Consider the following 144179-nt stretch of genomic DNA (forward strand, 5'->3'; position numbering starts at 1 on the left):
ATATATATATATATATATATATATATATATATATAAATTCTGTTCTCTCGTGGCACCCAAAGCTACATCCAATATGACAAAAATATACAGTGAAATTCTTATATATTCACTTGAAAAGGGTCATTTAGTTAAACCCTTTGGCCAAAGCGTTATAAGCCTGCAAGCCACATCAAGGCATGACCAGTGAGCAGGTCCTAACAACATAAAATAAAAAATAAAATGATAAAATCCTCATTTACCTCTATTTGGAGGGAAAATAACCACATTGGGTCTGTCCAAACACAGGAACATGAATAAAAACTGCTTACTTAGAAAGTGGGGAGGGGCGAGCTTAAACCCTGGGGGGAGGGGCCACTAACCTCCAAGCAGCTGATAACAACTGAAAACTGTGTTAATAAACACACAAAGTCCCAGCAAACTCAAGAAGTCCAAAAACCCACCACATAATATATATACTACTGAGAGTGGCCAAATGTACACAACAACAAAAAGAGAAGCCCAATGCTACATCAATGTGACAAAAGTACACAGTGACATACTTATATATTCTCTTGTTGTTGTTCTCATCCCATGTTACATAATTTTTATTCGTGAGGATTAATATTCCTGTTTTTGTAACATTATCTTTGACCTCTTAAAAGTTATCACAGTCCCCAATAGCTTTATATATGTCGCCAACGCCTCCTCAGGATTCGACACTAGGAGCGGCTGATCGTCCGCAAACAGCGCCAATTTAGCCTCATACTTCCCTACGTTGATTCCCTTGACACTTGCCATTTGTCTAAAATATTCGGCTAAGGGCTTGATTGCTAAATTAAAGAGCAAAGGTGACAGAGGAGACCCGTCTTGTACCTCTGCATAAATTGAACTCAGGAGATAGTAACACCGCTGCCATTATTTTAGCTTTTGGGTCCACGTACATTGCTTGTATTATACTAAGGAAAGGTCCCTCAACCTTTGCAGCACCTGGAACAGATACTTCCAGTGTACATTATCGAAGGCCTTTTCGGCATCTATTGCTATTATAATATTATTTTTGTTGTATTTTATATTAGATTTGGTCCAGTTTATTTATGGCCACTATAACTTTTCTAATATTGTTCACTGGATGTCTCCCTTTTGCAAAGCCGGATTGATCTGGATGGATCAATTTTGGTAGGATTGATACTAGATCTCCCTGCTAATATTTTTGAGAGGATCTTGGTGTCTTCATTTAATAATCAAATTGGCTTATATGAATCTGGATTTTGTGGGTTTTTCCCTTCCTTGTGTAGAATCCTTATAAAAGCCACCTTGCCCGTTTCTAAGTATTCTTCTGTTTTTAATATATCTTTAAATGCTTCCTTAAGTGGGCGCCTCTCCTGCTCCAGGCACATTCAATGTTTGCTCACAATGTGACAGAGGGCTGACAATGGAATTTCAGTGTTATTTGCAATAACAGCCACAAGCGCTAGTAGGCGATAGCTCGCTATTGTGTCTTTAAAATCTAAATGCAATGTACCCCGTCCCATATTCCCATTCCTTTTTGCACGATATGTTATCACACTGTATCATATAATGAAATGAAATGTAAAAACTTGAGAAAACCAAAGACTAGTTTTAGAGAAAGAAATGTTTTATTTGACAGCAAAGTTTAAATGAACAATGCAATAATACAAATGCCTTCACTATTCTTCCAAATTTACAATGTTGTTTTTTATTCATCTTCATCTTCTCCCACCTGGCTGGCTCTTGGACGTCTTGGTGTGTAAAGAGAGAATATTCAATATTAATACTCGCACATACAGTAGTGTGTTGCGCATGCGTGTTGTTATGGAACCTGGTTGAAACGGACATGCGTGTCATTGAATTTTTTGCGCTTGCTTGTCACTATGGAACCTGGTTGAAACATATATGCATGGCATTGAATTTCGGTGCATGCGTGTCACTATGGAACCTGATTGAAACGTATATGTGTGTCATTGAATTGCAGCACATGCGTGTCACAATATAATACAGTATTATTGAAATGCATTTGCGTGTCATTGAATTACTGGAAAAATCTTATTGTTCTATCTGATATATGTTCAAATTTTACATACTGTACTGCAATTGAAAGATTGTTTCTTTTAGCGAAGAAAATACAGTGCATGCATGAATTACACTACATTACCTGGCAGTATTGATGGATGGGTTTCCTGCATGAACACGGGTTTGGCTTCGTCCCGACACTAAACTTACAAAACATAAATGATCAGAAGAATTAAACAATAACTACATTATGAAATGTTACAGATTTTAGATACTGTATGACAGTCGAATAAGACTACAAGGTGCTACATCTGTAGAGCAATATCTGCCCTTCATTTTTTTAGGTGTCTAAGAATTTTGTTTCTTTTTGTTGGAGAATTTATGCCCTTTACGTTCCAAGAGACTATTTTCATGTACATTTATTATGTTTGTGATTAAATACTTGCGATTCTCCATCCACCTTTGTGGGTATCTTACTATCTCTCCTACAGCGTGCCATGCATGCAGTCCTTTTATTACCTTTGCTGCTGATGACCTGAAGTCGATGAACTGAAACCCATCTTACAAAACTATAACATAACACATACGTACAAAGAAAACACATTAACATCACTTGTATTAACTTCCCTTTTTTTCCAGGAGCAGCCTCCCACCCTATTGTGTCACTCCTCCCGCTCCGCCATATAATAAACCTCCAACTTAGGCCTGGCTAATAGACTTCAGGCTTTTATGAACCTGTTATGCCCATTACTTCTTCCTTATTTAACCATATATAACTGCTGATAATATTAAATATTTTTTTTGTTTACATTTATTATTATTTATTTATTTGTGATTAACCACTTAGTTTCATAACATACCACGCTTGACCTGTAACTACGGCCTTCCCCAAAAACTGTTAACAAGGCAATTCTTCTGGTCCTTGCCACTCCACTAAATGTTTCTCTCCTTCAATATTTTATCTCAGGATACCACAATAAGTACTCTTAGTCCATTACACCATTCCAAGTCCTCAAGATACTTTTAACCCCTTAATGCCTAATTATTTTACATCATCAGCTGAAAAGTCAGTGAACGGTATGAGGCGAATTTGCATCATTCGTCCTTAAGGGGTGAAAGTCCCGCCACTCTCTTCCTCTTTGTTGTTTTGGCCTCTTGCTCTCTTGCTGGTCTCGCTCCTTTTGGAGCTTTCCTCGTTTCTCTGCCAGGATCCTCATGAGGTGGAGGCGCTGCAACCTAAGAGAAAAACCCTGTCCTGTTGCTGCTCCTATACAACACCAGCAGAGCCCTCAGACCTCTGTAAGACCCATGTGAGCTAAAAGCACCAGAGCACCCATGTAGCAGCCACATCTCCCGTAGGGGGGGGGGGACGACGACAAGTGCTACACCTGCATTGTAAAGACTCACAGCGTGGAAGGGTATCTTAGTGCAGTGGTGCGCAAAATGGGGGGGCGAGATTACTGGCGGGGGGGGCACAGGGTTTACAGAGGTCCTGCGCGCTTCCCGAAGGCACTTAAATAAAGTGCTCGGGGAGCTGCAGGGCCTCTGTAAACAATACCTTGATTAAGCCGGCATCTGGAGACGCGTCGCCATGGCAATGCGGCGTCAAATGACGTTGTGACATCATGACGCCCAGACACCGGGAATCAAGGTAAGGAGGAGGAGGGAGGGGGGCGCATGGAGAGGAGGACATCCAGCAGGGGGCGCAGGGAAATAAGTTTGCGCCCCCTGTCTTAGTGTAACATTTTTGTTGCCCTTAAAGAGAGCGCTGCTCACCTTGCTGAATTCCCTCCTTTTAGCTAACACTGCTGCCGAATAGTCTTGGAAAAACAGGATCCTATGTCCTTCAAATATTAGGCTGCCAACACTTTTATACGCCTGTAGCAGGTTCGCTTTTCCTGCGGAATCTAGGACTCTCGTCATTACTGCCATGAGTCTATTTTCTTGCCCTGGTCTGATCTGACCTAGTCTGTGGGCCCTGTGCATCTTGGCCTGGGATCCACCCTGAGAAATTCCTAGTGTCTCTGGTATCCATTTGGAACAAAAGTCCATTGTGTTGGTTTCACAGATATGAGATATCATTATGATATAAGATTATATGATTATTATATTATTATATTATTATATATTATATCATTATATCATCTTATGAGATATCGTTGGATGATTTGTCACTGGGTTTTTGTTTTCCTTCCTCTGGATCAATATACTGTAAGTGCGGATATAGGATAAAGTATCTGTCGTCTAAATTTAGCATAGGTTGAACTTGATGGACATACGTCTTTTTTCAACCTCATCTACTATGTAACTATTGAATAAGAAAAAAAAAGGTGCTAAATAGATTTATCTACAATGATACAGATGGGGCCTGACCACAGTTGGACTAGAATAATTTCTGCTGCTTAGGTGAATGAGAGGGAATATTCAATTCCATAAGACAATGGTAGAAATAGAAAAACATTCACCCCGGTGCATGAAATGATGTTAGTAATGAGAACCACAGATCCCCAGAAGCTGATTTACCAAGTTTCCAAGAGAACCCAGAGGTTAACATGTAATGAAACAGATTATTGTATTAAAAATATATATTCATATATAAAAGAACAATCATCAAATATACAATTAAGAATATCTAGGCTGGGTTCAAGCTTGACCACAATACTAAATAACCAAAACAACAATAAAAAATAACCTGAACTAAATCTCAATTCGCAGACAGAGACACCCCCACTGGTACCACAGGGCGCTGGGAGTTTGGTTATGCTGTTCGAGAGGAGATGTGTTCAGGTATAAAGACACAATGTAAAACATAGAATGATGCATTGTTTGTACAATGTACAATACTAAGCATGACATAAGTGTTAGACTTCCAACCCTAAGCTGCAAGCGGATTTTCTATTGCTATATTTGAAACAGTGTCCACCCTTCTCTTTTAAGAGCTAAGTTGTTAGAGTATCCTTTAAAGCTGCAGTTCAGTCTATATCCTGCATGTGTGTGTTTTTAATAAATCAGTTCTGTAGTAAGAAAAAATACTTTTAGCATTTTCTGTTTTAAAAAAAACAACTTTCAAAGACCAATTTTTTTGTATTCTATTTTAACAAGCATGCTTGTTACTATAGCAACCATTTACATTCCCCATATTTAAAGATGTCGCCAAACTTTGCTGATCAATAGACGGAGAACGAATTGACCGGCAGCTATGCAGTTTTTTAGGTAAGTAGAGATTGCCCACATGAAACTATTGAAGTTATAATAAAACTAAAAAACTAAAAAAAAAAAAAACGGGAGCCTGAACTGCAGCTTTAAATGGATTTGCCCTTTGTGAGCAGATGTAGTTCAGTATAGCAGGACAGCTTTGTAAGTCCAATGCAGGATGTAGTTTGGTTGTTATAATGTATGTGAAAGTTTTTTTCAGTTGATACCTTATGTGAGTGTATATGTCACAAGAGTGTTAGGTACAGTCTTATCCCTCTGTTGTGGTTTTCCTGATGTTACACAACCACGTTCCCCTTATCTACTTGATGCTGTACTGTGACTTAGATATACTCACTGATCCTCCTATTAGGTTAGGTGCTCCAATATGAGTATTTATTTTTGCAGCTACCTGGTCCGGACGTCTGAACAGTGTGGTCTCCGCTGGATCTGCGGTCTCTCTGCACTCAGCCCCAGCGCGTGCAATCCCGCACTAATATCTCGGCCATGGGAAGGTGGGGGGGGGGATGAGACATACCCAAACCTCCAAAATTGGCTTATCCCACACAGCCACCAGTTCTCCTGCAATGCTAGCAGGCTCACCTTCAGCGTATGCGATCCCGCGATCGTGCTGCAGGTATCAGAGCCAATCTTTGACTCTCTTGTCTCCACGCTTCAAACGCTGAGCTGATAAAGCGCAAACGCTGTGCGAAACGTGTCAGAAGGGGTTTTTCCCTTGCTGTTTTTGTGACGAGAATAAATATTTTTGTATCAGAAGCGAACAGTCCAACCACAATTTTTTCCCTTTCGCTTGTGCACCGCCTCACATACTTCGGGTCTATGGATACTCGTCCGGCGGGAGCACGCTTATGAGGAGCCACGTTCTAATCGAGTGAGTACACGCATATCTTCAATACTCATTCGTATTACAGTTCAATCACTAATCTATGATATTGCAGGGTTAACATTATTGTGCCTTTAAGATTAGGCTACTTAAACTGCAGGCTATGTGCATACTTTGAGAACATTCTGAAAATGCTGTAACAAGAGTCAGTGTATTACATTGAACATTGTGGGTTACATCCTCTGAATTTTCATGATACTCTCTGGGACTTTATTATCTTTGTTCTCTGTATATTTGGTCTTGCCTCAGGGAAGCATTACTTGGGGGTCTTCTACTCCTATTTTCTCTTTACTATGTAACTATGTAACTCACTCAGCCTCCCCTATACTGGTGCTCTGAGAGGTGAGTTCCCCTTTAAGATCCTCTATGGACCTGTGCAGCTTTTCAAAGTTTTTTGTCGCCGTTGGCATGATTTCCCTCCCACCAGGGTTGCCACCTTCTATTGAAGACTAACCCGGATTTTGCAAAACAAATGTTTACATTTATTTATCTTATTTATATATTTATTTACCTAACCGGCGGTGGCACGGGCATCTCCCGGCATCATCTCCCCCTGCAAGGTGCAGTCAGCATGGCTCCACGATGTCAAATGGCACGAGTTGCCATGACAACGTGACATCACGGTGTCACATGGTATCAAGTAGCCATGACACTAGACGCCTTATGGTGCCGAGGCATCAGATGATGCAGCCATGTTGATGGGATTTGCAGAGGGAGATGCCGCCTTCGCCCGGAGATTTTTCAAGTAGACCCGTAGCCTGGAGATACCTGGCCGAAACCCATAGGGTCAAACCCGGAGTGGTAGCAACTCTGCTCCCCACAGCTCTGGCCACTTCACCATGTTCTCTCTGCTCCCTGTGCCCCCACTCTCCTGTGGGTCACAGACATCCTCCTGATCCTCTGAATCCCGCTCCACGAGGTCGACCGCCATCTTGGATTTCTCCTTTTATCTTTCTGCCTTTTCAGGACGCTGCTGCTGCACTGGAGGAATATTGGATTCTTTTGAGAATTATTTGGTCTTCAAGCTCACTTTGGACCCTTTCCTCTCTACTTGCCTGTCACTCAGCTGCTTTTTTTTCTCAGTCTATGTAATACGGGGAGTGAACCCCATAATGTTCGGTGCTCTGAAAAAGTGTATATGTGTAGATATGGGTCGGATAATAACCCTTGGTTAGCTTTGAAAATTGGTGGAAAAAAGAAGAGAAAGTGATCCCACTGCAATCAATGTATAAAACGTTGAATGTATAACTGGAGTAATAAAGCAAAAATGCAGACTTAGTAACCTTAGGGGGGTGGCCCGTTGTGCAGGGGTTGGTAAGGAGACCGGATGAGAAGCTTTGTATGGAAACTCCTCTCCTGTACTCACGTATACACCAACCGATGCCTGCTGCCCTTTGCCCGCCTGGTGTCTTCACTGCTTGCTCCGTAGAACTCCCGGCTTACTCCACGTGTGCGGCGCCTCCGAATGACGTCATCGCCGTCGCCAGCCTGGTGAGTCCGGGAGGGTTAACAGAACGCATCACGAACGCCAGCTATCCCCGCAACTGCAAGGGGAGGGGATATCGGAGCGTCTGTTCCGTAGTGCAGGGGATCCTTAGCGTGCCCCAGCTGTGCGGGTAGAAACAGCAGAAGTTTTCTTCAATTTTGCTTATTTTCTCAGGTTAGTGTCGTTCAGGATGATTACTGGCTGGGCTTCTGCAGAGCCCAGCATTAAAATGGAGCCCCCTTTGAATTTTGGGGGGATGTTTTGCCTTTAATTGCTACGGAGCCTCTCCTTTAGAACTGTTTACCTTTCCGGTACCTTTATTATACCGGTTATTGCCGTTTTGGCTGCGCTCTGGCGGGGCCGTATGGAGCTCAAACTTCTGCTGCCGCTCTGACTGGCGCCAAACCGGAAGTCCGGAGCTTCTTCTATAACCAGTTTTGCTCATTTCTAATGTCCCCTGAAAATGAAAACACAATGGACCATATTTGCAAAGCAGTGCTACTCCATTGTGGCTTCCTATTGGATGGCCATTTAAATACTCATTGAAAACCACTAAGTACTGTAATACCAGTAACTTGACCAGTAAGTACCACAGAACCAGAAGGTCCGTGAAGCTGAAAATAGTGCTCAGGAGGAGCACCCCAGTTGAAAACTGTTTATTTAAGGTGGATCGCTTCTTTAAACATGTAAATAAAGATACCACTTGTTAACACATTCATGTTTCAGACAGGTCTGCAGCCCTGCTTATCCCCATTATCCGTTGGCATACAATGCTTCCATTGCACCAGGGATTCTGGGTAATAACATGCAAATGATCACACAGTTAGTCACCTTTTGCTTCTTGTCCATTTTAACAGGAATCCCTTTAAGCTTACGCCTCCCGCATTACACAGCTTTCAGCACAGCCTGGGTTAAATAAGTGCATTGCCAGTAAACCTACTCAGAGGCATGAGTGTGAATCAGGGGAACCTGGCTCAATTCCGGGTGTCAGCTCCTTGTCACGTTATCTCCCTGTGCCTCATGCACCAAAAACTTAGCTGTAAGCTCTATAGGGCAGGGACTGTGTCTGTAGCACACCTATGTGCTGCGCACCACGCGCTGTGATGTAATTGTGAAGCACCTTGAGTCCCATTGGGATAAAAGCGCTACATGAAATAAAATTATTATTATTATTATAATATAATATGTGGTTGAAACCAGACACAAAGAAAGACATGGTGTGTAAAAAAAATGACAGACTCTCCACCGTTCAGTGTACAGCAAATAAAAACACCTCTGCGTGGTGGAGGGTTTTTCTCACTTTCTTTTACTCACTGTAACTTTCTTTGTGTCCTTTAAACATGAACATTTTTATAGCAGTGAGTAAAGTTTCCTGTTTCCCCACCAGCAGCCGTGACAAGGAAAATACAGGAACATAAAAACATGCTCACGCTTGCCTGTGCCATTATATTAACCAGCCAGTAACATCAAAAGGGGAAGGGGACAAGCAGCTTTCTGGAAAAAATGGGGCACATAAAATCAACACATATCAATGCTGGAAAAATACAAAAGTGTATTACAACACGAGCAAGCTGCCCATTGTTAAAATACCTACCCAACAGAGATAGAGTAGAGTAGCTTCTAGCAATTCCCAGTGAAGTTTCAACTCTTACCACTGCTGTAACTTTCTATAAAATAGATTTTTCATGCACACATAGTGTACAGGCATACCCCGCATTAACGTACGCATATATACAGGCATACCCCGCATTAACGTACGCAATGGGACCGGAGCATGTATGTAAAGCGAAGATGTACTTACAGTGAAGCACTACCTTTTTTCCACTTATTGATGCATGTATCAAATACGTGCATAACTGATGTAAATAACGCATTTGTAACAGGTGAAAATCTCCCTGCTTGCGCACAGCTTCGGTACAGGTAGGGAGTCGGTATTGCTGTTCAGGACGTGCTGACAGGCGCATGCGTGAGCTGCTGTTTGCCTATTGGGCGATATGTCCTTACTCACGAGTGCACTTAAAGTGAGTGTCCTTAAACTGGGGTATGCCTGTATACTTTATAATATCAGTAATCTTGGCCAGCAATGTGGGCTTAGTCATTTTTATGAGCTTTGTCCCATGTACTGGGAACACCAACCATTATTGTAAGCAGTTAAATATGTATTTCCTGCAATGTCGATCACTGAAAAGGCCTCATTATAACTTATGTTATTATTGAACTCAAAAGGTTTAAAGAACAATGGGGGCTATACTGTACACTAAGCAGCGATAAGTCGTTTTAAGAACGCAAAGTGCTCTTAGAACGTGATGTTCCGCCGAACACGATTCACTAAGACATGCAAACAGGCACTTTGCGTTCTTAAACTGACTTTTTCCTGGAAATTTTGTCCAACTTTGCTCGTACGATAACTTGTTTGAGTTCAATTCTGCCCTTCTCCGGGATTCACTAACTTTGAACTCAAAGTTATCGTACGCGAAAGTTGCGTTCAAAAAAGCTCGCCAGCTAAAGGCAGCTGATAAAAAAGCTGGACTTTGAAAAATTTCTTTGTTTCCATTTTTGCATGCGTAAAACCCATACAACAGGCCGGCGGGTGTCCCCGGCTCACCAAGCGGGGATTCCCGCGGGAGTGCGGGGGTCCCCGCGGGAATCCCAACTCTGATTAGTTCTGGTAGACCATGTGACTTTGCTTCAGCCAATCAGAGTTGAGATTACGTTCCCACGCTCTGATTGGCTACCGTACCATGTGTCGCCGGCCATCTTTGTTTTGATGACGTCATCTTAAAGGCATTTGAAGCTCAGCCATTCTGATTGGCTGGCATCATTGCCTTTAAATGACGTCATAAAAAAAAAATTCCCCCCCAAATCACATGGTTTTCACGGCCCAATCAGGGCCGTGGGAACCATTTGATGAAAATGTGACGTCATAGGCCTATAAAAGCCTATGTCGTTTCATTTTGAAGCCAGACGCTGAGGAGGGAAGACCTCCCCTCCTAAGGAGACGAAGAGCGTGGCGTAAGAAGATGGAAGAAGACGGAGAAGACCCCAAAGAAGAAAAGAAGACCCCAAGACTGACGAAAAGGATTACAAATAGAAGAAAGAAGACACAGACGTGGATTGTAATGGTTTTTTATTTTATGGTTACCTTTGGATTTGGTTCGAGAGATTCTGGTTCCCCTGGATTTTGGTGAGTGGGCATCTAATGGCAAGTAAACAAAAGAAAAGTCTATTATTTTAATTTTTACAGGTTTTTTGATTTTTTTTTCAAGTGTATTTTTTTTTATTTCCATTTAATGCCCCTGAATTGGTCTATGTCCCTATGGATATACATACATTCAGGGACACTGAATGGGTGTATTGTATGTGATTTTTGGATGTAAATGCATTGTTTTTTATGCTCTTTTATTGCCCCTTTATGGTATGTATATCTAGATGGCTATACATACAGGGATAATAAAGATTGTTTTGCTAATGTTTATGTATCTCATGTATTTCTAATGTATTTAGCAGCTTTATTTATACATTGGTGCGTGTAATGTAATTTTTTTTTAGTTACATGTTATTTTTATTGGCTTATTTCTGGTTGTTAGATTTGAAAGATGGTGGTTACTTTCAATTAGAATTATTTTGGCAATGGTTTGGCTTTAGGAATTGAATAGGGAATTGTATAATTGATTTTGATTGTATTGTAATTGGTTAAGGAAATTGATTGATTGATGGTAAATTTATTTATGTTGCTTACTTTCTATTTGATTTTGTGGATGGCATTGGTGGTTAGGGGACATTGTTCATAGTGTATTTTATTTTGAAATTGATTTTGCATAGTGTAACATGATGCACAGATTAATTGCATCATGTACACACTCAAATGCAATTGTGTGAGATTTGATATACATTTGTCTAGCTGCTGGTTTAATTGTAAGATGCAATGTGGTGATTTTCAGATTAAGATTTCATGTTTTTATTTATGCATGTTTTATGTGTTTCATAATGGGCAAATAATCTATTATCTATATCTGAATAATAGTTATTTTGCCCATTACTGTACTGTATGTGTTAGGGGGCGGGGGGGGGGGGTGTGTGTTGTATATTGCTATGTTTATTGGGGGCAATTGTCCCCAATAAACATGCTATTGTGCCTTAACCCTTCATTGCCTTAGTGGATAGCCGCTAAGGTAATGAAGCTGCTTTAATGTATTTTTATTAATAGTGTGCGGGAGCAGGGGGTCCCCTGAGCTGAACCGCATTGATTTCTGCCTCAGGGACCCCTGCTTCCTGAGTTACAGGCCCCGGTTTGGGGCATCGGAGCAAGTGTCGCTGCCATCTTTATAGAGCCCACGTCGCGTCTTGGACGCTATAAAGATGGCGGTGACATTGGCCTCCGATGCCCCATACCGGGGCCTGTAACTCGGGAAGCAGGGGGTCCCTGAGGCAGAAATCAATGCGGTTCAGCTCAGGGGACCCCCTGCTCCCGCACACTATTATTAAAATGTACATTAATGCAGCTTCATTACCATAGCGGATAGCCGCTAAGGTAAGGAATTATTGTTCATTGATATGTGTGTTTTGACAGTAGTGTAGATGTGTAGGGTGTCTCCGGAGCTGAACCGCATTGGTTTCAGGTCCGGGGACCCCCTACTTCAGGAAATTCAGGCCCCGTTATGGGGTGCCGGTATCCCCTGCACTTTGAAAGCTTCCGCGTCACGTGACCGGGACATTTAAATTCTGCAGGGGATACCGGCACCCCATAATGGGGCCTGTATCTCCTGAAGTAGGGGGTCCCCGGACCTGAAACCAATGCGGTTCAGCTCCGGAGACCCCCTGCTCATGTACACTATTATTAAAATGTATTTGTTTTGTGTACGATCGCCTGTAACAGCCTTGCATGGAGATGGCAAATCTCCATGCAAATGTTCCAAGCGGCTTTTTTTTCTATCAGCTAGCGTACGTAAAGTTTAAGAACACGATGTGGCTGTTTTGAGCCCGTACGATAGAAAATGGGCTCCGGCTTCACTTTTTATCGGACGTGCTTTTTTGTTTCAGCCAGACGCAAAAGCACGGAGCTTAGTGCTTTGCCCCCATAGTCTCCTAGGACCATTTGGTTATTTGTTTATTACCAGAACCAGAGTTCTCACATCTCAGAGGACCCCGTGGTTTCCGAGAAACAATAAGGATCCTGGAGTCAGCATTGCCCCGGTGACCAATAGAAAACTGAAACATCATTGGGGGATGACATTGCGACTTTCTGCTTTCAGCCACACGTCTACGTGTACTTTTTTTTATCAAAGGTACAAAAAAAGAAAAATTATCCGAGGGGGGGAAGGGGGTTTGGAGAAAGTGAATCTGGGTGATTGATGCCTTCTTTGCCAAAATCTGACACCTCTTAGTTTTTTTAAACCATGGTTAAGGTTCTTAGACGATATCCAGATCATGGGCTGTCAGCCTCAAAGAAATTCTTAAAATATCCCCTGTGCATCACGGAAAGAGGTGAGAAAAAGGTCACTGGTTAGTTGGAGGGCTATATTAAATATAAGAAATGTTGGGCCTGACAGCAATTCATAAGAGTAACAAATAGATATCTGTCACCATTGCAATTAGACAAATCAATTCATACCACACACTTCATGAGTAAGAAGTGCAAAAGGCAGATAACTGTTTCTCCTGCGAAAATAAACGTTGGTCTGTCAAATTTATAGATGCAGGCGTGTACTGTATGTGAAGAACACAGACTCCACCTTGAAGATAATATCTAAGTATTAGGGTAAAGAAGTTATGTGTTTCTATATTCAGTCAGCCGTTAAACGTCTCAAGAAGAGTTTTTTCTTTTCAGTCGTAAAACTGTCGACACGGTGGCTGATAGATGACAGGGGTGGGCTTATGGTGTTCTCAATGAAGGGGAGTTAGAATATAAAGCCCTAATTTTAATTACGAGTTAGAATTCAACAGAGGTGTGTTTTGGGATAAAAACACGCAAATTCTCTTCTACTCCAGCGACTTGTTTGGGTAAGGACCAATGACATATGGTAATGTACTGTATAGGGATTTCTGTTTATGTTTTATCCTTTTATTTTAAGAAACTGGTCTGCATTTATTGTACCTGTATGTTCTTGTAGTAATCTTATTCTGTATTATTATATATATTAAAACAAAACTTGAATAAGTGATGCTTTGGGCTCTGAATGATCTGTTTGCACACTTTGTGTAGAGTAAAGTCCATTTTCAGACACTTTTGCTACAACGGATTGTTGTGTTTTAAATGCTTAGTTTTTTCTTTACTGAACAGAGATCTTAGACCCTGGCAGATACTTATTTTATTTTGATATTTCTTGATTGGTGGAAGCGGGTATTATTTCAATCGAGTAATGGTAAATATGAACTAATTTGAAATACTGTGTGCAGGAGAAAGATGAGTTTGCTAGAGTAGCATGTGTAATAACCCTGGTTGCATATCTAAGTTGTGTGCTTACAAGTGTGTTGTTCGTGACAGATGGTATATTGGGTCACAGTGAGGGGAGATATTACTCATTTGAGGGACCTTTGTGGAAGGTGAAAAGTGGGTCAGCTAGATAGCTATGTATTAACCCTTGTCTCATACACAGGTCACAAGTGTGCATTTATTCAAAGATACCTACGAATATTGTACATGGATCCAAAAATGTTAATTTCTTACATAATATGATTAATTTAACCAGAATCTCTAGCTGACTATCATTTCTTTAACTATCTCCCTTTTTCCCTTTCTGTTTCTAAGTGTAAATAGGGAGAAGGAGCGATTCAGTGAGTAAAGACATTGACTGGCACTGAGTTTGAAGCAGGGGAACCTGGTTCAATTCCCGGTGTCGGTTCCTTGTGACCTTTGGCATCCCTGTTCCTCAGGCACCAAAAACATAGATTGTAAGCTCTACGGGGCAGGGACTGTGTCTGCAAAATGTCTCTGTCTAGTGCTACATTAAACTAGCAGCCCTATACAAGAAGATGCTGCTATTATTATTATATATTTCAAGTTCATTGTTTTTTTTTTTTTTCCAAAAGTTTTTTATTAGGCATTGCTTAAAATACATTATATACAGAGTCGACATCATGTTGCCTAATACAGGTTTTCTTATTTTAATGACAGTAAGAGGGAAAGACTCAACGCGCCCCCGACCTTCAAACGTGGGTCGGCAGGGTTGGCGTGAGAACGGAAACAGAAAGTGGGGGGGGAGGTAGAGAGAAAGAGGTGGGGGGGGAGGGGAGGTGGGGGGGGTGTGGAGGTTCCACTACACGTTATGCAGCAACCACCATTGTCATCCGTAGTATGAGATGGCCATTGTTAATCTTTCGTACGGGACAGCCACGTATCCCATATATTATAAAAGGACTCCGTTTTCCTTCTCAGGAAAGCCGAGAGCTTTTCCATTAACATAACTTCCTGTATTCTCTTTTTAACAGTTTGCCTAGGGGGGGGAGACACCTTTTTCCACGAGGCCGCCACCGCACATCTAGCCGCCGTGAGAATGAAGGAGATCAAGTTACTTCTTGTGCGGTGAATGTGCTCGATTTACCTGGCCAGCAAATAGGTCAACGGATCAATGGGTATTGTGAGGTCCGTAACCTCCGTGATTAAAGTCTGTATGGTTTGCCAGTATTTCTGAATTTCTGGACATGACCACCATATGTGGGCCATGTCACCCTTATGTCCGCAGCCTCTCCAACATAGGTCAGAAGCCAGGGGGTAGATTTGATTTAGTCTAACTGGGAAACCAGCGAAACAGTATTTTATATATGTTTTCTTTGATTGTGGTACATATGGAAGTTCCTGAAGCTGCGTCCCAAATACTTTCCCAGTCCTCTCGGTCTATAACTGTGCCCAATTCTGCTGCCCAATGGAGCATATAGTCATGAACCGGAGCCTCTGTTGCTTGTTCTAGTTCTGAGTATATTTAGTTCATTATTTTAGGGTATGTGCATATGTATCTCACTTCACGATCAACATAAAAAGGAGTTATAACCTGTTAATCTATCATGCTGTAACATTGATTGAGATACAAATAGGGATACGTGCTGAGCTGTAGAGATTTGCAATTTGATAGATGCAAGAATGATCACATTCCTTTATTTGACACAGAGGTTAACACCCTTTCAGACATGATGGATTACGTTCAAATGATAAAGAGAATACAGCATTGATTATAGAACTCCAATACATCTTATTGTTCTAATGCACCAATTAACTTCTTTTTATATGTCCTCCCATAATAATCTTCCAAAATCGATGGCTTGATGTGAGTCAGCACGAGCGCCTTCATACATGATATTAAGTGGCATAACATGAACATTTATATTGCAGCATACATTAAGGATTTGTGTATTCCTTGTTCATTCCATTATCTAAATTGGTGTTCAGACGGTCAGAGTAAATAAATAAATCTGATGACTGTACCTGATGTGTGTAACAAACAATAGTGGCAACCACCACTTACGCCGGTGCTGCCCGCAGACCAGACCCATCCCTTATACTGAGGTGGGGACGTATATGTGCACGCACCCGCAGCAGAAGGAGCTTGTCCGGAGTGTGGTGTTTTGGTTTTGCCTGGCCAGGTGGAAATAGCTGTAGTAACACTTGCCGATACCGGTAAAAGAAGAGACATAGTAGTTGCCATTAGCCAAGGTCAGGGATAGGAGAGATCCGGAAGGTTGGGGTCCGAGCTGAGATCGAGGGACGTGAGAAGCCGCGTAGTCAAGAGGGAGCTGGGGTCGAGAGCCAGAGAGTGTAGTCCACCGAGCCGAGTCGTAACCTGAATAAGCGAAGACAAGAGAGAGCCAGAATAGACATCCACAAAGAGATACTATGTCGAGCAATGTGAAAGAGATAAGACAGGTACTATATACTGCGGCTGACCAATAGAAAGCGGAGGCAGGCCTGGAGGAGCACGAGGAGCTGTCCTGGATTGGTTCCTATGAAAGGCAGCCAGGTGGGAAGCTTTGGGGTTAAGTTATAGCCAGCGCGTGGGCGGAGAGCGTGGCTTCACTGCTAAGAGCAGTGAATAAATTATCTTGGTCCGGCGCGCGCTCCATAACGATTGGAGGTGCGCGCGCAGAGGCAATGGCAGCCGCCTGAGCACCAGCTGCCCACGGAGCAGCAGCCGCCCGCCGGGGACGACGGGGAAGCCCCCCAACCACGGGGGCCGGGCGGGAGTGGCGAGGAAGGAGCCACACAGTAGCGGGAGCAAAAAGATGTGAGGGGGGGTCAAGCTGCGACCGCCGTGACCCCTGAATCCTCACAGTACCCCCCCCTTCAGGGTCGGCCTCAGGACGATCCTTCCATGGTTTGGATGGAAACTTTTTCAGGAAACGTTTGAGAAGTCCTGGTGCGTAAATGTCTTTAAGAGGTACCCAAGACCTTTCTTCGGGTCCAAAGCCCTTCCAATGGATCAAGAAATGAACCTTACCTCTCGAAAGACGGAATCTAGTATAGCTTGGACCTCGTACTCTTCGTTGCCCTATTTGATCACTGGATCTGGTTTAAGAGTGTGGTCCGGAAAGAGGGGACTGGAGATGAACGGCTTGAGAAGTGATGTGTGAAAAACATTAGGAATTCTTATGCTTTGAGGTAGTTGAAGATGGAAGGCCACCGGGTTTACCTGCTCCATGATAGGAAATGGACCCAGAAACCTAGGTGCCAATTTAGGAGAAGGGGTTTTGAGGTGGATATTCTTGGTAGACAACCAAACCTTATCCCCTGGCTTGTAATTGGGTGCAGGTTGGCGACGACGGTCAGTCTGGATTTTAGAAGTCAGGGAGGCCTTTTGCAGTGCCGATTGAATTCTAGCCCAAGAGTCCTGTAGGAGGGAGATGTGTTCATCCACGGCTGGTACTCCAGAGGAGATATTGAAAATAGGCAGGTGAGCCGGGTGGAATCCGTAATTAATAAAGAAAGGCGTCTCACGAGTGGATTAATACCTGGAGGAATTAAAGGCATACTCAGCCCAGGGAAGTAATTCCGCCCAGTCATCCTTTTGGATTTGGGCAATGTGTATCCAGGTACCAAGTCTATCAGACAATCGTATGATCTGTGAGGGGGTAATAGCTCGGATTGAGTCTTGCTGAAGACATCCAGAAAATCTGCGTATGGGGCGGGTAAGTCTCCCTTAGGGTTGGATGTATTAGCCAGCAGTTGAGGCAGAAGTACAGCTGGTGGGGGAGACTCCTCTGACCTTGATCTCCAGACAATGGGATCTTGAGATGTCCAATTTATGTGCGGATTGTGCTTCTGCAACCAAGGTAAGCTAAGGGTGACCGGTGTTCCAGGAGCATGGATTACATCAAAGGCCAGGGTCTCCTTGTGGGAATGAGAAGAAAGGGTGAGGGGGCAGCTCTCCAAGGAGATGTATGTCAGGGTGAGCGGACGGCCGTCGATCCCTACCAAGGCAACTGGAGATTTCTTCCTAATGAGTGGAATCTGGTTCTGTTCAGAGAAGGTCTGGTCCACGAAATTTCCTCCTGCGCTGGAATCGATAAATGCCGCTGTGGAGGTGCGGAAGGTAGGACTAGAGAGGGAGACAGGAATGGTCAACTTTTTGGGAAGTTCCTTTTTGGAAAGGGGACAAGGAGAGTTAGCACCCAGGGAGAGCCCCTTAGTACTCTCTGGGCTTGGTCGTTTCCCGGACATAGTGGACAATCACGGACCAGATGCTCGGAAGATCCGCAGTAGTAGCATAACCCACCGGCTTGGCGAAATTGTCATATCGGTGCCCGGGGATGCTGGAAGGGGCACAAAAAGGCATAAATTGGCGCTTAGCGCGGCATACCTGAAGACCTCGATCCACCGAATGGCCTGGGAGATGAGTTCCTCCAGAAGTCCTGGCCTGGATTGTGAGGAGAGTTCGTCCTTCACAGAATCCGTGAAGCCTCGTCAGAAGACTGAGACTAAAGCCTCCTGGTCCCATTGTGTCTCAGCTGCTATGGTCCTGAACTCCAAGGCGTACTGGGCCACAGACCGACGTCCCTCTGAAAGCTGAAGCAAAGAGTCAGAGGCAGTTTCTTGGCGTGCGGGGGTATCGAAGACCTGTCGAAAGTCTTGTCTAAAGGCAGGGTAATCGCGGGTGAGTTCGGGACATAGGTCCCAAATCGGGGAGGCCCATGCCAGCACATTTCCCGTGAGTAGGCTGTAAACGAACGCCACTTTCTTACGACCAGTGGAATACTGCTACGGGGCCATCTCAAACTGGATCTCGCATTGATTGAGAAATCCACGACAGGCGTGCGGGTCCCTCGCGTACGGCTTTGGTGCCGGAATCTTCGGGCCTGGTGCCGCGGCGGACCCGGGTTCTGCCTGCGCTGGTGGTGCCTGAAAAGAAAGATCTTCTACCTGTTGAGTGAGGAGAGCCATCTGATCAGTTAAGGCCTGGATTTGTTGATACAAGGACGTCATCATAGAGCCCAGATCAGTCTGGTCTGCGTTTTGTGGGCTTGACATAATGTTATGCCGGTGCTGTCCGCAGACCAGACCCGTCCCTTATACTGAGGTGGGGACATATATGTGCACGCAATAGGCAGCAGAAGGAGCGTGTCCGGAGTGTGTTGTTTTGGTGTTGCCTTGCCAGGTGTAGCAATACTTGCCGGTACCGGTAAAAGAAGAGACGTAGTAGTTGCCGTTAGCCAGGGTCAGGGATAGGAGAGACCTGGAAGGTCGGGGTCCGAGCTGAGATCGAGGGACGTGAGAAGCCGTGTAGTCAAGAGGGAGCCGTGGTCGAGAGCCAGAGAGTGTAGTCCACCAAGCCGAGTCGTAACCTGAATAAGCGAAGACAAGAGAGAGCCAGAATACACATCCACAAAGAGATACTATGTCGAGCAATGTGAAAGAGATAAGACAGGTACTATATACTGCGGCTGACCAATAGGAAGCGGAGGCAGGCCTGGAGGAGCACGAGGAGCTGTCCTGGATTGGTTCCTATGATAGGCAGCCAGGTGGGAAGCTTTGGGGTTAATTTGTAGCCAGCGCGTGGGCGGAGGACGTGGCTTCACTGCAAGAGCAGTGAATAAATTATCTTGGTCCGGCGCGCGCTCCGTAACGAGGGGAGGCGCGCGCGCAGAGGCAATCGCAGCGGCGAGGAAGGAGCCCCACACTAGCGGGAGCAAAAAGAGGTGAGGGGGGGGTCACGCTGCGACCACCGGGACCCCTGAATCCTCACACCACCCTCCTACTGTCTGTAAGTTCTCCCAACCTACCACTTAGATTGTAAACTCTTTGGGGAAGGGACTCCTTTTTCTTTTGTTACTTTTATATCTGAAGCGCTTATTCCCATTATGTGTTATATTATTATTATGTCACGTGTATTACTGCTGTGAAGCGCAATGTACCTGGATGGTGCTTTATAAATAAAGATATATATATACATACATACATTCAAAGTTTTTGTTGTAAATGAAAAACAAAAATGATTTTTAAAATGGACCTACTTTTCTGATTATTTTGTTATTCCCCAAGATTTAACCAAGATTTAACCAATTAATCTTATCATGAGATAGCGAAAGACATAACACTACATTCTAATAAGACTCTATTTTAATCTATAAAAAGCGATATGTTGGTTCAAACACATTTACCAACAGAGAGGACATGATAGCCACTGTGGGGTGTGCCACATTGATGCTAGAGATGGACGAATCCGCCCAAATCTGTTTCCTGGATTTTATCACATTTTACCCCAAATCCGTTTTTTGCGTGTAAAATCCGCCAACGGCTTTGGTCGCTTTTAACCTGTGCAGATTAAGCAACAACCGCCGCTGGATACAACCTGTGGACAGATTTGTAGAATCCAATTCTGAAGAATCCACCAACAGATTACTTAATCTGTGGATTGAATTCTAAAAATCCGTCCACCGGCTGCGGAATCCGCGGAGCTGGTGATAAAACTCAGAAATCTGCAAAGCGCGGATCCGCTGAAATCCACGGACCAAAGGAACCGGGCGATCCGCTGCGGATCCAAATTCTCCCCAAAAATTCTGCATCGCTAATTAATGCGAAATCGTAGAAGTTGCAAACGATCTTCTTTGAGGGAGGGAAATGAACCTAATATTTCGTTTTTGGTTCTAAAACTAAAGGAACCCTCCCCCTTCCATCCCTTACAGTTGTTTGGTTCTGAATGATGATCAATGTGTGAATTCAGCAACAAAACAACAGGATGCAGTTAGAAAGAAGTAAATATTGAAATAAGATAAATATAAGGAGGAATGAAAACCATAATTTGTGGGGTTTTCTCCAATGTTTTGGGGATGGTAAAACTAGCAAAGCATTTTTTGGCATGACTTTAAATGTATTCAGCAGACTAATTGATTGATTACGGCTGATAATCGTTAAGTGCTGCTTTATGTATTATGTTGATCCTTCTTATCTTGATTAGAATAGCGGTCAGAATAACTACAGAATCACACAGGGTGACCCCCCTTCCGAAAACAGCTGCCGAGAGTTCTGCTTACACTTAAATGCATTCATAAAAAATGCTATAATTACTAGTTTTAAAGTTATGTGCATTAGTTTTCTGCTGTGGTAACAGAATAAAGTTTTGAGGCTTATTCCATAAAGCAGTAGTTTGCACAAATCAATGATTTTTCTGTATTTTTTTATATTTACTTCCAATATCCCCATTTGCACTCTCAGGTGGTGTTTTTGTTTTTACAATCTGATGCTTCAGGAGGTATGAGCTGGTAAAATACCGTATTAAGTGCCCAGGAGTTGAAAACGGATGTCTGCGCAGAGCCCAGTGTAATTAAGAAAACAATGTACATTATAAAGCAGGAAAGGCTCAGGGAGCAGGATACAAGCATTGCAGTATAAGGCTGAGGCACCGGTGTCAGCGCTGCACGCATGCCTGCCAGGCTGGCGGTGCGTAAAGCTGAGATCCCCGGTCTGCGGTGCGCTGCAGAGGGAAAGACGGGGTGGGCGTAAAGGGGGCGTGGTGGGGGGTGCAGCCACGACGTCACCCGGCAGGTTTGCCCTCATTGGCAGAACAGCGGGGGGCGTGGCCAGCGCTCCACCGCGAGTTGTGAGCACAGATTTCCTGTCTTCAAGGAATCTGTTCGCACAACGCGGCGGGCAAAATAGTTAGCGGAACCGGCCACATTAAGGGGCGGTTCTTGTCCCTGCAGCGCCCGCCATAGTGGGCGCTGCAGCAGGCAGCGGGGGCCTGGCCTTAGTTAAACTCATACAGGCTTCTGTGCTGCTTCAAACTACAAGTGTTACCTTACAAAATCAAAAACTAAATAGCAAATACAAATACCACTTAAGCTAACACCTCATGAAGTGCTAACGGGTATCTAACATAATGTTAAGTGCTGTTTACTACTTTAAAAGGGCTCTGCTTAACTATAACGGCCGTCAGTGCTATGATATGCTAAAGAGGTGTTCCACCTAACAACGCCTATCCACAGAAATTCTTTATCGTTAACAGCAACTAAAAATATCACTTGTGAGTTGTGAGCACATTCTCATGTCTCAGACAAATCTGCAACCCTGTCTTTCCCCATTATCTCTTAACAGTCAGTGCTTCCGCTGCAGCAAGGGGTTCTGGGAAATGAAAGGCAAATGAGCACTCACTGTATGTCACCTTTTGCTTCAAATCCATTTTAACATGGACCCCTAGAAGCTTATGCCTGCCGCATTACACAGCTTTCCTGCAGAGCCAGTAACCTGCTCACAGACAGCTTTTCTGACCCTTTGGATCTCATAGTGTGAGGCTGATTATACTAGCGTTAAAAGAAATACAATTTGATGTGATAAAAATCATGAGTTTTTGCCATATTCATTAGGAATTATCTCCAGTAAGGAGAACTAATTTTACAAAAAAATAAATAACATTTGCATACTTTTTGTGTAGTAAATCTGTTCATGGAAGTGGGAGGAAGTGGGAGGGAATGAGCAAGATTCCCATTAATGGGGCAATGCCATACACTGGCGACACACTTTATTCGAGCTCGGCTAGTCCCACGAATTCGGGTATACCCGGGTGTATTGAGGTTTGTGACTGTTTTCTGCCCGAGTGCATTGAGGTATTTTCCAGGCAGGGATTGAAGCATTTTATTCCCGCTGGCTGCAATACTGCACAGTATATATATATATATATATATACTGCATTACAATTCATGAATTTATGCCATCTGGTAGACACGCGAAGCATTGCAGCCTATTAAATCCTAATCATTATCATTTAACAGATCAGCCGCCCGTCAGCCAGGCATGAACCCAGGCTGGGAAGGCAAACGCAACGGGGCTTGTCTGAGGTGAGGAGCGGCGCATTCCAGGTATCTGCCAGGTACATACTGGGTATTTGCTCGAATAAAGTGTGTCGTGCAGTATAACCAAAATACTAACCACAAATCTTTGCTGATGATACTAAATTGTGTAAGGTAGTAGAATCAGAGCAGGATGTAATTTCTCTTCAGAAGGACTTGGAGAGACTGGAAACGTGGGCAGGTAAATGGCAGATGAGGTTTAATACAGATAAATGTAAGGTTATGCATTTTGGGATCCAAGAATAAAAAGGCGACTTACAAATTAAATGGAGATATATTGGGGGAATCCTTGATGGAGATGGATTTAGGAGTGCTTGTAGACAGCAGGCTTAGCAATAGTGCCCAATGCCATGCAGTAGCTGCAAAGGCAAACAAGATCTTATCTTGCATCAAACGGGCAATGGATGGAAGGGAAGTAAACATTATTATGCCCTTTACAAAGCATTAGTAAGACCACATCTTGAATATGAAGTACAAGTTTGGACACCACTCCTTAGAAAAGACATTATGGAACTAGAGTGAGTGCAGAGAAGAGCCTCCAAATTAATAAAGGGGATGGACAATCTAATTTATGAGAGGCTAGCTAAGTTAGATTTATTTACATTAGAAAAGAGACATCTAAGAGGGGATATGATAACTATATACAAATATATTTGGCGACAGTACAAGGAGCTTTCAAATGAACTTTTCATCCCAAGGGCAGTACAAACGACTCGGGAGCATCCTTTAAGGTTGAAGGAAAGGAGATTTCACCAGCAACAAATGAAATGGTTCTTTACAGTAAGGGCAGTTACAATGTGGAATTCATTACCCATGGAGACTGTGATGGCAGATACAATAGACTTGTTCAAAAAAAGGTTGGACATCTTTTTAGAAAGGAAAGGTATACAGGGATATACCAAATAAGTATATATGGGAAGAATGTTGATCCAGGGATTAATCCGATTGCCAATTCTTGGAGTCAGGAAGGAATTTATTTTTCCCCTTATGAGATATCATTGGATGATATGACTCTGGGGTTTTTTGTTTGCCTTCCTCTGGATCAATAAGTAAGTATTGATATAGGACAAAGTATCTGATGTCTAAATTAAGCATAGGTTGAACTTGATGGACGTACGTCTTTTTTCAACATCATCTACTATGTAACTATGTAACTAGTAACCTATTAAACTCATGGTGAAACAGTGTGACATAGTAAAATATTTCTTACATGGATTGCAGAATTATAATCTCCCTCTTTCCTCATATTCCTTTTCATCTTGGATTTACTACAAAATATTTGCATTTTCTGCATAGATAATGCTTAGTTTTGCATATATCATATTTTTACATGTTTAATTCTTCTTTCATTCATTCATTTGCATACACTGCACAAATTTACAATACCTGAACCAAGTCGCGACCTAAAAATACATTTTCACTTGATTTAGGTATGTAAAGCTTTTTAATGAATATGAGCAAAATTGCCTATTTCTGCACTAAATTGCTGTTCTTTATGTTTATAAATAGGCCCTAAAGAGTAGACAAGGAGGCTGGTACCATTGACAACATGAGGGGAAGACAAAGGGGCTGTATCTCCAAGAAAAGCTGAGGTCAAATGCAAGGATAAAAGAACTGACAAATAGGACACAAAAGACGACTTTAATTTACAATTGCACATTACAATTGTAACAGGGTATTTATGCCTTTCTTTCCCCTGTTATCCCTGTTATGTAAGTCCTGTTAGCTGCAGGCAGTAACAGGTTAAGTCATATGGGTTTGTGCCCCACCCTTGTTCCCCTATGATGGACAAGATTAAATTGGTTACTTATGGCCTGTGTAAGACTATCAGAATAGGTATAGACCATGAGCCCACCCCTCCAGTCTTAATTAGGGGAATGGCAAATTTAGTCTTCAATCTGCTTCCTGCTCCAGTGAAGAGAGGAAGAAAAGAGCTATCAGTCTTTCCTATGGCAGGATGAGCGTGCTCACCCTCAGCCTCTGAGCTGGGGGAACATCAGGCTCAGCCACATAGGCCTGAAAGACCAGGGCCTACACCATCCAGAGGAAGGGAACCTCTAAGACCATGCACCGCTGTGATGGAAAACTGCAGTGAGTGCCACACAATAAAGACCTTTGTGCTAATATACCTCGGTCTGAGTATCAGTCCTTGGGCTGAGGGGAAAGAGTACAGTAGTGGGGGCTGATTTCTAGATACCCTGGGAGCCACTACAGCTGGAGGCGCTGAACACCAAAGAGAAAGAACCAGAGAAAGAAGCTAAGCCTGTCCTGATCTCCACACCACCGCAGATCAGCTAAGCTCTTCTGCTCCAAACAGGTATTGCACCACATACTAGGTAGCATAGGCGGTATAATCTCCCAGAGGGGAGGGGACGGGAGGACGGTGCTATAAGGTGAATATGTAGATCTTGCACTCACTCCAGTCCTCTACACCAGTGATAATACATGTCATGTGTACAAGGTGCTGGGATCCAATACCGCCTATACCACGAGTGGTGAAACAAGCGCTATTAAATAATTATGTCATGCACCACTAGAAATGGAGTTTGTCCTCCAATTGATGAAGAATGTACAAGAACGTAATTATTTCTTGTGTAGCCAGGTCCCCCCCCTTGGTCCCCGTACCTCGCGGCGGAGGCACGCATGTGCCACAGGCAAGGCGTGCCAATGCCCGGTGATGCAGGGAGCTGCGGGAGGGGTTAATATGGGCAAGCGGATCAACAGAAGTCCGCGGCGGCTCCCTTCCCAGGGCGCTGCCATCTTTAGCGCAAGGGCGCATGCGTGAGACTGGCGCATGTGCAGAGGATAGCGTGGCATCCATTTGGGGAGAGTTGCGCATGCGCAGACAGCGAGAGCGTGCCCATTATAGGAACATGTTCCGCAGGGGAACTACAACTCCCAGCAGCCCCTAGGGCTGCAACATCACATGGCGCGAAACAGTCAATAGGGATGCAGAAAACCTCTGCTCCTAGGATTGTTACATTTGGCATGCTAGAAGCCATGCCAGTTGGAGCTGGGAGACATAGGGGTAAGGTAGTGTCTCAGGAGCCAGTGGCCCTGAGACTAGATCTAGAGTTCCCCTTCAGTCCCCAGCTAGGCCCTAACTCCCCCATAGCTTGTATGAGTGCTAGGGAAAGGCCCCTTGAGACAGGGACACTTTCCCCATGATATATAAGTGGTAGGGACACAATCAAGGTGCCGTGTGGTTCTTGCGGCCTGTGGTCTGGGACCAGACCACCACCGCAAGACATAGACTATCTTCATGGTGGGACACTCCAGCGGGAGTCCACACCATGCAGAGTAGGTGGGACCTGACTGATCCCCGTCATCTGTTGGTGGTACCCAGGTGCCGGAGCACCCGGCAGGTATCGCATTCCAACAAGTGCACCAATTTCAACACACTTCCTGTGGGTAGCGCTACCGCACACTTGGGGTGGCTAGGTGCCCAGGGCACCTCTGTACGTTGAGGAAACCTCACCAGGGTGTGGACAAGGTGGTGGAAGAGTGGGGCACTGTGTGGGTACGGCCATGCGAGGCCTGTGTTATGTTGTTTTATATTATTAGCTAAGTTCAGTAAACTTGTTACTATATACAAGTGTGTGTTCATTATATTGGGTCCTGTGAAGGGGTTTTCCAGTGATGCTAGCATCCCTCACAGGTGGTGGCACTGTCACCGAACGAATCAGGTACAGCCCAGGCTCCCTGCAGCGGAGGATTAGATCTCCTGTGAGCCTATCAGGTAAAGCGCACCACACGTAGTCACCCTAGACACGGGGGAAAAGGGGGCTACACTTATTTGAGGAACACTAATGTAGACACACTCAGGGTACAGAAATAGGGGAACAACGTTGCCCCGACTTATGCTAATATCCTCATGGTGGGATTTCAAATTGAGTCTGTATATTGTAGTGACCTCTATAAAAGATGTCATCAAGTGGGCGACATATATTGTTGACGTGTTTATCCTTTGGAAAGGTGACACGAATAACATACATATATTCTTGGATTACCTTAATGGTTGCCACTCTACTTTTAAAATCACCAGTGAATGGTCAGGACTGACAATTAGATACTTGGACACAAATTCCCAACATAGACAAATTGGAAATAGATATCTATTTCATAACAACGTATAGAAATGCCCTGCTTAAATATCGCACGGATAGCATGAGGCTTGGCCTACCTTATAGTCAGTAAAATGCATTGTTAGCCAGAATAATCAAATAGAGGAATAGATTTCAAAACATGGAACAAACATTTGTACAGAGGGGTATGACCCAAAATCCCTTGAGGACCCAACCGAAAGGGTGCAGATCTTGAATAGAGCTACATTTTTGAGACAAAAGACAGCGAGGACTAGAGATAAGGGTATACTATCAGTGGTGATCATGTTTAATCCAGTCAGCATGTGTATTATTGAAAAAATACTGGTACATACTGGCAAGTGATGCGAGGATGCCGGAGTTCACTACAGGACTTCCTTTATTTGTTTTGAAAAGATCACAGAATTTTAGTGGCATTCTAGTTAAAGCAGATCTTGGTTCAGGTAGTAAAACCAAAAGCAGATTTATGGGAACTCCCAAGATGGGTACATTTCCCTGTCTCCAATGCACTAAAGTTCAGTAATCAAAGGTGACTTGTTTACCCATCCTCATACTGGTAGGAGATACAAACTAAATTACTATACCACCTGTCAGTTATCATTTGTCATATACTTATTGAAATGTCTCTGTGGCCTTATCTATGTTGGAGATACAACCAGAGAGGTTAGGAAATGTATATCAGAACATAAGTTCTCTATCAGGAAACTGAATATGTTACTCCCTGTGGCAAGACAATTTGCTGAGGCAAGGCACAGTCTGTGTCAGCTTAGATCAAATTATTGAGGGCATTCCACAGTTGCGAAGAGGTGGTGACAGAGTGGCTCTCCTAAAGAGAAAAGAAGGGATTCTGGATCCACACACAGCAAACCTTAGTCCCCAAAGGCTTGAATAAGGAATATGACTTGGGTTATTAACTACAGTATGAGCCAGGTATTTCAGCACTTGTTTAAAGGTGGAGGTCTAACTAAGGACTGATTCTTGACATTTTCCTTCTCCTGATTACTCCACATTACAGGTGAAAGCCACACAGCGACATCGTATTTTCTTGAAATAAGTGTTTGTACAGCGCCTCGCTCTGTATTCCCAAGTGGATTGTACCTTTACCTGGATATGTCATTCCATTACCTACCTTCTTGTGAACCTTTGTGAAGTCAAGTCCTCGAGCTTGTGTTGTCTGTCTGTCCATCTTTATTACACTTTCTTGGGGTTCCAGTTTTTTCTTCTGATTAATTTTTTTTATTGTAAATAATAAATATATGGTGATAGATATCACTTGGTTTTTTTTAAGCAAACAAAATTTTTTTTTAACCCCATTCCAGATCTAGCTTTAAACATAGTTGGATTGATATTTTTACGTGCATCTAGCTCCATAAGCATATGGTTATACATCTTCCATCTGATCGATATCTATTAAGCCAGTATACCCTTAGAACAATACCATATTAATAATATGCTTTTATAATATTGTTTTGATGTGAAAAATTGTCAACAATATGGAATATGGAAATAATAGCGTTTTGTAAACTATTGTAGACAGAGGCAGCAGGTTGTTCTTTATTAAGATAATGGTGGGCACATTTTGGGGGACCTATAACATGAGCTCTGATCTGCAAATATATTGTTTCGATAATGGAGGATATGATTGTATACTGTCTGTTTAAAGGTTTCCTCCTATGATGCCATGGGTTATCTAATATAATTGTGGATTACACATAAAACCCATAAACTTCCATTCATAGGGTAATAGAGGAGAACATTGTGTTAAAATTGATGTCCCTGGCTTGGACCGTTGAATGTGCCTGCATTTCATTGGTGCACAGTGCCCTCGGTCTGCTGAAGGGAGCTCTGTATCTCACAGAGCGTTCCATCTACAGGAATATGTGCACAAGCTTAAACAGAAGTCATGTGACATCACTGTAACGGCAGCGCAATGGGCGGAGAAGGCCGGCAAGGAACATGTGATCACCAATGGATTTTTTAAACCCCAACGGTGTACACCATGATTAAGCCTGGCAAAGGCGCCAGGATGCCCTGAAACATGGGTCTGTTGTATGACAGTATGTGTTTGCTGACTAACTATCTTGAGTATTTTTGTATTGCTGCTGAGATCGCTTGTATATTAAAGAAGGTAATTGCTTGAGACCAATAGGAACATGTGTGTATCATTCGCTTTTTATCTTTAGTCTTCTTGAGTATTGATCCAATTTGATATTTTGGCAATTGCACATTAAAGACAAAAAGGTCCATAATTACTTTTTGATGCTATTGCTTACCACGTCAATGCGCCATAAGGTGCTTTCCGGCACTGTAAGGTTTCTTGTCGAATAGCACCGCTTGGTAAATAGCACCCTCAATCTTGACTTAGACAGTTTAAAATTTTTAGGCCTAGATCCACAGAGGTTCAATATTGATTTAACGAGGCGTTATCTTAACTTAACACCTCATTAAGTGCTAACGGGTATCTAACATAATGTTAAGTGCTGTTTTTAACCGTAAAAAGGCATTGCGTTAACTATAATGTCAGTGCTATGATACAGTATGCAAAAGAAATGTTCCACCTGACAACGCCTATCCACAGAAATTCTTTATAGATCCGCGGACGACCAAACTGGTGGTGAGGTAAGTGTTGTGAGGTCAGCTTCTGCACATGCGCTGCCCGACGGCCTCATCTGCCAGCACTGACGTCAGTTCCATACTTCCATCTCCTAGAAAGGAGATTTGGTGCCTGCAAAGAAGTTTCACTTCAAAAAAAGGGATGTGTGCCGAGCACGCGCCTTCGAAATCTAACTTCTTTGCATTTTATCACTAAGATTGTATTTTTATATTTATGTTTTTGATTGAATGAAAGACTTTTGAGAGTGACAAAGAGCAAAGAAGTTTAACTTATAACGTGCGTGCTCAGCACACACACCTTTTTTTATTATACATATATCTTCATTCTAATATTCAAGCAGATATTTTTCACAAACCCAATTCATGTAAAACACATGTAAAACATTTTTTAAGACCCGAAAACTGTCATCCCAGACCATTGCTTCGAGGTGCTCCAAAGGGACAGTTTATGAGGTTAACAAGACATTGTTCCAATTACGCAGATTTTTTAGTTCAATCGAGAGATCTTTATGATATATTTAGAAGGAGGGGTTATCATTCCCGTGACATGGATCTGGCCCTTGGAGATATTATGTCCATGAACAGATCTTCCCTACTTAAGCCTTCTGGAAGAGAGGTAGACAAAGGGGACACCCCACTATTTATCACTCAATATAATAGACAGGCTAACCAAGTCTATTATACATCGACATTGGGATGTTTTGACTCTTGAGCCTGTGTTTAAACCATTTACTCAATCATGTCCCAAATTTGCATTCATGAAGGTGAAACTAAGGCGCAAACAGCATCAAGTAATTGCTAATAACAAATTATTACAGTAGCTAAATAAGGCACTTGAGGAAAAAAAGCTAATAGTGCAATGAACAGAAAGTGTAAAGTGAAAAATATAAAATATAGAATAAATAAAGTCTGGACTCCCAGCTCAAACCCTCTGGCAGGACCCGTCTTCACTGGTTCCAAAGCGTTAGAATATTTTCATACATTCCGGGGGGAGCATGTGGGGAGAAAAGACAATACAAACAATCGAAGTGCAGGTGTATTGTACACCTTGGAAGGTAATGATTGTAGCTTGGCTCTCTATACACAGCCTACTCACAGGATAGCAGATGGTAAAAGGCACTTGCAAAATGAATCAGCGGCAGGTAATTCTGAAGAGATGTGTAGTAATCAAAGTTCCCATCCAATGACTTACGGGAGATGTTACCATTAAAGAGAGAAAAGGAAAAACTACATAGCACAGATCAGTCTTATAGGTCCATTTGTTAATGTAAAATATTAAAGACGCACTTACAATAGTGCAGTAAAAACAAGGCATATAACACTTATTCGTGTAAACAAAAAGTACCTGGGCGCTCTCTCTCAGTGGAAGTAATAATAATGTAATGGAAAATATTACCATGCCGAGGACCCCACATGAATCACTATTTCCGTGGCCGCCTTAGAGGGCCCCTGTCTGCAGCTCGAACCCTATAGGGGATTATTCCTTATCCCCAAACAGAAAACAGGAAAACAGAGACAAGGGGAGCGCGGATGAATAAATGGTTGATCGTATGTATAAAAAGTGGGCGTATTTATAGTACAGCCAGTCTAATGAAGCTTCACTCCAGTGCACAAGGGTTCAGATTGAAATACTGTTGTATGGTGCTTCTAAAGGCAAAACAGTGGAAAAAGGAATAATGTCTGGAAGAAACAACCCGTATCAAGTATGACTGTCCAAAAGGATGTAGCCTGGTAAATTATGATCCCACGTAATGTAGCATTGAGGATATATTCATAAACACCTGCCGGTGACCAGTAGATAAACATCCTAAAGCAATGGACAATGATGAAATTCAGGGTTTGGGTAAAACTGGAATAAACTCACTTGGGATGATGTCCACAATAAGCAGCAAGTCCAAAATATCCAGTATCCCTCGGTTGATTGTGCCTCCGTCTGTAGATGAACATCAGAAGAGAAAGTGGAGGAAGAAACGGAGCACTGTATCCAGAAAAACCACCAGGATGCGTTCCCATAAAATAAAGCTAATTTAATGGATCATAATAATATACAAAAACACACCAACGCGTTTCGGGCTATAAACAGCCCTTTCTCAAGGTGATAAAGGGCTGTTTATAGCCCGAAACGCGTTGGTGTGTTTTTGTATATTATTATGATCCATTAAATTAGCTTTATTTTATGGGAACGCATCCTGGTGGTTTTTCTGGATACAGTGCTCCGTTTCTTCCTCCACTTTCTCTTCACAAGAGTTCAGAGTCTGACCTCAGTCAATGCACTTGGGAGAAACTATAGCGGGGATAAGATTGATAATAATAGATATATACTCACACGGGCCTGTGTGTGCACATGTGCATCACAGGGTTCTTGGTCCCTTCTTGAAGTATATGGGAAGTCACTCCTCCTCGACCCGTAACGTTCATAAAAGGTCTTCAGTTCGTCTCAGGTCACTGGGTTAACCCTCTCCTTGCCAGGGGTGGTTAGTGTAGTAATAAGGTTCCTCTTATTAGTTCCCCCTCCTCTGGTTTCAAATAATCAAAACTGTGGGGTTAAAGTGCTGCCGTAGCACATCAGCCGGCCTGCCTAGCCACCAGGGTGCAGCACAAGGTTAACCCACCACAGTAAATGCCGCTCACAGGGTGTCCCCTGATAATGAAATGATGCAGGGATTGGGGATATATAAAGTGTATGTAATGATACTCACACGGGCCCGTGTGAGTACAGGCACATCAGTAGATCCTCAGATTTAAATGCTTCTCCTTCTTTCAGTGTGGATCCTTCTTTCTTTACGTTCGTCAGGGATATCACCAAAGTATGCCACGAGCACAATAAGAATGTCAAGATAAAAGCCCCTTGTTTAATGGAAACATACAATACTACAAAAATAAAACATAAAACATAACCTCCAGGCTAAAGTGACAAAGTCTGTAGCGTTTAGTCTGCACGCGCGCCACTTCCGCATCCGGGCAGCGCTTGGAACGCAAGCTCTACTTCCCTCCTATGGTGGCCTCGGAGGTCCAAAATCCAACGACGAATAGAACAACGCGTTTCGCTTGATTCCAATCTTCCTCAGGTTCTGTATCGATAGGAGGGAATAAGAGCTTGATAGAAGGGGGAGCATTTAAATCTGAGGATCTACTGATGTGCCTGTACTCACACGGGACCGTGTGAGTATCATTACATACACTTTATATATCCCCAATCCCTGCATCATTTCATTATCAGGGGACACCCTGTGAGCGGCATTTACTGTGGTGGGTTAACCCTTGTGCTGCACCCTGGTGGCTAGGCAGGCCGGCTGATGTGCTAGCCGGGCAGCACTTTAACCCCACAGTTTTGATTATTTGTGTTGTTTTTCTCACCATCTCTACTCTCCCTGTCCTTGTGAGGTGAAACCAGAGGAGGGGGAACTAATAAGAGGAACCTTATTACTTATTCGTGTAAGCAGGTTAACCACAGCACAGTAGCTCTCACCGTCTCTTCGCAATCGGATGTCTGCAGCACTCAGTGGATTCTCGGCGGAGGCTGCGTCTCTGCTCCGTCGCGCCCGTCGGGGCTGTGACGTCACACCCGCTCCGGTTCTCGCGACTTGAGGACTGTTTGGTGTGGGTCTCCTGCGTGGTCAGACAAAGACAATTGCTAATTATATCTCTCCAAGTTTCAATAGTTCTTTCAGCCCTGTAAAAGTGTTTAATCCTCAGAATGGGTTATATAGAAGTGGTCCTATATTCTTTGATGAATCCCTCAGTGTTTTTTATTCTCAAACATAATAAAGGATAACACCCTTCTGTCATTTTTTTAACTGTAATACCAGGCAGTGTTTGCAAATCTGTGTAATATGTCCAGCATAAGCTTATAGGGGTCAATATTAAAGTGGACAAGAAGCAAAAGGTGACACACTGAGTGCTCATTTTCATGTCATTACCCAGAATCCCTGGCTGCAGTGGAAGGATTGTATGCTAAGAGATAATGGGGAAAGGCAGCATTGTTGACCTGTCTGTATTTTTATTTGCTGTACACTGTATGGTGGAAGGTTTTTGTACCTTGTTTACCCGCCAATAACTTGTCTGGTTATAGTTAACAAAAAATGAGTTACGCCTTGACTAAGGGGGGCGGGAGAGAGAGATTATTTCAATCTAAGGTCTCGGGCATGGTGCCTCGGGCCGCGCTGATCCGCGCTCCTGCTCTGCCTCGCCTGCTCAAACTGGAGCTTTAAGTGTCCTGGCAGGCGAGGCAGTGCTACATTAACATGCTGGTAAACCTATGCTACTGAGATTTACAATAGCTGTTGGTTTTTTTTGCATATAATTAGCTTTGTGTATATGCATTAACCTCAGCAAAATAACGTTAATTAATTATTTTGATAAAATTCTATTAATGAAAAAAAGAATGATTTTTCATCAGTGGAAGTTCATTAAATTGCTAATGCTAAAAATCAGTGAGACTCACAAAACACCAGGGATTATTCACGACTGCAGGTGCGTTGATACATATCGCTATGTATGCTATGTAAATGTGACTACATATTATGCTTACAACCTTAGGCAGTATGGGGGGTGTAGACATTAGGTAAAAGACTGCAAAACTGAGTTTTGTACCTTGTACAACAGGGCACACAAAGCAGGACTATGCAAAGACTATGGGGCCTATTCTAGTAGCTTTGATAACTAACTCATCAAGCTTTTTGAGCACTTCCCGTACGATTCGGCAAGTTTGCTATGCAGTTCCGATGACCTGCCGAACTCGTACAGGAAGTGTATCTCCCCAAGCGGTAGTGCTCCTGCCCAAACACATCGAGCGGGAGTTGAAAAACAGCTCCAACTTGCATTTTTTATAAAATCACCCTATTCTAGTAGCTCTGATGAGATCATCGAGGCTCTCACCCAGCGAGCTACTCACCAATTTCATCTCGCCACCTGCATCAGATTGAAGCCGGGAGACTCCAGAGTTGATACACATTAATACCAGTGCCCAGTTTATTGTGGGTAGCGGGTGGTGGGTGAAGGTGATATTTGGCCTATGGTAGGTGTTTAGGCCTTGCCGTAGGGTTGCAGGAGGAGTTAACCCCTTCATTACCTTAGCGGTTAACCCCTCCCGCTACCCACCTGTGGACATCCTACTACCCACCCTCTCTACCCCCAACAACCCCACCCCCCCCCGTCAACACATACAGTACAGTAATGGGTAAAATCCCTATTATCCAGATCTGGATAATAGCCCATTTGCCGTTAAAAAATAAAACATTATCCAGCCAGGATAAAATAAATTAAAATTGCAAGTACCTCTGCCAGGATGAAGACCACCCTCATCACTGTCCTCCATATCCTTGTCCTCCGTGGGCAGCAACAGAAAAATAAAAAAAACAAACTAATGGCCACTAACTCCTTAAACACCTTAGTGGCTAGTAACCACTATAGTAATTAAGGGGTTAACCCCCCTACCCCGTTACCCACCCGGGATGCCTAACCACCCTCTTTGGGACAACTACCCCCACCTCCCACCTTCACTACCCATTGATTGGCACAGTGGTACACCATGCCCATATAATATGGGCATGGTTTGCCACTATATTAATGAATGGGCAAGCTACAAAAAAACAGGCACAAAATAAAACACTTGACATTTAAAGAAAACAAGCATTTCCCAATAAAGCCATTGATTGTGACTGTAGCAAACCATGCCCACAATATATGGGCATGGATTGCCACACTAGCAATAAATGGGCAACCTAAATAAAAAAAAACACAAAATACAATACAAAACAATTAAATAAAAACAAGAACCAAAAATACAAAACATAACAATTAAATAAAAACAAGCATTTGTCTAAAAATGCATTGCTTGTCACTGTGTTTATCTATACCCCAAAAGGGATATAGCCCCTGACAAAGCCATTACCGGCGAAACAAGTTGGGAAGCTGATTTGGAGTTTTTGACTGTGTGAGGAAAGCGCTGGAGGACAGGCACACTGAGCGACCGAACGCTTCTGATTGCTGTACAGAAGTCTCGCGATACAAGAGTTACAGCTCACGTGACGCGGAAGAGATCCGGACACAAGGAGGGACTAGCAGAGGAGGCCGCGGGACGTTGCTCTGCATGGCTAGAGACCCCAAGTGCCAGTGAGCAGGACTGATCTGTGGGGTGAGTGCGGGACATTGCCCCAAGGTCTACAGTTTTTCATAAGCATTTTGGCGGATGTGTGCATTGTGACTCCAGTGGATATATCCTTTTGCATATGTTTTATGATTCATTAAATATTTGTACTTTTGTGCGAATACCTCGATTTTTCCTATTACTGTTACTCTGGGCTCTGAGTTGGTCTTGGTAGCTTGCTGGATAGTACAATCCCTATCGTGGAGGTTACGTGCTGATTGACCAGACGGAGAGGGGTTAACCATTATATGGAGGAAGAAAAGAACCTTATACAGTACACTGTCGTTTTTCAGTTGTCATCTTTTAAGTGCATTATATTCTAGCAGGTTTTTGCTGATTTTATGCAGTTCACACTATGTGCTGTTTTCTTTTTTTTCTCATTTATTCCTGTTCACATTTGAGTGTCAAATGGTACACCCCCAATACGATTGGCCGGTGTACCACGTGACATGGTTTTGTTTTTTTAAAGGATGTGACGTCATCTTAAAGGAGGAAAGCCAGCCAATCAGTGAGGCAATGCTTCTCTCCCTTTGAATTGACATTACCGTGGATGTCAAACGTGACTGGAGCTTCAATTCAAAACGTGTTCCCTATACTGTGTGTAATTCACAGCATACACAATGATCTTCCCACAGCTTGTAAGGAAGCTTCAATACACATGTATGCAGATGACACAATCCTATATGCACACAGCCATAGCCTCTCCGACCTTCAACACATACTTCAGTCTGACTTTTTGAGACTCGAAAACTGGATTTCCCAAAACAAACTGTTTTTTTAAACACTGACAAGACTGTAACAATGGTATTTGGGACCAAGACTACATTTTTAAAGCTTCCAGTGACTGAGCTCCAGATCAGAACCAATGCTAACACCATCCTAATTCCTGTTACTATTTTTAAATACCTGGGCATATGGGTTGACTCCCACTTAACATTCGGAATGCACATTGATACCCTGACATCCAAAACCTATGCCAAACTAGGTGTACTTTACAGGAACAAATCTTCCCTAAGCCTGCTGGTCAGAAAGCGTATAGCACAGCAGATGCTAATGCCAATTATAGACTATGGAGACATAGTATATGGCTCGGCACCTCAAACCCACCTTAGCAAACTTGACACCCTCTACAATTCAATTTGTCGTTTCATTCTCCAATGCAACTACAACACACATCACTGTGAAATGCTCAAAGAACTAAATTGGTCATCACTAGAGTCTAGGCGCAAAGTTCACCTTTCCTGTCTGCCTTCAAATACTTTCTGGGCAAGCTACCCATCTATCTGAACAAGCCATCACCCCTACCACATGCAGCACTTATCACCTGAGATCAGACTCCAAAAGACTGTTCATGGTCCCAAGGCTCAACAAAGTATCCGGCCGCTCCTCCTTCTCTTACTGTGCACGCCAAATCTGGAACAACCTACCGGAGACTCTCACATCCACCACCAGTTTAAGTTCTTTCAAAACTAAGGCTGTCTCACATTTTAATCTGGTCTGTAACTGTTACATAAGCCTATAATATACATCTTCTCTAACTGTTTATGCAATGTATTGTATATAATGTATACCCTGTTCATTTATGTAACTGTATTTGTAACCATGTATTATTTGTCATATTAACTATGTCCAGGACATACTTGAAAACGAGAGGTAACTCTCAATGTATTACTTCCTGGTAACGAAATGAAGAAAATCAGGGCTCCACGGATTTGCTCAATGAACTATTTTATTGCCAATAGACTTGATGTTTCGGCCACACAGGCCTTTCTCAAAAGTAGAAATGGCATAATGTGCACAACAGTGAACTCAACCCTCTTATAGCCCCAAAACCAGGTGTCATGAATTGTCCAATTAGTCCAATAAAGTCCCTCATCATCCAGCACCGTCACTCTGTTGAAAATCTCCTTCCTTATTGACATCATGTGTTGATGTGTCCTCCAATAGGAATCCTCTTCTGTGTTCTCACGAGTGTTCCTGCACCAAAGCTCCTCTTAGTAAAAATGGAGTGGTGCCAGAAGGGAACCTCCTCTTCATGTGATGTCATCACGTCGGCGTCCTCATCAGCGTCTTGGCGTCATGACATCATTGCGTCCGGATCCCGGTCTCCTTACTCCATATGCAGATTGGCAGAGTAGCCTGTCCTGCATCCTGATTGGCGACGTTCTGGCGGAGTGACGTCATGATGTCTGTCTCCCAATGCCATATCCTTTTTGTTCTGCTGTCTAGGCAATCAATGACTGTAAACAAAGTGAGAGGAATTGAGTACACAATGTAAATAGAGTCCTCACTCTGTTTACAGTCATTGATTGCCTAGACAGTAGAACAAAAAGGATATGGCATTGGGAGACAGACATCATGACGTCACTCCGCCAGAACATCGCCAATCAGGACGCAGGACAGGCTACTCTGCCAACCTGCATATGGAGTAAGGAGATCGGGATCCGGACGCGATGACATCATGACGCCATGACGCTGATGAGGACGCCAAAATGGTATTATAGTGTTTTATCAATTTAATGGGAACACACATTACTATGCAGCGATTATTAATTATTTAGCATATCATTAATTGCTGATTAGATTATAATTGGTTTAAGATGCGAATGCATGTTTCAATGGCTATATATATGCGGCCAGTAGTGTAGTCCCATTATCCACCTGCCCCTGACGAAGCTCCGCCTGGAGAGAAATGCGTAGGGCGTGGGCTCAGTGACGTGGTGATGTCACGACACGCAGTGCAGCTGATTCCGCCACAGCCGGTCGAGTGTACGAGGTCTGAACAGGGCTGTGTACCGCCAAGGGAACAGAGTTATAGAGGCTATCAAGCTAAGTATTATGCAGAGAACTGTGTTATTTTATGGAGGATTAGGTTTGCCATTTGTGAATTAATCTATGTATACAGCATTTCACTAGATACGGGGACTCCCAGTACAAGTTGACAGCGATGTTGGAGCTGTGCTGTTTGATAGCAAACAGCGTTCATATGGCAGTTTAGCAGCTCAGGGACTCCCATTACTCTAATGTGCTTCCTTATTTCTCTGATTAACACTGCACTTTTGCCATTTCTCTGGTGACCTTGAACTACACGGTTTACTTATAGATCAGTCTACTGTGACAACAGAATATTCATTACTATATGCCAGCGGTGCGCAATCTGTGGGGCGCGACCCCCAGGGGGGGCGCGAGATTGCCGACGGGGGGCGCGGGGTTTACAGAGGCCCCGCGCGCTTCCCGAAGGCACTTAAATTAAGTGCCGGGGGAGCTGCAGGGCCTCTGTAAACCATACTTACCCGTGGCTCCGGCGGCTTCCTCCCGGCGTCGCCATGGCAACGCGGCGTCAAAACGACGCTGCGAGGTCATGTGACGTCACGTTGCTATGGCAACGTGACGTCATTACGCCGGAGCGCGGGTAAGTTGGGGTTGGGGGGGGCGCGGGAGCGAGGGGACAGCCGTCAGGGGGGCGCAGGGAAAAAAGTTTGCGCCCCCCTGCTATATGCTATAGAACTGAGCTAGTAACGTAATTGTATGAGTGACTGCAACCTGACCATCTGTGAGATGTACAAACTAACTAATTAATATCTAGCAGGAGGATACAATTGGTATTAACATATTGCAACAGTTATACCTCACAACGTTGCAAAGTCACAACCACTATTGTGTGCATACAAGTTGGTTGGCAACAGCAGCAAGCACTGCGTGTCAGTTTTAATAATATTTTATAATCACTTTGGATTAATTTTTCACCTTGGTTTTTCACTATATGTATTTCACGGAAAATTAAAAATTGTTATTGTGATGTGCACCAAAAATGTACCCTTCTGAATGATCTTGTGACTGTATCATGGGTTCATTCAATTTGTTATATGCAGAATAGTAAATTCAAATTAGGACCAATGAGAAACACATGGGAGACCTGGACGAAATGCAAACTCAAATTGAAGCTCACGGCCCCACTGCCGCTACTTAATGGATCTTTGTTTTCCTTATGCATTATGACTATATTCGCCTTGGACATTTGTTCAGGAATTTTCTTTCCCTCCAAGAAAAATTATATAGAGTCAGCTGGTATGGAAACAGGATATTAATATACTTTTTGTAGTAGATATTGGATAGTCCATATGGGCCTGAGGCATTAGGTGACTTTAGTTATTTAACTGCCTCTGAACTCCAGTTCAGTTATTTTAGTACCTACGTTAATAAGTTCATCTTTCGTTAGTTTGGGGAGGTTACATTTCTCTAAATATTTAGTGATTCTTTCAGAGCTCTGGGTTTTAGGATTTGCATGTGTGGGATTCAGATTGTATACCTTATTGTAACATTTTGAAAACTCTATCACTTAATAAAGAAACATTTAATCTTCACTGTATACACCTCGTTCTGAGAAACGAGGATGAAAAGATTAAATCTATAGCAGCATGATCTGATCACGTTATCAGGCCAATTGTGGCTTGATATACTGTATTCCATCTAAGATAGCCTGAGAAACTAAAATTGGGTTGTCGCAAACAGCACACCTGTGAGCACGTGACTTGTATATGTGACAATGGTTAATAAACACAGCTGCATAGCCCACTTGTCTTTCAAATGAGTAATATCTTCCCTCAATCTGTCACACTATATATCTTAAATTGCTTGCACCACCAATGATACAGAAAAATATAATCACTAGGGTATTGGACCCAGTTTACTAAGAAAGTTATTTAATTAACACAGATATCTATTGTAGTAAAATGTGTCCAGTTTTAGTTTACAAAAGTAGTGGTGCTTTGGTTACAGAAAAAGATTTTACAAAAACATACAGTACAATATATGCAGATAGTTCCATAAAATAAATCAGTAAAACAGATTATTTAATTATGTTACTGCATAACATCATCAGATTCCTTCAAAGAGGCTTGAAGTTGGAAATATGGAAATCTACTTGTGGAATAGACAAACACGCCATCTATGTTGAAATTCAAATGAATATTGTAACTGCAGGGTTTTTATCCTAAAAATCCTTTTGCACTGAGCACAGCGTAAGACCCACCATCTGGGTGTTGTCTCCCCTCCCCTCCTCATCAATCTCCAGTGACATCTTTACAGTTTATGGAGAAAAAAAGGTTTCATTTGGAATTAGCAGGGGCCTGAATATAGGAAATACCTCATATCTTCATCCCCGTAAGTCCTAGAATATGGTAATGCAATTTATCGTGTTCGGGTGAATTTGACGCATATAAAGAGACTATTTGTGAGGGCATTAATTCTACGTATGGAGACAAACGGATATCTGACCTTTGCATCCCTCAATCGTGGACTGTTTAGCATAATTTTATTTGTCTGATCACAAATGTTACAATGATTTATTTGTAATTCTCGTGAATCGTTGTCAGACCCATCATATTTCATATTTACTAAATTCATAGTGAAATATCTTAATTGCCACACCCTTTGGCATTTCCCAAACACAGGAGGAATCCCTTTCAAGTCACTTTAAAAGGGGTTTTGCTAAAGTCCACTATCAGAAAAGAGTTGTGACTCCCAAATTTCCTAAACCAGGTTTTGACCTCAGATAACCTAGATGTAGCCGGGTCCCCGTAGCCCTTATCTCTGGTGCGGAGAAGAGGGGAGGCTACGACAGCATTGCGGTGCGTGCGAGTGCCGTCGGATTGGCAGATGGACCCGCCGGGAGTAGGGTAAGCTGAGGCAGCCATTAGAAGCTCCCTGGCGGTACGCTGGTAAGGGTGCCATCATGTTGCAATATCGCGAATGTGTGATGGCAGTTCATGCATGTGCAGAAGGGATAAGTTGCGTTGGCCATCTTGAGGAGGCTCCGCAAAGGAACTACACTTCCCAGAGTGCTCTGGGAATATGACCATGTGACACACCACAGTCAACAGGGCTCCCCGGAACCCCTGAGGAGAGAATTGATAGTTTGGGATGAAGGGGCGCGAGAGGGAGTTGGAGCCAAGACTCAGAGGGGGAAGCTAGTGTATGGGTGCCAGTGGCTCCCGGACTAGGCCCAGATTGCCCCTTAGGTCCCAGATAGGCCCTAACTAACTCATGTTGAGGTTGTGGCTGCTACAGGGAACGGCCCCAAATAGGGACATTTCCCCATAGTTATAGCAGTGTTAGGGTATTGTGTCAAGACGCTGCGTGGTAAATTGCGGCCTGTGGTCTGGGACCAGACCACCTACGACATAAACTCTTAAAAGTGAGACCCTCCAATGGGAATTCACCCCATGCAGAGGCAGACACCTTCTCGGACGACGACGACGCTGGATCAGCGAATCCGTTTATTGTCCGGCAGTACCCGGGTGCTAGAGCGCCTGGGCAGGTACCACACCAAGGGCACCAACGGTTCATGGGATAGTCCTATTCCAAACACATTTGGGTGGGCTGTGACATTGGGGGAAACGGACATCAGGGATATTGGTGCCGAGCACCCTGTGTACTTTAGAGGGCACTCAGTTAGTGGATTGGGGTGGTATGTGATATATACTGCGGGTTACAGGTTGCATGTTATTGTTCAGTAAAGCGTTATTATATGCCTGTGTGTGTATTTACTATTTGGGTTCCTGTGAGGGGCATATCCCACTATGCTGCGATTCCTCTCAGGTGGAGGCTATGCACCGAGGTGAGCAAGAGATCCCCCCAGGCTCCCAGTGGCAGAGGTTCAGGCCTTCTGGTAGCCAACAGGTAAGGGCAGTACCGGTAGTTCCTTTAGTTATGGGGAACAAGGGCTACATAGATAAACAAAGAAAACCAGACCAGGGCACTGTCTTGACCTGCCATAAAAACAATTACTTGTATTTTTAAGATACAACTTGCAACTCAAATGAACCTCTGGTGTGCCAGATTATTAAAAAAAGAAAAAACACAAAAGCGCACCAAGATTGAGATATGATATGTATTGACAACAAATAAAGATAATAATATGCACTTACATATATAAAAACTTTAATGGTCCAGATCACGATCGTCACTTCTATTGGTAGGGCAACATATGGGATGAAGAGGGGGGGTAAACTCTGTCCTCAGGAACAAGCCCCGCGCGCTGGGGCTGTATTCAGAGGCTGCACTGCGTCTCTGCTTCACACGCTTGTCGGCGTGTTGATCTGCGTAGTGCGCATGCGCGGCAAATGAGGCCCCCTATAGTAGTCCCGGAAGTGCCCGCCCGTTTTCCGTTTCGATCGAAAATGGCAATAAAAATAGCAATAAAAACACTTGTGTGAAGACTGGCTGTATGTGATAAACAGACCAGCGACACCCTTCGCATAGAAGTGACGATCGTGATCTGGACCATTAAAGTTTTTATATATGTAAGTGCATATTATTATCTTTATTTGTTGTCAATACATATCATATCTCAATCTTGGTGCGCTTTTGTGTTTTTTATTTTTTTCTGGGACTTGGTATCGCGGTTGGAGTTTTCCTGCTGGGATCCATATTGGAGGTGGGGGCAGACACCTTCAACACTAAGAGCTGCAAGAGATTAGAGAGGAACCACCATTCCACTATCCTAAAGAGCAAGAGCGCGGACTGGACTCAATTTGCCAGATTATTAAATTCCAAAATATTTTCTGGCCTTATAACAGTGGTCAATCCCACGAAGGAATTGTGAGGGACTGAAAAGATAGAAAAAAAATGTGTTAAAAGAAAACAAGTGCAAAGAGCAAAGAGTTAATCAACCTGTCCTTGATAGAATCGGTGATTCGGGCATAAGGCCCTAGGGAGGAGGTGGGTGTTACAAAGACCCCAAACATTAAGTCCATTCAGTAGAGTTCTTAGGTGTGCAACCTATATTTTTTTATTAGGAGCCAAGTCAAGCATGCCCCGCAGGCCTACCCTTTGAACACAGAGGGAGTTACATTAAGAACTCGGTCCCACTGAAACATTTTCAACTCCTTACCCAAATAACAGATAAGATAACTATAATATAATAATAATACTACTATTAGACTTATTATATATAAACACCATATATTATGAGCATTTGCACTGAACCATATCTAAACACCCAATATAAATCAACTGATTTACAGTAGGCATCTATTAAGTTACTTTTCTCTGGGTTTGGCCCAAAGCTGATCAATAATATAAAAAAAAATGAAATTTAACACAACTGCAGGTCTAATGACTCCTGGAGTTTTCAAAGGCGATCTCGTTTTCCCAGCAACTTTTAATGGTTTTCTCCTTTGTCGAGTAATAATATAATGTAGTTTGTCAAAATGCGGACTCATTGCTCTATGGGCTCGTTCCATGAGTAACTCTTGGTATGATCAATGTATTTGAAGATTCTCTTTAGGTATTCTTGTAAGGTTCTGCTTCCTTTCACTATTTTGCAGGTCTTCCAAATGATCCTTTAAATGTCTTGTTTCCTCATTTAACCTAAACACCTCATGGGACGGTGAGGGGGTAACCAGGTTCTCAAATAAAGGTTACGCCCGTTTGGTTCCTCTGATTCCTGTATTGGGGTTCAAGAGTGTCAGCTCTTGAGCCCAACCATTGCACTTGCATACCCTGTAACTGTGCAACAATAAAGAATGTCTATGTTTTTGCCTTTCAGGGATGCCAGCAAGTAGGGATTGCTAGGGTATGAGTTTCAAGGGGAGTTTTGCAGAGGAATTGTTGTCAGTATGTGCCTAGCTAGTTGGGGTCCAGAGTTGCTGGTTGCCCTAAAAATGTACCCGGGTATCAGGTCTGATTCCTGGATACATGTACACACATTGTCCCGGCAATATCTCCCCTATATAGGGGTTCATGGGTGCTCCAACCATAGATAAGGTTGTGAGGGGATTCTTAGAGTCCACTCCAAGACAAATTTCCCTAGCCAATTCCAATCTGGCTTTCGTCCCAAACACTCCACCGTAACTACCCTGCTAAAAGTTTGCAATGAAATCCAGCGTGGAATGGAACGGGGACAACTCACTGGTGCAGTATTCCTAGATTTTGCAAAGGCTTTTGACACAGTTGATCATGCTATCCTGCTTAACAAACTCCAAAGCTCTGGAATAGGGAAGCATGCTTTAAACTGGTTTCAGTCCTACCTATCAGGAAGATCCCAACATGTGTCCATCTAAGGCTCTAACTCCAACCCCCTGGATATCACCTCTTCTCAATGTTCATTAATGATCTTCCCACAGCTTGTAAGGAAGCCTCAATACACATGTATGCAGATGACACAATCCTATATGCACACAGCCATAGCCTCTCTGACCTTCAACACATACTTCAGTCTGACTTTTTGAGACTCGAAAACTGGATTTCCCAAAACAAACTGTTTTTAAACACTGACAAGACTGTAACAATAGTATTTGGGACCAAGACTAAATTCTTAAAGCTTCCAGCGACTGAGCTCCATATTAGAACCAACACTAACACCACCCTAACCCCTGTCACAAGTTTTAAATACCTGGGCTTATGGTTTGACTCCCACTTAACATTCGGAATGCACATTGATACCCTGACAACCAAGACCTATGCCAAACTAGGTGTACTTTACAGGAACAAATCCTCCCTAAGTCTCCTGGTCAGAAAGCGTATCGCACAGCAGATGCTAATGCCAATTATTGACTATGGAGACATAGTATATGGCACGGCACCTCAAACCCACCTGTGGCAGGACGGCCTGTAGCCGAGGTCAGGGAACAGTCCACACGTATAGTTTCAGGATAAATAAAAACGTTCAGTGGCTTTATTTCTCCACAGTAACATAACATGCGTGTACACTGTCCCTTTAACAAAACAAATCCTGCTCCACTTTGGGAGAAAAAACTGACTAATAACACAGCAGACCTATCTAGCAGGCTGGCTGGCTAAACCAGTACCAAACCATAAGGGTACTTTAAGCAGTCAGTAAACAAATGAATAATCCTTACTTTGGTTGAAGTAGTCTTTGGTGAAATCCCTCTGGCTAAGGGCTCACGCAGCCGTGTGCTCCTCTCTAAGGCAGCTACTGCCAGTCACATGATCCTTTTTCTACCTTGCTGGCTCTCAGGTGTCAGCTAAAGAGTTCTGATTTCCTAACTTCCCCCTGAGTTAACCCTTATGAGTGCTGGATGAAGCACTCAGACATATGTCTCCCAGGCGTAACTGATAGGAGTTGACTTCACTCTGTCACACCACCTTAGCAAACTTGACACCCTCTACAATTCAATTTGTCGTTTTGTTCTCCAATGCAACTACAACACACATCACTGTGAAATGCTCAAAGAACTAGATTGGTCATCACTAGAGTCTAGGCGCAAAGTTCACCTTTCCTGTCTTGCCTTTAAATTCTTTATGGGCAAGCTACCCAGCTACCTGAACAAGCTCCTCACCTCTACCACATGCAGCACCTATCACCTGAGATCTGACTCCAAAAGACTGTTCATGGTCCCAAAGCTCAACAAAGTATCTGGCCCTTCCTCCTTCTCTTACCGTGCACCCCAAAACTGGAACAACCTACCAGAGACTCTCACATCCACCACCAGTTTAAGTTCTTTCAAATCTAAGGCTGTCTCACATTTTAATCTGGTCTGTAACTGTTACATACAGTACGCCCATAACATATATTTTCTTTAACTATGCATGCAATGTCTTGTATATAATATATACCCTGTTCATTTATGTAACTGTATTTGTAACCATGTATTATTTGTCTTAACTCTGTGCCCAGGACATACTTGAAAACGAGAGGTAACTCTCAATGTATTACTTCCTGGTAAAATATTTTATAAATAAAATAAATAATAAATAAACTCCAAGTCTATGAGATAGTGTGTGGGGAATATAGGCTAGTAGAAAATAAAGTGCAGCTTTCTATTCTATTCCCCATACCCAGAGACTTAGGACATGTAAAAGTATATTTTTATTAACATTGCGTTACATATAAGATATACTGTTGTGCACAGTAATGAGCTGGGACTTCCAGAACCAATGTTCTGACAGGCTACCAGGGCTACCAAGTTTGGTGCCACTAAGTCTGTAGGACATCGGAGTTGAAAGCCACCAGAAGATGCCTGAGGTGTGAAGACCATTTGGGTAGGAGGGAAGTATCTACGTCCAGGGATGAATGGAAGTCATCCGGACTACCATTTACCCCTCCAGACTTGAAGGATTCTGACCCAGCGGGTGGCATCTGAATAGCAAGGGACTAGGTGCAAACTTGTGCATGTCCCTTGGCAGATTCAGAATCCCCACTTACCGGCTTAAAAGGACCGGCTTCGCTCTGTTTGGCTGGTAAGAAAGTTCCCACGCTGTGATTGGCTGTAGTATTTTGTGAATTAACTCCAAAATACTGTAAGAAACCCCTCAGCCAATCAGTCAACAGTGCCAGAACTGCGATGGGATTTTCGAATGTGTTAAAAAGTGCTTTTGCGCAAATAGCAGAGCACCAGCTTCAGAAAAATTTACCCGTCCAGCTTTTAGGGACCAAGTTCTCAAAAAGTGGTCGCGGCTGAGATTTGAAGCCGATTTTAGTTCCAGGGCGTTTGGCGCTAAGTCCCGGTCAACGAAAAACACTATTTTAGAGTGCACAGCAGCTAGGAAAGTCTAGTTTTTTACCCCAGTTCCCAAGTAAGTGTGTCTTTTCTTATGTAGTTTGCGTATCATAGTGTGTATGCCTTTTCATGCTAACAAAGATTCCTCCATCTTGTTTTCCAATTCTGCAGTTCTTTCTCTCAATGAAGAACGTGGTGTGTGTGGTGCTCAAACCTGGGCAAGTGTCCTATTGAGACATATGACATATTATAACCATTATATGGTGGTCCGGTGATAATGGAGTGCCCCTCAATAAATTGCAGAGAAACTGAGTAGTACTGTAGGGGAAGTGACAAGTGGAGTCAGTTGGGACAACCACAGGGATGTACACAATAATCACCCAAACAGTATATTGTACACCTATTTTTGTTCCCTGTATGTGTTATTAGCTTTCAATACAATCTTTATTTTTCATTACTGCGGAGTGGCCTGGTGTGTTTCTTCCTGCTTGACATTGCAGGACGTCTGGAGCTGTGCTCTGTCTGCACCCTCTGCACTTCTTTCTCTCAATGAGGCTATTTCAGCCTTAACTTCCTGCACTGCTTTGTGTAATTCAGTTTGGAAAGAGGGTTTTTATGTTTTTAAGGAGGTCATCCAGATCCTTTTTTTAGGTCAAAAACAAAATGTGATCATTTTTCATTTTTTGACAATAGAGGAATTGCAGTTATTGATCAATCATAAAAGGGCTGGTTTAAAATAATCTAGCCAGAAAAACTATCAGCATCGTTCGTACCTTTCCTGCATAAGAAGTTGAAACATGAGTTCTTTCTTCCTCTGGGAGGAAACACATTTACGCTTGTGTTTTTTCTGTCTGCTCAGACCCCTGTGAAGTCAAAATAAAACTGATGTTTTGAGAAGAGATGAAAGGTAAATGGTGCTCATAATCACGTTAGCTCTGTGTAAAAATTACTTCATAAATGTCCAGGGTGCTGTGTAGATGTCCAAAAAGGATAAGTCCAAAATACAGAATGACCCAGGGGAGAATAAGACCTGATGGTGTCCACCTGACAACCACAATAAATGGCCCTTGTTGATTCCTTCCCAGGGAGTAGATGTATACAATGATTGTTCACTAGCATAGGGTAATTAAATCAGGGCTATTGCCCATTACCTGCCAGTATCATGTCAGGACAGTCCAGCCACTCCAGGGCGTGCAGTCCTCAAAAGTAGATTAAGAAGAATCAGTTTAGAAGCAGGAGCACAGGCAGGATCCAGGGTAAAAAAATAAATGATTCCAGGGCAACCCCAAATATGAATAAGAATTTATAGAGTATAGCTCACAATGGGGGTGAAGAAATGCATCTACGCGTTTCGTCCGTAATTACTTTATCAAGGACCTTGATAAAGTCCTTACGGATGAAACGCGAAGGTGCGTTTCTCCACCCCCAATGTGAGCTATACTCTATAAATTCTTATTCATATTTGGGGTTGCCCTGGAATTATATATTTTTTCACCCTGGATTCTGCCTGTGCTCCTGCTTCAAAACTGAATCTTCTTGATGTTTTGAGAAGAACTAATGTTCAAACTTCTTATTCTGGCAAAAAGCGACACTAGTAAAATGTTTTGGCTGTACAGATAGAGGATCGGTTCACGAGTCACGCCCGCATTGCCTGTTATTACTGTAGCAGATCTATTTGTACACTGTTAAGATTGGAGTTAGTGAGAGATTAAAGTTTTTCATTTTTGCAGCACTGAGGAACTATGTTTTTGTGTGGAAATAATCTAGGCTTGAAATAATACTGTTTAATCAAACATATAGGATGTATTACTCCCCACGTGAGCTTTTCCCAGATAATTCCAGTACTGTATAAGGGATAGCTGTACGATGTGTTGTCTGTGAACTATACACAGGAATATATGCTTATACCATGCCACAATTTATTATAATATTGAATGGATATTATTTACATAGTTACATAGTAGATGAGGTTGAAAAAAGACGTAGGTCCATCAGGTTCAACCTATGCTAAATTTAGACAACAGATACTTTATCCTATATCTATACTTACTTATTGATCCAGAGAAAGGCAAACAAAAAACCCCATTAAGGGGGAAAATGAATTCCTTCCTGACTCCAAAAATTGGCAATCGGATTAATCCCTGGATCAACATCCTTCCCATGTATACTTATTTGGTATATCCCTGTATACCTTTCCCATCTAAAAAGATGTCCAACCTTTTTTTGAACAAATCTATTGTATCTGCCATCATAGTCTCCATGGGTAATGAATTCCACATTTTAACTGCCCTTACTGTAAAGAACCCTTTCCTTTGTTGCTGGTGAAATTTCCTTTCTTCCAATCTTAAGGGATTGCTCAGAGTCCTTTGTACTGCCCGTGGGATGAATAGTTCTTTTGAAACCTCCTTGTATTGTCCCCGAATATATTTGTATATGGTTATCATATCCCCTCTTAGACGCCTCTTTTCTAATGTAAATAAATCTAATTTATCTTGCCTCTCCTCATAAGTTAGATTGTCCATCCCCTTTATTAATTTGGTGGCTCTTCTTTGCACTCTCTCTAGTTCAATAATGTCTTTTCTTAGGCTTGGTGCCCAAAATTGTACTCCTTATTCAATATTCAACGTGTGGTCTTACTAGTGCTTTGTAAAGTGGCATAATTATGTTTACTTCCCTTCCATCCATTGCCCGTTTGATGCAAGATAAGATCTTGTTTGCCTTTGCAGCTACTGCATGACATTGGGCACTATTGCTAAGCCTGCAGTCTACAAGCACTCCTAAATCCTTCTCCATCAAGGATTCCCCCAATATATCTCCATTTAATTTGTAAGTCGCCTTTTTATTCTTGCATCCCAAATGCATAACCTTACATTTATCTGTATTAAACCTCATCTGCCATTTACCTGCCCACGTTTCCAGTCTCTCCAAGTCCTTCTGAAGAGAAATGACATCCTGCTCTGATTCTATTACCTTACACAATTTAGTATCATCAGCAAAGATGGAGACTTTGCTCTCGATGCCAACCTCAAGGTCATTAAAAAACAAGTTAAAAAGCAGGGGTCCGAGTACCGATCCCTGAGGTACTCCACTCACGACTTTAGCCCAACCTGAAAAAGTTCCATTTATGACAACCCTCTGTTGTCTGTCCTTTAACCAGTTTTCAATCCAGGTGCATATATTATAACTGAGTCCAATTTTCTTTATTTTGAAACCGTATCAAAAGCCTTTGCAAAATCTAAGTAGACCACATCAACTGCATTACCCTGGTCTAAATTCCTACTTACCTCCTCAAAGAAACAAATAAGGTTAGTTTGGCAAAATCTATCCTTCATAAATCCATGCTGACTATTACATTTAATTTTGTTTTCCATTAGGTATTCCTGAATATTATCCCGTATTAAACCTTCAAGTAGTTTCCCTACTATTGAAGTCAGGCTTACAGGTCTGTAATTTCCCGGTTGTGATCTAGCTCCCTTTTTAAATATAGGCAGCACATCTGCTTTACGCCAATCTTGTAGTACTGAGCCTGTGGAAATTGAGTCCTTGAATATTAAATATAATGGTTTGGCTATTACTGAGCTTAACTCCTTGAGAACTCTTGGATGTATGCAATCGGGGACAGGTGCCTTTTTTACTTTAATTTTTTTAAGTCACTTATGAACTTCTTCCTCAGTTAACCAATTGTTCATTAATATGGAGGTTGTGGCTTCCTCCTGCGGCACTACTATTGAACTTGATTCTTCCCTGGTAAACACAGAGGCAAAGAATTTGTTTAATACCTCAGCTTTTTCCTTATCTCCAATAATCTGCCTACCCATCTCACACTGAAAGGGTCCTATATTTTCTTTTCTCATTTTTTTGTTATTACGATACTTAAAGAACTTTTTAGGGTTGACCTTACTTTCTATTGCAATCCTTTTTTCATTATCAATTTTTGCTAATTTGATTGCCCTTTTGCAATTTTTGTTACATTCCTTATAATTCTGATACGATGTCTCCGTCCCTTCTGACTTAAAGAATCTAAACGCCTTCCTCTTCTTGTCCTTTTCCTCCCCTACCTGTTTATTTTGCCAGATTGGTTTTGACTTATTTCTTTTATACTTATTACCCAAGGGTATATACTGATAAGTGTGCTTTTCTAACAATGTTTTAAAGACTGCCCATTTATCTTCTACATTTTTCCCTGCAAAAGCATCATCCCAGTGTATCACTACTAGATTAGACCTCAATTTATTAAAATCTGCTTTCTAAAGTTTAAGGTTTTTGTTGAACCCAAGAAATCTATTTTTTGATAATTTATTTCAAATGAGACCATGTTATGATCACGGTTACCCAAATGTTCCAGGACTTGAATATTTGTTATTACTTCTACATTTTTTGATATGACCAAATCCAGTATTGCCCCTCTCCTGGTTGGTTCCCCAAAAATTTGGGTCATATAATTGTCTTTAAGCACCCCCAAAAACCTGTTTCCTTTTGTTGTAACGCTAATCTCATTGCCCCAGTCTATGTCTGGATAATTAAAATACGCCATTATGCAAACATGACCCAGTTTTGATGCCTTTTCCATTTGCAAAAATATTTTAGCTTCCTCAATCTCACAGATATTTGGTGGTTTATAGCATATCCCTACATTTTCTTTATACTTTTACCTCCACTGCTAATTTCTATCCACAAAGTCTCTACATTTTCTTCATTCCCTTCATAAACATCATCCCTTATAATAGGTTTTAGATCCGGTTTAACATATAAACATACTCCACCTCCCCTTCTATTTGTTCGAACCTTCCGAAAAAGGGAATAACCCTCTAAATTAACTGTCCAGTCATGAGTTTCATCCCACCATGTTTCAGTAATGCCTATGATATTATACTGCTCCCTTGCAGCTATTAATTCAAGCTCCCCCATTTTATCTGTCAGGCTTCTTGCATTATGTTTGTGCACCGTGCCCCTCCACGTGTTATGTGAAGGTGTGTTTGAGGGGGATATGTAGGATTTGGGAATCTAATTCTCTCTCTCTTCCATAAGACATGTCCCAGTGCCAGTATACACCTTAAGGCCCAATTAGTGTAAGTAAATGCACAATAAGGTGTGTTCTTGTCAAATACAGTAGCAACACTTACTAAATATGATCTGCCGTTCTTGGTATTGATGTTGTGAGTGAGGTAGGATTTTTAAATGTCTTGTAGTGTTTTAACTGACTCCAAGCGATTTTAAGACATCCACTCTGACTAGATATACAGCTCACAGCAGATTAGACTTTACCAGGAAGGTTTCAATGTTGGTGAGGTTAGGATGAGATAGAAGCTCAATGTTTGTTACATGATCCTGTATTATTAATATTATGCAGTTCACTACAGTACAATATTGTGCATTATTAATAAAATGCACATTGACCAAGTATAGTGTCATTTTTTTTTATAATCTGTAAATGTAGCAAGTGCAGTAAATAGGTTTCTCTTTTAAATGTTAAATGTTACCAAAAATATTAGTATGTTTTTTTATTTATACTTTCACTTCACCATTCTATACATCTATCTTAAAATATATATATATGGTAAAAGTTCACTGGCACTCATATACAGGTTTAGTGGTGAACTGGTGTACGTCCCATATAAATAATATAGGTATACATTACCAAAAAGCGGCAAGGAGGCGACAGCACTCAGGTAGTAGGTAACAAAACTTATGTATTAAGCATAGCACAAAACTCCAACGTTTCGATCCCTCTGGGGGATCTTCCTCAGGGGGGTGCACCCCCCAGAGGGATCGAAACGTTGGAGTTTTGTGCTATGCTTAATACATAAGTTTTGTTACCTACTACCTGAGTGCTGTCGCCTCCTTCCGCTTTTTGGTAATGTATACCTATATATATATTAACTTTTCTGTATGCAAACATTAATAAGACATCATTTATTTTTTATTCTCTGATCCATAATTTTATTATTTTACAAAGGTGTCATTTGGAAGGCTAAAAAAAAGTGATTATTAGGTGGCCAATAACTACCAATCTGTGGTTCAAGTAAACAACATAAAGACATAGTCATGCTTTCAAAAAAACATTTATTTAATTATTTTTTTTGGCAGGAGGAGGACATATTGGTACTCGTCCCTGACACATGTGCACACCTCTTTGTGGAGGGGTTGGGTGTGCTGTGGTAGGATCAGTGGAGCACTCTGTTTGTCTGGTATAGTTTGTGAGGTTGAAGGTGCTGCTGGTGGCTGATTTGACCTGAATATCTCCATGGTGTGTTTTAGATTTGAACATAATTTGTCAGAGTTGCTGGCCATCTGTTGGGATATCTGCTGAATATTTAATGATATCTGGTTGCTTATACAATTTTGATGCTCTATTAGCCGGTTTTGCTCTATACTAACAGCTGTGTCAGCTATAATGCATGCACCAAAATAATATATATGTCTTTTACTGTATTAGAGCGCATTGGAAAATGTGTTGTTCTTGTGGAAAGGCTCTGTTTAATTGATTGTATCAGTACTGTTTTTTCTGCATCTACTCTTTTTATAGAGTTGCAAATATGTGAAAGATGAATTTTATGTAATTATGTCCAGCCTCCTCTTTCTGTTCTATTCTTCCAGAGTGAATCACACCTATGATTGCCTCAACTATACCACAGGGAAAAATACTTTTCAACCATCTTTTATGTGTGCAGAATTGCTTGGCGTAAACCTCTAAAAGTTTATCAACCAGAGCGTCATATTCTTTTCCAAAATATGGCACATTCTGCTGCCTTCTTTCTCTGTGGCAGATGTATTATCAAAATCTTGCAGTGGAGACAGAGGCTGTGTCTCCACAAGGTCAACATGTTGTTCCTGCAGCCCCTTCCTATGCCCCTCTCCTGTTCTACACCTACAACCTCCTTTCCACCCCTACTATCTTCAGCCTAATCTGGGCACTTCCACCTCTGCTACTCTTCACCCCACAAGATATCCTCTCCTCCACATTCACTCCAAATGCATTCACTCACACAAATCACTCTTCTAACACCATGTACACTCACTTCCAAAACACACACACACACACACACACACACTCTACAGCTTACACAGAAAAACACAATTTTTCCCCTAAACACTGCTCACGCTAAACTTACACACAGACAAAATACAACTAAACAAACAAACAACCAATTATCACTGTGTACACACACACACACACACACACACACACACACACACACACACTATAACCAACACACCATTATTATTATCTTTCATTTGTATGGCAGCAACATTTTCAGCAACGCAGTACAATGTGGTAGGGTCGGACAATAACATTGTATGACAAAAGAGTACATATATGTTAAGACAATAGGAAGGATGTCCCTCTCGCAAGGAGCTTACAATCTAGGAGGAGAGTGGAGACACCAGGAATAGTGTGTGAGTTTCTTATCAAGGGTTTGGCTATCAATATCAGCTCTCTGAGTATGCGGTTGTAGGATTAAAGTGAAAGCAGTTGGATAAGTCTCCTTAACAAAAGGGCGTTTTAAGGAACTTTAACATGTATGTATGGTAGGGAGAGTCTGATTGTGCATGGTAGAGAATTCCATAGTTGGGGTGTCGCTCGGGAAGGCGGAAGTGAGAGGATGTATTATGGGAGGTGGATAGACGGTAGATGGTAGATTCAGCAATGTGCAGGGGGGTTTGGCTTGTACACACTCCCTGATGATAGCAGGACGAACCCTCAATGGAAATGAAATAAAGACAATTCTAGTGCAACATTGTATGTTCACTATAGATGTATTGAAAAAGGCAATTGATATTGCACTTACGTGATCAACATGTGCTTAGACACGTAAAAATTGATGCGCAGCATAGGTGTACTCCATCCACCCCACTCCCGAGGTCGCGTCGCGTCACTTCCGGTTCGGCCCGTCGCGTCACTTCCGGTTTCGTCGGTGAACTGCTGCTGGTTCACTCAACGCGTTTCGCTGGCGTGCAGCTTCGTCAGGAGTCCGATCGGAAACGCGTTGAGTGAACCAGCAGCAGTTCAGAAGTGTCCCACACAAGCCCCAGAACCCGTGAGGATCCATCCTGCGTTCGCCGACGAAACCGGAAGTGACGCAACGGGCCGAACAGGAAGTGACGCTACGCGACCTCGGGAGGGGGGTGGATGGAGTACACCTATGCTGTGCATCAATTTTTACGTGTCTAAGCACATGTTGATCATGTAAGTGCAATATCAATTGCCTTTTTCAATACATCTATAGTGAACATATACAAACACAGAGTAGGTAGCGCTAACTATATAAAGGAATTAACCCTAATGAGAGGAATAACCTCACATAGGGGGCTGCCTAAATACTAAAACTGACCCCCTGGTCAGATAACAAAACAAGTAAAAATATAGTATTAAAAAGGCGCCGGCAGATAAAGGATATATTCACCAACAGGAAGAAACCGATACGGATTCCAGACGGTAGAGATGTGCTTAAAGAAAATGTAAAAAAACACAAAACATAGTGTAATACTGTAGGTAAAAAACAAACAACATATAGTGTAACACTAATACTAAATGAATATATATCAGCTGAGATCAAGGGTGATAGGGATATTAAAACATTTAATAAAATAGATTAAAAAACACTGGACATAAAAAACATATACAAATAATATAAACACAAATTAAATATGACAATTATTAGGACAATTGGTGTGGGACCAGTAATCAGCTGCACCAGGTGGAGTGCCCACTCACCGGACGAAGGATAAAAGCAGGCGGTGGATATATCTGAGAGTATCCCCTCTCTTTTCAGCTCACACAGCTATTGCACCGGGTTCAGGGCCAAGATGACAGCTACACACGCCAGGCTGCGTGTGCTTACTTCCCCTTGGCGCTCGTTCCTCCTCGCGGCTGGTGGCAGATTCACCGCAGCAGATTCGTGCTGATCTTGAGTACCAGCCGATAAACAGCTGATTCGTCACGGCACTGGAAGCACCTCAGGTGTAGCGATCTGGGTCCCAAACAATTTAACCCTACGCGTTTCGAGAGCGAGCTGCTATAAAAGAGGACACTATGGGACACATCTGTAGAACCCTTTGAGGAAGAGAGCAGCTCGCTCTCGAAACGCGTAGGGTTAAATTGTTTGGGACCCAGATCGCTACACCTGAGGTGCTTCCAGTGCCGTGACGAATCAGCTGTTTATCGGCTGGTACTCAAGATCAGCACGAATCTGCTGCGGTGAATCTGCCACCAGCCGCGAGGAGGAAAGAGCGCCAAGGGGAAGTAAGCACACGCAGCCTGGCGTGTGTAGCTGTCATCTTGGCCCTGAACCCGGTGCAATAGCTGTGTGAGCTGCACGAATCTGCTGCGTTTAATCTGCCACCAGCTGCGAGGAGGAACGAGCGCCAAGGGGAAGTAAACACACGCAGCCTGGCGTGTGCAGCTATCATCTTGGCCCTGATCCCGGTGCAGTAGCTGTGCGAGCTGAAAAGAGAGGGGATACTCTCAGATATATCCACCGCCTGCTTTTATCCTTCGTCCGGTGAGTGGGCACTCCACCTGGTGCAGCTGATTACTGGTCCCACACCAATTGTCCTAATAATTGTCATATTTAATTTGTGTTTATATTATTTGTATATGTTTTTTATGTCCAGTGTTTTTTAATCTATTTTATTAAATGTTTTAATATCCCTATCACCCTTGATCTCAGCTGATATATATTCATTTAGTATTAGTGTTACACTATATGTTGTTTGTTTTTTACCTACAGTATTACACTATGTTTTGTGTTTTTTTACATTTTCTTTAAGCACATCTCTATAGTACCGTCTGGAATCCGTATCGGTTTCTTCCTGTTGGTGAATATATCCTTTATCTGCCGGCGCCTTTTTAATACTATATTTTTTCTCATCTATAGTGAACATACAATGTTGCACTAGAATTGTCTTTATTTCATTTCCATTGAGGGTTCGTCCTGCTACCATCAGGGAGTGTGTACAAGCAAGACCCCCCTGCACATTGCTGAATCTACCCACTGCATCTATTGCTAATCAAAGGCTTTATTACCACTGGGAGAATGTGAGTTCCCATTCATGATTCCTGCTCAGATTGCTGTATTCATTTAGACATATTGCACTATTTTATTATTCTTTTCCCTTACATGTTTATGGTGATACCTGCGCTCCCCACAAGTTTCTCCACACCATTCCGAATAGGAGATAATTGGATCTTCTCCTAAGAGGGTTGAGCAGCAAAGTTTGACAGTTTTCTTAATATTTGAGCACTTTTGTAATTTATCACAATATTTTTGATTTATATATACATATATTTTCACCTTCATAAGTAGCGCCTCACAATTTTTGTTTTTAAGTGAGGTAAATGAGCCTGGCAGCTGGAAGGCTGGAGCCAAAAGGCTGGAGAGAAGCCAAAAGGCATAGGGGGGAGACCAATTACAAGCAGGTAGCAGTAGACTAGTCGGGTTACAATGAGTGTGTTCAGCACTGCCGGAGCATTACCGTAAGTATTGTACCTACAGATATGCTCCGGCAGTGCTGAATACACTCATTATATCCCGACTAGACTGTGTATTATGTTTTGCTTGTTTGCCATAGTTGAGGTTTGATGGGATGGTACTGTAGCAGTGAGTTGTGGCAGGAGCAATCTGCTCAATGGTAGACAAGAGATAACTATTGTATAGTGAGGTGGTAAAGTCAGGGCAGGAGAGAGTGGATAGAGGAGAAAGGAGGGTTTGCAGAGAGCTAGGAAGTTATGAAACATAACGTAAGTTACATAACTTATGGTAGGTGTGAGAAGAGGTTGGTGAGGGGGGGAGGCAGGAAAAAGGGAGGGAGAAGGAAAGGAGGGAGCACAAATGTGAAAAACACAAGGTCAAGGGAGTGCCCATCAAGATGTGAAGGAGAATTGGTCGACTGGGTAAGACCGAATGAAGAGGTTAAGAAGAGAGGAGAGGAAGCTGGAACATTATGATTGTAACAAAAAACACACTATAAAAATAGTACAGAATAACCTATGTAACAATGTAACACAGATCCTCCCCCTCCCCCCACACCTCCCCCTGGGAGATTTCGCTGCTACATGGAGTGTGGTGGTGCATACCGGCTAGCTCACAGTAGATCTGAGTCTCCTGCATGGTGTTAGGGGATGTCAGAACAGGCTTCTGGGGTATAAACTAAATCATACTCACGGTGACAACGCCTCCATCTCTTGCAGGCCCAGGAATGAGGGGAGCAATCCCTGCAGGAGAGTTATTTTCCCTTCCCATGATAGAATGCAGTCTCAGGCAGGACGATATAGTAAAACTAGAACACTTTATTGCACACTGTAGACTTCACAGCATACACAGCAACTATCAGATATTCAGGCCTTCACCCTCAGGGCCCCCACAGCTGTCCTTGCTCTTCTCCTACTCCCTGGTGTAGTAAGAGGAATAGTCCTCCACTCCACTCCCCTAAGGGAGGGAGGCCAAACTGTACAGAGCCCTGCACAGTTATTCAGGTAGACCAGCCTCTCTCAAGGGTAGAGGCAACTCTGCTAAATTTGGTGTGTGCAGCTCCTTAAGTACAGGAAAAACAGGAGCCCGTCCTGAGTCCCTGATTGGACACAAGGCCTGGTTGCACCGCCTCCCCTGTGACGCACTGAAGCTGCAGGAGGTGGGGAAAACCCAGGATTAGTCCTGGCATTGCTACTCTTACAAGGGCTTATGCCAGGAGAAGGGCAGGCTGGTAGCCAGAAACCTGCCCTGGCTACACATAAAAACAGTAAGTACTGTTACTCACCACATGTAAAATACGTTCCACACAACAAGACCTCAAACTCCTTAGGCTCCGTGTCTACTCCTCCTAACAGCGCTGCCAAAGTGAACGTGTAGAATGGCTCTTTATACTATTCCTCTCACTTGTGATATCCCACAATATTTTTTCTGCCTTGCGCATGTCCAAATTTCTTTGCATGTGCTGTTTAATTCATATGTGTTACACTAGCGTGTTTAATACTTATATTCATGATGTCACACATCTTTGTATTGCGAGCGGTGTGTAATGCCTATTTAATGCATTTCAGCTATATGTAAATTTGATCAACATTGCAACACACTTATGAATACGTCATTCTTATTAAATAGGACAACATTCTAAAAATATATAATGCTGCAATCCCAATTTTTAATAACGCTAATTTTTAACACAGCTATATAGACCTTCAGTAAATCCAGACCATAGTACCTAGCAGATCATATAAGGGGAGCTTTTTAGTAATTGAGGAGTTAATAGGCGCAATGCTGTATAAGTCATTATTCATAGTGTGATCCAAATGGCTTTTTGGCTTCAAAATGTGTAGGAAGGAAATCATTGAATACTCCTTTGTGACTCAATTTGGCAGAAATGAGGCAATGCAATTAAAAAAGAATGTAGTCATTTTGTAAGGACTGAGCTGCCCTTTAAGAAACGAAGTAATTCCTTCCTTTTTCTAAAATGCTTTATTCATACAGTAAGTGGTACAGTAAACACACAGTTTTGTACACTTTCAGTCCTTTAAGTTCTACACAACATCCTTGTGTGATCAGCCTTTCTGTAAGAAAAAAATATCGTTTTGAAATAGTCAACAAATCAAGTTTTGTTTTTTGGTTTGCAAAAATGCAATCAGGTAACTCATGAAAATAAAATTACCTTATTAAAAAAATCTGAAGTATTTTAAAGCAATCCCATTCCGATAACCCAACTAAACATTTGTGTTGAGGGTTATTTATTTATTTATAAAATATTTTACCAGGAAGTAATACATTGAGAGTTACCTCTCGTTTTCAAGTATGTCCTGGGCACAGAGTACAACAAATAGTACATGGTTACAAGTACAGTTACATAAATGAACAGGGTATACATTATATACAAGACATTGCGTGCACAGTTAGAGATACTACATATTATAAACGTACTGTATGTAGCAGTTACAGACCAGGTTAAAATGTGAGACAGCTTAAGGCTTGTTCTATAGTAGGTGCGGGCGCATGCGAACGCTCGTGCACTTGCCGCACACTTTTTGTGTGTACAGTCCATGCTGCCGGGAGTGACAGGTTTGCAGTGTGTGTGTGTATATATATGTGTGTATGTGTGTATATATGTGTGTGAGTGAGTGTGTGTGTGTGTATATGTATATGTACATGTAGATTGTGTGTTATTAATTTATTATACATTTTTTAAATAAAAAAAAGACACGTTGAGAATAAATTATTTATTAACATTGTACACACACACACACACACACACACACACACACACACACACACACACACACACACACACACACACACACACACACACACACACACACACACACACACACACACACACACACACATTACAGCGGCGGTAGCGGCGCGAATACTTAGTTTTCGGAGTATTCCCCGCTATAGCCCTGCTCGACGCTCACTGCTGTGCACGCGCGTGGCCCTAGCATACAATGGCTGGCTAACCACAGCCAACTATAACTGCAGTGCGTGTGCACGGTGCAGCGTGCGCCCCCACTGTATTACAGGCCTTAGTTTTGAAACAATTAGACTTGTTGAGGCTGTGAGAGTCATCGGTAGATTGTTCCAGTTTTGGGGTGCTCGGTAAGAAAAGGAGGAGCGGCCAGATACTTTGCTGAACCTTGGAACCATGAACAATGGTTATGGTACAGATCCCCAAATTAGTATGATCATATCACACATGTTGTGTCCTTAGATTGACTTAGCTTTCAGTGAGAGACTGGCCAGCTCAGTTGTTCTATGTAGGAATCTGTAGAATGTTTCATGTGACATTATCTTGTCTATTTTCATTTTATTCTGTAAAGGAGGTTGACTTATTCCCTAAAAGAAATTAAACTGGAATGGCAGAAAAAGTATATTGCCAGAAAGAGAACATATTTTAGCGTGGAAGGTAAAGCAGTCTCAGTATTGCGTATATTCATAAAATATATTCTAAGATTAAGAATGGGGGAATAAAGGATGTATTTAATATTATAATTTATTATTGATTTCAACACAAAGTACATTTTAAAATGCAAAGAAACTTAAATTGTTAAAAATAAAAGTAATCTTTTCTAATATTTAGTTCTAAAATATTTTATCAGGAAAAAATACATTTACAGTTACCTCTCATGTTTAAGTATGTTCTGGGCACAAAATAATGTTGACAAGATTACAAATTACAGTTGCAAAAATATTTACAGTAGAAAATAGTCAAAGTCTTGAAAGACCTTAAACAGGAGGCGGATTTGAAAGACTCTGGTAAATTGTTTCAGAAGTAGGTTGTTTGTTAAGACAGGGGTGTGCAAACTTTTAAGTTTGCGCCCCCCCCTGTCTCCGCTCCCCCTTGCCTATGCCCCCCTCTTACCTGCTCTCGGGCTCCACGCATCATATGACATCACAACGTCATGTGACGCAATGCCATTTTGCTGAATTGTCATGGCGACGAGTCAGGGAAGAGCCGGCTGAGAGCAGGTAAGGGAAGTTGCAGAGGCCTCGCGCCTCCCCCGGCATTTAATTTACATGCCTAGGGGAAAGCACGAGGGCTCTGCAACCGCACCCCCCCCCCTTAGAAAATCCTATGCCCCCCCCTGGGGGGGGGGGGGTGCCCCCAGTTTGCGCACCGCTGCATTAAGAGAAGGAAGAGCGACCCAATTCTTTATTGAATCTTGGAACCATAAGCCAGTTTCTGGAGGCCGATAAAATCCCCATAATCAAGTGGTTTATAGTAGGCTGTTCAAGGCTGTTCAAGATAGCTACACTAAATAGTGATAGAATGATATGCAGCCTAATATTATGACGGGTTAATGTCACACAGAAAGACTACCAGATACCATTTGTATAGCATTTTTTCACTTCACTGTCTACCATCTTGAACGGAGAATGTGTTGATTATGTGTGTCGTGTGTATTCCCATGTCACCAATATTTACCTCTTGAATACATATATTGCCTATTGCAAGAATCTGGTTATTGGTACTTTTGAACTAGGTTAACTTGAGGTATTATTATACAGCGGTTTCTATGTTTAGGATGGTGTATTATTGTATTGTATTGTATGTCTTTATTTATATAGCGCCATTAATGTACATAGCGCTTCACAGTATTAATACATGTGGTAATCAAATAAATAACAGATAATATAAATAACAGATCATGGGAATAAGTGCTTTAGACATTAAAGTAACATTAAGGAAGAGGAGTCCCTGCACCGAGGAGCTTACCGTCTAATTGGTAGGTAGGCAGAACGTACAGAGACAGTAGGAGGGAGTTCTGGTAAGTGCGTCTGCAGGGGGCCAAGCTTTATGTATCATGTGTTCAGAATATCATCTTTGAGAAGAACAGAAGAGTCTGTATGGTGCATAACGAGAAATTAGGGCTGAGATGTAAGGAGGGGCAGAAGATTGTATTGTATTGTATTGTATGTCTTTATTTATATAGCGCCATTAATGTACATAGCGCTTCACAGCAGTAATACATGTGGTAATCAAATAAATAACAGATAATATAAATAACAGATCATGGGAATAAGTGCTTTAGACATTAAGGAAGAGGAGTTCCTGCTCCGAGGAGCTTACAGTCTAATTGGTAGGTAGGGAGAACGTACAGAGACAGTAGGAGGGAGTTCTGGTAAGTGCGTCTGCAGGGGGCCAAGCTTTATGTATCATGTGTTCAGAATAGCCACAGTGCTATTCATATGCTTCTTTAAGCAAGTGTGTCTTGAGGTGGATCTTAAAGGTGGATAGAAAGGGTGCTAGTCGGGTACTGAGGGGAAGGGCATTCCAGAGGTGTGGGGCAGTCAGTGAAAAGGGTTTAAGGCGGGAGAGGGCTTTAGATACAAAGGGGGTAGAAAGAAGACATCCTTGAGAAGAACGCAAGAGTCTGGATGGTGCATAACGAGAAATTAGGGCTGAGATGTAGGGAGGGGCAGAAGAGTGTAAAGCTTTAAAAGTGAGGAGAAGAATGGAGTCTGAGATGCGGGATTTGATCGGAAGCCAGGAGAGGGATTTCATGAGGGGAGATGCTGAGACAGATCTCGGAGAGAGTAGAGTGATTCTGGCAGCAGCGTTTAGGATAGATTGTAGGGGAGACAGGTGAGAGGCAGGAAGGCCGGACAGCAGGAGGTTACAGTAATCAAGACGGGAGAGAATGAGGGCCTAAGTCAGAGTTTTAGCAGTCGAGCAACAGAGGAAAGGGCGAATCTTAGTTATATTGCGAAGGAAAAAGCGACAGGTTTTAGAAATGTTTTGAATGTGAGGGGCGAATGTGAGAGAGGAGTCGAGTGTGACCACTAGGCAGCGTGCTTGGGCTACTGGGTGAATGATCATAGTTCCAACAGTAATGTGGAAGGAGGTAGTAGGGCCAGGTTTGGGAGGAAGTATGAGGAGCTCTGTTTTAGCCATGTTGAGTTTAAGGCGGCGGAGGGACATCCAGGATGATATAGCAGAGAGACATTCAGAAACTTTGGTTTGTACAGCAGGTGTAAGGTCGGGTGTTGAAAAGTATATTTGTGTGTCGTCAGCATAGAAGTGATAATTAAACCCAAAAGATGTTATTAGGTCACCTAGAGAGAGTGTATACAGAGAAAAGAGAAGAGGTCCCAGGACAGAGTACTTCAACTAGACTTTGTGGCCACTTTGGATGTGTATTTGTCTGTTTTTCTGTGTATGTGTTCTCCCTCCACAGGCCAAACAACTTGACCGATTCTGATGGAACTTTAATGGTACCTTTATGCCACCTTTGAGAGCCACTTTATGGGAGCTGAAAATTGGTGCAGCTCTGTGACAGGGTGAAGTCAGGTACTGATAGTTATGCCTGGGAAACATACATCTGAGTCCTTCATCCAGCACTCAGAAGGTTAACCCAGTTAGAATAGTTGGGCAATCCGGAAGTAAGCAGAGACAACTGACAGCCACCTTGATAAGGAAATTAATGCTTCTAGAAGGTGGCTGTCTCAGACTAAAGAGCTGTCCTGTGCAAGATGCTATCCAGATGGATTTCCAACCCTCTCTCTAAGACACAGTAAGAACTTTGATATTGTTCCATGACTATTGTGGTGTATGTTTAGGGGTTGGGAACTGGACATATCCAGCCAGCCTGATAGATAGGGAGTTTTAGCAAGTTCTCCCTATGAGGAGTAGGTGTTCTTTTTGTAAGTTTTGTTTTGCCTTAAAGGGACAGTGTGCCCAAATGTTTGGTTGTGCTGTGAAGAAATAAAACCACTCAACATTTGCTTTAACCTGAAACTACACGTGTGGACTATTGTCTGACCTCACCTACAGGCCGTCCGGCCACAAGCTCCCATCTTGGAATTATTGTTTTGTTTTTTGAAGTGATAAAAAATAAAATTCAACGGTACAATTCATCGATTCTTGATACAAAACATTAAATGTATTATTTTGCTACGTGTACAATTTTTCAATCAATTTGCTTGAACCGTTTCAGAAATATTAAATATTTAAAATTAAAAGAAATTGGTAACCACTGTAACTAAAAAAAACTGTACAACAACAACCTGTAGATTTACTTTGACATCTAGGTGGCAGGGATAATTATTCACTGCCCAATCGGGTTTTGATTGTTTTTTCACATTACCCACATCAGATCTTATATTGCATTAAACATAGTATGGGGTGAGGCGCATGCGCGAAGGCAGAGAGTATGGTTATCTAACCTGAGAGCTCTGTGCCCTGCTTATAGACAATAAATCAAAAAAACCTTTAAAAACCAGCAAGAACGCTCAGAAACATCTCTAAGAAGGGCAGCAGAAGCCAGAGATGTCGAAAAAAATCGCAAAAACCCAGAGGAAGAAGAGGCTCCCTGAGTATTTCGGCAGCTCCAGGAGAAGCAAAGTGGATCCCACAATGGCGTCGATTTCAAACCAGGGCTCAGATACTGAGCATGAAGGAGAGGAGGAAGAGAGCGACAACCCTGAAATGTTACCGGTTCGGATATGTGATTTCAACGCCTCTATAAAGACCTGAAAACACTCTTACAAGCAGAAATCAAGGAGCTAAGAAAAGAAGTTGGCACTTTGGGGGAGCGGACCGGACACATAGAAACACAGCTGGACCTAACCGCTAAAGCACCAAAGAAAAATGAAAAGAAAATCACCGATCTTCAACTACAAATTAACGAGCTGAGGGAAAGACAAGAGGACGCTGAAAACCGGGGTCGACGAAATAATGTTAGGATCAGGGGAGTCCCAGAATCTGTAGGGGACTGCGAGGACTTTGTGTTCAGATGGCTAGAGAGCCTGCTCCCGGAGACACCCAAAGAGAAGCTAGAGATGGACTGCTGCCATAGGGTTCTACGATCCAGGCCCCTGCAAACTGAACAGCCCCGGGATATAGTAGTGCGGCTGCATTATTATAGTACCAGAAAGGCTGTGCTCCACAAAACTAGATCCACCCAGCAATAGATTTTGAGGGGGCCAGATTGCTCATATTTCAGAACCTGTCCCCAGCTACTCTCCTGCGGAGGCGAAATCTAATCCCCATCACTAAAATACTCAGGGATAAAGCCATCACGTACCGTTGGACCTTCCTGTTCGAGTTAATGGTGATCCGGAATGGGAGGCCAATCACCATGAGAGACCCAGAGGAAGGAGAGGTATTCCTGCAGAAGTTGGGCCTCAAAGGGACCCCCAAAGCCACCGAGGAAGCAGTTGAAGCCCCAGACCCAACCTGGTCGACAGCGGGAAGCTCACCCAAGTCCAGGACGGACAAAAGTTGAGGGCAGGGCAACTGACTAGCCCACAATCCAGGATCACAGTTATAAGTTGAATCAGTTTTCTCAGTTTTAAGATCCCCCAAAAGTTGAATAAAGTTGACGCCAAACAGCTACTGAAGGGACTTTACAGTGGAGCGAAATAGGGGATGGAGGTTTCCCCGACAAACCCTGAAAATAACAGATCCCTTACCTGGTATCCTTGCTTCAGGATATGAAGATGGCGACAACCACGAGGAGACCATGGTTCCAGGCTGAAACGCAGAACCAGGAAATCCAAGCCAAGCGGGAGGAGAGCGCTCGCCTACCTCAGGTATGGCGCGAAGCTGAATCCAAGATGGCGGAGACCGGATATTCCACGCCTTCAAGAGGAGGAGCACCGGCGGCCATCTTGGAAGGGGCGGAAATGACGTCGAGCGACCGACGAAGATGGAAGATCGGGGAGCGGAGACGTCATCGGAAACCGCGAGTGAGGAAGACCGCCAGCGAAACCGTTGCCGAGTCAGCGGAGAACACGGGAGAGCAGCACGTCGGATACAACAATACCGCAGAGGCATTAGCAAGGGAGGGAATGGTAGATCGAATGAGAATGGGGGTTACGACCAAGTGTGAGCTGAAGAGACAGGAAATAACACAAGGGGCTGAAAGGGATAAGACGAAAGAGTAAAAGAGTAGAGGGAGGAAGGGACTTAAAAGGGATGGGTAAGGGAGGGGAAGGCAGGTTGCAGGGAAATGGCAAAAACTAATTTTGTGGTGAGTGGAGAGCAGGGGTATAAGTAAATTAGCGGTCCCAATTGAAGTAGGGCGAAGCAGATGAATGGAAGGGTAAAAGGTAGGTAGCCAGAACGGAAGGTGGAAGTGAAGAAGTGGGACCAGCGCAAAATTATGGAATGTGATACACGGGAGGGACAAGGGAAGTAGAGCTAGCATCTGAAGAGAACTAAGGGGAGTAAGTTGAGGAGGGAAGAGAGGGAGGGCCGAGAGAGGGGATATAAACAAGTAGGCGACAGCGGAGGAAAAGGTGATGTGGAAGGTGGAGAGATTGAAGAGGGTAGGTAGGAGATAGGCAGGAAAGTGACAGCAAGAAAGGAACAGCAAGTGATAGAGAGTAGAAAGACAGAAGAAGCAAGTGATGAGAGCGGTAGACGAGTATGAAAGAAAGTGAGTAAGAGGACAGGCTAAACGGTAGGCAAAGAAACAGGGGGAGCAGACAGGGTAGGGGGAAGGTGGATGAAGGAGAGGAAGGGAAAGCAACAAACTAAGCTAAGTAAGTCACATATGGGAAGGCAATAGGAAAGTCAGAGATAAGAGGAGCCGAGAGTCTGGAGTGCGATAGGCAATATGAGGAAGCACACGCGAGGAGCAAAAAAACAAAACATAATAAAGCGCAATAAAGCATAATAAAAGCAGGCAACTGGATCAAAGGAGAAAACGGGAGGGATAGGGGGGGGGGGAAATAAGCAACGAGAGGAACCCTGTAGATTATGTTGAGAGGGAGGGGAATAGTCTTAATAGCTAAGTTAATTTGGCGCAGTTAAGTTAGACGAAGAGTTATCGGATATAGTTAGAGTTGAAGTTAGCAAAGGTTTTTGATAAAAAAAGAAGTGTTTGAAGTGGGGCAGGGGTGACGGAGGAAGAACCTGCTACGCAGTCCACATGGGCCTATGGCTTGAGCCTGGAAAGGAACTACTCCAGGGCTCCGGCGAAGTCCTTTGGGAGGAAAGGGGGGGAGGGAGGGGAGGGAATGAAGAGGACTGTGCCCCACCTTGGCCCCCCAGAGCCCAAAGGCGATGGACTCTGAATCAAGATGGCTGGGCCGAGGTTCCGAGGACATTACTTGTATGTTATCTGTGTGGTTGTTTGTCTGTCCCCACCCAGTTTCCCTTTTGCATCTCCCTATTCCCCATCCTATCCAGGCCAAAGATGTCCGAGGAGAGAGAGGAGTGAAGGAGTTGTCTCAAAGGTGGACAATCGCAGACACAAAGTCAAGTCATAACAAAGGAGCAGTTCAACAATGCAGCACAGATGAGTAAAGAAATAATCCTAATATCACATAATGTAAAGGGATTCAACAGCCCCATCAAACGAAAAATTGCATTTAGAGACTACACCCGCAAAAAGGCCGATATTGTTTTCCTTCAAGAAACTCACTTTTCCCAGAACAATCACCCAAAATACTTAGACAAGCACTTTAGGTCATTTTATCTGGCATCTGCTCCTGTAAAAAAAGGGGGTGGCCATCCTGATACACAACAGATTATCCCTACAAGTAGCTAAGACATATTTAGATGCAGATGGAAGATACATCATATTAATAGGGACAATAGAAGGTCAAGCGATCACAGTAGCCTCAATTTATGCTCCATGTGAGCAAGCCCCAGAGTTTTTCACACAATTCTTCAACAAACTGCATAAAACGGCACAAGGCAGTATTCTTTTAGCGGGAGACATCAATAGAACTTTAGATCCTGACTTAGACAGATGCACGGGGACTAACCAATCACAGAAACAGGACGTACTAACAATAACCGAGGGACTGAGAGATTGTCAGTTAATAGACATTTGGACTGAGTAACACCCTACGACGAGAGAATACACCTTTTTCTCTCACCCCCACAATAGATACAGTAGGATAGATTACTTCCTGATATCAAATAGAGTGGTTCCGGTGGTCTCCCGCACAGGAATTCATGACATTTCTTGGTCAGACCACGCACCAATAGAGCTGCGGTGCACATTAAGCTCTCTGGACAGACCCGGAGCGAACTGGAAGCTGAACGAGCTCTTACTCAAAAACTCGATATCAGAGGCGGAAATAGGGGAAAAGATCAAGGAATATTTTGCGATCAATGATGGGAGTGTTTCATCACACTCCACACTCTGGGAAGCTCATAAAGCGACCCTTAGGGGAATTTTAATGAATTTGACCGCCAAAAAAAAGAGGGAAAAAGAGAGTCAGATAAAGGAACTGCGTGAGAGACTAGCACACCTCTCGGCACTTCACATAGACAACAAACAGGGTGACACCCTGAAGGAGCTCTCTGACACTAAAATCAAACTTAATCTGCTGCTGTCCTCCCAAGCCGAGAGGGAGTTGACCTGGTCTAAGCGTAAGTTTTACGAAAAAGCCAACAAGCCAGATACCTTACTTGCCAACAAGCTACGTAACAAGCTTCCAAATTATTGTATCTCATCAATTCGAACTCGGGGGGGGGGGGGGGGACCTTACCTCCAATCCTAGACTAATCATAGATGAAATTAAACAGTACTACGAGACTCTCTACGATGGAGATAAGGTCAGCCACACACAAAAAACAGGAGAGAGATTAAAAAACTTCCTAAAAGAGGCACAACTACCCAAATTGAGCAGAGTGGAGAGGGTAGCGCTACAGGGGGACTTTACACTAGAGGAGCTAGCCGAGGTAATAAAATCACTCAAGCCAGCTAAGGCCCCAGGTCCAGGTGGCTTCTAAAAATTTATATTATAAAAAATATCTTAAAATCCTAGCTCCGCACTTATTGAAATTATTTAATGAAATACTCGCAGGGGCCTCCTTTTGGATCCTTTTGGATCAAAGGAGAAAAGGGGAGGGATAGGGGGGGGGGAAATAAGCAACGAGAGGAACCCTGTAGATTAGGTTGAGAGGGAGGGGAATAGTCTTAATAGCTAAGTTAATTTGGCGCAGTTAAGTTAGACGAAGAGTTATCGGATATAGTTAGAGTTGAAGTTAGCAAAGGTTTTTGATAAAAAAAGAAGTGTTTGAAGTAGGGCAGGGGTGACGGAGGAAGAACCTGCTACGCAGTCCACATGGGCCTATGGCTTGAGCCTGGAAAGGAACTACTCCAGGGCTCCGGCGAAGTCCTTTGGGAGGAAAGGGGGGGAGGGAGGGGAGGGAATGAAGAGGACTGTGCCCCACCTTGGCCCCCCAGAGCCCAAAGGCGATGGACTCTGAATCAAGATGGCTGGGCCGGGGTTCCGAGGACATTACTTGTATGTTATCTGTGTGGTTGTTTGTCTGTCCCCACCCAGTTTCCCTTTTGCATCTCCCTATTCCCCATCCTATCCAGGCCAAAGATGTCCGAGGAGAGAGAGGAGTGAAGGAGTTGTCTCAAAGGTGGACAATCGCAGACACAAAGTCAAGTCATAACAAAGGAGCAGTTCAACAATGCAGCACAGATGAGTAAAGAAATAATCCTAATATCACATAATGTAAAGGGATTCAACATCCCAATCAAACGAAAAATTGCATTTAGAGACTACACCCGCAAAAAGGCCGATATTGTTTTCCTTCAAGAAACTCACTTTTCCCAGAACAATCACCCAAAATACTTAGACAAGCACTTTAGGTCATTTTATCTGGCATCTGCTCCTGTAAAAAAAGGGGGTGGCCATCCTGATACACAACAGATTATCCCTACAAGTAGCTAAGACATATTTAGATGCAGATGGAAGATACATCATATTAATAGGGACAATAGAAGGTCAAGCGATCACAGTAGCCTCAATTTATGCTCCATGTGAGCAAGCCCCGGAGTTTTTCACACAATTCTTCAACAAACTGCATAAAACGGCACAAGGCAGTATTCTTTTAGCGGGAGACATCAATAGAACTTTAGATCCTGACTTAGACAGATGCACGGGGACTAACCAATCACAGAAACAGGACGTACTAACAATAACCGAGGGACTGAGAGATTGTCAGTTAATAGACATTTGGAGGGAGTAACACCCTACGACGAGAGAATACACCTTTTTCTCTCACCCCCACAATAGATACAGTAGGATAGATTACTTCCTGATATCAAATAGAGTGGTTCCGGTGGTCTCCCGCACAGGAATTCATGACATTTCTTGGTCAGACCACGCACCAATAGAGCTGCGGTGCACATTAAGCTCTCTGGACAGACCTGGAGCGAACTGGAAGCTGAACGAGCTCTTACTCAAAAACTCGATATCAGAGGCGGAAATAGGGGAAAAGATCAAGGAATATTTTGCGATCAATGATGGGAGTGTTTTATCACACTCCACACTCTGGGAAGCTCATAAAGCGACCCTTAGGGGAATTTTAATGAATTTGACCGGCAAAAAAAAGAGGGAAAAAGAGAGTCAGATAAAGGAACTGCGTGAGAGACTAGCACCCCTCTCGGCACTTCACATAGACAACAAACAGGGTGACACCCTGAAGGAGCTCTCTGACACTAAAATCAAACTTAATCTGCTGCTGTCCTCCCAAGCCGAGAGGGAGTTGACCTGGTCTAAGCGTAAATTTTACGAAAAAGCCAACAAGCCAGATACCTTACTTGCCAACAAGCTACGTAACAAGCTTCCAAATTATTGTATCTCATCAATTCGAACTCGGGTTGGGGGGGGACCTTACCTCCAATCCTAGACTAATCATAGATGAAATTAAACAGTACTACGAGACTCTCTACGATGGAGATAAGGTCAGCCACACACAAAAAACAGGAGAGAGATTAAAAAACTTCCTAAAAGAGGCACAACTACCCAAATTGAGCAGAGTGGAGAGGGTAGCGCTACAGGGGGACTTTACACTAGAGGAGCTAGCCGAGGTAATAAAATCACTCAAGCCAGCTAAGGCCCCAGGTCCAGGTGGCTTCTCAAATTTATATTATAAAAAATATCTTAAAATCCTAGCTCCGCACTTATTGAAATTATTTAATGAAATACTCGCAGGGAACTCCTTCCCAGCTCAAATGCTCCAAGCCTCCATCTCACTGATCCATAAACCTGGCAAGGACCCGGCAGAATGTAAGAGCTACCGGCCCATCTCCCTGATTAATTCAGACATACAAATCTTCTCTAAACTATTAGCCAACAGGGTGGGTATCGTTCTTCCCAGATGAATACACCCGGATCAGGTAGGGTTTATCGGAGGCAGGCAAGCAACAGACAATACCAGACGGATAATACAGTAGACTTGATCGATCTGGCCAAAAAACAAAACATCCCGTCAATGATATTAAGTCTGGATGCGGAGAAAGCCTTCGATAGGATAGACTGGCCCTATTTAAGAGAAACATTGAGAGAGTTTGGCTTTGAAGGAGGCCATATTAGCTTTATACAATGGCCCTACGGCGAGGGTAAGACACCAGGGCTTCCCCTCAGAGCGATTTAATATTTGTAGTGGGACAAGAAAAGGTTGCCCCCTGTCCCCGCTGCTATTCGCCCTATGTATAGAACCTCTGGCGGCACACAACCGCTTAAGCCCAGATGTTTCAGGGATAGATGTAAAGGACCAATCCAACAAAGTGGCACTGTACGCGGACGACGTGATCCTGATGCTGTCAAAACCACTTACCTCTCTGCCCAATGTCTTCGAGATTCTGGGAAAATTCAATCAAATTTCGGGGTTTAAAATTAATCAGACCAAATCAGAAGCCCTCAATATAAATCTACCAAGACCAGTAGAAAAATTAATTGAAACAAACTTTAATTTCAAATGGCAAGCCTCCTCTATCAAATATTTAGGGGTATACATTACTAAAGATTATAAATCCCTATACAAAGCCAATTACCCCAAGCTGTTTAAGACTCGAAGAGAGGATCTCAGAGTATGGGCAGGGTATGGCATTTCCTGGTTTGGGAGAATTCATAGCATAAAAATAAATCTCCTACCAAAGGTGCTCTACCTGTTCCAGACCCTGCCAGTACCTATAGTCCATGCTGACATCCTCTCACTACAGTCACGAATACTGAATTTTATTTGGAATAACAAAAGCCCGCGAATTGCGAAAGGCATCCTAAAAAGGCCAACTACGAAAGGGATTAGCGGTACCTTGCATGTTGGCATATTGCAAAGCAGCCCAATTAAGCCAAATTGTCCAGTGGCACTCAGACCCGTCCTTGCGGAGATGGGTGGCATTGGAGAGAAATTGCTGTGCACCAGTAGAGTTGCACAATTTAATCTGGCTACCCAAAAGATGTGGAAACAAAGTAGGGATGCTGCTGCAGGCCATGGCGAACTCTCTAGCGGTATGGGGGAATGCTAAATTTAGACACAAGCTAACAACCAAACAATCCTTGATGACCCCGTTATTAAAAAACCCGGATTTTGCTCCGGGGATGCTCAGTAATAACTTTTTAATTTGGACACAGTCGGGATACAAATGACTAAAGGATCTGGAGAGGAGAAAATTTATTAAAACATTTGCACAAATTAAATCAGAAAAAGAGCTACCAAACACTGAACTCTTTAGATACCTCCAGATCAGAGCTTTTTACAATAAATTTCCAATCTGGCCAGCAAGGACAAATTTTGAGCAGCTGTGTCCTAGAGGAACGGACACAAGGGGACTTACTTCTAGGATGTACAGGGAAGTGATCTGTCCTGAGAGGACTGATGAACCACGACTTAACCACATGACGAAATGGGAGACTGATTTAGGGGAGACACTAGAGGACGGGGACTGGGATCAAATCCTGCAAGCTGCAGCCAAAAGCTCCGTTTGCTCAACGTTAAAGGAGAACGCATACAAGGTCCTCATGTGCTGGTATCACTCCCCACTAAAACTCTAAATTTGTCAAAGGATACTCTCCGCTCTGCCCGAAGCAGTGTGGGGAGACAACTGACTTAAAACATATGCTGTGGTCTTGCCCGAAGGTGGTCCCGATTTGGGAATCATTAGAGAATGGATACAAAGGATACTCAATTTGGAGATCCCCTTGGATCTGTGGCTGTTCCTAACGGGCAGGCGGACCCAGGGATTGTCAAAGGCGGCACACAAACTGGTTGCGCATGTGGCAACCGCCACTAGGTGTGAGATCGCAGCAGTATGGAAACAGAATGAATTACCAGTAATTCCCAGAATCAGGAACAGAATTTGGCATGTTTGCCAGATGGAACAGTTGACTAGTTGGGTCAATGACACTGGCTTAAATTTCCTAAAAGTCTGGGCGCCGTGGCTTGCCCAGACAGATATCCCCAGTTTAGATGCTGGCACAATCTTGCATTAATAACTATAAATGCGTTCTCCGGTGACATAGCAGGACCCACGACCACATAGCTACGAGACAGGTAGGACCTACCCCACGACCAGGTGACGGTGGAGCAAGGAAAAGAAAGTGACCGGCCAGATCACCGAGGCAGATGAGGCAACAGTCACCAGATTCAGGGCCTTCCCTTCCTGTGCATGGAAGAGAAGAAAACATAATTATGCTTCTGTAAAATGCATTAGTAAGATCACATCTTTCTGAGAAGTGCTATCTTTATGCTAGGGATGGATTGCACCTCAATGAAGAGGGATCTTCTGTGCTAAGCGGGAGAATGTTAAAAAGGTTGGAGGAGATGTAAACTAGGATGGAGGGGGAGGGACAAGAAACAGATTACAAACTAAATAGAATAGATGGGGATGGGTGTAGAGGGAGAAAGGGGGTGGCCCGGGATTAAAGGGGTTACACCCCATTTGGCCATCCCCTGACCTCACCCGGGAGTCAAAGGGTTAACTGGGCTAAGACCCAGAACAGTGATTTAACCCCTGTAATGATATGTACATTGTGTATTTCCCTGTCCCCCTGTTCCATTGTAATGTCTGGTTTACTCAGTGTCTGCATCACACACACACTAGAATCCATCCGGGAGCACAAGGGTTAATAGTTCTTTAATGATTATAGCTCTTTGTGAAGTTTTCCCGCCATTTCAGGCACCATTTTGCAGGTCCCCATTGGCCGCCATTAGGGCTCCATGCATTCTAATGGAGAATCTTGTTGTTTTAGTCCTGTTTCCTGTAAAGACCAGCAGGTGGCGTCCGAGAGGGAGAGCGGCGGTTTCCCATTGAAAGTCAATGGGCCCATCGACTTCAATGGAGGTTCCTCGTAGTAACTTTCGAAGAACAAGTTGGCTGCCGTCCAGACCGCAAACCGCAAAGCGGATACATTTTCAATAGGAGAGCTTTGATCACTTACAAGTTAAGGTCAACGTCAAGTGGCGTGGGAATAAACAGTTCTAGGGCCCCTAGGAATAAAATTCTTTTTGCCCCTAGTCCCTAGGCGTCCCCCCACTCGACCACAACTGGGTCCCCAAATCCTGGACCCCCGATAAGGTTCGAACCAAGAAGAACGGGTCGCGCCATAGGCTTTGCCGGCGGCGGCAGAAACGGCTCAGAAAAATGACTAAGTGGGAAATGCTGTATTTTGGTACTCCATATCTCCGGTTTCGGAGGGCCCAGCGGATCAAGGTTTGGGGTGTCTGCAGTCACTGCTCCGGCATCACTGCAGAACCATCCTTGACCCTCCTGGACCAACCCGACGGAGTATGGACCCCCTTGAAAGTTCGGGACTTTTCCCATAGACTTCAATGGCGGAGAAACCCCATTGACCTCAATGGCGGCAATTTACCATTGAAAGTGTATGGCGGAGAAGCCCGTTGTTTTCAATGGGGATTTAGTGAAAAGCTGAGATTTCTTTTTTAGCGGAGATTTTTATATTAAAATGAAAAATGATTTAATGTGCATTTGTGTAACTCCGGCTCCATAGGTCATAGCAAGTCGCTTTTTGGATCATATGGTGGCACAGTTCCGGCCATGAGAACTAGGAAGTTTGGTTCTGCTAGACCCAATAGAACCGGATATTTTAATACGTTTATGTTTTATGTTTAATACTGTGTTCCAAGGTATGGACAAAGACTCAGAAGAAATTCCTTTGTCCACTAGGACAGCAGATGGCCCAAGAGGCACCCTAATGTCTAGGATTTAAGTGTTGTTCAAAGGGTCTTGTCACTCTCCCTGATGATTTAAGGGCGGAGGAGGCTCAAACCAGAGCAGTCTCCAAGTGTCCCAGTTATCACCTTTCAACAAAGGTTATCTTGCTAGAGATCCAGATGGGTAGACTGGCTGGCATTCCATTTGCCTATGGGGGGTTACAGAAATGAGACCCCAGAGTTCTACTGCACATGTGCCAGCTAGCAGGGGGGCCTGTCCCAAAATGTGTTCCCCCATTCAAGATTGGCTGGAGATAAGGGGAAACCAATCACAGGTACTTAAGGTTAAGTATAGAGGGACAAAAGGTTTATAAACTGCTGTCCACCCATATATCCTTTGTCTTCATTGAGTTAAGCTGTTAGTCTTCGTTTGCTGGTATGGTTACCTGATATCATCTGATGATTACCTGATTGCTGAAGAGAAATGCTACATCAAACTTCTCATTCCCCAACCCCTAAGTAAGTGTACTTCTTGTCTGTTACTGTTCATGTGTTCACCTATCCGAAGGAATAAACTCACTTTATTATATCTAAGACTCGCTTCAGTTCAAACCCAGTTATTTTTGTGTAATATTAATGCACCTGTGGAGGCTATCGTCACAATGGGGAAATAGCAAGGGATCATGGATGTAGAATGGGGCAAGTGTGAGTTTAGCAAACAGGGAGACACATATTAAATACAGATTATACAAGAAAACTTCTAAAGACTAAACCCAATTGGCATAGAAAGGCAGGAGCAGATAAGATAATAGTACAGACTGAAAAAACTTAAATGCCTGTTTGCTAATGTAAGAAGCCTGACAGATAAAATGGGGGAGCTAGAATTAATAGCTAGAAGAGAGCAGCTCACGGACGTATGGCCTGAGATGCTCCTCTAGAATCTTCTGATACAATGCAGAATTCATGGGTGTTTCAATGATGGCAAGTGTCAAGGTCCTGAGGCAGCACAGCAGCCCCAAACCATCACACTCCCACCACCATGCATGACAGTTGAGATGAGGTTCTTCTGTTGTAATGCAGTTTTGGTTTTTGCCAAATGGTTTTCATTGAGGCCAAACAGTTGTGCCTTTGACTCATCTGTCCAGAGAACATTGTTCCAGAAGTCTTGTGAATCATCTATGTACTCTTTGGTGAAATTCCGAATGGCAGCAATGTTCTTTTTAGAGAGCAGTAATTTCCTCCTGGCTATGCTTCCATGAAGATACAATTCAAGAATGGGTATTGTGGCGCTCAAATAATCAAGTGTGGCATAAAGATTCATTAATACATCCAATAAATGTCCAGACAGTAGTGTGGTGTTCAAATCCAATAATCCGAGCTGAGATAGAATGAAAGGTGTGTGTGCCTAGTGGTATCCACTTGATAATCACAAATAATGACGCACAAATGTACACCCAAGCCTTAATCGATTATGAACAGAGCAATGTCCAGTGTAAACAGGAAAAATTACATGGCACTGTGGCCCATTACCTGTTGCTGTACAGGAACACCCACTACATCCACGGTGTTCAGTGTGTCCAATGCATAGATCCAAAGTTGAGTATGTGAAACAGTGCACAGCCAAACGATTTTCAATATTGAGAGAGTTAGAAAAAATCCATGGCAAACTCCGTAATTAACAGATCAGTAGTTCAATAGCAAGTTTCCTAAAACAAGGACAACATGAACCCAGGTTCTTCCTCTCTCAATATTGAAAGTCGTTTGGCTGTGCACTGTTTCACATACTCAACTTATGCTTCCATGAACCCCATTCTTGTTCAGTCTTTTTCTGATAGTTGAGTCATGAACACTCACATTAGCCAAGACGAGAGTGGCCTGCAGATCCTTGGCTGTTACAGTGGGGGGTTTTGTGACTTCCTGGATGATTTGCCGGTTTGTTCTTGGAGAGATTTTGGTAGGACAACTGCTCATGGGTAGAGTAATTATGGTCTTGAACTTAATCCATTTGTAGACTGACAGTGGGGCCCCAAATCCTTAGAAATTATTTTAAAACCCTTTCTAGACTGATGAGCATTAATCCCTGCTTTTCTGAGGTCCTCATAGATTCATTTTGATTTTGGCATGACATGTTTCCACACACCTTTATGGTGAAGACCATACTCACAAAGTTTATGATCTTTATACTGTATAGTGTGGGGCCTCCCAAACGCATACATGAAGATCTACCTAATTATTTAAACACCTGATTCTAGTTTCATTTACTTTTTCACATGCCCTGACTCTTAATTAATCATTATTTGACTAATTCATACAGTGCATCATTTTGTTTTCAAAAGACATGGAATGGGTTAATATAAACCCTATTGGATCTTTAAAAAAGGTCTGGTTTTGATTCAAGAAGGTTATCATGGAAAAACTATGGAATTTCCATAATTATCATTGGGGTTCAAAAACTTTCTCGCCACTGTCTGTCCCAATCACACACATGTACTGTGCACTACACATACTATGCATGCATTATACATATACACACACAACATATATGCACCATATACAAACGTCACTGCATCAATTGGTGCATTAGAATGGGTGAGATAACACGTTAGTCCCACTGCAACACAGCAGCCCGAGTAATAATTTGTGATACTTTTGTACACGCAATACCTGCCCCTTTTACATTAACACACGTGTGTGTGTGTGTATATATACATATATTTTGTGATACCCACACCACGTCGTAGCATCTTTTAGTCCCAGATTAAGGCAGGAAACAAAGTATTTCTCTATTTGGGGTTTATTTACAGGGTTAAATAATATGCTAATAGGCCCACCATCCCTTTAAGTCAAAACAAAACATAAAAATAACACCTATTCCCTTTCGGGAAAACTAACTACACTGTAGCATTAGCCCTTGCTAACTGGATGGCTAGCTAAACTGGTTCCCACACCAAAATAGGTATGATTATGTTTAATAAACACAGTCTGTACACAGCAATAAAGTGTTTCACTTTTCTGTTAGTCCAGGGTTTGGAGCAGACATCCCTGCTTCAGCGCAGTCTCGCATCCTTCCTTCCTAAGGGAGCTCGGCCCCACAAGAGCCCAGATAATCTCTCCTCTGTATATCCAGTGTTAAGGATCGGAAATCCCTGCTTCAGCGCGGTCTGTCATTCTTCCTTCTTCTTCCTGCGATTAAGGACTCTGGCAGTCCCAGCAGGCTCAGCGACCACCGTTTAGCGTGCCCAAGGGGCTGTGCCAGCTTCCACAGCTGGGGAGAACTCTTCTCTGTCCCCCCTTCTCTGGGAACATCAGTCAGTCTCTCTCAATGCCAGCTCTCGGTGTCTTCCTTAAAACACTTCCTTGTTCAGCCTGCTCAATTAGGTAGCAGCTGCTGCTGGCTCCTCTAGGGAGATTAACTTTGTGTGTTGGAAAAAGTCCCATAGCGGCCCTATTCCAGCACCTAGAGGACAGTGATGGTATCACAATATATACACATACTGCACCGACACACTTTATTCGAGCAAATACCCAGTATGTACCTGGCAGATACCTGGAATGCGCCGCTCCTCACCTCTGACAAGCCCCGTTGCATTTGCCTTCCCAGCCTGGGTTCATGCCTGGCTGACGGGCGGCTGATCTGTTAAATGATAATGATTAGGATTTAATAGGCTGCAATGCTTCGCGTGTCTACCAGATGGCATAAATTCATGAATTGTAATGCAGTATATATATATATACTGTGCAGTATTGCAGCCAGCGGGAATAAAATGCTTCAATCCCTGCCTGGAAAATAACGCAATGCACTCGGGCAGAAAAGAGTCACAAACCTCAATACACCCGGGTATACCCGAATTCGTGGGACTAGCCGAGCTCGAATAAAGTGTGTCGCCAGTGTAAAGGAAATGATCTGCGCTAAAGAAAAAATATATGTGTGTAAATTAAATGTTGTGATAGAGATCCATAAATAGGGTTAATCCTGTGAAAATAACATTTGACAAGTGATAACGCTGGACAACAAATGATAAAAGTGAGAAAAATTAAAACAAAAGGATCCTCAAATGAGGTAGGGTACTGATGTGTGCCAATAAGTGCAAATAATGTGAAATAAGCCTATTGCTATAATAGGAAAGAATCAAAATGTCAAAAAGTGCTATTATGATATACAAAAAAGCACAATGTGAAGTGCACAATACTACCAGCAGAGATAAAGGCCAAAGGTTCTGGCAGATCTAAAAAAGGTCAACCAATCCATAAAGAGATAGTGGGACAGAGCGCACATCTAGGGCATATGAATATATTACAATTTAATGACACAATATAACAATATAAATTGCTAGCAATAACACTCAAATATAAAAATAGTAAAAGCACCAAAAATGTTTATGATATAATCACCATGCAATGTGTAGGTAAGACTCCAATCCAGATACACTTTACGTATGAAGATATTATTACTGTACAGAATACCAAATATCTTCCACTTGCCGAAACAGAAGCGATGCAGACTTATACAGTCTCTTAGATGTACTGTAACCCCCCGCTGGACGCATGTACACGCAAGACTTTGAAAAAAGAATGAACACAATAATACAGCAATAATAACACATGGTTTTAAGAATGTTATTATTGTATTATTGTGCACATTCTTTTTTTCTTTTCCTTTCTTTAATAATTATTATAAGCACATACATCCTTTCTTTAATAATTATTATAAGCACATACATCCTTTCTTTAATAATGATTATAAGCACATACATCCTTTCTTTAATAATTATTATAAGCACATACATCCTTTCTTTAATAATTATTATAAGCACATACATCCTTTCTTTAATAATGATTATAAGCACATACATCCTTTCTTTAATAATTATTTTAAGCACATACATCCTTTCTTTAATAATTATTGTAAGCACATACGTCCTTTCTTTAACTTTTTCTTAAAACAATTTCATAGTGATACTTTATAGAAGTTTTTTTCTTTGTTATATAAATATTCTCAATAATGTTTCCACATTAAATGAGAATTCCTGTTTCACGTTGTTGTTACAGTCTTGTTTCCAAAGGCCAGAAAAAACAAACAGTTTTCTAATTTTAAAATGCAACATGGAAAATCTGACCTCTTCAAAGTCTGATTTACAAAAAAAAAACAGACTTTAGCCAGATGGTATTTCATATAAATTCTATCATAAAAAAAACCCTGAAGTCCATTCAACTACAATCTTCTGCACAGGTCTATGGCGCATGTTTACTAAGTAGGGCTATTTCAAGAGACACCTTATGGCATTAGATGTACCTTATGGCTTGATCCGGTGCTTGTGGAAAATGTCTAATGGCAGAATACAGCATAGTATATATGCCTCTTTATATGTATAAAGTAGGCCATTTTTGTGTACTTCTAATTGCTACTTTTCACAGAGTTTTAATACAATTGTAAAATATCACAATATAACAGGTAATATAATTGATTTAATAAAAAATAAGGTCACAATTTAATATACCTGGGGAGATGTAAGATCCATTCGGGTAAGTGGAGCTGAAATATTCCTGCGCAATGGGAAGACGCCTTCATCACGTATTGCATTACGTTAAAGCATGTATTGCAATTATCCTATCAAAAGCCGGTACATTCTATTATCTAAAAACGTTTGTGTTGAGGTTCTTATGCTTTAAAATTTCACATTTATTATTAGCAACTCAATACATATTGGGCCATATCAACTAAGCGATTCTAAGCTGTAAGGCACCTTATGCCCATTAGCTGCTTTACGGAATAGGACCACTTACTGAATCTTGACCACTGTGTCCAAACTTGTGGCTGTATTCCATTTAGTTCTTATCTGTAGCAAAGCTGCAGTTGGGCCAGTATAACCATTAAGCCAACTAAGCAGCCGCTTAGGGTGGCAGAATTTGGGGGGAGCAGATTTTCCGGATCCCCCAGAGCAGGTCAGCCACTAGGGGGCAGAGGGGGAAACAGCATAGATCCGAGAGAGGTAAGGGTGTGTGTTATGTTGTGTGTGTTTTCTGTGGCTGTCCTCTGTGTCTGAGAATGACAGGGAGAGTGGATGGGGGGAAAGAATGACAAGGAGAGGAGGAGGAATGAGGGAGAGAGGAGGGGGAGAGAATGAGGGGGGGAGAGAATGATGGCGAGGGGGAGAGAATGTTGGGACAGGAGAGAATGCGGGGGAAGAGAGAATGAGGGAGATGGAGGCGAGAATGAGGGGACAGGAAAGAATGAGGGAGGGGGTAGAGAGAATGAGATTGGGTGGGAAAGAAGGAAGGAGGGGGAGAATGATAGAGGGAAGGGGGAGAGAGAGAATGAGGAAAGGAGGGGGGAGAGAAGAAGGGAGGGGGAGAGAGAGAGAATGAGAGGGAGAGAATGAGGGAGGGGGAGAGAATGAGGTAGGGGAGAGAATGAGGGAGGTGGAGAGGAAGAATGAGGGGGGAGAGGGAGAATGAGGGGGGGGGAGACAGAATGCGAATTTTCGCCTAAGACGCCAAATACCCCTGCACAGGCCCTGGCTGCAGTGTTTGCTTTTTGTTATGCCACGAAAGCTGTGCTTATGGCTGAACATTTTATGTAACAGTTGTGGAACTCAGTTCACATTGTGCTTACGGACAAAGTTGTGCCAGTTCCCTGTACCTAAATATGCATTTTACTTCTAAAGTTTTGGGGAATATAGGTACTCTGGGGGTGCCACATAGTTACATGGTAAATGAGGTTGAAAATGCCTAAGGCTGCGTCCAGGGTCAGCGCTTAGGCGCTGACCCGTGCGGAGGCGCGCTGATGCTTCTCAGTGAGCCCCTGCAGCCGCAATGAGAGCGGCATTAGCAGGTACTCGCGCAAGCTTCCGCAAGCGTGCGGAAGCGTAGGTCTTTTTCAAAAGATAGATTTTCGCTCTCACGGGAGCGCAGGGCCGGTCACGCCCAATGCTGCTGTATACTCTGTATATTTGGTGCAGAGTATACAGAGTATACAGCTGACGGATCCTCTGACGCGTTTGTCAAAGGCCTGAGGGCTGAAACGCATCAGAGGATCCATCAGCTGTATACTCTGCACCAAATAAACTTTTTTTAGTCACCATCAGAATCTATCTCTCCGTTTGTCCTACGGCTGTGCGCTGTTTCTTGCCTCCTTTAATTGTTAGTCAAGCGAATATGTTTAGAGCAGGGGCGCGTGCGTGACATCACGTCACGTGACCCGCAGCGTCATTTGACGTCACGTTACCAAGGCAATCGTGATGTCACATGACCACGCGGAGTCATTTGACGCTGCGTTGCCATGGTCACACGTCCTGAAGCCGGCTGAATCCCGGTAAGTAGAGGTTGCAGAGGCCTCGCGAGGTCCCGCCGACATTTTATTTAAAGGCCTTGTGGAAGAGTGTGGGACCTCTGCAACTGCCCGTGCCCCCCCAAAAAAATCTCTCGCCCCCCAGTTTGCATACCACTAGTTTAGAATATTTAATCTATCGTGGCTGTGCCATATGGCTGTGCAACATCTTAAGTGTCACATATAAAGTGTCTGTGGAGTTAATTTTGGAGTTGAAATTGGAGGTGAACATTACAAGAAGATCTGGACTGCACCACAACAACAACAAGTCTGCAGCTGTGAGAACTAAATGCTCTGATAATGTGTACTCTTCCTATCCTCTAATACCCGAGACCTCTCTCCCTGCATCTCACTATGCCCTCCCTATTGCTTTTCCTGCTTTCTGTTTCCTCACTCCTTTGTAAACTTTTCTGTTCTCTCCAACTTCCACACTCCCCTCGTATCCACATTTCTTCATCTCTCCTCCTCTCCTCCAATGCCTGTGCCCATACTTTGCACCATTATTTATACACCTCTTTCCCAACAACATCCTTACCCCTCAATAAAAAGCACCACCACAAATCCTCTATTCACACCCTCTTGTTAGGATTGGGTTCAGGCCCCGCCTCCGTGAGGTACCCCACGATGTCACAGGTGACGCGTGTCAGCTACAACCTACGCGCAGACGCTTTCCTGGAACCAGGGTCACGAATGATGTATGAATAATTCCAGTAAGCTTAACTTATGCCTTCCCTCTTCCAAAGCACAACAAGTCCTTTTGTCTTTCTTAGTTTTATTGAAGGAAAATCACAGGAAGAAAGGTACTTATAGATGTAGTGTGGGTAGAGAGTGCTTCTCTTTCTGAAGTGCAGTGTATCAAAGATAAGGCAGTGTAAAACAGAAAGGCCTTGCTGGGGCAAATGGCAGGCAGGTACTCACTCAGAGTCCAGGGTGAAAAGGAAGTGAAGAGCAAGGGTCACACTAGAAGGGAAGTGAGACTATACTAACTGTCAGCAAGGACAGGGGGGGTAGGAATAGCCCACTCTCAGCTAGGAGAATAGGAGATGCAGGCAACCAATACTGACTAGGGCTGTGTAAACAACATGTAACAATAATGTTGCCTTTTCACATGCAGCCAGCTGCTGGGAAAGGGAAAATAACAGGCAGCTAAACTAGGGAGATATGAATCTCATGAGCTGCAAAGGGAGATAGAGAAATGTGGAATTTAGTTCCAGGACACTCCCCGTCTGGTATCTGGAGATACCACTATATAACAAAATATGTGGAACATATATGCAATGCATAATGACAATACATAACATCGTATTCACAAAACAATGCAAAAGTCCATGTCCACACAACGATGTGATACCGGCCGGTATCACTGGCTTCAAAGTCCCTTGGCCAAGGTTTTTCGGCAAAGGATGCCAAGCGGATGCACCGGTCCAGGTTAGCTGGGTGCACCACAATGTCTTTTGCAAAAAGTCTCTGGTCCTGTTTCCTTTCAAACTTATGAAAGAACAGTCCTTTTGTCTCTGTAGTTTCACCTACAGAGTGCATCCCCTTGTAGGTATGCCAGTCGTGGTAGCCTGTCACTCTATCACCTGGCATTTGGCAGAAGGAGATGGCTTTTGGCTCCTTGCGGAAGCGGATCAACACTCCTGGAAGACTGGTTGTCCAGTCTGGTCCACGGAAGAGGGCGTCGTTCAGGGTGACTCCCTGGTGCTGAGCGCTGGAGCTGAACACTACCCGGATTTGATCGGGTTCCTGAGGGTGGTACACTCCAGCTGATTGAAGGTACCAGCGTTCTTCGCCTTCCTTCAGTGAAGGTGCTGGCTTTGCGTGGCCGCTTAGGAATGTCTTCTGGATGAAGGCCACAAAGTTATGTTTGGTCTCCGGTTTCCTTTGTAGGTCGCAGTGGAGCGAAGTGAGCCTAGTGATGGCATGTTCTTTGTTGTTTGGGAGGCGTCTTCTTGGTGAATGGAATGGTAGTGGGGTCACCCAACTGCCCGATCTGTCCTTGAAGAGCTCCTTATCCATTAACTTCTGGAATTCTCCATCTTCCATCGATGGTACTTGTTTGTTACCGTCCCTTGTTGTCTGGAACGCTGTACACCCTAGGTCATCGGAATGTTTCTCTTGCACGAGAACGTCTCCACGTATTTTGACGATACTCCTTTGTGTCTCTTTGTTAACTGCCGTCAGGAGGTTGTTTTCTCCCTGGACATGACGAAGAACAGTCTCTTTTGTCCTTGTAAATCCCTTTGTGAAATGTCTCTGCGACTGTTTGTTTTTTGACGTGTGAGATGACAGTCTTTTTGCCACTGTGGCTTCACCTGCAGGGCACAATCTTTTGCGGCTATGCCAGCCGTGGCAGCTGGCTGCTTTGCCACTTGGTATTCTGCAGAGAAAAACAACTATACGTCTTAGCCGTGCCATTGCTCGCTGGAGGACCGTCCGATTGTTTATTGTCTTTTAGACGATCCTTTTGTTGGTCACCTTTAGGAGGTTACTTTCTTCCTTCAGTGGAGTCGACTCATCATCCTTAGCTGTCTGGACTACTGGGCATCCTAGGCCATTGTCACATCCCTCTGATGCGAAGATGTTTTTGTTGGTCTCGGGAGTATGACCTTGTCTCTTCTCTTCACTTGGCCTTCCTGTCGCTTGGAGATGGCCAAGACACGGTTCGGAGAGAGGTGTGTCCGCATTCTGTTATCACCGTTCTGCGGGCGTTGACATAGTCAGGTTCGTGTCCTTTGTCAGTGCACATGTTGCCCACTATCACCCATCCTAGGTCAAGTCTTTGGGCGAATGGTGCGTTGTGGGGTCCGTTACGCTGTTTACAGACTTTGTGCACCCTCAAGATGTCCCTACCGAGCAGCAGCAAGATCTTGGCGCCTTGTTCTACCGGCGGGATGTAGTTGGCTATTCCTCTGAGGTGCGGGTGATGACGTCCCCCGTCTGGTGTGGGAATCTTGTCCCTGTTTGCAGCCATGTAGTTGCACTCGATGAGGGTGGGGAGAGCTATCTTCACTCTGTTATCCACGAACGTATGACGTAGCCACTTGCTCTTCTCCCTGTTGTCTCAGTTGACCCTGCACAGGTTCTGAGGGTGTAGGGTGAGGCATTGTCTTGTGAGTTGAATAAGTTGAAGAATTCCGTGTTCGCCAATAATCTGTTACTTTTATCGTTGAGGATTGCATACATCCGGATAGCCTTCTCAGGTTGTCCCTGGGGGTGCACTGCGACAAGGCATATTTTGTCACTTCCTTTTCCGCAAACCTCGGTGCACTGAGTCATGACAGATGTTGGCTCTCCTACTCCTTCCTCCCCGCCATGCTCCGCTACGGAGGATGGGTTGTTGAGTTGGTGGCGTGTCAGCGCCTCTGGATGTAACGATGCTTGTCACTTTTGCACACTACACATTTGATGTCTTCTGTACAGTCTCTGGCTAGGTGAGTCATGGAATTGCAGCACCTGAAGCAAACGCCGAATTCTCCGAGTAACTTCTTGCGTTCCTCTAGGGACTTCATCCTGAACCTAAAGCACCTGTTAAGTGGGTGTGACTTCTTGTGTATGGGACATTCCCTGTTTGGGTCCCTTGGTTTCTCGTCTCCGGTAACCGACTGATCAGGAGTAGTTTGGGTCGTGGGAGACACGTCCATCCTGTGGACCGAGATGGGTGTTTGAGTGTTACCATATCTCGCCACTGGTCTCTCATTCCTCAGGCTGCTTGCACTGTGTGTGGTTTGCGCACCCAAGATGAAGCTGGGATCGTTCCTTGTCCTTGCCGCTTCGTGGATGAAGCTCAAGAAGAATGAGAATGGGGGGAAGGCGACTTGCTTCTCCCTTTTGTATTTGGAGCCTTGCGAAATCCATATTTCTTGGAAGTTGTAAGGTAGCTTCTCCAAGATGGGTCTCACTCCGCGAGCCGAGTCTAGGACGTTGAGACCTGTCAAGGAATGGTCTGTTCTCGCAGACTGCAGCTCCTGTAGCAGGTCCCCGAGTTCTAGTAACTTCGAGTAGTCTTTAGCTGTGATCTTGGGGAAGCTGTTGACTCTTTTGAAGAGCGCATCTTCGATTGCTTCGCGGTTGCCGTAACACTCTTATAGCCTTTCCCATACTAGGTCAAGACCTTCTTGGGGGTGATTCTCATTTTCTGCCCCGAATCTCTTTGCGTGTTCCATGGATTCTTTTCCTAGCCATTTGGCTAGCAGCCTGAGTTCTTCCCTAGCCGAGACGCCCAGGCTCTTGATTGCGTCCTTGAACGCGAACTTCCCCATACGGTTGTTCTCGGGACGGTCGTCAAAGTTGGTAAGTCCTGTTTGCACCAGGTCACGCCGGATCATGTACTTGGCCATGTCTAGAGACATACAAGCAATGGGGGAGTGTGGGATTAGAAAAACATTTGACAATAAAAAACAATAAAATACAATAAAATTAATGTGGTTACAACAATATTGCTGGGGGTTGGTGAAAATATTAAATACACTTACACGGCCATGTGCAAGCGGACACGGTAATGTGGTTTCTTTAAGCAATTCCAGTCACTCCCAACAACAGGTAATGGTGGTTTAGAGGGTTTGGAAATAAATATATAAATATATCTGTACTCACACGGCCATGTGTGAGTCCTTGCAGGAAATTGGTAACTTTGGGGTTAAATTAACCCATCTGCATCTCCCCCCAGTGTAGACTCTTCTTTGTTTGCAACCAACGTGGGATTCTAACTCCAGTCTTGGGCATCAGATGGGGACTCTCCCCAGTGGTGGTAGTAGGGGGGGGAGTAGGTAGAGAAAGTGAGGCACGTTGTCAGTGGGGTTTAAAACACATTTATTAGTTTTAAAAGCAATTGGTACAACAAGACTCACATACATACATAGTGGTTGGACCCCTGGCCTCCTCGTGCAGTCCAGGATACAGTTTAAGCAGCCGTTATTGCTGCTTAAACTGTATCCTGGACTGCACGAGGAGGCCAGGGGTCCAACCACTATGTATGTATGTGAGTCTTGTTGTACCAATTGCTTTTAAAACTAATAAATGTGTTTTAAACCCCACTGACAACGTGCCTCACTTTCTCTACCTACTCCCCCCCCTACTACCACCACTGGGGAGAGTCCCCATCTGATGCCCAAGACTGGAGTTAGAATCCCACGTTGGTTGCAAACAAAGAAGAGTCTACACTGGGGGGAGATGCAGATGGGTTAATTTAACCCCAAAGTTACCAATTTCCTGCAAGGACTCACACATGGCCGTGTGAGTACAGATATATTTATATATTTATTTCCAAACCCTCTAAACCACCATTACCTGTTGTTGGGAGTGACTGGAATTGCTTAAAGAAACCACATTACCGTGTCCGCTTGCACATGGCCGTGTAAGTGTATTTAATATTTTCACCAACCCCCAGCAATATTGTTGTAACCACATTAATTTTATTGTATTTTATTGTTTTTTATTGTCAAATGTTTTTCTAATCCCACGCTCCCCCATTGCTTGTATGTCTCTATATCTTTAAAAGGGTTCCGGATTAACCCTTCCCTGGGGTTGCAGCAGAGGGGAACTCCATGCTGGCTCAAAGCATCTGTCATAGAGCCGTGGTCTAACTTACTGCCACATTGTAAGCACACCTCATATATTAAGCTTAAGGTAAGCGCCAGGTTTTTTCCTACTTGGCCATGTCTGTCAGGCCTGAGGCATCGGCGTGTTGGTCACATTCTGAGGTAAGTGCTGGGAGGGTCCATGCGGTCGCATCTTCCTTGGTGTGGACGCGTGATGACTGCTGATCAGTGTGAGGGGCTGTGTTCTCCCATGTGGGTGTACCTGGATCACTGTTGCGGCTGTGGCTATCCCAGGCAGCATGTACCAATGAAGGAACAGCGTCTTCTCCTCGTGGACCTAGCAAGTCATCGGTGTCTGTGAAGTTGCTCCCATCGTGTTGAGATGGCGCGCTGGTGTTTATACTGAAGAGGCTCCTTACGTAGTCTTCGGTGCGTTGGACTGGATCCTCTGAGGCTATCCGTCTGTACGGTTGTTCCCTGCCGTCCTGTCACGCGGCTGCTTCTAGGACTCAGCTTTGGGTTATGGCGGCGGCGGCTTCCTTCTCTTGATTAAGTGCCTATAGTTCCGCATCGAATTCGGCTTTCCTGCGCGTAGTGGCTGCAGTAGCGGCTGCGGTAGCAGAGGCGGCAGTAGCTGCGTTAGCGGCGACATTAGCGGCGGCTGTCTGTTCCTCCTCTTCTATGCGCACTCTTTCTGCCCTTACGGCTGCCTCTCTCCGACCATATTCGGCCCTGGCACGTGCGGCCTCTGCAGTGGCTCGCGCCTTGTTAGCGCTTGCGCTGGACGCGTTAGATTGCGCTGTTCTTGCTGACCTTGACGAGTGCCTGGTTGCGCTGGAGCGCTGTGATGCGGTCTCCAGGAGGAGCTCTTTTCTCTCGCTTTGGGCGTCCGCGATGTCTGTTCGCACGCGGCTGTCACGTGTCAAGTCAATATTATCTCTAAATCCCTTTCTTGCAGGCTTTCGCCTGTGTTAAAACACATAAGGGAAATAAAGAAATTTTTCCAAAAAGATCCCCATTCACTGCACAGCAAAGCTGAAAAAATAATAATAAATCAGGGTTCAAATACCCACTCACAATGTAGTGAAATGGGCTGTAAGGGGTACCATCAAGTAACCGCTCCCAACTCCTCTACAGAGTGGGAAGGTTCAGCTAGCGACTTAGAACAAGATACAAGCACTGAACCTAGGTTAAAAAACAACTACTCCGGTACAACGAGTTTTTTAGATCTAGAGGGGCCGTCCTATCTGAGCAACACCATAGGAGGAGGACTAGGAGGGGATCGGGATGATTATTTAAGAGACAGGAGGGTATGGGGATACAAAAACCCAGGCTAAGAGAAATCCAACAAAAAGAAGAACAAACAAAAGCAGAAACAGCACAGGTCATAAACTTATCCTCTAGGGTATTAAATACATATCACTTACAAGTATTGAGTAAAGGACTATCTTTTTGCCCCACTAGCAAGATGAATCTGTTTGAAACTGTGAAGGATGTTAATCTTTTTTCAAGGAAACTTCTCCTCCAAAAGTTTTTTAAAAGGAGGCAACAAAGAAGTATTATGAATACATCACTTGAAAATTTGAACCCCACAGTATTAGAAAATTTAGCGGCTCTCGAGGACCTGTTGTCAGAAAGTGACAGACCCCCAGGTGAGGGCCCGTTCACTCAGTTTAAGGCTAAAACTACATTCACACCACCACACGAAACTAGTGCACAAGTTAAAGTATTTACTGAACTAGTTACACTTGACCTAGAAAGATTGAACAACAAGACCAGTAAATACAACTTGAGCACTAAGGAACACTCAGCCCTTAGGGAATTAAGAAGTGATGACACCCTGGTGATAAAACCATCAGATAAGGGTGGGAATGTGGTGGTGTTAGATAAACCAGCATACATGAAGGAATGTTTGAGATTGTAGTCAGACAAAACATGCTACAGAATACTTGACAGTGACCCCACTCTCACTTTTCAGAAGGAATTACTGAATATTCTTGAGACAGGGAAGACAAATAAAGTTATTTCCAACAAAGAATTTGAGTTTCTGTATATTAAGAATCCAAGGGTAGCCACATTCTAGCATCTACCAAAGATACATAAAGGGAAGAACCCACCCCCTGGGAGGCCAATAGTGTCTGGCATTGGGAACTTGACATCCAATACCAGCGTCTATGTGGATAAGTTATTGCGCCGATTTGTGAGTTCCTTACCGTCCTATCTCTGAGACACCAAGGATGTGTTATTAAAACTTGAGGACGTTACTACCAGTCCTAACACATTCTTGGTTGGTCTCGATGTTGAGGGACTTTATACGAATATCCCACATTCGGTTGGTATGAGAGCCATTGCCCATTTTCTGAGATCTAAAGGGCAGGATTTACTGGCACATAACGAATTTATCCTCCAGTTGCTGGACCTCACCCTGACTAAGAACTACTTTGTGTTCAATAACAGATATTACCATCAGATCCAGGGCACCGTGATGGGGACCACCTGTGCCCCCACCTATGCCAATTTATATCTAGGCTGGTGGGAGGAAACAGTAGTCTTCAGTGATGCCCTCGAATCATATACTGTGTTAATTAAATTATGGGTGAGGTTCATCGACGATATTTTAAATCTGTGGACGGGCACCTTGGATCTCTTGAATGAATTTGTTGATTTATTAAACACGAACCAGCATAATTTGAAACTCACTATTGTCTCCAGTCTTACAAGTATTGACTTTCTGGATATAACTGTCTTTAATGACTCTATGGGGAAACTGGAAACTATTATATTCAGAAAAAGTACTGCTACAAACAGTCTACTTAGAGCAGAGAGCCAACATCCCAAACATGTGATTAAGGCAATTCCAACAGGCCAATATTTACGCCTACGGCGTAATTGCTCAAGTATATATGAGTATAAGGAGCAAGCTAAAATCATGACAGATAGTTTCCTTGAAGGAGGTCATTCAAAAGGGAATCTGAAACGAGCCTATAATATGGCACTAAGCACAACAAGAACTCAACTTTTGGCTAATAAAGCCCCGGGAGATTACAACAGCAACTACAAACCTATATACGTTTCATTGGCACATTCAGTGACCAATGGGGTTCGATCTATCGTATTTTCAATAAACACTGGCACATCCTCTTGGAGGATGATGACCTGAAGGAGGCTTTGTCAATAACACCTAAGCTCACCAGTAGGAGAAGTCGGAATTTAAAGGACATTCTGGTGAGAAGACACTTTCAGGTCAAGTCTCGCAATACATGGTTGGATCAGAAACCTAAAGGTTCATATGCTTGCGGTCGCTGCAAAGCCTCAGATACGTGCCTAAAACAACCGAGTTTATGGATTCCAAAAAGACTCACGTTTTCAAAATTAAAGATTACATAAATTGTACCACAGAGGGAGTTGTCTACCTTATTGTTTGTTCCTGTGGCAAATTATATGTTGGTAAGATCTTTTTTTTGCTCTAGGCTTCTACCCATGATCAATCTTTGCAAGTAAAGAACATTTTTGTGTGTGTCTGTATTAAATGAATGGCCGGCAGTTTTATATTGCAACGTTTATATTTAAGAATAAAATTGGAGACCCTTATTTCTATATACAGAGGCGGCACACTTTATTCTAACTCGGCTCGAGCCGCAAGCCGGGAGGTTTCCCGGCTTGCTCGTTTTTTTCCCTCGGCGTGCCGCGCGTCATCGATGCCCTGGGTTCCTCTAATGTGGGGGATGGCGGTGGGGGGCTCCGGGGGACCCGGAGAGGGGAGGGGGGTGCCTCGATCGGAGGACCGATCCTCCGAGGCTCCGGCGCGCGCACGGGACACCTCGGCGCGCGCCCATTATCTGTCGCGGCCGAGATCGGGCAAATGTTAGAATAAACTCGGCCGCGACAGTATCTCTATCTCTATCTCAGATATACCACACCCACAACGTAGTTGTTTCCCTATTGTCTGACCTCAAGCCACTTGTGGCATATCATTTAGTCAGAAAAGACCCTGGCCCCCATCTCAGCAACAGGTATCAGTCTGGGGCCTAGAAAAAGAGAGGTTACAAATGAGTAAAAGAAAACTGTCTAAACAAGAAATAAGGGTCTCCAATTTTATTCTTAAATATAAACGTTGCAATATAAAACTGCCGGCCATTCATTGAATACAGACACACACAAAAATGTTCTTTACTTGCAAAGATTGATCATGGGTAGAAGCCTAGAGCAAAATAAGACAGCAGCAATACTGACGTTCTATTTGTCCTAAAATAGAACCGTTTTCTGAAGTTGCTGTGTAAAATCGTTTTACAAAAGCTGCACTGTAGTTTGTTAAAAAAAAAAAAAAAAAAAACCTTTGCCATGCTATTTCACATTTTTGAGTTGATGTATGCAAGTAAGGGGAAGGACAATCTTTTATGTAGAAGGCATTTAATTGATTTATGAATATGTTTTTTCGACTTGGTCATAAATGTCCGTCTCTTTCTTCTTTGGGATTTAATCATGGAACATATATTTAGATTGATTAGCCTTGCTAAAAAAAAACTCCAAGCAATGTCAAAACATACAATATTTATAGAAATACATAAGGCTATAGTTATAGTACAATAGTGTTTTTGCCCTGTAACTTTTTAGTTCTTAAAATAACAGTATACTTATCACATACCCTAAACTGTGAAGATGAGCATCCAGTACTTTAGAGCCCATGAAGATGAATGATGTGAACCAGCAGCAATAAGGTACAGGTGAAAAGAGGAATGCCATCTTCTGTGAGGTTAGCAAAATGCACTCTATTTATGTAGCTCCAAAGTTGGAAGAATGAGCCAGGCCAGGCAGGGTTATTTAGGAGAAATGTTTGGACATTTTTCATTTGAATTTACACGAAGACCTGGAATGAGCCATGCTTTATGAGTCCTGCAAAAGGGGGCTTTGTTTTGGGAATACACGGTGACGGATTTACAATTTTGCCACGTGTAGGCACGCCTCCTCTTACAGCGTCCTGACGTCACATGGTGACACTTTGTCATGGCAGCGCATTGCCATGTGACATCTGACACTGCGCCGCTGCAGAAGGAGGAGGGTGACACTGCAGAAGAAGGTAACAGACCTTCACAGAGGCCCCACGCTCTATCCCGGCAATCAAACAAAACAAAACAAACCTTACCAAGACGAATTCTGTCTTTATTGTGAATATGTGGCAAATGAAGATGCAGCCAGTTTCTTTTAATCGTGTTGTGACAGTAGGGGGTAACCAGGATACAGTATAAAGGTTTAAGCCCATCTGGTTACCCCTGAAACCCTGGGGTCCCTGGCAGCTACCTACTGTAGCACCATAAGCCAAGGACCAGGGAATACACATGTGAAAAATAAAGTGACCCCTGCTTTTCCTGTTTACATGTTCTCTTAGTCCTAGAAACGTGAAACATCTTGTGTGTAAGTTTTATATGGGATATTTGGGTCAAATGCAATTATTTTGTTTGTAGGAGTTCGGGGGCCTAAGATATCGGTAGTCCCCTAATTCTCCCTGACGTGCAGGCTGCCCAGTGTTCCCCAGACTCCTGGTTTTTGAGCCTAGATATCCCAGATCCATCTCCCGCACAAATATGGGCCTCCCCAAGAGATATTCTGTAATAAAACATATTTTATTATGAGTTGTGCATTTACTATAAATGTCTATCCAGTCAGCCCGGGCATATACAAAGGTGCCAGGAAGTCTGGATAGACATCATAGTTCAAAGGGGAGACAGAATGTTGAGAGGTGTCGGGGTGCTAATTGGCTGGGGTAGGGCGGAGTACTGAGTCCGGAGAACAGAGATGCTCTGCGGGGAGGATCCTCTGGTCTGCCAGACTCAGTGGAGCCTGCCCAGTAGGTGGCAATGGTTTGACTAGGGGAAGCAGCAGAATGTCGGCGTGTTTCCCATTGGTCAATTCGTATGTCCCGCCCACGTGGCATCCCGAGCCGGTTTGGCACACCCCATACTCTGACGTCAGCCCCTATTCCTGTGGGCTGGCGGGGAGGATTTCCCACTCTCTGATTGATCGCGCCTCCTACTTCCATGCTGAACATAGAACAGCGGAAGGTATGTAAGGAGAAGCCCCAGTCAGAGAACCAGACCATATTGTGGCTTGAGTCGATGACGCGAGGGTGGGCTTTCAAAGTTGCTCTGATCCAAATAGCAGAGCAACCGGCTTCATTTTGAAGCTAGGAAAGTTTGCCCTGCAGAGACTGTCAGACGCGAGGACCAAGTTCTCATTTTAGAACGTAGCAGTCGCGGCTAGGAACTGAAGCCGAAAGAGGACCAGGAAGCCCGGGTGTATATCCCAGTCAGGGTAAGCCCTCTGAAGCGGGCGCCCTGCACTTCTTTTAGTCCAGATTTCATCACCAGCGACCCAGTAAGTGTGTATATTCTCTGTATCTTTGTATTTCACTGTGTGTACGCGGGTTTACCCGAATAAATCTCATTTTATTCCACAACTGTGTTTTGCCTAGTGAATGATCCCGGTATAAATTTGTTAAATGTCCTGGTCTCCCGTGACACTTGTCGTTATGTGTTTTCTTGAGGACGATGAGTTGGTTAGAGAAGATACATTCAGTAATTCAGGATTCCCTGATCATTCATTTATTTGTGGTTCCCAATCCTACCACTTCCAGCTTTTTTCCTCATTTGAAAAGTCTCCCAGCTGTTCAAACATTCTTCATATGTTTTTTTAATCCCTTAATGTCTCCACTTGTCCATCCATGTACTTTATCTACTTATTTTAAGCATTTTGTTAGCCAGAACAGCAAACCTCACTTTAAAATGGTTTAGCAGAACAGAATTAAGTGAGCTTGAACCTATCCCTATAACGGAATTTATCAGTAGCTTTGCTACCTCTATGGAGTATGATGCTAGGGAAAGAAAATTGGCCATACATTTATGGAAAACATATAGAAAAAGCCTGCACTCCTCCCAAATTAGCTTGCAATTTATTAGTGAAATTCTAATTTTTTATCCTGTCTTATAACAAAGAAGTCATTTAGTTGCAGCATTTGATCAAAAAATTATTCAAACAAGAGAAGTGTGTGTTTATACAGTGTGTGTGTGTGTGTGTGTGTGTGTGTGTGTGTGTGTGTGTGTGTGTGTGTGTGTGTGTGTGTGTGTGTGTGTGTGTGTGTGTGTGTGTGTATATATATCTACTATATATTTCTGAAAGTGTCCTATGTGTCCGGGTCTGTATGTGTCTCCCTGTGCCCCTCCCCGTGTCCCTAGCGGCAATCTCATTGGACCTTGGGCCAGGCCAATGAGATTGCTCCCTTGGGCCGCCCGCCCCCGCACACCTCTCATTGGCCTGAGGCGGAGTGAAGGGCACACACACACACACACACACACACACACACATCACTATACACACACACACACACACACACACACACACACATCACTATACACACACACACATCACTATACACACACACACACATATCACTATACACACACACATCACTATACACACACACACACACACACACATCACTATACACACATACACACACACACACACACACACACACATCACTACACACACACACACACACACACACACACACACACACACACACACACACACACACACACACACACACACACACACACACACACACACACACACACACACACACATCACTATACACACACACCACTATACACACATCACTATACACACACACACCACTATACACACATCACTATACACACACACACACACACACATCACTATACACACACACACACACACACACACCACTATACACACACATACACCACTATACACACACACACATCACTATACACACCTCCCCAAGAGATATTCTGTAATAAAACATATTTTATTATGAGTTGTGCATTTACTATAAATGTCTATCCAGTCAGCCCGGGCATATACAAAGGTGCCAGGAAGTCTGGATAGACATCATAGTTCAAAGGGGAGACAGAATGTTGAGAGGTGTCGGGGTGCTAATTGGCTGGGGTAGGGCGGAGTACTGAGTCCGGAGAACAGAGATGCTCTGCGGGGAGGATCCTCTGGTCTGCCAGACTCAGTGGAGCCTGCCCAGTAGGTGGCAATGGTTTGACTAGGGGAAGCAGCAGAATGTCGGCGTGTTTCCCATTGGTCAATTCGTATGTCCCGCCCACGTGGCATCCCGAGCCGGTTTGGCACACCCCATACTCTGACGTCAGCCCCTATTCCTGTGGGCTGGCGGGGAGGATTTCCCACTCTCTGATTGATCGCGCCTCCTACTTCCATGCTGAACATAGAACAGCGGAAGGTATGTAAGGAGAAGCCCCAGTCAGAGAACCAGACCATATTGTGGCTTGAGTCGATGACGCGAGGGTGGGCTTTCAAAGTTGCTCTGATCCAAATAGCAGAGCAACCGGCTTCATTTTGAAGCTAGGAAAGTTTGCCCTGCAGAGACTGTCAGACGCGAGGACCAAGTTCTCATTTTAGAACGTAGCAGTCGCGGCTAGGAACTGAAGCCGAAAGAGGACCAGGAAGCCCGGGTGTATATCCCAGTCAGGGTAAGCCCTCTGAAGCGGGCGCCCTGCACTTCTTTTAGTCCAGATTTCATCACCAGCGACCCAGTAAGTGTGTATATTCTCTGTATCTTTGTATTTCACTGTGTGTACGCGGGTTTACCCGAATAAATCTCATTTTATTCCACAACTGTGTTTTGCCTAGTGAATGATCCCGGTATAAATTTGTTAAATGTCCTGGTCTCCCGTGACACTTGTCGTTATGTGTTTTCTTGAGGACGATGAGTTGGTTAGAGAAGATACATTCAGTAATTCAGGATTCCCTGATCATTCATTTATTTGTGGTTCCCAATCCTACCACTTCCAGCTTTTTTCCTCATTTGAAAAGTCTCCCAGCTGTTCAAACATTCTTCATATGTTTTTTTAATCCCTTAATGTCTCCACTTGTCCATCCATGTACTTTATCTACTTATTTTAAGCATTTTGTTAGCCAGAACAGCAAACCTCACTTTAAAATGGTTTAGCAAAACAGAATTAAGTGAGCTTGAACCTATCCCTATAACGGAATTTATCAGTAGCTTTGCTACCTCTATGGAGTATGATGCTAGGGAAAGAAAATTGGCCATACATTTATGGAAAACATATAGAAAAAGCCTGCACTCCTCCCAAATTAGCTTGCAATTTATTAGTGAAATTCTAATTTTTTATCCTGTCTTATAACAAAGAAGTCATTTAGTTGCAGCATTTGATCAAAAAATTATTCAAACAAGAGAAGTGTGTGTTTATACAGTGTGTGTGTGTGTGTGTGTGTGTGTGTGTGTGTGTGTGTGTGTGTGTGTGTGTGTGTGTGTGTGTGTGTGTGTGTGTGTGTGTGTGTGTGTGTGTGTGTGTGTGTGTGTGTGTGTGTGTGCGGAAGGTATGTAAGGAGAAGCCCCAGTCAGAGAACCAGACCATATTGTGGCTTGAGTCGATGACGCGAGGGTGGGCTTTCAAAGTTGCTCTGATCCAAATAGCAGAGCAACCGGCTTCATTTTGAAGCTAGGAAAGTTTGCCCTGCAGAGACTGTCAGACGCGAGGACCAAGTTCTCATTTTAGAACGTAGCAGTCGCGGCTAGGAACTGAAGCCGAAAGAGGACCAGGAAGCCCGGGTGTATATCCCAGTCAGGGATATACTATACACACACTATACACACACACTATACACACTATACACACACTATACACACACACTTCACTATACACACACACACACACACATCACTATACACACACACACACACACACACACACACACACACACACACACACACACACACACACACACACACACACACACACACACACACACACACACACATCACTATACACACACACACACACACACACACACACACACACACACACACACACACACACACACACACACACACACATCACTACACACACACACACACACACACACACACACACACACACACACACACACACACACACACACACACACACACACACACACACACACACACACACACACATCACTATACACACACACACATCACTATACACACACACACACACATCACTATACACACACACACACACACACACACATCACTATACACACACACACACACACACACACACACACACACACACACACACACACACACACACACACACACACACACACGTCACTACACACACACACACACACACACACACATCACTATACACACACACACACACACACATCACTAAACACACACAACCCCCCCTTCCCCACACACACGGTGTTACATACATTAGCGGGGCTCACAGTGTTAGCAGCACATCTCCCGCTCTCTTCCCCACCGGTCCCGGAGGCTCCGCCTCTCCCTGTTTCCCGCGCTTTCACCCCCCCCCCCCCTCCACGTGGGAGCTGCCGGACGGGGGAGGGAGCTGCCGGACGGGTGAGGGAGCTGCCGGACGGGTGAGGGAGCTGCCGGACGGGTGAGGGAGCTGCCGGACGGGTGAGGGAGCTGCCGGACGGGTGAGTGAGCGGCCTTCACCTCCCCTCACCACCCTTCACCTTCCCTCACTCACTTCCCCTCCACCACCCCCCCCCCCGGCACCGCTACAGTCAGCGGGGGAGCGGAGTGAGCGAGCGCGCGCCAGGGACACAGCGGGGGAGCGCCCACAACACGCTGCCTCCCGCCTCAGATCCACGTGGGAGCTGCCGGACGGGTGAGGGAGCGGCCTTCACCTCCCCTCACCCACCCCTCACTCCACTTCCCCTCCACCTCCCCTCCCTCCACCCCCCTTCCACTTCACCTCCCCTCCAACCCCCCTTAACCTCCCCCCCACCCCCCCCCTTAACCTCCCCTCCACCCCCCCTTAACCTCCCCTCCACCCCCCCCTTAACCTCCCCTCCACCCCCCCCCTTAACCTCCCCTCCACACCCCCCCTTAACCTCCCCTCCACCCCCCCTTAACCTCCCCTCCACCCCCCCCCCCCCTTCACCTCCCCTCCACCCCCCCTTCACCTCCCCTCCAATCCCCCCCCTTCACCTCCCCTCCACCCCCCCCTTCACCTCCCCTCCACCCCCCCCTTCACCTCCCCTCCACCCCCCCTCCACCCCTCCCCTCCACCTACCCTCCACCCCCCCCTTCACCTCCCCTCCACCCCCCCCCCTTCACCTCCCCTCCACCCCCCCCTTCACCTCCCCTCCACCCCCCCCCTTCACCTCCCCTCCACCCCCCCCTTCACCTCCCCTCCACCCCCCTTCACCTCCCCTCCACCCCCCCTTCACCCCCCTCCACCTCCCCTCCACCCCCGCTTCACCTCCCCTCCACACCCGCTTCACCTCCCCTCCACCCCCGCTTCACCTCCCCTCCACCTCCCCCTTCACCTCCCCTCCACCCCCGCTTCATCTCCCCTCCACCCCCGCTTCATCTCCCCTCCACCCCCGCTTCACCTCCCCTCCACCCCGGCTTCACCTCCCCTCCACCCCCGCTTCACCCCCGGTTCACCTCCCCTCCACCCCCGCTTCACCTCCCCTCCACCCCCACCTTCACCCCCACCTTCACCCCCCCCCCCTCCACCCCCACATTCACCGCCCCCTTCACCCCCACCCCCCTTCACCTTCACTCCCCCCTTACAACCTCCCACCTCCCCCCCTTCCCACCTTCCCACCTTCCCACCACCTTCCCACCACCTCCCCCCCCTTACCACCCCCCCTTCATCTACCCTCACCCCCCCTTCACCTCCCCCCCAGCCCCCCACCTACCCCCTCCACCCCCCCTTCACCTCCCCTCCGCCCCGCCTTCACCTCCCCTCCGCCCCGCCTTCACCTCCCCTCCGCCCCCCCTTCACCTCCCCTCCGCCCCCCCTTCACCTCCCCTCCGCCCCCCCTTCACCTCCCCTCCGCCCCCCCTTCACCTCCCCTCACCATCCCCCCCCTCACCACCCATCCTCCTCACCTCCCCTCCGCCCCCCTTCACCTCCCCTCACCACCCCCCACCACCCCTCCGACCTCACCTCCCCTCCTTCAATGCCTTTCGTCCGCCCTCCTGCCTCTGCCTTTCGCCAACCCGCACTTCTGCCTTTCACCCGCCCACCGCTCACCCCTGCGCCACACAGCCGCCGCACGCACTCAACAGACACCCGCCACTCGACACACACCCGCCGCCTCTCACCCACCCCACACACTCGACACACACCTGCCACATCCTGCCCCTACGCAACAATATCACTGACCAGCTGTCACCCGCACTCGCCACACACCCGCCGCCTCACACCCTAGCAGGACCCCGACCCACAGCCAGCACTCACTACCCACGCCCCACCCGTACTGAACACCCACCCGCTGCCTCACACCCTAGCAGGACACACGCCTCACATTTTCACATCACTTATGTCACCAAAATATACATTGTACTGTGGTGTGTTTACAATAAACCATTTTTATACAACATCGTATTACATTTTCTTCCATCTTTCTTTTCAACATTATTATCCAACCTTTCCAACACATACTCATCTATTGTTCCACCATTTATAAATAATACTACCTACAGTATTACGCATTTACATCCCGGGCAAAGCCGGGTCTCTCAGCTAGTATATATATATATATGAGAGTGTTGTGTGGAGGTGTACTGCCCAGTTTTATTATATCTCCACTCACTGGCTTGCTACAGCAATTTATTGCGTTTTTGGAAGTATTACTCTCAGCTGTGCACTCGTTGCATACATGGGAACTTTTTCCGGTTGAATCCACTGACGTCACTGAGTTCTCGCGGTATCTGGAGCTGAGTATTCACTGTGTGACGCAGGATTGAGAGGAAGGCGGCGTCCCTCGTGTTCCCCGGGCTCCGGAGGTGTTCATAGAGGCTGCTGCAGTGTACCTACACCTGACACTATACCAAAGTCATCTGCTACCGGGTTCCTGCGTCAGACTGGCTGAGTTTTACTCAAAAATGCTTTTTATTAAGCTATGTTTGTGAGTGTGCATTTTTAAATCCTTGACTCCATAAATATATTGTTATACCTTTTACGCTATGAGTGCACCTGTTTTTTCTGTGTTTATATATATATATATATATACATATATATATATATATATATATATATATATATATATATATATATATATATATATATATATATATATATATATATATATATATATATATATATATATATGTATATATATATATATATATAGTGCTATATAGTACTATATCAAGTGCGCAGATATCCTAAAGTGAGTAAATGGATCTCTATGCAGCCTAAATGCTGGTTAATCACAATTTAACCCAATGTATTCATAGAAAACAATGCATTCGGCGCAATGAGATACATATATTAATAAGTAATGGTAGATGGGTTATATATGAGGAAAGGGCATCAAACTCAAAGATATCAATAATAACTATAATGGAGGTAAGAAACTGCTCAACAGCACACATACTGTAGATAAAGGAAACAATCTGTCACAGTTCACATGCAGTGATTCCCTTTCATTCCTGTTACAGAAAAAATAGTCCCATGAAAAGTCCAGAAAAAATCTAAACACCTGAGAGAGTGACAAACCCAAAAAAGATACTATTTAGACTGTCTCCTCACGAAAGGAATCAATAGTCCCACTGTCTTTTCAACGTAGCAATTTCAGATAACTCAAAGGTCCTCCCGATCAAACAGATCTCTGCAAAAGGTCTAGGAGGAAACTTCTATTGTTGAAAACAGGAAAAGGTCTGTTAGAGAATAATTACCGGGCTTGATAGGTGACCTTGGCTTTTACTGGAACCCTCCAGGTCGTTGGCACTCCAATGATGTTCTGGTGCTCTATATGTCGACCCACGGTTCCCTCGGTACATGGAAGCTTTCCAGCTCTCTGTCACTTGATCGCCCGTCTGTTATATTCTGTAGTGTCGACGAGTATTCGAAAACAAATCTGGGGCTATCACCAACAAGATCCAGGTACATGCTGAGTACATGCTGGGTACATGCTGCAACATTTCAGTGACATTTCTGCAGACAGACTAATGGCCCATCGGATTAACAGCGGGGGTCCCTGGCAGTCACATTTAAACTGAATGGGACTGCCAGGGACCCCTGCTTTGTTAATCCGATGGGCCATTAGTCTCTGCAGAAATGTCACTGAAATGTTGCAGCAGGTACCCAGCACGTACTCAGCATGTACCTGGATCTTGTTGGTGATAGCCCCAGATTTCCAAGGCAAGATTAAGGCAAGTTTAAGAATACTCGTCGGTGCACCTGTATGTTGTGATAGAGTCATTGTCTATCTGTTGGAGTAGTGCAGCTAGTGTAGGTTCCAGCATGCAGACGGTTAAATTCCTCCTGGAGAGGCTAGCTACAGGTGTAGCTAATTAGCAGAACACTCCTGAATGAACAAGGGTTTTAAAAAGCAGGCAGGCAGCTGCACACAGAGAGACTGCTTTCCCTAGAGAAGGAGGAAAGAAAGTGACTTCTCCACAGCCAGGAGAAAGCTGGCTGGCACAGTACCCTAGGCTTGCTGGACGTTGGCCCCAGAGCCTGCTGAAACTGCCTGGGTTACACACCCAAGAAGCAAGAGCGTGTCTGCTGTGGAAGCAGGGCTGTCCAGAGGGATTTCCTGAACTCTCGTGGGAGGGATTCATCTACAGCACCAACACAGATAAGGACTGATATTTTCTTATGGGACTTTTATATTTACATTACATGTTTTGGTGCGGTAACCAGCTTAGCTAGCCACCCAGCTAGAAAGGGCTGGAGGGGTGTAGTTAATCTCCTAAAAGGAGTGGGCATTTATTCTATGAAGTGGGTGAACAAGGGGATGACCCCTAAATTGGGTGCTCTAAAGAAAAAAGTTTTGATAAAGTTCCGTTGGGAACGAAACGCGTCAGAGGACGGTGTACATGTAATTTTAATGGCGCTTTAGCCACAATAAAGCCTTTTTCTATGTTTTTGCACATGCCCTAGCCAGAGTGTCTTTTTTGCAGTGCTCGTATCCCCCCCCCCTCTTTTTTTTTGGCATTTATTCTATGATTTGTTTTGCCTTAAAGGAACGGTGTGGGAGACTTCCGGTGACGTCACCGCAGATGGTTAGCTAGGGAGAGAGCTCCCGGCACCCTCGCATAAAAGCTATCAGAATAAGCACTTTCCCCCACCCCAAACTTCCCGAATTTGGTACACACCCCGGCCGCTAACATCAGGAAGATGACGGGGAAGGCTCAAAAACGGAACCCAAACCCAGTCACAAAGTTCTTCGCTCCGACCCAGCGCCAGGCAGATATCAGCCCTGAAGGACAAGATGGCGCCGAGGATGAACCGGAGCACGCGGCGCACAGCGACAGACACGGCCAACCCGAGACGGACCCCCCTGTTCTAAATAAAGAATTTTTCGACTCACTCATAGCCAAAATGAGGAGGGGAGTACAGGAGGATACAGAGAAGGCCCTCCAGACCATATGAGCCGAGGTGGGAGCTCTTACAGAAAGGACCGAGGACCTGGAGGCAAAAATGGAGGGGGTATCCAATGCATAGGCTGAGACCCACGAGGAGGTCTCAAGATGTGGGGATGCGATCCGCGACTTACAAAATGCCCTCGAGGACCTCGAGAACAGGGAGAGGAGGCAGAACATTCGCCTCAGAAATATCCCCGAAGCCATCTCCCACGAGGAACTGCAACCCTACCTCCGCAGACTCTTTCTACAATTGGTGCCTGACCTATCCAAGCACGATCTACACACAGACCGGGCACACCGAGCCCTGGGCCCAAAACCATCGAACCCCAACCGGCACAGAGACGTGGTGCTCAGAATGCACGCCTACTCAGCAAAGGAGCGGATCATGGCGGCCGCCAGAGATCTGCGCACCGTGACGATGGATGGAGTGGCCATCCAGCTTTTTAACGACCTTTCTCGCCTAACAGTGAATAAGAGGAACGCACTGAGACCACTTACCTCCTACTTACGAGACCAGGGGGTGAAGTATCGCTGGGGATTCCCCTTTAAGCTCGTGGTGCTCCGTAATGGACGCCACTACACGGTGTCTGCCCCTGAAGACGCGAGAAACTTCCTTAAAGCGCTGGGGATCCCCCCTCCACAGAAGAACAACCGCCCGCCCCCTGGAGCGGTGGCTGAATCAGACCCCCAAGGCTAGCTAGCCAAAGACTCCGCTGAACCCCGATGGTCCTGCTATCCCCTGGAACTGAAGAGCACTCAGGGTGCCCTCCCCGGCACCCTACACAAGCGTGCCCCAACAACGACAGTAAATCTCCCTCGAGCACGCCAGGCAACCTCCTCTGATCCTACGCACTCAACTCAGCCATTCGACTAGCAGACCCAGAAGAAACCTCTACCACAGTAAACCCCCCCCCCCACACCACACCTCACCTCACCTCAAGGTCTTTGTCCCCTCCAGACAACCCGCTCACCGAAGAGGCCCCCCCGGCCGCGCACCACCGCAAGCCAAACTCCCACCACAGTCTCTCCACGGAAAGAGATGACGCCCGAAATCCAGCTATCTCAGCACCCCTCCCCGGAGCCAAACGCTGGCGGACATAAAAACTTATTAAAGATGGCCGCCGCGAACCTTTTTCGCCCCACGGAGGCCCTGCAGGCCCCAATGCACCAGGTCACGGGCTCCCCCCCCCTCTCCTTCCCCGGCCCCTCACCCCTCCAGCTCCCCCCACTCCCCCCCTCCAGCTTCTCCTCCACATCCCCCCCCTCCCCCTGCCCCCCCTCCCCTCCCCACCACTCCCCTCCCAACCTAGGAAACCTGCCCTCTTACCTCTCCATTCCTCCCGATGCAAGGGGAATCATCACTGCATCCATCGAAGCCCAGGAGTCTGCCGAGGAAAACATCAACCCCGCGCCGCACCGCCTACCCACCAGAGGACGCCCCCCCCCCCGAGTTCCGAGTGCCCTGATCTGCACCCGGCTCGCAGCCTTGGGAGATCCGGCTCTAGCCGCAACACACCCTGAACTTGACCGAGATGTGCCTTTCCAGAGACAGCCACCCGACGTCCCCTTCCCCTCCGAACCGCTGAGGACAGGTCGTATGCATGAACCCTGGCTCCCCCCCCCTCCCCCCCCCCACGATAGGCCCAAATCCCTCCCAGCCCACACCGAGAGGGGTCCATGCCCCCCTCTCTCTACCCCAAGTGCGAACACCCCCCCCAACTTTCTAGCACCCCCTGCCCCCGAAGAGTCCCCCCCCCCACAAGCCGAGCTAGGGACCAGGTCGGTGGGCCCTCAGCAGACATTTGTGGCCTCCACTATCCCCCAATGAGACCTGTCTCCTCCAACTACGGACTGAACTATGCATAACTGCTCCAACCTCTCAGTATCGCTATGTTTACAGGATCCCTACCCCCGCTCCAGATCCCTTTGCGATAAGGTCAGCTCTACCCCCCCCCCCCCAAAGGTTATGACAGAAATGGGCCCCACATGTCTTGGGCTTGTCTCGCCGCTAGAAGGCTCCGGGCTCAGGACCCGGAGTATATATGCCTTGCACTATAATAACAAGCCCACCTATGGGCCCATGTTATCGTTCTACTACTGCTCTGTCGCAGCGTCTGAACCAACACTGTTTAATCAAGAGTTATGCACACAATGTCTGAATAAGTTGGTAAATACAAGTTGTGCTCCCTGGTCCCTCCCCCCCTCCCCCCCTCCCCCTCCCCTCCTTCCTCCTCCCCCCTCCCCCCTTCCCCCCATCCCCTTCCCCCCCCTCCCTCCTCACACCTCCCCATCCCCCTCCCCACCTCCCCCCCTCCCCACCCCCCCCATCCCCCTCCCCCCCCCGTACCCCGCCTCCCTTCCCCTCCTCCCCCCCGTAACCAGTCCCAAAAACTGGTCGGAACCCTCCCTTCCCATACGAACCTTACTGGGTTCTCCACATTGGAATGTTATGTACTCATATCTATGTGCCAAACGCAGCCCTATACCCAAGTTCCCCTCCCCTCGTTTGCTGGCCCTATTCTGTGTTTGACGCCCCGAAAAGTTCTCCAGGGGTTTTTTTTGTGCCCCCTTCCCTTGCCACCACGGTGTCAAGAGGAATCTTTTTTGGGCTCCCGGATAGCCCACTTTCTTTCTTGCCCTCTTGTGTCCTCCCCCCCTTCTCCTCCCCCCACCCCCCACAGGCCCCTCCAAGAGCCCCCCACAGGGACAATCTGAAGCCCCCCCGCCCTTGTGCTCTAAGGTTCTACTCAACCCTGACGTGGGAACAACTCGGGGCCAGGGGTTCTCTCCTGGGATCCACCCCCCCACTAATGACGTCGATTAAAATTATCTCCCTCAATGTCAAGGGTCTCAATTCGGTCCGCAAACGCAAATTAGCCTTGCAAGAACTCAAAAAGACTAAAGGCGACATAATCTGTATCCAAGAAACTCACTTCAATTCCCCAGACCCGCCCAACACATTCAAACACACGTTCCCCCAAGCGTTTAACGCATCCTCCCCCAACAAAAAATGAGGTGTGGCCATACTAATTAGGAATAACATCCCGTTCGCCCCAACAAAAGTAACCAAAGACCCAGAGGGACGATACATACTACTCCAAGGGTCACTGTCAGGCTCCCCCATAGCCATCCTTAATATATACGCCCCTAACGAAAACCAGACCCAATTCCTCCAGAACCTCCTCGGAACTTTAGATCAATCGACGCTCTCCTCTCTTCTCCTAGTCGGAGACGCAAACATGGTCCTAAACCTGGACCAAGACAAATCTGGTCAGTTTGCGACCCCATACTCTGCCCAGACACAGAAAAAAGCCAAAAATTTCTGAGACATCTTGAAAGATTACTCGCTGTCGGATATTTGGCGGACCCAGCACGTGGGCCAGAGAGACTACACCTTCTTCTCAGCCCCCCATCAGTTTTACTCGCGGATCGACTACTTTCTAGGCACCAATAATGTGCTCCAGGCATCCTCCCACTCTGACATAGGCCCAATTACTTGGTCCGACCATGCCCCTATCGCACTCACCCTCTCTCTGCCATTCGTCAAGTCATCTGCGTACAAATGGAAACTCAACGATTCGCTCCTCAATGACCCACAGGTGGTCAAGACGATCAAACAAAAACTAAGCACTTTTTTCCAAATAAATAAAGGCTCGGTCACAGCAGCAGCATTGCTCTGGGAAGCGCACAAAGCCACTATCAGAGGAGAACTCCTCTCTTTAGCCTCCTATAAGAAGAAATTGAAACAAAAAGCCCAAAAAGAAGTCACTGAAAAAATCGTAGCCCTAGAACGTCAACACAAACAATCCTCCTCGAAAAAAGTGCTTAGAACCCTTGATAAGGCAAGATCGGAATTAAAAGTACTGCAGCTTGACGAGGTAGAGAGAGCGCTAAAATGGACCAACCAGAGGTTCTACGATAGGGGCAATAAAGCGGACAAGCTCCTGGCCTCGAAATTAAGAGGCATTAAAACTAAGGCCCAGATTACGAAAATCAGGACCAAAAACGGCCAGATCTCATACAATGAAAAAGACATCGTGCAATAATTCACGGAGTTCTATACGGACCTCTACAACCTCCACCCCCCCCCAACCAAATACATGATAGCGCCAAGGCGACCTCAGAGTACTTAACCCAATGTAACCTTCAGTCCCTTTCACAAGAAGAACTTGAGTTCCTGAACCAGGAGATAACTCAAGAAGAGCTGGATAAAGCCATCTCTTCACTTAAAATAGCTAAGACGCCCGGGCCAGACGGGTTCTCCAACACTTATTACAAGAAACTCGCAGCATCCCTCTCCCCTCACCTCTTAGGAATGTTCAACTCTTTCCTACAAGGAGAACCGATCCCAAGCACTATATCAGCAGCCAACCTGGCCATCATACATAAGGAGGGTAGGGACCCGCTTCAATGCGGCAGCTACCGCCCGATATCCCTACTAAACACTGACCTCAAGCTTTTCAGTAAGATCCTTGCAAACAGATTGAACCCTATTCTCCCCAGATTGATTCATATAGACCAGGTGGGCTTTGTGTCAGGAAGACAGGCCTCTGACAAAACCCGCAAAATCATTAATATTATAGACCACGTGCACCTCAAACAATCCCAGGCCCTGATCCTCAGCCTCGACGCCGAGAAGGCCTTTGACCGAATCAAATGGTCCTTTCTCGACCAAACTATGCTCCAGTTTGGTTTCTCGGGCCCATTCCTCGAAGGGGTGCGAGCCCCCTATACCAACCCCACTGCCCTTCTAGAATTACCAGGTGGGCTCTCCAACCCAATAAAGATCAAAAACGGTACCAGGCAAGGTTGCCCCCTATCCCCCCTCCTATTCGCCCTGTCTATAGAGCCACTAGCTGCACGGATCAGAGCTGAACCCAGCATAAAGGGCATTCTAATCGCAGACACGGAATTAAAAATCTCCCTGTTTGCGGACGATGTTATTCTAACCTTGTCTGAACCGCACACCTCCTTCCCCAACCTAGAGAAACTATTAGACCATTTTGGTCGCTTATCAGATTACAAAATAAACACAGACAAATCTGAGGCCCTCAACATCTCCCTCCCAGACCCCATATGGAAACTCCTACAAAATAACTTTAAATACAAGTGGTATAACTCCCACATCAAATATCTGGGGATAAAAATAGCGAGCTTGTACAGCTCATTGTACCAAACCAACTATCCCCCTCTCTTCCACCAGATCAAGAGAGACCTTGAGGCCTGGCATGCCCACCAGATCTCGTGGTTTGGAAGAATAGTGTCCACCAAAATGAATATCCTCCCCCGACTGCTCTATTACTTTCAGACCCTCCCTGTCCCGGTCCCACTAGCAGAATTGAGGAATCTTCAAGCCCATATTCTGCGCTTTATTTGGCGGCAACGAAGACCTAGAGTCCCAAGATCGGTGCTTCTGGCGTCGAGAACGAGGGGGGGCCTGGGGGTACCGGATGTAGTCAGGTATTACCAGACGGCCCAGCTGAGGCAGGCGGTGGTATGGAACAACCCCCCGACCTCTAATTGCTGGTCCTACTGTGGTCCCAGACCCATAAAAGTAGAAAGCCCTTGAGATTCGACCTGGGGGCAATGAGATGCACGTGGTCGACATGGATAAAAACTAAAGGGAAACATGGCCTAGCTTCAACCCCCTCACAACTCACCCCCATATTTGGGAACCCGGACTTCCCACCCGGTTGCTCCCGAACCCAATTCGGCCAATTTCAAGGCCTAAATATCAGAGTGATTGCGGATCTGCTGGAAAGCGATGAGGTCATGCCCCTCCGAGAACTTAGAGATAGGTTATTGTCCCCTGACCTCCCCATATTCCAATACCTGCAGATTAGACACTTTCTGAGAGCCCAATCCCCTAGTCTAAAATTCCCAACGCGCTCCAGATTCGAGACCCTATGTCTCAAAGGCGAGTACCAGAGGGGCTTAATCTCTGAGATATACAAAACACTGGAGGCAGCCCAACCCCCCCCAACCACTCATATATGCAAAAGTGGAGCGAAGACATGAACACCACCATAGACCTGGAGGACTGGGAGGATGTCTGGGAGGCTGCTACCAAAACATCAATTTGCTCTGTCACAAAAGAAAATATCTACAAAATTTTATTCCAATGGTACCTGACCCCGAGCAGACTGAGCCAGATCTATCCAGGCATGTGAATGAGAATGTGGTCAAAGGGGTGACATGTGCCACATTTGGTGGACGTGCCCAGAGATCCAGAGATTCTGGACCCGGATCCAGAGCCTCCTGATTGAAACTTTGGACTTGGAGGTTCCCTTGGACCCCCTGACCTACGTACTTGGGAAACTAATTGATGACCTCCCTGCCCCCATAGCTAGACTTGCATCTGCGATCCTTACGGCCGCCAGATGCTGCATCGCTGCGGCCTGGAAGCAAGTTAAGGCCCCCTCCAGGAGAACAGTAATTACAAGGATAGACGGGGTCATGAACATGGAGAGGCTGACAGCCATGTTGAGGCAAAAGATGCCACAATTCTATAGAACCTGGGAGCCTTGTTCTCCCGACACTGGTACAAGCCCTTCTGCAACACTAGATCCCTTACTTCCGAGATCCAAGGCGCCCCCCCCTGCCACAACCCTCCCCCTCCCCCACCCCCCACCCGCTATCTCCCCATGTCATTCCCAACTATCTACCCGCCCTTCGTCATCCCCTCTCTTTTCACCACTGTAAATGGGAAAAAGGTTTATTGTGTGTCACCAACTGCCTCCCTGTTATATGCTTGTAATGTGTCTCTTTGACATACGGTTCTGCTATGTTATGACTGTTATACAGTATTTGTCAATGTGTCATGGGAGACTCCTATGGCGGGTAGGATCTCGGTGGCCGGAACAGCACGAGCGTAGTAGGGGTCACAATCAGAGGGTCCGAGGCAGGCGGCAGACAGCGCAGTCAGGAAACAAGCAGAGGTCCGAGGCAGGCGGCAGGTAGCGAAGTCAGGTAACAAGCAGAGGTCCGAGGCAGGCGGCAGGTAGCAAAGTCAGGTAACAAGCAGAGGTCAGCAACGAGGAGACTGGAACAGGACAGGGGAGCAAGGACAGGTCTGGGGGCAGGGACTGAGGACAGGAACAAACAGGGACAAGCCAGATTACCAGCAAGGGCTTTTACTGTGAACAGACTTCTATAATACAAGTACAGGTACATAAAACAGATCAGGATCAGAGGCATGTGCAATAGGAGTCTGACTTCAAGCAAAGGCAAAGGAAACAGACAGGAAGCAGAGCTATAAGACAGACAGGAGAGCAACAAGAAGAAAGACAGACAGACAGAGAGGAACCCAGAGGAAACAGAAGGCAGCAGCACACCCGGTGGACAAAGAACAACCATGGCTTAGCAGGAGGTCTAGGAGACCCTGACACAATGCATCAAAAGACACCAATAAAGGAAAAATATTTATTAAAAAAAAAAAAGGAACGGTGTGCTTATTATGTAGTTATTATAGTGCAGTAATAAAATTTCTGTTCAACAAACCCCAAGGTTTACTGCCTTAATCAGGGACAAAAGACCCCATAACGTGACAGAGGCATCACAACATTTTGTATATATACTGTATATATATATACTGTATGTATATATATATACTGTATATATATACTGTATGTATATATATATATATACATTTAAAAAAAAAATAAGAGCAAGGCACTCCGTCAGGTAGATGAAAGTGGGTGCAAATCCTATATAAACCAAATAGGTAATACGATACCGTGTGACCGAATATCAGAGGCAGCACTCCACGAGGTAGTCAAAAGATTTTGTATTTAGTTAGACATAAAAACCAACGTTTCGGTCCTCCACACGGGACCTTTCTCAAGGTGAAGCTATTCCCATAGCTTTCGCCCTCACTAACTGTATGGCCAGCTGAGCTGGTTCCCAAGTCAAAACATGCCCTGACATATGCAACCATGTAACACAGTCTCTGCAAACAACAACAAAGTGTTTTTGCTTATCTGTCAGTCCTTTGGAGTGGACGTCCCTGCTTCAGCACCGTCTCTCCGTTCTTCCTAGGGAGGAATTCAGCCTCACGTTGAGCCCAGAGGAACTCCTCTGTAGGTCCTCTGTAACCAGCTTCCGCAGCTGGGGAGCACTTCTATCTCCCCCCTTCTCTGGGGAAAACAGTCTATTTCTGTGTGTGGCAGCTTTCAGTCTTTTAAAACACTTCCTCATTCAAAACTCCATGAGCAATCAGGAGTTCAGCCTTCTCAATTAGGCAGCAGCTGCATTAGCCATTCCAGGGAGGATTAACTCTCTGTATACTGGAAAAGTACACTTACTGCACTGTTCCAGCACCTAGAGATACCTGATGGTATCACAATATATATAAAATTACTTTTCACTAAGAAACTTGTGCACTCACAATTTTCCCTCCTAATGCTAATGGAATTTTATTTGTGTTTTTTGCTAGTTTTAATTGCACCGAATCACAGATATCATATATGCTACATTCATTTAACCCTTCCGGCACATGTTTTACAATGTGTACTCCAAGAGACAATATGAAATGCTAATTATTTTGAAACTGAACTGATGAATGCAGATTATTAAACTAATGCACCAAGGATAAGATTTAACTTTGTCATCAATGGTCAGCATTGATGCCAATTTCATTGTGATCTGACTGTATGTGGCATGGAGATATGGGTGGAGTTCACTGGTTAAGGTAAATTATACACCCTTTCAACAATTTCATTTTTTGCCACCATTATTTTGCAGTCTAAAAGATGCTAACATTTTAAATTAATCAGTTTATGAGATACAAAAGTAATGTAACTTCTCTGGTATGTGCATCAGTTGATACACTACTTGTGATGCTATTTGTAGCTTTAGGCACACTGCATCTCTGTCAAATTTCATGTTGCAATAGCTGAAAGTGCAAACAATGAGGTGAAAAAATAGGCGCTCCCACCCAATGTGATATTTGTAGTGAATCAAGTGACAAATCTGATTCGTGACTTTATATAATGCAAAGATAATTAGTGAACAATAATAGTGTTATGTGAAAAAATTAAGATAAAATTATACGGTTGTAACCCCCTGCTCTGACCCTCAGGTAGGGACTCTCTTCGTTGGTCACAGAAAGATACAAGTATTCTTCAAAATCCAGGGGGAGCATGGGAGGAATTCAACCCCCAAAAAGAACAAGATAGAAGTAATTCAGCACACAGCCAATGGAGTGGGTCCCAAGCAAAATGAATAAAAAAATATCTTTATTGATCCATATTTAAAAAAAGGAGGTGGGTACCCTCCTACGCGTTTCGTACCAAAATGGCACTTTATCAAGGAGTCATTCAACATCCCTAATGCAGCCTATATATACAGTACACAGTTGAAATCCACGTTTGGCGCCAAAAGGCAGCATCGCGGGCACGCATCTCTGTGTGATTACGTCACGCATCTCCAAATACACCCACGTCATCCCATGGCGACGACCAAAGATGTCCAACATGATCCGCCCACATTGCATCACGTGAGTAGAGCGCGCGCGTCTCTTGTCAGACCAACTCCCGGAATGCTCACTCTCTCAAGATGCAACATACCTGTGGGGACTGACACTCTGGTGGACGGCCGTGTCAGGTCCCCGCCCACTCTCACAACACAGAGACCAGTAACAGCGGGGTGCATACCCGACTCTGGTCCCCGTCTGGAGCGGGAGCGCACACATACATGTCCCGCCCTCCCCCCCCCGCACACATACATGTCCCGCCCTCCCCCCCGCACACATACATGTACCGCCCTCCCCACCGCACACATACATGTCCGTATCATCTCTCATTTTTTATCGGACAGAGTAACCAAATACCGGGCTGTCCGGTTTAATACCGGATACCTGGCAACCCTAACTATTAGCGATGAACAAACCAGTCAGAATCCATTCTGTGTATTTTCCCGGGTTTTCCCAGCCTAATCCGATCCGCACAATGAAATTGGCTGTCGGATTACTTCATTGTAGTGAAGCCGTTTGGATCCTTCAAAATCTATTGTCGCTGCATCTCAGTCGCAGATATTAAAGAATCCGTTGATGGGTTCAACTTAAATCCGAATTCATAAATCTAATTTATATTGAATCTGAAAATATGAGATAGACATATTACCACTTCCTGCCTGCACACACATTCTGGTGAGGAAGGGAGAGGGTTTGCTACTGGGGATTGGGAAGGAATATAGGGAAAAATAGATTGAACGTTTTGGTCGGGTTTGCTTTGTATTTTGGTTGTATTTTGGTTACGATTTTGATTCCATTTGACGGATTTGGATTCTGTTTCGATGGCTTCGGACTCCGTTTGAATGTTTGAATTAAAAATCTGTTGGATTATCATTGATAGAAAGAAAAAAAATGAATCTTGTCTTTTTGAGATTGACGCACGGAACTGACCGGCCCCTGACACTCCCCCCCCCCCGCAGCCACAGGGCCAAAACCGCCAGCCCCACCTCCCGCCGCAGCATCGGGGCACTGGCACCCCCCTCCCCCCGCAGCACACCGGAGCGGGAGCAGCAACGTGGGGTGCCTGCAGCGGGGATGGCGGCAACTGCTGTGACCAGCCGCCGGGCTCCTCGCAGCACCGCCAACACCACCACCCCCTCCCCCCCAGGATCGGGCCTCCCAGCCACCCCTCGCAGCCACCAGACACATGTGTGTGTATATATATATATGTGTTGAAACACACAGAAATATCGCTCAACACTCAAATCAATAGTGTCCAAAACAACTGTCAGTAAGTCATGTATAAATTAAACTCAACAGTGGTGCTAAAGGTTGAAATAATATGTAAACAACAGAGAGAAAGCAACCTTGTAAAAAGCACACGGACATAAATTAAAGTGTAACAAAAAAGGAGTTTATTAAGGTGAATAAAACAGGGGATAAAGTTAAAAGAAGAGGGGGGCTCAACACTACCAGACAATGTCAACCTCAACAAACTCAACATCAAGCTCACTCACCTTTGTAGCCCCACATCTGTAGTGTTCTTGGATGTTCAGATTAGCATTAACAGGGTAGGCATGATTGAGACGGACATCATCGTAAAATTACTGCGACCATCTCCATCCTTCATGCCTCCAGCTTTCATCCCCAGCATCAAGTATCAGGGATTCCTCGAAGCGAATTCTTGAGACTCAAAAGAAACTGCTCTTCTGATGTCATATTCCAAACCAGAGCAAAAGAATTCAAAACCAGATTTCTTAATCGTGGGTATACTAAATCCCAGATTCAGAAAGGCTATAACAACTGTCTTAAAGTAACCCGTGAGAGCTTACTACAAGTAAGACCTAGATACAAGGGCAGGAGGCAAATAAGATTCATTAGCACCTTCAATCGACAGTGGTCAGACCTTAGGGGCATTCTTCAAAAACACTGGGGGACCCTAATGATAGACCCCGAACTTAGGAACACACTTGGCGATCGTGCCAGTTTGACTAGTCGGAGATCCCCCAACTCAGGGGACAAATTGACACGAAGCCATTATGTCCCTCAGGCCCATCCCACCTTCCTGTCCCAAAAACGCAAGCTGGGCTTTTATAAATGCGGCATGTGCTCAGCGTGCAGACACATGCACCAAACATCTACATTCGAGAACTCTAACAAAACACACACACATATAAGATACTCTCTTTCCTAAATTGTAAAGGAAAGGAGTAGTGTATCATCTTGCATGTCCTTGTGGCCTTGCCTATGTGGGCATGGCCACCAGAGAATTCCGCTTCCGCGTGTTGGAACACACTCGCAACATCAAAAATGCGCAAAGCGTTGTAGATTCCTGCAAGAAAATTAGCTCAGTCGCACGCCACTTTTTGCGCTGTCATGGGTCCGACAGTACGGTCCTCTCTGCATTTGCCTTCGACAGGGTCTCTCTCGGCGCCCGGGGTGGTGACCTTGAGAAGGCTCTGCTGAGGAGGGAGTGCAGATGGATCGTGCAACTGGGCACCATGATACCACGCGGTTTGAATGATTATCTTGGATTCGCTATGTTTTTATAACCATTGCCCCTCTGTTTTGATTTGTTCTCTTGTAAATCGGTCTGTAATATCCTAATGTTTGGATTCTCCACTCTGTTCCTCCCATATATGCTGATACCATGAACCCGCATCCCTGTCTAGGATTGTCGGCTCGTGGTCTCTGTGGAAGAACGCAATGTGACCATCGTTTCCACATCTGGAAGATCCATGGGAATTGCCTATCTACAACAGAACTTTCCTTTCCATCTAGTCCTCAAAAAGGATGTCTACAATTGGATTTCGTTTATGCCAATAGATTTTATGTATCCATACATTTGGCGCAGTTGTTACTTTCATCGGGATGTTTCCACCTTTAATTGGATCATTTTACTCAATCCAAAATTATTCCAAACATCCTCCTTTTTGTATGTATTTCAACTCGGTGGATCTATTTTGAAAATCTGCTCTTCATATCATGTGGGATACTCCACCTGTGGATATTTTGTAGTTCTAACTCTATGACTGTGTGAGATCCACTTAAAACAGCTTTTGTATAATCCTTGAGATTTTTGAACCCAGTAATGGTAGTTCTCTATGCCCTCAGGCAGTGATATGACTAAATTCATCTGACTGTTTTGCCTCATCTCATGGCGTATACAATGTTTCTGTGATTCTGTCAATTTTGCTGTGGTGCTATCTAAGTAAAACATTGCAGACCTAGATTACTAACTACGAATTATGTGACGGTAGTTCGCTCAGTTCACAGCTATATGGTATGCTCTTTAGACAATTCATCTGTTGAAGGCCCATGGTGGGTGAAATGGAGATTTATTTGCATATTTGACGTATTTCTGTCTTTCAATTAGCATCTACCTGCATCCATAACTGCGTTGTTTTATGCTGTGCAAATTAAGTATGTGGATTATTGTACACATGTACCGAAAATCAGACAACAAATGTATATGGATATGCTTTAATCAGGAACCTGGTTTACCATACATTTTTCAATCCTGGAGAACGACTGTTTACATCCACTCTTGTAGCTATTGCTCCATTACAATTTTTGTTTGCCTATATTTACAATGTTGTTATAATACTTTATTAGGTCAACATACTGTAATGGCAAGTGCTTTCTGTTAAGGATGTGTTCCCCTTGCTTAGCAACAGACCAACATCAAACTGACGTTTGTTGCATAAATATCTACATTGATATACTTCCACCTTATGTTCATAAATGTCTTTCCGATTAGCAGCCCTTTTATCCAATGCTTTGGGCTTTACAGTGTGTCTCTCCACTTCTCCCTGGTGCATGACCGCCCTGAAACCTGTCTATGCGGTTGCTATGACAACCGCACGTTATGACACGCATTACGTGATGACGTCATGCGCATCAAGCTTCGACCCGGCTAGCAGACACAGCAGGCAGCCTTATGCTAATTGTAATTTCTTGTCCTCCTCCCCCTGACTTGTGGCCGCCCTAGGTTCCTGTGGGAGGCACTACCTTGCCTGTGCGCTATGATGCTCACAGCGCGATGACGTCACATGCGTCATCACTTCATTTACATAAGGACTGACGTGGATGCTATCATGTGACGTTATTAGTCCAATGAGATGCCTAATCCCCACACAAAAGACTACATGACGCTGCCCTGTCTGTAGATACTCCCCTCTTTCACAGCTGATTGCAATTCTTGATCTGTTTGGCGCGAATTTGGCTGTTATGATTTCCCTATAAATCCTAGCTCTTTTCTCCCCTCACCACTCCCCGAAGAAGACAGTTTCTCGTCGAAACGCGTTGGAGTGGGAGTCTTGCTGAGGGGAGCCCCTACCTCTTTCCATCTGACATGGAGTTCTGACCTACCTTTTTGCCTGTGACACCCCTACACTGAGTGGTGATGTATATCTCACTTTGCTACTTATACAATCATTGTATCCACTCTATGCAACCATTGTACATGTTTATATGGTGATTCTTTCAATGTGGATACATTTTTCCAGTGTAGGTTCATCACTATACAGGTGTGCTCACACAGAGCCCCCTGTGTCCTGTGCATGCCATGTTTTGGATCTATGTTTAGACCCTTGCCTCCAGGTCCACATTGTCTGGTAGTGTTGAGCCCCCCTCTTCTTTTAACTTTATCCCCTGTTTTATTCACCTTAATAAACTCCTTTTTTGTTACACTTTAATTTATGTCCGTGTGCTTTTTACAAGGTTGCTTTCTCTCTGTTGTTTCCATATTATTTCAACCTTTAGCACCACTGTTGAGTTTAATTTATACATGACTTACTGACAGTTGTTTTGAACACTATTGATTTGAGTGTTGAGCGATATTTCTGTGTGTTTCATCATATATTCTCTCTGCTTTCTTTGGATTGCAACTTCTCTATATCAGCTCCACTTTTTAAACACCCGTTGTCCCTCTTTTTTGATTTAACATACTGAGCTGGCATGAATTTTAGCGCTCAAGATGAGCAAAGAATTGCGAGTGCCATAGCAGCATTTTCTATCTCACGTCCAGAGCCAAATGAGACTACCACTGTTAACTCTAACTCTGGGGCTTCAGAGACTGACGGATTAAGTACATTTAAATCACAGAGGAGGTTACGCAGTTGGTGGAACCGCACCGCGTTAGACAACTACCTTTCTCGTAAAATTATCCCTAGAGGTCTGAGAATAAAACTCTTCCCTGCCTTTGAATTCACCGATAGCTCCCTTAAAGACCGTTGGGAAGCATCCTTGACTGCATGTTCTTTGGAACTAATAGCAATCCTTATAGAACACGACAAACAAATGTTGACAGAATTAACTGACAAAATTGAGACGGCTAAAAAAGAACTCAATAGTGTGACATCAACGCTAATTGATAAGGTGGAAATTGAGCTAGTCAAATATGAGGAAGGTCTAGTTGAATATAAAAAAAAGAAATTTGACAGAGACATAACTGACTTTGAGAGAAAACAGGTGTACAGGTGGAATAGAGGCAAGGGCTCTAAAAAGGCACGGCAACAGGCCCGAGATGTCTCTCTGTCTTCTGATGCTTTTACAACTGATGTAGATTCATCTGATGTTGATGCACCTCGTGTCTCAACCTCCACATCCCATCCCCCCCGGCTCCTCGTTTACCTCCTCTTTTTTAGACAGGGGTTCACGCCCGAAAAGAGGAAGACAAGGCGGGGAAGGAAGACAGCTAAGAGACAGAGAGACATTTGGTAACAAACCACAGTACCAGAAACGGCGGGCCTGGTAGGTGAGGAATTAAATATTATTAACCTCTCTGATACCATCCTTTCAGAAGCCCAAACTAGAGTCCTGAAAAAGGGCTTATCCTTCTCGCCCACAAGCCACATGGATAAATTTGAAGTCATCAAAGACTTAAATCTTTTCTGCCGCAAATTATTGCTTCACAAGCACTTTCTGAAATCCCATGACCCATCATTGGACTCCTCCTCACTTGCGATGTGGGATAAAGAAGAATTACAGACACTAGACAACATGGATGCACTCCTAGAAGAACAAGAACTTATTAACATCTCCACAAAGGACATCTTGTTACGTACAAAACCTACATCAACGTTTTGTCCACCTATCCAGAGTTGCTCGTCTGTCGAAGTGTTTGTCGCAGCAGTGACTGAGGAGATCTTGAAGTTACCAACATCTCATGGGACACAGAATTTGGGTAAGGATGAGTGGCTTTCCATTAAAGAATTACAACAGATCCCCTCTGTGGTCATTAAACAATCTGATAAGGGGGGTAATGTAGTTATATGGCCTCAGAATATGTATGAACGCGAGGCACATAGACAGCTACACGACACTGTGTGTTACTCTGAGCTTGCCTGTGATCCCACACTCAGATTTAAGACTGATCTAGAACGCATATTGCATAATGCGCTAGACAATGAGACAATCTCAAAACATAACTATGATGGCTTATTGCCCAAATTCCCTGTGATCCCCACATTCTACCTACTACCCAAGGTTCATAAGAATGCCTCCCACCCACCAGGCCGACCCATTGTTTCTGGCATAGGGGGTTTGTGTGAACCTGCCTGCCGCTTCCTTAATTCATTTCTGTGCCTCGCAGTTGTTAATTTACCGTCTTATTTACGTGACACAATGGAGATGCTGTCCAGGGTCGACTGCATCACGGTCGACGGGGATACTATCCTTGCGACCTGTGATGTGGAGTCCCTGTACACCTGCATTCCCCATCGGGAGGGTCTCCTGGCATCGAGATTCTATTTGTCTATGCAAAACATCCCGGGAGTCCTTCTTGATTTCCTAATGGATTTACTACAATTCATACTCACCCACAACTATTTTATTTTTAAAAATAAATTTTATCTGCAAGTCAGAGGCACAGCAATGTGAGCGGCATGTGCACCCTCCTATGCCAATTTATTTTTGGGCTGGTGGGAGAGGGAGGTAGTCTTTTCAGACCTCCATCGTCACTTCAGTGACTTGGGTTTGTTGTGGTTGAGATACATCGATGACATCCTGGTTGTCTGGCATGGCACCAGTGATGCATTTCCAGATTTCATCGATGCACTCAACCACAACAAACTCAACATCAAGCTCACTCACCTTTGTAGCCCCACATCTGTAGTGTTCTTGGATGTCCAGATTAGCATCAACAGGGCAGGCATGATTGAGACGGACATTCATCGTAAAATTACTGCGACCAACTCCATCCTTCATGCCTCCAACTTTCATCCCCAGCATCAAGTATCAGGGATTCCTCGAAGCGAATTCTTGAGACTCAAAAGAAACTGCTCTTCTGATGTCATATTCCAAACCAGAGCAAAAGAATTCAAAACCAGATTTTTTCAAATCAAAACCAGGTATACTAAATCCCAGATTCAGAAAGGCTATAACAACTGTCTTAAAGTAACCCGTGAGAGCTTACTACAAGTAAGACCTAAATACAAGGGCAGGAGGCAAATAAGATTCATTAGCACCTTCAATCGACAGTGGTCCGACCTTAGGGGCATTCTTCAAAAACACTGGGGGACCCTCATGATAGACCCCGAACTTAGGAACACACTTGGCGATCGTGCCAGTTTGACTAGGGGACAAATTGACACGAAGCCATTATGCTCCTCAGGTCTATCCCACCTTCCTGTCCCAAAAACGCAATCTGGGCTTTTACAAATGTGGCATGTGCTCAGCGTGCAGACACATGCACCAAACATCTACATTCGAGAACTCTAACAAAACACACACATACAAGATACTCTCTTCCTTAAATTGTAAAGTAAAGGAGTAGTGTATCATCTTGCATGTCCCTGTGGCCTTGCCTATGTGGGCATGACCACCAGAGAATTTCGCTTCCGCGTGTTGGAACACACTCGTAACATCAAAAATGCGCAAAGAGATGTAGATTCCTGCAAGAAAATTAGCTCAGTTGCACGCCACTTCTTGCGCTGTCATGGGTCCGACAGTACGGTCCTTTCTGCATTTGCCTTCGACAGGGTCTCTCTCGGCGCCCGGGGTGGTGACCTTGAGAAGGCTCTGCTGAGGAGGGAGTGCAGATGGATCGTGCAACTGGGCACCATGATACCACGCGGTTTGAATGATTATCTTGGATTCGCTATGTTTTTATAACCATTGCCCCTCTGTTTTGATTTGTTTTCTTGTAAATCGGTCTGTAATATCCTAATGTTTGGATTCTCCACTCTGTTCCTCCCATATATGCTGATACTGTGAACCCGCATCCCTGTTTAGGATTGTCGGTTCGTGGTCTCTGTGGAAGAACGCAATGTGACCATCGTTTCCACATCTGGAAGATCCATGGGAATTGCCTATCTACAACAGAACTTTCATTTCCATCTAGTCCTCAAAAAGGATATCTACAATTGGATTTTGTTTATGCCAACAGACTTTATGCATCTACAGATTTGGCACAGTTGTGACTTTCATCAGGATGTTTCCACCTTTAATTGGATCATTTTACTCAATCCAAAATAATTCCAAACATCCTCCTTTTTGTATGTATTTCAACTCGGTGGATCTATTTTGAAAATCTGCTCTTCATATCATGTGGGATACTCTACCTGTGGATATTTTGTAGTTCTAACTCTATGACTGTGTGAGATCCACTTAAAACAGCTTTTGTATAATCCTTGAGATTTTTGAACCCAGTAATGGTAGTTCTCTATGCCCTCAGGCAGTGATATGACTAAATTCATCTGACTGTTTTGCCTCATCTCATGGCGTATACAATGTTTCTGTGATTCTGTCAATTTTGCTGTGGTGCTATCTAAGTAAAACATTGCAGACCTAGATTACTAACTACGAATTATGTGACGGTAGTTCGCTCAGTTCACAGCTATATGGTATGCTCTTTAGACAATTCATCTGTTGAAGGCCCATGGTGGGTGAAATGGAGATTTATTTGCATATTTGACGTATTTCTGTCTTTCAATTAGCATCTACCTGCATCCATAACTGCGTTGTTTTATGCTGTGCAAATTAAGTATGTGGATTATTGTACACATGTACCACAAATCAGACAACAAATGTATATGGATATGCTTTAATCAGGAACGCTCCCTGGTTTACCATACATTTTTCAATCCTGGAGAACGACTGTTTACATCCACTCTTGTAGCTATTGCTCCATTACAATTTTTGTTTGCCTATATTTACAATGTAGTTATAATACTTTATTAGGTCAACATAATGTAATGGCAAGTTATTTCTGTTAAGGATGTGTTCCCCTTGCTTAGCAACAGAACTACATCATACTGACGTTTGTCTACAGAACTACATCATACTGACGTCAATACATTGATATACTTCCACCATATGTTCATAAATGTCTTTCCGATTAGCAGCCCTTTTATCCAATGCTTTGGGCTTTACAGTGTGTCTCTCCACTTCTCCCTGGTGAATGACCGCCCCTGAAACCTGTCTATGCGGTTGCTATGACAACCGCACGTTATGACACGCATTACGTGATGACGTCATGCACATCAAGCTTCGACCCGGCTAGCAGACACAGCAGGCAGCCTTATGCTAATTGTAATTTCTTGTCCTCCTCCCCCTGACTTGTGGCCGCCCTAGGTTCCTGTGGGAGGCACTACCTTGCCTGTGCGCTATGACGCTCACAGCGCGATGACGTCACATGCGTCATCACTTAATTTACATAAGGACTGACGTGGATGTTATCATGTGACGTTATTAGTCCAATGAGATGCCTAATCCCCACACAACAGACTCCATGACGCTGCCCTGTCTGTAGATACTCCCCTCTTTCACAGCTGATTGCAATTCTTGATCTGTTTGGCGCGAATTTGGCTGTTATGATTTCCCTATAAATCCTAGCTCTTTTCTCCCCTCACCACTCCCCGAAGAAGACAGTTTCTCGTCGAAACGCGTTGGAGTGGGAGTCTTGCTGAGGGGGGCCCCTACCTCTTTCCATCTGACATGGAGTTCTGACCTACCTTTTTGCCTGTGACACCCCTACACTGAGTGGTGATGTATATCTCACTTTGCTACTTATACAATCATTGTATCCACTCTATGCAACCATTGTACATGTTTATATGGTGATTCTTTCAATGTGGATACATTTTTTCAGTATAGGTTTATTATTATACAGGTGTGCTCACATAGAGCCCCCTGTGTCCTGTGCATGTCTTGCTCTGGATCTATGTTTAGACCCTTGCCTCCAGGTCCACATTGTCTGGTAGTGTTGAGCCCCCCTCTTCTTTTAACTTTATCACCTGTTTTATTCACCTTAATAAACTGATTTTTGGTTACACTTTAATTTATTCTCTCTGCTTTCTTTGGATTGCAACTTCTCTATATCAGCTCCACTTTTTAAACACCCGTTGTCCCTCTTTTTTGATATAACATACTGAGCTGGCATGAATTTTAGCACTCAAGATGAGCAAAGAATTGCGAGTGCCATAGCAGCATTTTCTATCTCACGTCCAGAGCCAAATGAGACTACCACTGTTAACTCTAACTCTGGGGCTTCAGAGACTGACGGATTAAGTACATTTAAATCACAGAGGAGGTTACGCAGTTGGTGGAACCGCACCGCGTTAGACAACTACCTTTCTCGTAAAATTATCCCTAGAGGTCTGAGAATAAAACTCTTCCCTGCCTTTGAATTCACCGATAGCTCCCTTAAAGACCGTTGGGAAGCATCCTTGACTGCATGTTCTTTGGAACTAATAGCAATCCTTATAGAACACGACAAACAAATGTTGACAGAATTAACTGACAAAATTGAGACGGCTAAAAAAGAACTCAATAGTGTGACATCAACGCTAATTGATAAGGTGGAAATTGAGCTAGTCAAATATGAGGAAGGTCTAGTTGAATATAAAAAAAAGAAATTTGACAGAGACATAACTGACTTTGAGAGAAAACAGGTGTACAGGTGGAATAGAGGCAAGGGCTCTAAAAAGGCACGGCAACAGGCCTGAGATGTCTCTCTGTCTTCTGATGCTTTTACAACTGATGTAGATTCATCTGATGTTGATGCACCTCGTGTCTCAACCTCCACATCCCATCCCCCCCGGCTCCTCGTTTACCTCCTCTTTTTTAGACAGGGGTTCACGCCCGAAAAGAGGAAGACAAGGCGGGGAAGGAAGACAGCTAAGAGACAGAGAGACATTTGGTTACAAACCACAGTACCAGAAACGGCGGGCCTGGTAGGTGAGGAATTAAATATTATTAACCTCTCTGATACCATCCTTTCAGAAGCCCAAACTAGAGTCCTGAAAAAGGGCTTATCCTTCTCGCCCACAAGCCACATGGATAAATTTGAAGTCATCAAAGACTTAAATCTTTTCTGCCGCAAATTATTGCTTCACAAGCACTTTCTGAAATCCCATGACCCATCTTTGTACTCCTCCTCACTTGCGATGTGGGATAAAGAAGAATTACAGACACTAGACAACATGGATGCACTCCTAGAAGAACAAGAACTTATTAACATCTCCACAAAGGACATCTTGTTACGTACAAAACCTACATCAACGTTTTGTCCACCTATCCAGAGTTGCTCGTCTGTCGAAGTGTTTGTCGCAGCAGTGACTGAGGAGATCTTGAAGTTACCAACATCTCATGGGACACAGAATTTGGGTAAGGATGAGTGGCTTTCCATCAAAGAATTACAACAGATCCCCTCAGTGGTCATTAAACAATCTGATAAGGGGGGTAATGTAGTTATATGGCCTCAGAATATGTATGAACGCGAGGCACATAGACAGCTACACGACACTGCGTGTTACTCTGAGCTTGCCTGTGATCCTACATTCAGATTTAAGACTGATCTAGAACGCATATTGCATAATGCGCTAGACAATGAGACAATCTCAAAACATAACTATGATGGCTTATTGCCCAAATTCCCTGTGATCCCCACATTCTACCTACTACCCAAGGTTCATAAGAATGCCTCCCGCCCACCAGGCCGACCCATTGTTTCTGGCATAGGGGGTTTGTGTGAACCTGCCTGCCGCTTCCTTAATTCATTTCTGTGCCTCGCAGTTGTTAATTTACCGTCTTATTTACATGACACGATGGAGGTGCTGTCCAGGGTCGACTGCATCACGGTCGACGGGGATACTATCCTTGCGACCTGTGATGTGGAGTCCCTGTACACCTGCATTCCCCATCGGGAGGGTCTCCTGGCATCGAGATTCTATTTGTCTATGCAAGACATCCCAGGAGTCCTTCTTGATTTCCTAATGGATTTACTACAATTCATACTCACCCACAACTATTTTATTTTTAAAAATAAATTTTATCTGCAAGTCAGAGGCACAGCAATGTGAGCGGCATGTGCACCCTCCTATGCCAATTTATTTTTGGGCTGGTGGGAGAGGGAGGTAGTCTTTTCAGACCTCCATCGTCACTGCAGTGACTTGGGTTTGATGTGGTTGAGATACATCGATGACATCCTGGTTGTCTGGCATGGCACCAATGATGCATTTGCAGATTTCATCGATGCACTCAACCACAACAAACTCAACATCAAGCTCACTCACCTTTGTAGCCCCACATCTGTAGTGTTCTTGGATGTCCAGATTAGCATCAACAGGGCAGGCATGATTGAGACGGACATTCATCGTAAAATTACTGCGACCAACTCCATCCTTCATGCCTCCAGCTTTCATCCCCAGCATCAAGTATCAGGGATTCCTCGAAGCGAATTCTTGAGACTCAAAAGAAACTGCTCTTCTGATGTCATATTCCAAACCAGAGCAAAAGAATTCAAAACCAGGTTTCTTAATCGTGGGTATACCAAATCCCAGATTCAGAAAGGCTATAACAACTGTCTTAAAGTAACCCGTGAGAGCTTACTACAAGTAAGACCTAAATACAAGGGTAGGAGGCAAATAAGATTCATTAGCACCTTCAATCGACAGTGGTCAGACCTTAGGGGCATTCTTCAAAAACACTGGGGGACCCTCATGATAGACCCCGAACTTAGGAACACACTTGGCGATCGTGCCAGTTTGACTAGTCGGAGATCCCCCAACTCAGGGGACAAATTGACACGAAGCCATTATGCTCCTCAGGCCCATCCCACCTTCCTGTCCCAAAAACGCAAGCTGGGCTTTTACAAATGTGGCATGTGCTCAGCGTGCAGACACATGCACCAAACATCTACATTCGAGAACTCTAACAAAACACACACATATAAGATACTCTCTTCCTTAAATTGTAAAGTAAAGGAGTAGTGTATCATCTTGCATGTCCTTGTTGCCTTGCCTATGTGGGCATGACCACCAGAGAATTTCGCTTCCGCGTGTTGGAACACACTCGCAACATCAAATATGCGCAAAGAGATGTAGATTCCTGCAAGAAAATTAGCTCAGTCGCACGCCACTTTTTGCGCTGTCATGGGTCCGACAGTACGGTCCTCTCTGCATTTGCCTTCGACAGGGTCTCTCTCAGCGCCCGGGGTGGTGACCTTGAGAAGGCTCTGCTGAGGAGGGAGTGCAGATGGATCGTGCAACTGGGCACCATGATACGGCATGGTTGGAATGATTATCTTGGATTCGCTATGTTTTTATAACCATTGCCCCTCTGTTTTGATTTGTTCTCTTGTAAATCGGTCTGTAATATCCTAATGCTTGGATTCTCCACTCTGGTCCTCCCATATATGCTGATACTGTGAACCCGCATCCCTGTTTAGGATTGTCGGTTCGTGGTACCTCTGGAAGAACGCAATGTGACCATCGTTTCCACATCTGGAAGATCCATGGGAATTGCCTATCTACAACAGAACTTTCCTTTCCATCTAGTCCTCAAAAAGGATGTCTACAATTGGATTTCGTTTATGCCAATAGATTTTATGTATCCATACATTTGGCGCAGTTGTTACTTTCATCGGGATGTTTCCACCTTTAATTGGATCATTTTACTCAATCCAAAATTATTCCAAACATCCTCCTTTTTGTATGTATTTCAACTCGGTGGATCTATTTTGAAAATCTGCTCTTCATATCATGTGGGATACTCCACCTGTGGATATTTTGTAGTTCTAACTCTATGACTGTGTGAGATCCACTTAAAACAGCTTTTGTATAATCCTTGAGATTTTTGAACCCAGTAATGGTAGTTCTCTATGCCCTCAGGCAGTGATATGACTAAATTCATCTGACTGTTTTGCCTCATCTCATGGCGTATACAATGTTTCTGTGATTCTGTCAATTTTGCTGTGGTGCTATCTAAGTAAAACATTGCAGACCTAGATTACTAAATACGAATTATGTGATGTAGTTCTTTCAGTTCACAGCTATATGGTATGCTCTTTAGACAATTCATCTGTTGAAGGCCCATGGTGGGTGAAATGGAGATTTATTTGCATATTTGACGTATTTCTGTCTTTCAATTAGCATCTACCTGCATCCATAACTGCGTTGTTTTATGCTGTGCAAATTAAGTATGTGGATTATTGTACACATGTACCACAAATCAGACAACAAATGTATATGGATATGCTTTAATCAGGAACGCTCCCTGGTTTACCATACATTTTTCAATCCTGGAGAACGACTGTTTACATCCACTCTTGTAGCTATTGCTCCATTACAATTTTTGTTTGCCTATATTTACAATGTTGTTATAATACTTTATTAGGTCAACATAATGTAATGGCAAGTGCTTTCTGTTAAGGATGTGTTCCCCTTGCTTAGCAACAGACCAACATCATACTGACGTTTGTTGCATAAATATCTACATTGATATACTTCCACCTTATGTTCATAAATGTCTTTCCGACTAGCAGCCCTTTTATCCAATGCTTTGCGCTTTACAATGTGTCTCTCCACTTCTCCCTGGTGCATGACCGCCCCTGAAACCTGTCTATGCGGTTGCTATGACAACCGCACGTTATGACACGCATTACGTGATGACGTCATGCGCATCAAGCTTCGACCCGGCTAGCATACACAGCAGGCAGCCTTATGCTAATTGTAATTTCTTGTCCTCCTCCCCCTGACTTGTGGCCGCCCTAGGTTCCTGTGGGAGGCACCACGTTGCCTGTGCGCTATGACGCTCATTGCACGATGACGTCACATGCGTCATCACTTAATTTACATAAGGACTGACGTGGATGCTATCATGTGACGTTATTAGTCCAATGAGATGCCTAATCCCCACACAACAGACTCCATGACGCTGCCCTGTCTGTAGATACTCCCCTCTTTCACAGCTGATTGCAATTCTTGATCTGTTTGGCGCGAAGTTGGATGTTATGATTTCCCTATAAATCCTAGCTCTTTTCTCCCCTCACCACTCCCCGAAGAAGACAGTTTCTCGTTGAAACGCGTTGGAGTGGGAGTCTTGCTGAGGGGGGCCCCTACCTCTTTCCATCTGACATGGAGTTCTGACCTACCTTTTTGCCTGTGACACCCCTACACTGAGTGGTGATGTATATCTCACTTTGCTAGTTATACAATCATTGTATCCACTCTATGCAACCATTGTACATGTTTATATGGTGATTCTTTCAATGTGGATACATTTTTCCAGTGTAGGTTCATCACTATACAGGTGTGCTCACACAGAGCCCCCTGTGTCCTGTGCATGCCATGTTTTGGATCTATGTTTAGACCCTTGCCTCCAGGTCCACATTGTCTGGTAGTGTTGAGCCCCCCTCTTCTTTTAACTTTATCCCCTGTTTTATTCACCTTAATAAACTCCTTTTTTGTTACACTTTAATTTATGTCCGTGTGCTTTTTACAAGGTTGCTTTCTCTCTGTTGTTTCCATATATATATATGTTTATATGTATGTATTGGGTAGTTGGGAGTTTTGTATGTATTTGGGGGGGAGGTTGTATATATTTGGGGGTGGAAAGTTTTTTGGTATATATCTTGTGGGGGGAATTGTGTGTGGGGGGGTACGGAATGAGTGAGCGTGGGGTAATTGACGGAGGGGGAGGACGGAAGGGAGAGAAATACATGGGAATGGGGGGGGGGAAGAGAGGGTTCGTGAGGTGTGAAATAAGGGGGGTGGCGGGCAATACCGCCGGCACGGGGGGGCCTGCTTAAAATGTTTGTCCCGAGCCCCACAATTTCTGTTGGCGGCCCTGCCCGGAGACTCCGGGTTTCGGGAATTTACCGGGTGGCGGCGGGGTGCGGTGGCATCTCCGTCATCTTTCCTTAGCCTGCTACAATTTCCCCCTCCAACTGCAGTGAAGATGGCTGATTGTTGGAGCCGCATAGCATCATGATGTCACGTAGTGTCCGGTTGCCATGGCAACGCGATGTAAAATCCATCTTCATTGCAGTTGGAGGGAGAAATTGTAGCAGGATGCCGGGAGACGCCACCGCACCACTACAACAAGTAAGGGATTTTTTCTCCCTCCGGGTTGGCCTTCAATAAAAGGTGGCAGCCATTTCCTCAAACCTTATTTTAAGCCTTTTGCTTCACATAGCTTCATCTGCAAAAACTGATAATATACTTTCAACACCTTCCTTTGGAAAATGTATGTACATAATAAACAACAACGGTCCCCATTACTACATTATCTGTATTCCAGTAATAACACTGCACCATATTACAGTACATGTGTTCCATTCATGATAATTCAAAACTTTCTTAGGAGTGGATGCAAATTGTATTATCTTTCAAATATATATATACTATAGCCTTTACTTAACAGTTATTATCTTACTAATAAATAATGAAATATAGAATCAAAAGCATTTTCAGAGTTCAAAACGTTAGCCATGACAATATCTTAATATATAAAATCGAAAGGTTAGTGCTATCTGCGGTGAATCTGACAGGTTCTCAGCCTCTGGCCAATCAGATTGCTGGGTCTGACGTCACCCAACTGCCACTCTCTTCTCCCTTGGCCACACACACACACTCTCTCTCCCTCCCCCCCATCACACTCACCTCCCTCCCCAGTGCTCACTCACCTCCCTTCCCGGTGCTCAGTCACCTCCCTCCCCGGCGCTCACTCACCTCCCTCCCCGGCGCTCACTCATCTCCCTCCCCAGCTTGGGGACAGGCAGTGGGCAGGCAGCCTGCTGCTGCCTCGCGGTGCCGAGTGCCTAAGATGGCGGCGCCGGGAAAGACCCCCTTCCTCCCTCGCGGCGCTGAGTGCTTAAGATGGCGGCGCCCGGAAGGACCCCCTTCCTCCTGCAGCTGCCTCACGGTGGCGCCGCTGGGAGGTGGGAAACGGAGAGGTGAGTGTGTGTGTGTGTGTGTGTGTGTGTGTGTGTGTGTGTGTGTGACACTGTGTGTGACACTGTGTGTGTGTGTGTGTGTGTGTGTGTGTGTGTGTGTCACTGTGTGTGTGTGGGACACTGTAGGGTGGGGACCGGAGCTGTGCATGGGGGGGAAGGAGCGCAGAGAGAGGGGGGGGAGCGGAGAAACATACAGGGGGAGTGGAGAGGAGGGACCCGGAAATTTTAAGCAAACCCCCTCCTGTCCACTGCCGCCCCCCCCCCCCTCCCTCCTAGCGGGAAATTTAACTCATGGGCAACGCCGGGTCTCTCAGCTAGTATTCATATACAACTATGTCAAGAAAGTTATTTATTTATTTTATAAATACATTTGTTTGTGCTGCAGGCTCAGGGAGATAAAGGGACTTGCCCAAGGTCACAGGGAGCTGACACCAGGGTTTGAACCAGCCACTGATTCATACTCAGGGTCATTGTTCACAGAGGCAGTCTGTCTTTACTCACCAAGCCACTTCTTCCCCCATTAAGTTGTGTCTTAACTTCAAGCCTAATAAAGAATTATAAACTTCCTAGAACAAACTTTCCCTTGTTAAGTCTTCCATGGATTTCATCTGTAACCCCTGGTAAGATGTTTTGCAGCTACCACACACACACTGCCCCTGCCTACAATAGGAAAGTACAACTCCCAGCATGCTGTGCTGCATCAGGGAGACACTTCCGGTGCAGGAACGATGAGACGTGATGGACAGGGCCTCAGCCAATGAGACTGGGCTCTGGAGAGGCAAGATTAAGTGAGGAGACCTGGAAGAGTCCCTGGTAAAGCACGCAGGGGCAGATCTGTGCGAGCCTGAGAGATCTCAGGTCTAACTATTAGGAACCTCAGGCCAGCCTATGTTCTGCCTGTGTTATCGGACACTGGCTGGATGGAGAGCAGTTAACCTCGTGAAGAGTCCCAGCATAGCTGGAAAAAATCTTCACAGCTAGATAGCCAACTATAGATTTTCTGTATATAAGAAAAGCAAATGTGATATTTTCCTCATGTCTTTATGAAAATCCGAAAATGACCGAAGAGAGATACATTTCTGTAACAATGTAAAACTTTAGAGGAGGCAGATACACAAGCAAACCACATTAATTTTGCTGAATATGCATATATAAACAAAGCAAGAACAAAATAAAAGGTTGTGCTCAAATATCATAAACATGTTTTTCCCTCTATGAGTTTTATATACCACTAGCTTAGTTAACACTGCAGAAAAGTTGTGATTTTTGAATGCATGCTGATTTAACAAGAATATTCTTGCAATTAATTTTGGACAAGGTCCAATTCTCTTCATGACATGAACTGTTCTATTTTGGTTGGTTGCCTGCGCCTCTCTGGGGAGCGGCAGTCCTAGTTCTTGTTGTGTGTGTATAATACGGTATATAAATATGTTACTCAACCCTTCTCTGAATGAAGCTTTTAATTGAGCTCATGCGTGTGACAAAAAGCAATTCTTTTTTTCTTGCAATGTGAGAACACGAGACAACATGACTTAATGGTCTCTGATTATACCATTTGGTTTATTACAGCATATGTTAAAGATGCAAGTGATGTAGAAAAAAAATATTTTAAATAAATGGAGAGGCCCTTCGTTAGATTCAGACTTGCAGGGCCATGCTTAAAATGTACTTTTAGAAAAGCACCAATTTTAGTGTTCATACTTCAATGAAACAGATCAAGAGGCAATTGGGCACTTTAAAGTTCTTTAAATTGTTGAAACTGTAAGGCATGAATCTACATGAGACAATATGATACAATTGCAATGACTAGCAACAGCTACAAGGCATCTTCTTTTATCAGCTGCAAGTAGTCTGTGTATTACAGTGCAAATGTGTAAACCAGTATGTGGGCAAATCAGACCTGCAATTTACAGTATACCTGAAGTATACATTAGTAAAGCTAATGAGATATACGCTAAACATTCCGTTTTCACACTGTACCATAACAATTCAAACCCGAAACATTTGCGATTCAGGGCTGTCAAATATCTTCATTAGAGCCGAAATCCCGCCTGGGGGAATATTTATACATATTTGGAACGGGGGTCCCTGGAGCTGAAGATAGCAGCATGGTTCAACTGCGGAGGACCCCTGGAAATAAGATACCTTTTTGCTGGGATTGCTGCTTTCAACACACGGCTGTGAAAGATCTAAATATCTAAAGAGAAACGGTCATGGATCTCCAGATCTAATGCAAAATTCTCTTTGCCTCTTCACAAAGTCGGATCCCATGTTTGACACCTTAAAATAAGCAACTGAGCTGGGTTGCACATATTTCTTTATTTATAAAAATGTTTTACCAGGAAGTAATACATTGAGTTACCTCTCGTTTTCAAGTATATTGACTTAGTTAAACTATTAAAGTGTCAGTGCAGCTAATTTGAAATAAATACCAGTTATTTTATACTGCTCATCCAACTGCTCTTCATAATTAAAGTAACACACACGTGCACTACAGTGATATGCTGTATGTCACAAATTAGTAGCTTTAATATGTTTGTTGGGAACACAGATGTGACAGTGAGGGGGTAACCAGGCTCTTAATAAAGGTCAAGCCCGGTTTTGGTTACCTCTGATTCGAGTATTGGGGTTCAAGAGTGTCAGCTCTTGAACCCAGAAACTGTAAATGCATAATCTGTAAAATGCGTTAATGAAGAATTTGTGTTTTTGCCTTTTCAGGAGTGCCGGCGAGTAGGGATTGCTAGGGTATGAGTTTCAAGGTGGGTTTTATGGAGAAATTGTTGTCAGAATGTGCCTAGGTAGTTGGGGTCTGGAGTTGTCGGTTCCCCTAAAAATGTACCCGAGAATCATGGTTGGTTCTCGGATACATGTAGGCACATTGTCCCAGCAATATCTCCCCTTGAAAACGCTTGCGCGACTCACAGCTAGGGTTCCCTGCTTCAGCACAGCCCAGAAAGGTAAATGGGGAAAAGGGATGCAAAATGTCCCTGTAACTATTATGGGTTCCTACATTAAGGGGGATACCCAGTAAATGCCCAGGTAGGCCAGATCCTGAATTGGGGTTCATGAGCACTCCAACCATAATTATAAGGTTGTGAGGGGATTCTTAGAGTCCAGTCCAAGTCTATGAGATAGTGTGTGGGGAATATAGGCTAGTAGAAAATAAAGTGCAGCTTTCTATTCTATTCCCCATACCCAGAGACTTAGGATATAGGCAAGTATATTTTTATTAACATTGTGTTGAATATAGTATGTACTGTTGTGCATGGTAAATGAGCTGGGACTTCCAGAACAAATGTTCCGATAGGCTACCAGGGCTACCAAGTTGGTGCCAGTAAGTCTGCTGAACATGAGAGCTGAAAGCCACGCCAGGGGTGTGAAGACCATTTGGGTAGCAGGGAAGGGCTCAAGTACCCACGTCCTGGGATGAATGGCAGTCGTCCGGGCTGTCATTTGTCCTACCTGACTCAGCGGGTGGCATCTGAATAGCAAGGGACTAAGGTGGCAAACTTGCGTATGTCTCTTGGCAGATTCAGATTCCCGCTTACCCAGCTTACCAGACCGACATCGGCTCATCTCAGAGCATCGACTTCAGAAAAGTCTGCCCGGAAAATATTCTAAGTCCAGCCTTATGCGACCAAGTTCTCAGAAAGGAACGTAGCGGCCGCAGTTGGGATTTCAAGACGATTTTAGTTCCAGGACGTTTGGAGCTAAGTCCTGGTCAATGAAAAACTCTATTTTAGAGTGCACAGCAGCTAGGAAAGTTTAGTTTTTGACCTCAGTCCCCAAGTAAGTGTGTCTTTTCGTCTGTATTTTGTCTATCAATGCCTATTTCTGTGAATAAATCTCAATTTATTTAATTATCTTGTTTTGCTAAATATATGATCTTGGTAAAAGGTGTACAATAAACCTTGTCTCCCGTGACAACCAAGTGCTGTGATTGCTGGTGTTTTTCCCACCTATGGCCTAACCTACCAGCAGTGCATCAACCAATACCATTCAATCTAAGCGTCTGCTTCTTTGCTTTGTCAACAGGCTTTGCGCCCTTAACGTAAAGGCTTATTAAATAAAAATGCAGTCATTACAATAGAAAAAAAATGCAGTCAATATACCTGTGTCCTAGAAGGTACTGCCCCTTTAAATACACATGCTGTGAAGAAAGATTATCACTAAGAATGATTTCATTGTTTTTTTTTCTGATTTTTTTTTCTAATATTTATAATATAAAGTATATGTTTAGAGTTGTGCCTCAAGCAGAGGTATTTTAGAGTCTGTCACTCATTATTTATAACCGTTGATGAAACATCAACACTAATCCTTTTTTGCTTTATGTTTTTTTCTACAATATATATGTAGCCCTTTTTCTGAACACCTTCCTAAGGGACTATTGGTCGCTGTATAACACCTGCGGCTCCAGGAGATCTGAGCCTCCGCTAGCTGGGAGCCTGGGGTAGTACTCACACATTTACATAGCGCAGCGCCTCCACCTGCGATGGCTCCCCCCAAAGGGGAAGTGGTTCCTCGCAGGACAATCAACAAACACATACACAGTATAGATAATAACTAATACTTTACTTAAGAACATAGAAAACATAACACAACATAACCTTATACTACAACAGTATAACCTTACACACAATATCGGATGTCCCTCTCTAGAGGAGACACTGAGTGACCTGACACATAACTCTTCCACCATCACCGGCGATCCCACCCAGTGTTCGGTAATACCCCACCCAATGTCCCGCACTCTCGCAGAGATCGTGGGTGACTGCGCAGTCACAGTTAAGCTAAGGGCCCGGTGGTGCACTTATAATTCAGAGTTACCTGCCGAGCACTCCAGTGCTCGGGCCTGCAACGATCTTCACAAAGGGTCAGACGTGCGATGCATCCGTCTGATCCTATCCTGGTGATATTCTCCGTGTACTCCAATGTGGGTCCGAACTCCGTCACAGGAACTGCAGCAGCCGCTGAATCCCTAACTATCTAAGTGACATTCGCTATACTACAGGCCGTCCCTATAGCACAGCAACCTGTGGTGGCTTTGGGAAACTCCTAGGGGCCTACAGGGGTAATACCTGTCCCACTCCCCTAACTCTCCAAGTCCCCTAAGCCTCACTAACAACTAACTAACTAACAGCGCCTGCAGCAGACACACTGCACACACAGTCAACCTGCAGACAGCAACATGCAGCCCTAACACACCGCACACGCTGCACACGCTCTCACACCTAAGGGGCAGCCTCCCTATCTTGGGCGGTCCCTTATCATTTACCCACTACCCTAACAGGGATTTGGGGCCTGCCTGGGACTTGGGGATCCTTACCTGGTGCAGGAGCCACTCGCTCCCTGCACCCTTCCTTCCCCTTCCAGCTCCCAGCTCCAACTGCCGTTGCTCTAAGCCCACGAAATGTATCAATCTTTCTCCCTGCTTCCCTACTCTCGCGCGACTTCTCTGGGGCCTTCCCTACTCCTGCTTGTACCTGAGCATGTGCGAACTATCGCGCAATGGCGGCGCCCTGTTCCCCGAGCCACCGGGACCTCGGCAACGCGATCGCGGCCCTAACAACGGGCCGCTCGCGTCCCCGGCAACCGGCCGCATAAGGGAACAGCGCACAGCTCCCTGCACTAGCCCCCACCCTCGCGTTCTCCCGGCGGGTCCGTCGCTGGCTCCGACGGCACCAGCAATCGCACGCCACTCTACAGAGAGGGTCGAAGAGGGTAAAACAAACCCGGGGCTACATATATTATAAGGAAAATCCCCCATTAGCACTTCCCAGTATTTCACTTTAAACAGTAACACCTCGGCCCCTCATTTCTTTAAACCTGAAATGATGTTCCCATGAAACTGATCCATGGTCTCCGACTTTTGGAGACCTCCTGGTTCCTGAGATATTTGTACTTTAGGTGCCGCTTTTGACACACAAAAACTACAAATATGGCCGTGGGGCTTCATGGTGACTGCAACGTTCTATTGGCCACGGGAGTACAGGCAGTCCTCGTTTTACAACGCTTCGCTTTACCACGAATGGCTTATCCAACGCTATGCAATGCATACCTATATTCATTTTTACAACGCCAAAACGGCTTATCCAACGCTCTTACAACGCTTTGCAAAGTTGTTTATGTGTATATAATATATATATATATATATATATATATAATATAATATTATATTAATTATATACTGCTGCGGCCGAGTTTATTCGAGCATTTGCCCGTTCTTGGCCGCAGCAGTAGCCTAGCGCGCGCCCGAAGCAGCGGAAGAGCGCCCTCCGATCGGGGCGCTCTCCCTACCGCTGCCGGGTCCGCCGGGTCCCCCGGAACCCCCTGCCGCCGTCCCGCGATCGCGGGACACCAGGGCTCCCTCGGGGAGCCCTGGACGCGCGTGCAGGGGGCGCAGGCTCCCGAAGACGCGTGACCGCGCGTCTATGACGCGCGGCACGCCGAGGGGCGGCCACTAGCAAGCCGGGAAATCTCCCGGCTTGCGGATCTGGCCGCAGTGTAATAAACTGTGTCGCCACTGTATATAATACAGTATATACACTATATAATTTATGTGTGTGCTGCATATCTTATTGCCTGCATAAAATATTTGGTGTATTTTAGTGTTAAAAATGCCTTCAGGAACAAAACCTTTCATTTAAACAGTGTTCCTATGGCAAAACGTGTTTCGCTTTAAGACGTTTCGCTATCCAACGCCATTTTGAGTAACGCATTGTGCCGGATAACCGAGGACTGCCTGTACTCCCTTTTGTCTCCACTAGGAAAGTATTCACTCTGGAACTGGGGGGTCCCTAGAGGTTGGGAGACTATGGATTAGCTCTGGGGGACTCCCTGGTTTCAGGTAAGTAAAGAAATAATAAAGTAAACATAGCATGTAAGCGGGGCTACTGCTTTAAATGGGAATGTTCTTGTACGAAGATGAATTGTAAACTGTAAACAATGGTGAACGTTAACAGAGCACTACCCAAAAGCATCCAAACTTGAAGAAAAAATGATGAAAGATGAAAGTGCGTATTGCATAAAAAAATTATTATTTATTGGTCATAGGACAAACAAATAGTGAAGGCGTCGCCCCACCAATGCGTTTCGTGCCAAAAGCGCTTTCTCATGGTATACATATCAACCAGCCAGAAGTATATTTAGGCAAATAGTAAGATATCTTAACCAATCATCTTAACCAATCATAAAACATACACCAATCATAAAACATACATGTGATCCTCCTTGCGGCGCACTCATCAACACCTGTAGCGTCATAACGATGCGCGCGCGTCCCACACGCTAACCGTGCCTCCAGTCACTCACACCCAATGCAACAGCGTGCGTCAGCCTGGGAAGCCCACACTTGCGCAGTGACTTAATCCTGGCACGCTCACTGTAATGTATATAGAGAATGCTCACAGGGCAGAGGGACGGCCCGACATGTGAAGGTGCATGTGCACCGATCCACGCTCATGTTACATGAGCGCGCGAAGCGTCATAATTAAATAATAAATAAAAAAACTTTAATCAAAAATACAAACTGCCAAACACTTCGATTAAAAGAAACAAACCATCAAAGTAGTGTACAGACTAGTTGCACCATAACTGATTTGTATAATAGAATAACTGTTGTGACAGAAACCAGGGGATGGTAATAAATTCCATATATAGGGCTCCCAGGATACTGGACAGCTTCTATCCTGTTTAGGCTGGAAAGTGAAGCCTCAGAATGCATGCACTCCATCCCACAGATTGGCAGTTGCTGGTACTAAGGGATGAGGGATCCAGACCAGAGTTTGCCTGCTGCCTGATTTCTGTCACCTGTCCTGCTAGATAGAAATCAGGTATTTAAAGCTGGTTGCCTGGTTCCTCTCCCCTCTCCCCAAGAGACTGGAGGCAGGAATGCTGCTGGAAGCAGAGAGGGGAAAAGCCTCTCCCCAAACAAGTTAACTCATTCTGTTACTTTTCTCTAATTGTAAAGATCCTTATTTTTGTTTGTTGGAAGCGGGCAAGCCGCCCCAACCCCAGTCAGGGTGAACCTCAGTTAAGTTATGTCAGGAATCGGCGTTCTCCGCGCTCCCCACACAGAGCACTCTCTCCCCTCAGGGAGTCCCTGGACACACAAAACAATCCTGCCTTACCGGCCTCCGCTGTTCCCCGCCCCTGCCGCCGTCACGGGATCACTCCCCTTGGCGATTCCTCTGCTCAGCGCCGGGCGCGCCCACGCCCTCCTGCGCGCACACCTGCACCATCCACTGGCTCGGTCCATGCGTTACGGAGCGCGCTCATTCTGCACACTCTTCTTCCCGTCCCCCGGACCTCAGGCTCCGCCCCCGCACATCGCACGGGCATACTCAGGTTACCAACAAGACTCATTTACAAGAGGATCAAGAAGTGATCAAAAAAAGATTCCCACTTAATTGCACTCAGCCTAGTAGTCATGGTTGAATATAATAGTAGCAATATCCTGCATTTATAATGCAAACACCAAGGAGGTAAATACAAAAATAATAAAAAATAAATAAACTCTTCTATATGAAAATATATACACACAATAAAATTAGAGAAAATCAATATGACAATAAAGGAGTCACTTAGATTGGCACACACCTGGAAGGAACATACAGAATTTGAGTGTCTTGACAAAACATTGAAAAATAATATTGGGAAACTGAAAGCAGACATCATTGATCGTAAACAACGTAAATATCTACGTGATGTCAAAGATTTTGAAGAGGGAAAAATATTCCGCAGAAAAGCAAAACGTTCCTTTCCCCCTTCGTCTAGAGGATACTCCAAAACTGGAGATTCCTCTACCGAATGGGAAAATAGCGATATAGAACCTGAAGCAAACCATACCCCAAATACATACACTGACCATCGCTCGAACACAGTACCCCATGGTGATTTTTTAGATCCAACTGGCCCCCCAAACACAAATCACAGAGGAAGAGAACAAGGAGAGGGGGCACATCTAGATCAACTAAGAGATCGGGAGCATTGGGGTTACAGATCACAGAGCAGGGGGAGGGGAACACAGAGGACAAGGAGACAACGCAGATAATAAATCTATCAGATAAGATACTTACCCCAGCACATATTGCTGTTTTAGGGAGAGGTTTGTCTTACTGTCCCACTAACACCCTCGATAAGTTTGAGTGCATTAAAGATCTGAATCTTTTCTCAAGGAAACTTCTTTTACATAAATTCCATAGTAGGCGTGAAAGAAGACTCAACTTAAATACACCAATGGAAGGTTATGATCATATTGATCGGATGACTAAACGTCTATTAGGTGATTTATTGAAAGAAAGTGAAAAACCAGCAGGTGAAGGACCGTTTACAGATGTCAGAAACAAATCGAAATTCATACCAGCCATGGAAACATGTACAAACGTAGACGTATTCACTAGACTGGTTACAAATGATATTGAACATCTACAGAAACATACACGGGCAAATCACAATATCTCACCTAGGGAAATAGAAGCACTGAAAGATTTAGAATCAGATGTTAATATAATAATTAAACCCTCCGACAAAGGGGGCAATACAGTTATTATGAATAAGCAAGATTACCTCCAGGAATGTGCTAAGCTTCTAAGTGACAAAAACTGTTATAAAATTTTGGCCAATGACCCAACAGAGAGCTTTCAAGATGTTCTCAAACAAATTTTGAAAGAGGGACTTGAACATAAAGTAATTACCAAAACAGAACACGATTTTATTTTTGTACCCCATCCAAGGATAGCGACCTTTTATCATCTCCCCAAAGTACATAAGGGACTGTTACCGCCACCAGGGAGACCGATAGTATCGGGGATCGGTAATGTTACCTCTAATGCCAGTGTTTATCTTGACAAATTCCTAAGATCGTTCGTTAGTTCCCTTCCTTCACATTTAAAAGATACCAAGGATATCTTACTCAAAATTGATGACGTACAAATTGATGAAGAGACCAATTTGGTTGGCCTGGATGTAGTCAATCGTTACACCAGCATTCCACACAAAATAGGCCGAGCAGCTACACAATTCTTTCTAAAATCAAGAAATATGGAAGCTAAACTACACGACGATTTCATCATCAAACTACTTGATTTTACACTAAGTAGTAATTTTTTCATATTTAATGGAAAGTACAATCATCAAATCCAGGGTACCGCAATGGGGACCACATGTGCTCCCACCTATGCCAATTTATACCTCGGCTGGTGGGAGGAAACTGTGGTCTTCAGCGATGCCCTGAGATGTATGCGGATCACATTTTATTATGGGTCCGCTACATTGATGATATCCTGTTATTGTGAAGAGGAACAAAGGTACTCCTATGTGAATTTGTGGAGAAACTTAATAACAATGTGTGCAATTTGAAATTAACTATGCAAGCTGATAAAAACAGCATTGAATTTCTGGATATCACAATCAGAAGAGGTACAAATGGATACCTAGAAACGACTATATTCAGAAAACCAACAGCTACTAATAGCTTATTAAAAGCTGATAGTCATCATCCTGACCACCTCATAAGAAATATTCCAACTGGCCAGTTCCTCCGACTTCGACGCAACTGCTCCACTACAACTGACTTTGTATCGAAAGCGGAGGAAATGAGTGAACGATTCTATGAAAGAGGTTATGGTAAAGGAACGGTGAGAAAAGCATATCAAAGAGCACTCCACACACAGAGAGATACACTTATAACCCACAATAGGAGAAGGGGAGCTACCAAGGAAGTGATTCGCTTCATCAACACATACAACACACAGTGGAACGATCTTAGACGTATTTTTAATAAACACTGGCATCTACTGACAGAGGATGAGGACCTAGCTGAGGTACTTCATAAATCTCAAACATTTACCAGCAGAAGATCAAAGAAGATCGAGTTGTTCAAAACCATTACCAACCGGTCCCTACAAGGACCTGGCTAAATCATAAACCACAGGGTTCATTCCCCTGCGGCCGATGTAAAGCCTGTGTCTTCATGCCCTCAACAAAAATGTTCACTTACACTAACAAACAAAATACATACAAGATCAAGGATTTCATTAACTGTACTAGCAGAGGTGTTATTTATCTAATCAAATGTACTTGTGACAAAATGTACGTGGGAAAGACCTATCGAGAACTTAAGGTGCGTATCCTGGAACATTTAGGATCTATACGCAATAACCATGATACACCAGTCTCTAGGCATGTTAACGGTATACATCATGGGAACTGCAAATCATACCCCTAGGACCACGCAAAGGGGATTGGAATAAACACCTATTGCAAAAAGAGTGCAAATGGATCTTCAAACTAAGAACACAGAGCCCATTGGGCTTGAATGAAGGGTTCATTTTTTCACCATTTATTTAACTAAGAAAACAAAGGGAGGATTGGGGAGTGGAGAGGGAATTTATTAAAAGTTAGATTTTACATTATGTAGGTGTGCAGTTAGTGAATTCTTTAGGGGACTCATTCATTTTGTGTTCCCCTTCCCCCTCTTTTTGCCTGATTTATTTAACTAATATTCAATACTTAGGACTTAACATCTACTGTTCTGTTTTTAGTGAGTTAAATATCGTAATTTGTAGTAAGACCGTATTGACCCTAGGGGCGGTCTGGTTATTAAGCTTCACTCCTGACCCACGTACATTTTGCCACCTACATGTAATCAGCCTCTGCTTTACAGAGTCCTATGGTCTGTAATGTTCATTTCATCATTAGTGTTTTGACATAGAAAATGAGAGCCGACACTTGTTATAAGGACATGTATTATTCCATACATACTATTTAGCATCATACTGGATGCTACTATTAAGAGGTCTGATCACGATCAGCTCTAAAACGGGACATAATGGGAATATGAATATTCATTAGACTAACCCTAAGCCCCGCCCCCAGGGGAGGTATATAAGCTCCAGCGCTAGGAGTGCAGGTACACTCCTCCCCTTGAAGAAGCGCCGGTTTATGGCGCGAAACAGCTGTCGGGCAATCTGGCGACGCACTGACTGATGACGTCAGCCAGTTAGGAGCTGCATGCGGTACACAGTATGCCGAAAAAGCAATAGACACACGGAAGCAGATAAACGGTTGTATTGATCTTTATTCACCTTATAATGCGCAAAAGTTTGACTCAATCACATGTAGTCTCACCATTACAGCATAAATATATGCCAAGAGGGAATTAACGCCTCACGTGTATGCTATAACCATATGTTAGTCCAGCTATGTATACTTATGATGGTTACACTTGCGCATAACAGTATTACCTTATATAATTTGTGAGATCTAATTTTGGTTGATACTTACCTTGATTCGCTATCGACAGGACATTATTTGGATGTACACTCTGTCCTCTAGCGATCAATACACGTATGATTACACTTACCTTCTCATATTAAGCCGTATGGTTGGGTATATTCCTCCTGCTTCCTATGTTTGACACATGTGCACTTACCCTAATCACATGTTAAAGATTACTAACTTGATATCAGTGATTGATTTACCTATAGCACACATGGTGTCCAATTACTATTTGGAGATACATGTGTTCACGATTTGGTGTGTACTGTGTATATAATAGGCATGCTTTAGGTTTTAAAACATTTTATTGTGTGTATATATTTTCATATAGAAGAGTTTAAATAAAATTGTATTATTTTTGTATTTACCTCCCTGGTTTTGCATTATAAATGCAGGATATTGCTACTATTATATCCAACTATGACTACTAGGCTGAGTGCAATTAAGTGGGAATCTTTATTTGATCACTTCTTGATCATTTTGTAAACATATATTCTATTCCCCATGCACCACCACCCCTTGTACATTTAGGATTACTAAGGTAGAGCTGTGATTACTTTTTCCTATTGTTGATTTACCAACAAGACTCACCTGGCCTGTTATGCCTGCACCAATCTGCAGTGTCTCCCTGTAGCTTTTCATGTCCCGCCTACGTTCCTAATTGGACCTTCCTGCTTTATCTAGCTCCTCTCTGCTCTCAGTCTTTGCTCGACATAGTCTCTGTATGGAAGTACTTCTGGATTCTCTCAGTGTTTTCACAGGTTCTGACGCGGCTTGTACGACTACCCCCTCTGGCTCTCGATCTCGGCACTCCTTGGACAACGCTCACTCTGGTAGCCCCTTGAACACGGCTTGGACTACGACCTATCTCCGCTCTCCGCTCCCTGACCTCGGCAAGGCATTCTTCACTCTATCTCTACAACCGGTACCGGCAAGTATTGTCTACCTTACTACACCTGGCCTGGCAACACTTTATACCACACTCCGGACACGCTCCCTTTGCTGCGGGTGCGTGTATTACCACTTCCCCCTTCAGCTCAGGGGACGGGTCTGGTCTGCGGGCAGCACCGGCGTAACATTATGTCGAGCCCACAAGACGCAGACCAGACCGAACTTCAACAGTTTCTCTCCAATCTGCTTCAGCAAAACCAGGCCATGGCGGATCAAATTGTGGCACTTACATGCCAGGTCGCAGTACTCTCAGACCGACTACCGACCGCGACCTCGCCAGATGTAAGCCCCCACTCCGCAAGCGCAGTTAGCAGCTCCGATGTAAGGATTCCTCCCCCCAAGCCTTATGCATGTGAATCGCAAGAATGTAGGGGTTTCCTATACCAGTGTGAGGTGCAGTTTGAAATGGCCCCCCATCTCTACAATACCGGTCGCAAGAAGGTAGCCTACATTTATAACC

The sequence above is a fragment of the Ascaphus truei genome, chromosome 11, assembly GCF_040206685.1.
Source record: "Ascaphus truei isolate aAscTru1 chromosome 11, aAscTru1.hap1, whole genome shotgun sequence".
NCBI lineage: Eukaryota > Metazoa > Chordata > Amphibia > Anura > Ascaphidae > Ascaphus > Ascaphus truei.